Source organism: Perca fluviatilis, chromosome 23 (assembly GCF_010015445.1).
Source record: "Perca fluviatilis chromosome 23, GENO_Pfluv_1.0, whole genome shotgun sequence".
Taxonomy (NCBI): domain Eukaryota; kingdom Metazoa; phylum Chordata; class Actinopteri; order Perciformes; family Percidae; genus Perca; species Perca fluviatilis.
In genome coordinates this window covers 9,059,655-9,177,384 of record NC_053134.1, presented here as the reverse complement: position 1 = coordinate 9,177,384, position 117,730 = coordinate 9,059,655, and the positions used below count along the sequence as shown (strand labels likewise).

Here is a 117,730-nt window from a genome sequence, read left to right as displayed (position 1 = left end):
TTTCGACATGCTAAACTATGACATTTTTTGACATACCATAACATGACTTTTTTCGACATACTATACTGTGACTTTTTATTTCTATTTTAGACATACTATACTATGCCTTTTTTCGACTTACTATACTATGACTATTTCTTAACTTTTTTCGCATGTTACACTATGTCCTTTTTCAACATACTATACTATGACAGTTTCGACATACTGTACTATGACTTTTTATTAACTTTCTTGGACATACTATACTATGACTTTTTTAACACTTTTTTTGACATGCTATACTATAACGTTTTAATAACTTTTTTCGACATATTATACTATGACTGTTTTGGACATACTATACTATGACTTTTTTAACACTTTCTTGGACATACTATACTATGACTGTTTTGGACATACTATACTATGATTTTTTAATCATTTCTTTCGACATATTATGCTATGACTGTTTTGGACATACTATACTATGACTTTTTTCGACTTTTTTCTCATGTTATACTATGACCTTTTTCAACATACTATACTATGACTTTTTATTCACTTTCTTGGACATACTATACTATGACGTTTTTGGACATACTATACTATTACTTTTTTAACACTTTTTTCGACATACTATACTATGACTTTTTCGACATACTATACAATGACTTTTTAATCATTTTTTTCGACATATTATGCTATGACTGTTTTGTACATACTATACTATGACTTTTTATTCACTTTCTTGGACATACTATACTATGACGTTTTTGGACATACTATACTATGACTTTTTATTCACTTTTTTCGACATGCTATACTATGACTTGTATCAACATACTTGTACTATGATTTTTTATTCACTTTTTTGGACATGCTATACTATGACTTTTTTCGACATACTGTACTATGACTTGTTTGACACTTTTTTTCGACATACTATACTATGACTTTTTATTCACTTTCTTGGACATACTATACTATGACTTTTTTGGACATGACTTTTTTGGACATACTATACTATGACTTTTTTGGACATTCTATATAATGACTTTTTAATCACTTTTTTCGACATGCTATTCTATGACTTGTATTGACATGCTTGTACCATGATTTTTTATTCACTTTTTTGGACATGCTATACTATGACTTTTTTAAACACTTTTTTCTATACCATAACATACTATACTATGACACTTTTTGACATATCATAACATGACTTTTGTCGACATACTATACTGTGACTTTTTATTTCTATTTTAGACATACTATACTATGCCTTTTTTTAACTTTTTTTCGCGATGTTACACTATGTCCTTTTTCAACATACTATACTATGACAGTTTCGACCCTGTACTATGACTTTTATTAACTTTCTTGGACATACTATACTATGACTTTTTAAAAAAAATTTGACATGCTATACTATATCGTTTTTTTAATAACTTTTTTGACATATTATACTATGACTGTTTTGGACATACTACTACTATGACTTTTTAAGACTTTCTTGGACATACTATACTATGACTGTTTTGGACATACTATACTACGACTTTTTACCCTTTTTTCAACATGCTATACTATGACTTTTTCGACACTATACAATGACTTTTTTAATCATTTTTTTCGCATATTATGCTATGACTGTTTTGGACATACTATACTATGACTTTTTTCGACTTACTATACTATGACTATTTTTAAACTTTTTTCTCATGTTATACTATGACCTTTTTCAACATACTATACTATGACTTTTTATTCACTTTCTTGGACATACTACACTATGACTTTTTATTCACTTTCTTTGACATACTATACCATGACATTTTTGGACATACGATACTATGACTTTTTTGGACATACTATACTATAACTTTTTTAACACTTTTTTTGACATACTATAGTATGTCAAAAGATCACTTGTGACTTTTTATTTCTATTTTAGACATACTATACTATGCCTTTTTTCGACTTACTATACTATGACTATTTTTAAACTTTTTTCGCATGTTATACTATGACAGTTTCGACATACTGTACTATGACTTTTTATTTACTTTCTTGGACATACTATACTATGACTTTTTTGGACATACTATTCTATGACTTTTTTAACACTTTTTTCGACATACTATACTGTGACTTTTTAATTTCTATTTTAGACATACCATACTGTGACATTTTAATCATTTATTTCGACATGCTATACTATGACATTTTTTATCACTTATTTCGACATACCATACTGTGACTTTTTATTTCTATTTTAGACATACTATACTGTAACATTTTAATCACTTATTTCGACATGCTATACTATGACTTTTTATTCACTTTCTTGGACATACTATACTATTACTTTTTATTTCTCTTTTTTCGACATACTATACTATGACTTTTTCAACATACTATACTGTGACTTTTTTAACACTTTTTTCGACATACTATCCGATTACTTTTTATTTGTCTTTTCGACATACTATACTTTGACTTTTTTCGACTTACTTTACTATGGCTATTTTAAAACCTTTTTTCGAATGTTATACTATGACCTTTTTCAACATACTATAATGTGACATTTTAATAATTTATTTTGACATGCTATACTATGATTTTTTTATCACTTATTTCGACATACTATACTGTGACTTTTTAATTTCTATTTTAGACATACTATACTGTGACTTTTTATTTTTATTTTAGACATACTATACTTTGACTTTTTATACCTTTTTTTGACATACTATACTATGCCTTTTTTCGACTTACTATACTATGACTATTTAATCACTTTTTTCGACATATTGATGACATTTATCGACATACTGTACTATGACTTGTTTGACACTTTTTTGGACATACTATACTATGACTTTTTTATCACTTTTATTGATATGCTTTACTATGACTTTTTTGACATACTATACTATAACTTTGTATTACTTTTTAGACATACTATACTATGGCTTGTTTCGACATACTGTACTATGATTCTTAATTCATTTTTTGGACATACTATACTATGACTTTTTGGACATACAATGCTATGACTTTTCTAGACATACTATACTATGACTTTTTGGACATACTATGCTATGACTTTTTTAGACATACTATTCTATGACTTTTTATCACCTTTTTCGACATACTACACTATGACTTTTTTGTCATTATACTATGACTTTCTATGATTTTTTCGACACTATACTATGAACATTTTATTTCTTTTTTGACATACTATAATTGACTTTTTATTAGACGTTTTTTCGACATAAAATTACTTTTTTATGACTTTTCTCGACATACTACACTAGGACTTTCTTGGACATACTATACTATGACTTTTTCGACATACTATACTGTGACATTTTAATCATTTATTTCGACATGCTATACTATGACTTTTTATTCACTTTTTTGGACATGCTGTACTATGACTTTTTTAAACACTTTTTTCGACATGCTAAACTATGACATTTTTTGACATACTTTTCCAGGACTAAATGAAGAAATTTATTACGGTCCTTTGGAACTGTTTTTTAAGGTATATGTATAACCCTCTGAAGCTGTTTGTAAAAATATTGAAAATCATTACATTTTGTTTCATTTATTTTTGTTTTCCTGTTTCTGTTTTGCACACCCATGTCAGCCTTATTTTTCACTTTCACTCTTTTAGAGCCATCTGGTGGTTATACTTTGCATTTTTTCACTGGCTCCTCTCAGATGTTTGCAATCATCTTGCAGTCATCATCTACTAAAGGGAAAACTGTGTTCTGAGCCTGAAGAAGGCTGTTTGTGCTACTACATGTGGGTCGTTACCCAGCTTTATATTTAATGTACTAACACTTTCAAAAGAAATAGCTATCTAAATAAAGGCTTTTTAACTTTTTGCAAGAAGAGTGCCTTGGACCTGTTTTTTTTTACTTTTCTGTTCACTTCCAAAGAGCACATTCATGATTTGTTTGAACTTCTGAGCACTCCAGACCTTTTTCTTCTAAAGATACTATACTATGACGTTTTCAACATACTGCAAACATTTTTTACATACTATACAATGACTTTTTATGAGCTTTTTGACATACGATACCATGACATTTTATGACTTTTTCCAACGTACTATACTATGTATTTTTTACTTTTTTTTTACTGCATACTACACTTTGACACAATAATTAATCTGAATCACAATCATTTTTATTGGCCAAGTATGTGAATTTGACTCCAGTTTCTGTTGCTCTCAATGTACATAGTCAGAAATAGACACACAGCTGAAACATTACAACAACGCTGGTCAAAGATATAAACATATATATTAAAAAGTATAGAATAAAACAATGACATGTGTCTTGACTCTTGTGTGTATAAGTCCTGAGTGGAGGACAGGTTTGCAATAATGATTCTTTCTGCAGTCCTGACTGTTGTAGTACTGTTGTACTTTTCCTGTCCTGTTTGGTGGTTGATTCAAACCACACAGTTATGGATGTGCAAAGAAAAGACTGAATGCTGTGTAAAATTGGATCAGCAGCTCCTGAGGCAGTTTGAACTTTCGGATCTGGCGAAGTACATCCTCTGGTCCTTTTCCTGATTGTGTCAATGTTGGATGTCCACTTAAGGACCTAGGAGATTGTGGATACCAAAAACCTAAAGACTCCACAGCAGACACAGTGCTGTTTAGTATGGTGGGGCAGTGTTGGGGAGCTCCTCCCAAAGTCCATTGTCATCTCCACAGTTTTGAATGTGTTCGGATCTCCTGAGCGGCAGTCTTTGCTGTAGAGGGAGAAAGCAGTGGGGACAATGTCATAAAAAGTCATAGTGTAGTATGTCATCACAATTTCATAAGAAAATTCATAGTTTGATGTCAAAAGGTCAAAATCTATTATGCCATGAAAAATGTCATAAAAAAGTGATAGTATAGTATGTTGTAAAATATATCATAAAAAGTCATAGTAGCGTGTAGAAAAATATGTCATAAAAAATTCATAGTATGTCGAAAATATGTCATAAAAAGTCAGTATCTTGCGTCAATAAATATGTCATAAAAATGTCATAGTATTTCATGTCGAAACATATGTCGTATAAAAGTCATGGTAGAGTATTTCGTAAAATATGTCATAAAAAGTCATAGTATAGTATGTCGAAAAATATGTCATAAAAAAGTCATAGTATAGTGTGTGGAAAGATTTGTCATAAAAAAGTTATAGTATAGTATGTCGTAAAATATGGCATAGAAAAGTTATAGTAGAGCCAAAAATGTCATAAAAAAGTCATTGCATAGTATGTCAAAAAAGATGTTATAAAAAGTCATAGTATAAAAATGTCATAAAAATTCATAGTATAGTATGTTGAAAAATATGTCATGAAAAAGTCATAGTATAGTTTGTTGAAAAATATGTCAAACAAAAGCCATAGTATAACATACTCATGTTGTAAAATATGTAATGAAAAAGTTGTGGCATAGTATGTTGTAAAATATGTCATCGAAAGTTATAGTCAAGTATGCCGTGTAAAAACGTCATAAAAAGTCATAGCATAATATGTCAAAAAATGTCATAAAAAGTCATAGAGAAATATGTCATAAAAAGTCATATTATTGTATGTACGAATGTCATAAAAAAAGTAATAGTATAGTATGTTGAAAAATATGTCATGAAAAAGTCATGTTATAGTATGTCGAAAAATTTGTCATAGAAAAGTAGATTATAGTAGAGTATGACGTGTAAAAATGTCATAAAAAGTCATAGTAGAGTATGACGTGTAAAAATGTCATAAAAAGTCATAGTATAGTATGTCATAAAAAATGTCATGAAAAAGTCCTAATATATGTCGAAAAATATGTCATTAAAAGTCATATTATTGTATGTCAACAAATATCTAATAAAAAAAGTTATAGTATAGTATGTCAAAAATATGTCATAAAAAGTAATTGTATAAAAATATGTCATAAAAAGTAATTGTATAAAAATATGTCATAAAAAGGTCTAGTATAGTATGTTGAAAAATATGGCATAGAAACGTTAGTACAGTATTTAGTAAAATGTGTCATTAAAAAGTCATAGTATATTACTATGTAAAAAAATGTCATAAAAAGTCAGTATAGTATGTATTCAAATATGTCATACTATTATACATATACATACATTATATGTCATACAAAAAATTTCATAAAAAGAAAACTCATAGTAAAGTATGCCGTGTAAAAATGTCATAAAAATGTCATAGTATATAATATGTCAAAAAATGTCATACATAAGTCATAGGATAGTATGTCGTAAAATATGGCATAGAAAACTCATTGCAGAGTACGATGTGTAAACATGTCATAAAAAGTCATAGTATAGTATGTCGTAAAAAAGTAATTGTATAGTTTGTCGGAAATAAATGTCATTAAAAGTCATTGTATACTATGTTGTAAAATAAGTCATAAAAAGTAAATTAGGTCATAAAGTCAAAAAAAGTCATAGTATCGTATGTCAAAAAATATGTAAAAAAAAAAGTCATAGTATAGTTCGTCGTAAAATATGTCATGAAAAAGAAAACTCACAGAGTATGCCGTGTAAAAATGTCATAAAAAAGTCATAAATATCTAAAAATGTCATTAAAAAGTTTTATGTTGTAAAAATATGTTGTAAAAAAGTCATAGTATATAGTATGTTGAAAAATGTCAAAAAGTCATAGTACAGTATGTTGTAAAAAAAGTCATAAAAAGTCATAGTAAAATATAACGTGAAAAAAAATGTCACAAAAAGGCATAATAAAATATGTCATAAAAAAAGTCATAAAAAAGTCATAGTAAAGTATGTTGTAAAAAAAGCCATAAAAAAGTCATAGTGAAGTATAACGTGAAAAAATGTCACAAAAAGGCATAATAAAGTATGTCATAAAAAATGCATAATTTATATTATGTCGTCACAAAAATTTAGAATATATATATATATATATATATATATATATATATATATATACACACAGTATATAGATATAGTTAAATGATTAAAGCAGGTTAACACATTCCTAAGTAAATTTGGTAATTTTTTATTATGTCTCATACTTTGATTCCATATTAGAAGTGAATAATCTAGACAGATTTATACAGAAAAGGGTTCTTGTGAGTCTCAACATAAGTTGGGAGAAAGAAATACTGCCTCCACCTTACACCTTTGGGCCCAAGGATGCGACTTGATGAGTGACACAAACACACATGACTCCTTTAGTGTGACATGGTACCTGAAGTAAAAGGAATAATAACAAATAAGGGCCACTTACAAAATATAATGTTGCTGTCTGACACTCCTACTTTGTTTAAAAAAGGTGTTAAAGGAATTCAACATTTTAGGAATTATACTTAGCTTTCCAGCGGAGAGTTGGTGAGAGAATTGGTCTTCTTCTCTGCTGAGAATGTGATTGGCTGCCTGTTCGTCGAGCTCTACCACCCTGGTCAAAAACTTCTAGAAACACGCATCAGGACCAAAACTTCACGCCACACAAATAGCTTCTTCCCGACTGCTGTCGGCCTCATTAACAAGGCCTGTAATCCCCACTGTCTCTTAACCCTTCTCTGATTGTGATTCTGAGTTCTGATTCTTACCCAGGTAGCTAATGCTAACTCTACACCAAAAAGCAAATGAGCATATTTCTTTCATGTTTCTTTTGTTCCATCATAGTTACAATAACAGTTTTAATGTAAGACACACTCCACTAACTCCTTTAGCGGGGAGACTGAAGAATGACAGGCAACAAAAAGATACAAAGAGTCAAACTTATCCAGCTTCAATTAATGTTCAGTTTAACTTTTCTTACTCCCTTAAGTACTCCACAATACTGTCAGATTACAAGATATTGTATGGCACACACTAATAATGGACCAATAGCTTGACATTTCAAAGTGTACATTTCAAAGTCAAGACAAAATACAGGGACATAATAAACATATAGCTATACACAGATTATGTACTTGATACAATTGATGTTTTCTCCTTTTTAGCTTTTTTTTTTTTTTTTTGCAAAGTTGTCACCAGCAAAACCTCTAATTACTACCTTTGATTCTATAACATCAAACATGTAAATATAACAAAACAATACTGCTCTTTCTCTTCTTTTGTCCAGCCTCATTTTCTTCAGTCCTCACTTTGCTCTTCTTTAAATCAAAGGTCAAACTGTCCGTTGCAGAGTTGTTGTTGACTTGATAAGAAATTAGATCTGATAGCTTTGACCTCAAGTCTTATTTGTGTCAGTCGAAGTCTGGCAAAGTTGTTTTGATTTAATTCGATTTGAGCAGCCTTCACTCAGTGGTGTGTGTCCTGGAGCTATATTACCGCATGAAGAGTCTTTAAATAAATAAAATTCAGCTTAACTTGCTCACCGGCAGCCTTCCTCATATCCACACAGACAATAATTTCAGTTTGAACAGCTCTAGAAAAGATGATGCAGTGACATACCAACACAGGTAAACTTTTAGAAAGTCTTTTTGAGAATTTATCCTGTGAGATTAAGCAGTTTGAGTTGAATGAGAAGGCTATTTTACAGGGGGGAGCTTTCAGAGAGGACAGGTGGCATCCTGGTTCCCACCAAGGTTGTATGACCTCTTCCAGACTTCCTCTTCTTTGATCTGTTCTTTCCCCACACATAAGCTCTGCATCTCAGCCACAGGCTGGACCAGGAGAGGGAAGCTGGATCCTGAAGTAACATCATGCCTAGGCAGCAAGACCTGCAGGCAAGAAGAAAAATAATGTAGAATCTGCAGGAATTCAAGTAGTTTAGAATAGTGGAGAATGGATATGGATTGGTTATTCCCTCCGATTTGCACTAAATTTCAATTGATAAATCCAATAAATAGCCCAAACCTATTTACTATGTATGGTTTTCAAAAATGTAGTGAGTGAGTGGAATGGGGCTACAAGCTCAAAATAAAGTCACCAAATTGATCCAGTGATGTTAATTCAGCAATATCTGCTAACATTTGCTAATATTGGCCACCATAACCTACTGGTCATACCAGACCAAATAAGGCTTTAACAGCAACACCCACAAGAGTGCTGAAATGAGGAAAGTGAGGCTTTATTGCTTATGAATTTAACATTTAATTTGTAAAAGGAAAAATGTAAAATCTCTTCTTTCAAAAGTTTAAAGTAAAAGTTTAAAAGTGTATTTTTCCAATCAGCAGATTTACTGAGTTTTGAGTGTTAGTAAAAGTGTTCTTAATAATAATAATAATAATAATAATAGCTCCGATTGTTGCTTATTTAGTCATGAAAATGTATTATTATGGATAAATACACAAGACCTGAAACAAAGTTTCAAGGAAATAAAAGGGTTGAACTAGACATTGAACAATTTGTTCAGGAACAATTTTAAATACATGATTATTACTTGAGAGGTACAGTGCTAGTGGCATACAAATGGTTGTTACCAATTTCTTACTGTTGCTATAAAACAATATTACACTCTGATCCTTACCTGTATGTGTGTGTGTGTGTGTGTGTGTGTGTGTGTGTGTGTGTGTGTGTGTGTGTGTGTGTGTGTGTGTGTGTGTGTGTGTTTGTGTGTGTGGGGGGGTGCTTTACCATTACCAGATATTATATGGTATTATTGCCGCTCTCTGTGGGAAAAAAAGAGAGAGAGACCGGTTCAGTATGGAGAGGATACAATAACTCTGACATTTTTTAAACCAGCAGGTGGCAGTAATACATAGAACTTCTTCTCCTCTAAAGGATGAAGTGTGACTTAAAACACCCCTCTGATGTTTCTGGACAGGTGTCACTATCCATCCTCCTGAGTGACAAGATAAGAAAATATCCCATTTAAACTCCATCTGCTGTTTGATGAATCCCCCACTTTTCACTTTCATTCTCATATTTCATGTACATCCTGCCTCTCTTCCTCTCTCATCGGCTCATTATCCCTCTGTCTTGTCCTTCCCTCTTCGGTCTCTCGGCTGATAATGGCTTCTTCCTCCCAGTCTTTTTGCTTATGCGAGCTAACAGGCAACTGTGTCTCGGCTGATAGGGTGGCTGTGATTCATTTAGACATGCTGGCAGCAAGCTGTGTAAACAGCCATTAGTAATTCATGACTCTGTCCAGCATCCCCAGGCTTCAATTAACCCTTGCTATTGGTGCGTTCTTCCTCTCCGTCACCCATCTTTCTCTCTGTCTCTCATTGCTTTTGATCTTCGTCCTGCTTCATCTGTATTCTCCTCTTCTTCCTGCATCCTTCCTAACTGTTTAAATCATTCTCGTTGAGTCCGAGGGCAGTTGTCATCTCGCCCCAATCAAGACAGGAGAATCTCATTGGCAACAGAAGCAAGCAGGTGGTTTATAACATCTGGCTAATGCATGAAAATTAATAACTTGAGCATGGGAAATTATGCAGGAGGAAATAAGGTACGTTTTTAATTTCAAGCTGCTGGTGGGATGTGCGGTACAGCAACAGGAATCAGATGTGGTTTTTGATATGTGCTGTCTCATTATTGTACGGAGCTTAAATGGAAAGGCCAATTAGGCACAAAAATGTAGCAGAGGTGTGGATACGAGTCACAGAATTAGTGTATTCACATAAAAAAGACTTTTAGCTGACTTTGACTTTGAGCTTGAGCCTCATGACTGTAAAGACTCATAGGATATGCTCCTGGAGCCAAAAGTGGAATAAAATTCAGACACAGTGGAAACATTCAGGCCAGTGTCCAAATCGATTTTTTTATTTAAGTGGCACTTGCTTTGTTTTGTTTCGAAAATAGCCTGAATCTCATTTCCGGTGTAATTGCACTACAGCTTTTATTCTGTTGTTGTATACCAAACTGTCTTGGTTAAAGTGTTCCATGAATTACCAGGAAATAGGTTTTGGAGAGTACAAAATGGAATATTACTCTTTCTATTTTAAAATGGTGACAAATATGTTATTACTTTTATAGGTCGATATAATTGTTTAGTCCTTTGGCTTCTGACCGTTTAGGGCAAAGCAGTGTTGTGATCTCTCGTCACAGGCTGCATTTATCTACAAGTTCAGCTGTTCCCCTCTCTGATTGATTAATGTGAACAATTTCTAGAGGCCTGCAGTGGAAACACTATCCATTATTTTCCAATAAAAAGCAAGGATTAGAGAAAAATCAGCAAAAATACATTTCATTTGTGTAGCAAAAAAAAGTTTAGTTTTATTTTTTTCCTTATTTCCAGTTTTGTTAATCAAATCGTGGCCATTCAGACTGATTGTTCAGACTGTTTCTCCTCTCCCTGACCAACTGCACTGTCTGACACTGGCTATGTCTACCCACTATGAACCCTAAAGGTATTATTATCCTCTTACTGTCTCCCAGCAGCTCCTCAGACATCAGACTGTCTTGACGGTTCCCCAGGACGAAGGCCAGAAAGGAAAGAATGAGAGCATCCAAGATGCCCATGATGGCCAGGATGTAGGCCCAGCGCAGCGAGCAGGCCCCCAGCGTGTACTTGTCCGTCTGCTCGCCACACATGCGCTTCACCTCGTCGCTGTCCCAGCCGTCCGGGTAGATCATGCAGCCTAGAATCAGACATGTACCTGGATCAGGAGGAGAGAAAGATGGGTTAGTGTTAAATGACTACAAAGAGAGGACTTTAGATTTGGGATACTTTACTACTTAAACCCATACAAAATGTACTCAGTGTAAAGACAGTGTGCTTTGGGGAGGTTATTTACACTGTTAAGTTTGAAGTATAGTCAATCAAATGCAAATTCATAGAGGATATATAAGTAGAGGATCAGAATTCTGGAGTTATAAGAAGGTGAACTCTGAGGAGAAACAGGATAATATAATATTTTACTGATAAATATTGTTTTTCTTTCATTTTTTATCAATTAGAAGAAAGAGAAATAAGACAGTACAGGGAAAGGAGGTGACAGCAGTGCAGAAATGGGACCGAGAGGTGAGGAAGGAGGCAGAAAGAGAGAGAATATGTTACAACATGTCACAGCACCAAATGGAGTCGGGCTGCCTTCATTAGCCATCTGCTGCATGGCTGACAATGACAGACTGAGCTGTTAGAGAGCAGAGTCATCTAACAACTTCTTCTTCTGCTGGCAGTACAGAGCTGTGTCACATTAACAACACACACACACACACACACACACACACACACACACACACACACACACACACACACACACACACACACACACACACACACACACACACACGATTTACAGGTCTGAGAGGTCTGTAATTATTTGTTGTCAATGCTGCCAAACGTGAAAACTGAATGTCAGAGGTTTTGTGTGTTTAAATTTCTGTTTTTGGGAGGTGCCAATTTGAGTTTCAGATAATGAGAGTAAGGACGTTTTTGGAAGATAGGATACATTGGAGGGTTTGATGGTTAAGGGTTGATGTTTTAGGTTTAATGTTAGATTGAGGCAAAGATTAAAGGGGCATTTTGGATTTTGCTAATTATGTCTCCTGTCGTTTTAGTGTGAGCTTTCCAGCGAGCATGGAGTTTGAAAGAAGTCACTGCTACTATATCGATTCTACCACACCGTCCTCACCCAGAAAACAACAACCAACAATAATGTTTCTTGTTAGACACCAACCATTCGGTATTATAATATAAAAATAAAATATTAAAATAATGAAATAGAAAAGCAGCCAATCCAAAACACTGAGAAGCTGAAACCATAAATGTTTTTTGCATTAAAAATAGTTTCCAATTACTTTTCTGTCAGCTGACTAAATGATTAATTGACTAATGGTTCAAGCTGTACTTACTACTACTACTTACTACAGTATATACAAACTATTGTTGTAGTTTAATTTATAACAAAGCATCATATTTTTAAGCTCTTTATAGGTTTTGTAAAGTTACTAAATACATGTACTGGAGTGAAAACCACAATATTTATTATTTATTTGAAATGTCAGACTAGAAGTAGAAAGTGGCAACAAAAGAAAGTACAAGTACCTCAAATTTGTAGTTAAGTGTAGTACTTAATTACATTCCACTGCTGCATTCAGGGGCCTCAAGTAGGGGAACTCAATTGTGTATGTGTGTGTGTGCGTGTGCGTGCGTGTCAGGTTAGCACACTAAGGTGAGCTGCCAGCAGTTTAGACAAACAGATAAACTCCGGAAATGTCAGGGACTCATGTTCCTCCTTCCCCCCACTCCCCCCTTTCTTATCTCACCCACTCCCCCCTGTCGTTCTTTTTATGGCCACCATAATGAGAAAAGATAGAGACCTTTATATTCAGGATAGAGGCGGAGGATGAGCAGAGAGAGACCTCATGGGTGTCTGGGTCATGTCTGTTTTTCTGCTAGTCATGAATTAAACACACCCAGCCATCCCTCTCACAGCTGTACCAATAAAAGCAGCGACAAGCTACTGTAATAATAACCAGTATTGATGCAAAACCCCTCTAATCCACATGCCTCGCTTACATTTCCCAGGAGGAATTGACTATTGACTTTTCCGCAGCCTTCCTTTGTTTGGAGATCAATGTTCTCAGAGCAAAGGAAACAAGAACAAAGCCTAGTGTATGGCTGGACCGTGTATATTCAAAATGCTTAGTTGTGGACACATTGTGATGCAATATGAATATGTGCGATGAACAAATTGCAAAAGACTGCCTGAAACCTTTTAATGAGTCCAAATAGCACACCATGCCTAAGATCTTGCCGCCAAAACAAAGCTTGAAAGAAATTAACAGAGAATGTAATCTGTGAAATTCACCAAGGTGTTACCTGGAATGAAAATTGTCAACAAGGCTGAGGCTGCTAATTTTTGTTAAGATATTAGAATTTTTCCAGAAGTGCTTAGTTTGTTTGCTATACAACAGCTGTTCTTCCTGGAGTCGATTTAAAAACATAAACAGTGACAAATCAACGCACAGCTCACAGTCGTGTACAATTACATACAAAAACATTATAAACACCATTAGATACATAACCAGTTTTATGATCAGCTTTTGTTCCAGATCCCAGTCAACACATGTAATCTGTGAAGTTCACAAGAAAACATTTGCTGTTTCTCTAATGAGAGAGAAACACTGTTTATCAACAACGCTGGAGTGAATATTTTAATTTCGTGTCACCTAAGGAAGACGGTTTTTCAGGTCCATAAATAAACACTAAACTTTCACCATATCTTCCACGGTATATTAGTGTTGATTTTCTTTTATTCATATTAGAGGATTTGGTACATTGCACACACTTCTCTCCTGTGTAAACAACCTGCTCCTGCAGGCTTTTTAGCTGTAATATTAATAGAATGAGTTTAACTGCACGCTCTGTCAATGGCAAATCTTGAAACTCCCACAGAGCTCAAGTCTACGAGAAACACAGAGGATCAAAGAGACACCCCGGGTTTGTCTTTCTGACTCTCATCTGAATGCCTTAAAATGTCCATTTCAGGCGGTTCAGGCTTCAGTTTCCAGGAGCTACAGGTTTCAAAATCCAAAGTGTATGCCTACTTGTACCTAAATATGCAGTCCTTCCTCTTTGAATGCTTTTCATAAAAGTACCAGCCAATTCTTCTCACTGACTGATCTCATCATCATCCTTTTATCTTCAATACCTAAATGCTTCCTTTCCAAAATGTACTGAATCTAATCTTTTAGCTTCAGCAGACATGCAATTTTATTTCTTCTGCCGTTATCAACAAACAGAAATCATCTCCATCCCCAAAACGGCATCCAAATATCTGTAAAGTAGGCCGAGGCCAATCTTTTATCTTTGGCAAAATTGTACTTGTGCTTGCACAGAAAAGTGTAGCTACACACAATCCTATAAATGGCATGCCGTTACAGTAACAACAGGAGTAAGCCAACGGGGTCAGCATCTTCATCTCCTAAAAAAATTTATTCTCCTCATCTCAACATCCCTGCAGCCTGCACACAATCCCTTCCATAAATAATTAAAGATATTATGAAACCCTCAGACGAGGAATCACGTCAGCTCTTTTAGACACTTTAAATGAGTGATTTTTTTTGTACTCGCACAACCTAAAAGCTCGGGATAACATTCACGCTCACAGTAAGAAAGCAGATGAGGAATTGTTCAACGCTTCAAATGATTTAGGTCGAATGAAATATCCAACTCCCAAGCTGTTCAGAAATGTTGAAAACAGGCTTCAGTATGGTAGTACTCCAACTCTGCAGGAGGTGGGTAGTAATAATCTGACGTTCACACTTGGACTCGAGAGAACGACTCTTCATCGCAGAGAGAAGAGGAGGTCAATTACTGAGCAACGCTACATCTCACTCTTTCATCTCTCTCTCGTTACTAGAGAGACTTCAGGCATATTTCTCTCTTTGGTGAAGTCAGTATTGAAGAGATGAAGTATTCTGGATTTCTCGACAGTAATGATTTGGTTTGTTTTTTCATACAAATAGTGTAATGTTTGACTGTGTTTTTCCTACTGAAATCAACTGAAGTAAAGCTGGATTTACGAAAATAATATGATTAAGAAAAATAATATTGTTGAAAGTTAATTGAAACCAAATTGATAATTGATTTATCATTTATAGAGGAGCTTAATAGGCTAAAGCAGTGTTCAACAGCCCTCTCTGCTTGCAGCTGTAACCATACCCAACAGTGATGTTGCAATGTTCTGACACACTGGAGTACACTTATACATCAATGTAGTCAGCAAAAAAACTAAAAATTAATTCCAGGGTTTTTAGTTGCTCTTTTAGTCATTTATCAGGTAAACATTTCAAACATTTGCTACCTCCAGCCTTTAAAATGTGGGCATTTGCTGCTTTTCTCTGTGTTATATTGTTATAAATTCAATAGTCAGTTCAATAGACTGTTGTGAGGACTAAAGAACCAATTGGAAGACATCACCTTGGGCTCTGGAAAATAATGATGACATTTTTCAGTATTTTGTGACATTTTATAAACTAAAAAAGCTACAACTCAAAGGAAAAGTATCATTACACATGGAGGTCAGAGGTCACACAGAATAAGTGTGCCATTAAAAAGTTTTCAAACATTCCCGTCATGATTTTGGATGCCCTTGATTTCTCTCTCTTTAACACACACACACACACACGCTAAACACACACTTACTCTCTCCTTAAAGCCTTTCCAGCTGACAGCTGTTGGCAGCGACAACGGGGACAATCAGAAGAGGAGGTGTCATAATCTAGACCTGTGTGTCCAATCGCCACATGATATTACAAACACGCACACACGCACACATGCACGCACGCACACACACACACAGACACACACACACACACACATATTATGGTGCATTTCACAGGCCCAGCTGTAGCTCTCTCCTTTGTGCGATTCATGTTCCTTTAAACGTCACGGTTATTGATGAAGTGTGAGTGCATGTCACCAACGACCTCCTTATGGCAGCTGATTCTGGAATCCTCACCATCCTCATCCTCGTCAACCTGAGTGCAGCCTTTGATACCATCTGTCACACCACCCTCCTCAACAGGCTATCGTCCATCGGCATCACCCACACTCCGTTAGACTGGTTCACATCTTACCTCTCTGGCCGCACTCAGTTATTCAACTCAAGTCTTTTAAATCCATTCCCTCCTCCATCACTTCAGGTGTACCCCAGGGCTCTGTCCTGGGGCCCCATACTCTTCATCATTTACCTCCTTCCCCTCTGCAATAGCGTCCGCAAATTTAACATTCACTTCCACTGTAATGCTGATGACACCCAGCTCTACCTCTCCACCAAACCCTCATCCACTCTCCCGCCCACCTCCCTTACTGATTGCATCTCTGAAATAAAAACCTGGTTCACCCAGAACTTCCTCAAATTAAACAGTAATAAAACCGAGGTCCTCCTCATTGGCACCAAATCCACTTTATCTAAAACCGACAGTTTTTCTCTCACTATTAATAACTAATTAATAACTCCTCCATTTCACCCTCCCCCCATGTTAAGAGTCTGGGTGTCATCCTTGACAGCACACTATCCTTTCAACCCCACATCAATAACATTACCCAGTCTGCCTACTTCCACCTACGAAACATCAATCGCCTCCGCCCCTCCCTTACCCCCCACACTGCCACCGTCCTTGTCCACAGTCTCATCACTTCCCGTCTGGATTACTGTAACTCTCTCCTCTTCGGCCTCCCTCACAAATCCCTCCATAAACTTCAACTGATCCAGAATTCAGCTGCCCGCATCATAACTCGAACCCCCTCCATCCACCACATCACTCCTGTCCTCCAACAGCTCCACTGGCTCCTATTTGCATTCAATGCCATCCACAACCTCACCCCCCCATATTTGTCTGATCTCCTCCAGCATCCCACTTCCTCCTGCTCCCTCAGATCCTCTTCCTCCATACACCTGTCTATCCCCTCCGCCCGTCTCACCACCATGGGGAGCAGAGCATTCAGCCGCTCTGCTCCCCGTCTCTGGAATTCATTACCACCCCAACTTAGAAATATTGATTAAATTCCCCATTTCAAATTGCAACTCAAAACACATCTGTTGAAAACTATCTATTCCACTTGATGTCAATTGTTCTGCCTCTTTCTGTTGTTGTTATTGTTGTTGTATTCTTTATTTTTTGCTGTTTTTAAATGTTTTACGTATCCCTGTCCCTTGAGTGCTGAGAAAGGCGACTTTAAATAAAATGTTGTATTATTATTATTATTATTATTATTATTATTATTATTATTATTATTATTATTATTATTATTATGTGCAGGTGTGTGTTTTTTGTGCATGTGTGGGGGTGTGTTGGAGATACAGAGGGCTCATCGTGTATGCACTGAGCATCAGCAATAAGGTGGACCATGGCAAATTTAATTAATGGGAGTTAATTGGGGCAGAAACTGACAGATGCAAGAAGGTATGAGGACAAAATACCTCCTCTTCTCTCCACCCCCCTGCCCTGATCCCTTCTGCTCCACAGACGATTGAGAGAGCATGTGTGTGTGTGTGTGTTACTCGAGGGATAAGGCAGAGAAAAGGGTGCATGATTTGCAACAGAAATCCTGCTGTATGCCCAGCATCCCATCCTCATTAACACCTCTTGTGTTAGTGCCACTGATTCACAGGGTTTGTCATGTTGCATGTTAAACACAAAAAATAATATGGATGAACAGTCTCTGAATATAAATGAAAGCAGTTTCTCCTCACTCAGATTATATTTAGATTGACAAAAAATATGTGCCTAAGAACAATTCGTTTTTATATTTACAGTAAACTCATCACTTATGTAGAAGCTGAGATAGCCTATAATATAAAAGGAGCTAAACATATAGCATTTACCACAAAGGATGAGGTTTGAGTACAGCAAGATGAAAGTCAAAAGTCAGCAAATTTGAACTACTGACTGCATACTCAGCCCATAAAATCTACACGATCAGGGATCTTTTATGAACGTTGTCATGAGCTACATGCTTTGTTCAGCACTTCATCAGGCCCATGAAAAGATACAATGAGCCAACAGTAATTCATAATGGTACCCATGTGTGTTCATAAAAAAATTTAGATACAAATGACAGAAAGAATCCAGCTCTATGTGAGCAAACATTATATAACACACTCTTTAAGAAAGTTTGAAAAAAGTCAAATGAAATCAAATTAAAAATAATTGTTGTAGTGTTAAATCAATACTTTATTTTACTAATATTTTAATAATACTTTTCCAGAAAATAACAGTTCAGTTCAGTTATGTTCTTCCAGTTAACCTTATTTTACCAAAGTAAGTAAATTTTTTAGGAGAAACATGGAGAGTAATGTTTGTAGCCAATTATGTAATCGTTAAGATAAGAAAAGATCAACTCCCACGCAGGGAAACTAATGCGCCACAGATGCATAGCTAAGTAATGGGAAAACTGGGAAAACTCAAAAAATGTCAACATGAGTCACAAATAACATGACATTCACACTTGAATCACAAATTGCACTTGACAGAAGGAAATCAATGTAAATGTAATACTGCAGATGTCAGCAGCTTAAAATACACTTATTACTGTCAACAAAAAATGAGTGCACGCATACTTATTATGTGTACTGTCTCAGGACAGTGTCTCTATTTCCTCATAATAAGCAACAAATTACACAGGAGTTACAAAATGCTCCAGACACCAAAAATAAATAAATAAAATAAATTACTTTTTGCATTGTAGTAATTGTTAATGGTTCAATTTATTGTTTGTTTGTAATATTTTATTTTGTTCCAAAACTCTCTTCACACCACCAGGAGTACAATTCTGGATAGTAGCAATTAATTAATTAATTATTTTGTATTAGAATTTATAAATGCAGAGGGTTTAGAAATAATGGAATAAGTCTTATGAAATAGGATCCTTAAACAAAGCTACAGTGGTAGCTAAGGCTCTTGTTCCCACACTGAAAAAAGACTAAAATAAAAATCAATATTTCACATGGCCCAATATTGAACGTACTAATCTACCAACAACTGGCTATTATTGCAACCACTGTAATCCTCACAAGGAGCTGTCCGTGGAATCACTGCAGGGCTAAAACAACTGTTTTCAGCTGCTCTATTCTGAACTACACAGCCTCAACAATTCCCGATGATTTAGACACTGAGTGGGGTCACTCTGTGGAACTCTGTATGCATGCCAGCACACAGGCGGAAACAAAAGACTTTCCCTCTCCACCTCCTACAACAACCATGTCTCTGTTACTGTGGATGATAGAGAAGGGGAAGGAGAGGCGAGGAAGAAAAACACAGACTGAAGATGAAGAGACAACAGAGAGAAAAAAAGAATAAAGACAGGAAGAGAGGTGCTTGATCTATGCAGCTCAGGATTAAAATAACATGAGTGGCTGCATGGTGTTTGGTTGTTAAGATGGAAGAAGAAACAGACTGCAAGAACAGGATGAGGATGAGATTATTAGAATGTTAAGGACACAATCTGAAAGTTATTGATATTGTAAGATCCGTGTGTCATTAATGTGTCATTTTCAGTTGTGGATTGAAATAAAGACTGGAGAGATTTGGCAGGAACAAGGGTTACAAGATTGGAATCCCAATGCACTTCATTTGAGACATGAAGAGAATGAAAGTGGCTGTTAAAAAAAGGCAACGCCACACAGACCACACTCCTCCATTTGATCAGAGGATGGCACACAGACAGAGAAACCACAGGTCAAAGACATAAAGCAGACTGACTTTCAAGCCAAGTCGGGCAAAAATGGGCTAATCCACTCTTTATTTTACTCCCTAGGACGATCTCGGCCATTAGGCTGTCCTCATTCAATTTATTGAAAGGCAAAATAAAATGTAACTTGATTGAGGATCAAATTTACAATCTAATCATCTCTGAGCGGAGAAAGGGAAGCAGCTCAGGTCTGTATTGAGCGCGGGCCAAACAGAAGACTTATTATATCATTAGTGCTTTATCATTTATCAAAGGAAAAAGAGCTGACCTTGGTTCAAGGATATACACACCTTTATCTAGACTTAATGTAATAGTAGAAACTCAGCAGAGGCTAACTGACCGTCCTTAGTTACTGTTGCTTTGCCATGCTAAAGGTTGCTAAGCTTTCTGTTCTTGCAGTGTACAATCATAAAGTTGTATCACTTGAAATTCTTTGTAATTTTGAAACAATTGAAAACGCCTTTAATGTTTTAGCCGACTCATTTTTTTCAAAATGGAAATCTTGTAAAAGGATCTAAAATTGATGGCCACGAAGAGACACAAAATCACAGAGAGATGCGTAACAACTATATAGATACACAAAACAACAACAAAACGAGACTAAAAAACTATAAAGTGTGTCTTGCTCTTATGTAGGAGAGCTGGTGGGGCCTTTTGCATGTCTATGCCCAGGGACCCATTGTCTCAAAATCCACCCATGCATGCAGTCACTACTGTAGTAAGCAAACTAGATAGCCAGACCTGCAAACGTTTACTAAGGACAAATAAACATAGTTTAATCCACTCCTTAGAAATACAAGGGCTAAAGAAAGACAACAGCTTTTCAAATTATTTAAATGCAGAGTTTTTCTCTTACTACTTACAACATGTGTGGAAATCTAAATATCGACAGGCCTACCGTCGAGCCTTGTTACAGCTGTTAAGATATGATTGGACAATCACTGTTTAGGAGAGGGTGCTACTCCTTCAAAGAAAATAATAAATAATGTGAGTTAATGTAATGAAAATGGCTCAAAGCATGTCAAAGGTGATGATGTGAGAATGTGCTTACAAGTGTGTAAGCCTACAGTCTATGGTGTTAGCAAACTAGGATTACTTAGAAATACCTCCAGTGGCTCTTTTTTAAAACCCCTCGGCATGGCAGTGCCGCAGAAACAAAGCCTTCTTATTTTTAGTGATAATCTGCATAAAAGTTATTCTGATAATCCTCCTGTGCTGAGGTATTGTTTTCCTCCTTCAGATGCCTCCTCCCTTGCATGATGCCCCCCCCCTCTCCCCCACTGCTGCCTGACAGTACACAGGAGACGACTTCAGAAGTTACATCCAAACACTGCTGCCGCCTCAGATTCGATGCCCGTCTTGTTTGAAGTCGGTCCTAGTTGGAAGAGCCTTCTTCTTTTGAGTATTCATTCAAGCTTTAATCAAAGCTTACTCTGATTTCGTCTGAGCACAAAACACGTTCGGGAGTGGGAGGTCGCACCCCCACACCGCTGCATCGCCATGGTGACGGGCCGCCTGCTGTACCCCCCTTGCTCCAACTTATTTGTGGATTTGTATGGATGAGTGTCAGGACTGCACCAACACCGCAGTGCTCTGATGTGAATGTGACACAAAAGGCATCTCTTGTTTTCCCCCTCCCATCTCTTCTGCTAAGTAAAGCCTGTACTTCCATATGAGCAACATATTCTCACTTATGACCATAATCTGAAGCAGATTTTGTTCTCTTGAAGTACAGGATGACTCTCACACACACACCTATCAGGTGGTGATTTAAAACAGGTGTTCCCATTAATTAAGGGGATCCATTCTACATCCCAGACTGAAAAAAAACGTGTGTTAAGCCTTGCAAGCTCGCTGTCTGTGAAGCTAACATCCCCCTATGGTGATTTGTGAAGCTCAATATTGTGACAAGCGAGGAATAAAGCAAGAGTAAGACATTTTATTTTGTCAGTTGGAGGGTGAAGGAAAAAGCCCACATGGTCCGATTTTATTTACAACATTCGATCGGATGAATGTTAAGTTACACGTTTGATCAATCGTTTCATTTAAGCTCTCTCTCTTCTCTGTGCTTTCTCAGATGTTGGTAAAGGCGTTCTTGAACATAACTTTTGGCATTTCTGAATCTCTTATGGTTGTCCTTATTTTCTCTTCCAAAACCGGCTCCCTTTGAAGTTGTGCCGAGGGGGTTGCTCCACTCTGTTTCAGTAACTTCTAATGTGTCTCTGATCTGTGGCGATGGCAGCGAATACATGTTCTTTTTTTTTTTCTCTCTTTTGTTTCAAGCGTTCTCGCTCTCTTTCTGCAGCAATGATAATGATGTGAGGGGAGATACAAATTACAGAGCTCTGTCTTAATGAGAAAAAGTCCACCTGCACCAATATTGAAATGGAAAGAACAATGGAGGCATGGAGACCACTTAAACTGCACCGAAGGATCAGTCAGTAAGAGCTTGTGTCAACAAAACAAGGTTCATTTAGTAGTTGTTCTGGAGCTTTTGGCCTTATTTCACACAGACATCATGGACTTTTCTGAGTTTTTCTTTTCATCCATTTTGGCTCAAAAATTGAGACTGAAAGTGCATACTTCACTTTGGAAACAGCAGTTGAGAAACTCACCACAAGGGCCATTTAGAAGCTGTTCTGGCTGTTCAAGCTTTCGTTAATCGGCTCAAACATAATTAAAAACTACAGAACTTTATTTTGAAGTCTGGTGGAGATCCCAAAGTTTTCAATACAACGGTGTATTAGGGCCATTGTAGGTAAAAGAAAAATACAAAAAAACATAGAATATGTTTATAAAAAGATGTGCAAGATGTCTTTAAGGTTTCCTTTTGATGGAGTAGTGCTGAAATAAAAAACGTGAAGTATTTCTGGAAACTTGGTGACAACAAGGCCATGTGATATGGTTGAAAGTCCATAACAAGCGAGTATGTGGAACTGGACTTGAGATTGTTTTGTCAACTGCTGTTTTCAAGGTCAAAAAGGAACTGTCAAGCTTAACTTTTAATTAAGTATGGAAAGTGTAAACACGGCAACTTTTAAATTGTATGCAGGACTTCTACTTGTAACAGTATTTCTACACTGTGGCATTCCTTCTTTCACTTCAGTAAAAGATCGGAATACTTCTTCTCTCGTTGATGGTAGTCAAATTGCTTCAAATGTCGTCACTCTTGCACGGATTTGAGATTCCTCATCTTGCCACTTATCATGCAGCTGTGATGCTTCACCGCTCCGGAGATGCTGCCCTGACCTGCGGTTTGGGACCTGAACCAAGTGGTTGGCTTTGTGAAGCAGCCATATCGGCTTGCACCTTGTTCTTGAATGGATGCAGGTTGCCATGGAGACACCTTCAACCAGAGTGCATCAGCTCCCAGATCGCGTCCCCTTCTTTTCGGCAGCTCCAGAAGGACCCCGCTGATCCCGAACAGTTCACCATGGCGATCTCTTGGAGAGTGAGAGTGTGAGAGTGATAGGATGTTGCAGGCAGCAGGAGCACGGAGAGGCATTTCCATGGCAACCGGCAAGCTCGGAGGATAGGAAGAGCATTAATGGGTGGCTGAGGTGGCTGCGAACATCACTGAAACAACACACGTCCCCTCTCTCCACAAACAAACACACACTCAGAGTCCGTGTTCTCTGATCCGTGACCTTCGTAAAAACAGTGACTGTGAACAAACAAACCGCAGAGCAGAAGCAACTGTTAACCCACAGAAGCAACTGTTTACCCACAAATGCACGCACACACACACACACACACACACACACACACACACACACACACACACACACCCACACACACACACACACACACACACACACACACACACACACACACACACACACACACACACAACACACACACACACACCTTGAGAGAGGATCCTCTGAGTGCAGCGAGAAGTCTTGTTCCTCTGGTGTAATCATCAGTTAGTCCACTGGGATGCAAACACTCCCACAGCTCACACTTCCTAACTCCTCCTGCTAAGTTCATCAAATAACAACCCTCTGCTGTGGCGCTACTCAAGCTCTGGAGCCTTGTGATGTCCTCTCAAGCTCAAACCTCATTTGTATTCTACTTCTGCATCCAGTTTTCACTTAGCTATCTTTGATTCAGTTCCCCCGCCAATATGTTTTCCAATGTTGACATTGTTAGTCATGTTTTCCATACAGCATCGTGCACCTCCTCACTTGCAGTTCAATACCACTGTTATAATCGTCGATGGATGATCAGTGTAATTGGGCGTTCAACTCGAAGGGAACCAACGGGACGAGATGCTTTGTTACTGTAATTTCAGTTCTGTTAGAGGTAGAAATGTATCCTCAATAACATCCATCATGTTTCCCATCAGTCAACCCACTTAAATCTTCTAAGGCCGCAGACAGTCCAGGTCCAGGAGAGTAATATATTTTGGATGTCACGTCTATATGATTGCTAAAGGCTGCAGTCATCAAACAGCTTCCTTGTTCAATATGAGAATATTGATTGATGAGAGGACAGGATGTTGGAAATGAAATGTCCTGCTGGGAAGTAGTTCTAATGGTTTGTTTTGGCTCTTTGGGGGAGGAAATGTGGATGCACTTAATGCCTGCAAGATTACCAGAACGGAGATTTGTAGGCCATAGATTGAATATTTAGAAGGGGGAGAAAGCGGAGAGAGAATAGAGATCGGAAACTGGCCTGAATATAGAATTCAGGAATGCGGCTGGATCCATATAAAGTGCAAAGTTTTAATTTCTTTAGTATCGACAAACTACAGACATGTATGTTTCTTTATAAAATTTCATTTCCGCACTAACTGGTAAGACTTTATAATTGTTTTTTTAATTCCAATCCAGTCTTCAGTAGTCCTTTTCTTGGCCCAGGCAAGCCTCTTTTTCTTATTCTGACGTCTTAGCAATGGCTTTCTTGCTGCAACTCGACCTATCACACCTGCAGCTGAAAGTATTCTCTTTCCAGTTGAAACTGAGACTTGCTTATTACGACCACTATTAAGCTGTGCTTGAAGCTGTTGTCCTGTGAGCCGCCTATCACGCAAGCTGTTGACTCTCTGAAACTTGTCTTCTGATTCTGTTGTGGCTTTGGGTCTGCCAGACCTCTTCCTGTCACAATTTCCCCCAGTTTCTAAGTGCCTGTTGATGGTGAAGAATACTGTACTCACTGACACCTTGACTTTCTTCTTTCTAATTTCAACATTTTTAAGTGTTATGATGGTCTGTCTCTCTTCCATTGTTAATTGCCTTTTTCCCGCCATTTTTATGGCAACACACTACTTTCTGCAGTACAATACTGTTCAAATAATGCTCACGAGGGTACGGTACCACAGTGTGTTCCAACAATACTTTTATACAAACAGAGGGGGTTGTAAGTAACCCAGACAAGTTGGAACACCTGTGGGAATTGGTAGCACCAACTTTCAAAACTTGATCAACCTCCATTGCTGCAGAACAGCTTTACATTGTTTACCCATTTCTTGTTCCCTGAAAAAGGCCTTTTTGTAAAATACTGAAATGTACATTATTTTTCAGTTTTGGGTAACCCAGACTTTTTTTTTTAACCTCAGGCACTTCACCACTTACCTTTGTACCATTTCAAGCTATTCATTGGACTTGAACTGCTAAAATTTCAATAAAAAACAAAAAAAATTGGGGTGTTCTAAAACTTTTGACCGGTAGTATATATATATATATATATATATATATATATATATATATATATATTACTATTATTATATAAATTGTATATATGTATTGTATTGTTTGTAGCAGCCTTTTATTATTTTTATTTAATGTAATTCTGTTAATCTTGCCTCGAGTTTGTTAAGAAAGGTCTTTCTATAAGCTTTTAGTTACACAAACATTTGCTTACTTTAAATTTATGTACAGCTGAGTAGGTAAAGGTGTGTTTGTACATATGGGAATTTACAGTATTTGTGTAGATATATCTTTTATAATAATTGTATTTTTTGATTGTATATGCAAACAAATAAAAAGAAAATGAATGAACAACAGAGAAATACAGTTTGGGATATATGATAGTAAAGAATTGACATCAGGCAGCTGGGGAGTTGTATATGGAAGTGGAAGTTTTCTTTTTCCATACGCTGGTCTAACAGCAGGGACGTACCACAAGTCACAGTGTCATATCACTAAGAATCACATAAGATTTGCACACAGCATTGACATATCATAATAAGCAGTGACATCTGTCAATAAGAATCAGTATATGCCAGTGAGAAGTGGCATATGACACTGGAACATGAGCGACATACCAGAAACCAACAGTCTATACCACTCAGAATCGACCACAGCCAGTTTTCACTCTCAACATTACTCGTTATATCTTCTAAAAGTAGCTTTCAGATATCTCCTCCTACTGTCATTTGAAAAGAGAGTGCATAGCTGTTTTTCAAAGTTTAAAATTGGGCATTGTGGTGCAACCTTCAAAGACGTGTCTTTTCTATAAATCAAGGAGCATCTGAGCATCATTCACCCTCCAACAATAACAGCCAGGTGTCATAACAGAATCTGATATATGATGAAGACCTGAGACTGTGTGTCAGTCTCCTCGACACCAGCAGACACACGCAAACACACACGTTGACATGAACATCACTCAAATGCACGGACACTCACAGGCTTATCCGAGATAGATAGTTTCAAATGGGTCACCGTGTCCTTGTCCAGCTGCCTAACCCAGGAGGAGGAAAATAAATCAAACCTGCTGTCTTCTCCACCCTGGCCCAGTGATCAAGGAGATAAACCCCCAATGTGAAATCTATAAAGCCTGCCCCTACTCTGGGAAACGCGAAAGCGAGCGGCAGAGAAAGAGACTTATTGACAACAGCTGCAAAGTCTAATGGATCAAACAGAAGCTTAGGATCAAGTCATTATTTATGTACTAGTTTTATGCCCCTTCTTGCTTATTCAATAATACACAATGGAAAGTCAAAGACAAGACAGTAAGCACATTTTTTTTAAACCAACTTGTTAATGTACCAAGTTGCCACCTTTTTCAAACGTAATTATATCGGTATTCAAACTTTTTCTGTCAGATTTCCTGTTTTGAAATGGTGACAGACTAAAACCTTCCATCTTGGAAATACCAATCAAAGCATCTCAGCTTTCAAATTCAGTTCTGCAGAGTACGTTTTCCCTGCCAACATGGAAATAGCGGAAACCAGCCCACAGATATGCTGGTGAATTTAAATGCTTGGATCATTAGTAGCAAGGAAGAGCTTCTCAATAGTGAGCTTTTGCAGTATAATTACTTAACACGGTGTACTCTCTCTGCACAGTAAACATGTTCATACAAACATGATGTCTTGTTGTTAATACACCACATACACTCCCCCTTTTCTTTTTGCTAAAACATGCTCTCATCGCCCTCGGGCTGAGATTATTTGTGTGAAGTTATTTCTCTCTCTCTCTCTTTGCCCTCAGGTCCTAATTAAGTTGAATTCAACTTGCTTCATCTCGTAATTATGAAGCCGGTGAGAGAGGAGCTCGCTCTGGTCCGAGTATACAAACAGATTGAGGAGAAGGAGGATGAGAGAGAGCTGGAGAGGTTGGACAGGATGTTGATAGGTGGATGTTTTTGTTCATATTTTTACTGAATGTGATTCCAGAAAAGCTACAGGTTAATTTGCATTCTTGAGCCACGGCAAGTCAGAGTAGTTACAGCTGCTATCTGCGGATTCAATGAGGATATTTACTTTGTAAAAACGTGACTGAAATTCTAACAAAAAACTGCACTACTACCACAGAGACTCGACACACTCAGAAGCTTTCATTCATGTCTGGGAGCATAATGATTTATTCAAAAAATGATTAGTTATGTTTGCATATACAATTCATATCAAAGTAACCCACTGCAGAGAGACAATGACAACAGCATGCATTTAATCTGCAAGGTCAGTGGAACTGGCTGTGATGTTTAAAATATCTCAACTGTGAACTGTGAGCTCAGATTGAAAAGGCCATAGGGATCAAGAAGCAACAAAGTCATTCGCCAGTTGATTTGGCATACTCTTGGTTCGGGGTCTCGTTCCTCGCATTCAGCCTGTCACATCCCATCACAGCAAGGCGAGCCTCAAAGCTCAGTCTTGTTTTTAGCTCTGACTGGAAAGGCAGAAGTTTCCAGTTGTCTGAGGTTATGAGGAGTTGTCGGTGAGAAGGTGGCGTCCAATGACTCTTCAATGACTGGTGGACTTGGGGGGAATATGTTCAGAAAAAACGCAGCAAAAGTGCTCTCTTGGATGACCCTATGGTAGAGAAAACGTGATGAAGTGCCCTCTAGGGCAGTGGTTCCCAAAATGGGGTCCTTAAGGTGGTTCCAGAGAGTCTCCAGCAAAAAGGGGAATTTCCACTAAAACTTTTAGTATAATTCCATCCAAGTAACACAATGACAGAATGTATAACTATAGTATTTTGTTCATGGGTCTCATACACTTTCTGTATGAAAACATCTAAAAGCAAAAATGCTATCAAATCTTATCAAATGGGGGTCAGTTTAGGGGTCCTTCACATGACAAAGTTTGGGAACCATTGCTCTAGGGTGCCCTTACAGTCGAGAAAATTTGATTAGGTGCCATTTAGGGTGCCGTTACAGTAAATAAAACGATAAAGTGACCTCGAGGGTGCCCTTACAGTCGAGAAAGTGTGATGCAATGCCATATAGGCTAGACATATATGGCATTACATGCTAGAAAACCTTCTGTGCGCTGGTGCCCCATTTTATTTTTAGAATCAGCCACTGATTGTAGGTGTCTAAGCCTTACAGGCCAGGGCAGTAGGGCATGGCTGCATCAGCCTTTATACACCCCCATCCTGGTTACACTAATTACATTACTCCCGAGGAGACAGGATAATCAAATCTTAATTAGGTGTGGAAGACTTGAATATTGTGCTTGACATGAAAGTCTTTACTGACAGAGGTGTTGAACCTTTGTTTATTTCCAAGAGCCCAATGTGTACAGAAAAAACACCTGAAACCCATTTTACACCAGATCTGTTAGGAAACACCATCAGTGTGATGTAGTCCAGCTGGATAAAGATCAGTGCTTAGACCCAAGCTAAAAAAAAATAAAATAAATAAATAAAAATAAAAAGAGCAGTTACTGTACTGATACATTACTATGGTATTTTTTCACACTTTAAACAGGCTTCAAACTATATTTTGATTTCAATATCCTCTAGGATTTACTTGAAGAGGACACAGAGCTGCATTAATTTATGATAATAGCAGCCAAAAAAACAGATATTCAATGCACCACTGTTTGAGAGCTGAATAATGGAGGCCTTCCTGTTCAAGTTCTGCAAACTGGTCTAACTGGAAGGATTTTAGCAATTACTTAATTGGAGGACTCCATCAGGAACAAGTCCATTTGTGATTGACTGAGTGGAGGTAGTCCAAAACTGTTTGGATGGTGGGATGGATGGATTAAAATTTAGCTTCTCAATCAAAATAACAGGTTTACAACGTCCTATATATGATTTAAACTCGAGGATGTGGCATTTTGACAAATGTGGATGACTATGAACCATTCTACAACTGAGAAAATAATATCCATTATCATCGTAGCCTTTGATATGCAGAAGAGACAGATTTGCACAACTCTAAAGAATAAGTTAGTTAGTGTTATTCTGGAGCTTCCCATAAGACTTAAAAAGGCAGCAGGAAAACAGAGTATGTTGTTCTCCTCTGGGACGAGTTTATGCTCCTTGAGATTATCACTTTCCCCTGCTGGGGGATTTGTCACTGATCCCTCGTGCAGCGGGGCAAGCTATTCAGTGACGCTCCCTCAAGGATACATAATACAATAGGATAATGCAACAGCGGATTGGGAACATTTTCTTTTGCAGAGAGAAAAATAACACAACATAGACAGCTGCTGCTCGCATCAGTGATACTGCTACTCAGCCGGTGTGAACCACAATCACTGAATATATCTCTTGCCTTTCATACATAGAGACACACTGTTCAACAACACACAGGTGATGTCAAACTCAGAGCTGCCAATCACTCCTCCTCCTCTCCTCAAGCCATTCAGCACTCTCATTTCCATCCAAATCTCGTGCTGTTAGCTCTCCTGCTGCTCCATAGCTCCTGATTAGGAGTGTTATTAAACCCTATAACTTCAGCACATCCACATCCTGCAGAGACTCCTGGAAAGACCTCATTATTTCCACATCAGCTTCACCACTGGCTCTGTCTGTCTGGCAACTGGAAACTATCCCATCACCATCCCACCAATTTAAAGTGCAACACAACCCTAGAAAATGCCAACAGACTTCCAAAGCTGCAGTTTCTTTCTCCGGCCTCAGCGAAACATAAGAGAACCAGGCAGATCTCATGAAACATGTATAAAGCCATACTTCTGGCAAACACTGCAGAAATCAGGCTATAGGCTGCCTCTGAGACACCTCGCTCTTTAGACTTTGGTGTTGCTTCATGCAAGCAAATTGAGGGTGTAATTAGAGTTTCAACACTGACAGTTTTTAATAACAGCCATCCTGAGGGATTTACCTCGGTATTCTCGTAACAACATAAAGATTAAACCAGCTTCTTAGGTAATGGAGCCTGTGAGGTCTCTGATGCTTGTCGAAGTGCGATTAAGTGTTAGACAAGACATTCAAAACAAATAGAAAGCAATCAGAGAGCACAGACTTGCACAAAGGCTACATTATTCTGATGATAGAAAGTGTTTGCAAGTTTTTAATGTTCTTTAAAAGAGACACTCCCTAGATCGTCGTACAAGGATGAATTGTGCCAAATTGCACATGACAGCTGGGATAGGACTGTTAAGATTTATTCAATTTCTGTAGCAGCAACTTGCATTTAAACATTGCTCAAATGTGTGTGTGAGTTATGAAAGTTTATGTCAATAGTGTCATGGTTTCAGCAGGTGGACCCAAATGCAAGACTCTTCAGCAGAAGTGCAGAACAAACACTTTATTATGACTCACAGCTTACGAACTCACAACTACAAACGAACAGGACTCGCACAGGACAAACAAGAGACAAAGGAACACGGGTGTAGAAATACACAGACCAATGAACAGAAAGACAGAGGATTGGACAAGACAGTAACGAGCAACAGGTGAGAACAGAACTGGAGGGAAACTAACAAGACAGGAAGTGCAGACCATATAAGGGGATGGGCGGAGACAGACTGACAGACAGGTAACCACAGAACACATGGAACACAGCAACAAGCACAAATCACAAGAGTGGCACAAAGGCAATCAATCACAGCCAGATCCTGACAAATAGATTACAGGAATTTGGCAGCCAATTATAGAACAACTGTTAGGCATGTCAAAAAAAAAAAAAAATCAATAACTTTTATTCTCAGGGTCATTGAAATATTTAAGCTACAATTTTTGGTAAAGCTTGAATGATAAATGAAGGGAAAAAATGTCTACTTCTCATGGTTTACAACTGCAATCATTGATTTTTTTTGGCCACTTGGGGACAGCATTACAACCACAAACATAACATATTCTCAACTTCTTAAACTGTTTGGTTGCATTCACACCAAATCAGGTGTTGCGGGGAAAACACCACTCCTTTCATTCATTTGAATGTGGGTAGTGCGTTTAGGCTGCGGCGGTGGGGCCCACAGGGGATGCTCGCCATGGGAGTTAACTAAAACAGTAAACGTGGAGGCCCTAAAACCAAACTGTGAGCTGAAAGACGTTAAAATGTTCCGTAGAGCTGAGGGGAACTGCAGAGTCGGGTGATTATTCTACCAACCACATCTTTCACATTAAACATATTCATTTGATGTATTGTTAATATAAAAATGTTGATTAGTGCAGCTTTAATCTTTTGCTGAAAATTGTAAAAGCATCTTTGAAATATGGTGCTAACAGACAAACAAAGTAGCAATATCGTGACCTCCTCTACACCTTGGAGTTATTATATTAGGTTTTGTTTGTGCATGTAAATTTACACCCCTATTAATGTTCTTCATCTCTTTGCAGTTTAACCTCAACAGACAAGTATCCATTTTGTGGAGTAAAATTAGAGTCCCAGAGTGTTTTGAAGAACGAAGGACGCTGAAGTCATTTTCATCTGTCAGCCCTGACAGTTTCTTCTTCTTCTCCTCCTCACCTCACATAATCTCCATTTCTCTGCTCATTCCACATCCTAACTACTCAGCAATCAAAACTGTCAGTCACACTTAAGACTCTAAATACCTCGCGATTCCCCAATCAGACACACGACCACTCTCGCTTTACCTCGACTGAGCTCCAAACACTCCTGCAGCCCTATCTGTCCATCACGCCTCAGCAAATAAAAGACAAACTCATCATCACTTCAGCATGACATATTACTCGTCAATAAACTGCAGTAAATCAAAAATAATGTGACCTTGACAATATCGGTGCAATGTTTTTTCTGTTTTTGTGTATATTTATCACGTATTTCATTGTTATCTTAGTGCCATGGCTCTAAGGATGACAATCTCGATCTAACGGTGGCTATTTCGATCTACCTCTTTGGTCCAGATTGAAATATCTTAACAACTATTGGATGGATTGCCATGAAAGTTTATTCAGAAATTCGAGGCAACCAGAGGATACATCCTATTTTGGAGATCACTTATCGTAACTTTTCATCTAATGCCTTTATCAGGTTAAAATGTGTCCTATACTTTGGTTTATGACCAAATACTGACGCTTGGTCAGTGGTTCTCAGCGTCAGATACTGACGCAAAAATCACCCTTTAGTGTCTGTACAGGACGCACCGCTAAGAGATTGGGGTGGTGGATGGGTAAAAAAACACAGGACTTTCTCCCAAGAGACTGGGGTTCATGTCCCGTTCTTGTCCCGCGTGTCAGTTAAAAGCAAGTCCTGACCCAGGGTGTCAAAAAGTGGCCCGCTAAGAGTCCCGACCAAGCATGTCTAAATATGACGCCAAAGAAGACTTTTTGCGTCAATAACAAACACCAAAGGCACCTGACACGATGGGAGTGAAAACGTGTTAGCAAACCTTAAGAAATTTCCATCAACTTCAACTGTACTTTGTGTTTAGTGCTAATTAGCAAATGTTGTAGTAGTGTGTAGTAGCAAATGTTAGCATGCTAACACAAAAATCTAAGATGGTAAACATACTGTAGTAAACATTATACCAGCTAAACATATTAGCATTGACATTGTGTTAAGATATGTAGACGTCAGGAAGTCAACATCTGTTTATGTAGCTTAAGCTACAAATTCACAAGTTTGAGTTTACTGTAGGCTATATTTGATGCTAATTAGCTGCTCACATGCTGACCTAAGATGGTTAACATGGGAAACATTACACCTGCTAAAGGCCAGCATGTAAGCATTGTCATTTTAAGCATGTTAGCATGGTGATGTTAGCCTTTAACTCAAAGCATAGTAAGTAGCATGGCTGTAGACTTAATATTCTGTTAGCAATATATTTATCATGTATTTTATGTGCATTTGTCATTATTTTTCAAGTCCGGTTGTGATTGCAGCATCTTGGACACAATGTTCGATCTCACCTCTTCACCATAGACCACACAACCCACCTTACCCTCTGGGACTCCTTTAAATCGCCTCGCCGACACTGTGTTTAGATTTTTTCTCACTGGGTGACAGCTCTATTAAGTAGATTGCTGATCATCTGGGAGGTACACTTTAAAGGACACATTTCAAGCTTTGTTTTGTTTTTTTGCACTGGATTTCATAAAGCTCTGTATATTTTTATGTTGAAAGTGGCATTTTATTTTCTTATCCCATAGCACAGAACAACCATCTGTGGAGGGGCTGACACACTCAGAAAATGTAGTAATGTACATGTAACATCACATTTAACTGGTAAACATCATATTATAAAAAAAAATGCAATTTGCTCAGATTATTCTGTAGCTACATTTTTGTAGTAGTATGTGGTTACAGCCAACATGGGGCTGGGTGAGCTAGAGGTTGCCCCAAGTATAAGGTTTTTCACATACATTGGGAGCAGTATGGAGTTCAGTGTCTTGCTCATGGACACTTTGACATGTGAAAAGGACAGGGATTGAACCACCAGCTGTACATTTATTTAACCAATTAAAATGTAATCAAATTAGGCTTAAAATTTAAAGCTCATTCTTCATAGGGGTGCGACTCACAACAAATATGGGTTAGAAGTGAGATGCCTAACTCGGTAGCTAAAACGGAGAGCTCAACACACGGGGTGAAAAGAGGAGCTGCAGCAATGTGTACTACAACAAAAACATGGTGTTTTTTGAAAATTAAACCATCTAAACCTCTGCTCTAACCTCTAAATACAGTTATGATGAGCATAATATGAGCACTTTAAGTTAAGTTAGTTAGGTAGGAAGTGAAGTAGAATTTATGGATTAAAATGCTTAATTCTCAAGCAACCAAAAAAGCACAATGATGAAGTAGCTTCATGATTGTATTATTTTTTTCAGAGTCATTTCTTTTCTAAATGTTTCGTTGTCAAAGGTACGTTGAGGCTATGAAAGTGTCAACTTAAGAGGCTGACAGATTGGCCGCTGTCCCTTTAAAATCCTCATCAGCTAAACGAGGTGATCGACTTTTTTAATCCTCAAACAGACTTAGTCTGTAGTACAAGATCTGGGAGTTTCAGCTGACTTGGCTAGCTTTTAATTTGGCTAATTCCCTCTACATTCATCAACATCTCTTTTTTCTTTGTGCTTCTATAGCGTTTTTTTTTTTAATTCTGTGTAAAATCACCATCCATCCACTGTGACCTCTCTGAGGTTAAAAAAAGAAACGTTTTCCTAAAGGGCAGCCCGGGGAAGCAGCTGAGCACTTAAGAGAGGGAGTAAAGGAAAAGAGCGCAGAGGGTTCCATCTAAAAAACCTTCAGGTGAACACTCCGATTTTTTTAATTTGTTTTTCCCACTAATAGCTTATTTTTTCTCAGTGTTTGTGTTCATGTTGGCGTCTTAGTCTCATGTGTGGTCAAGTTACATCACTGTAAAGCCTCTCAGACTCTTCCGGCCCTTCATTTTATGTGTGAGAGGATAAAGACCGGGCTGATGTCATTAGCTCTCTGCCTTAAATCCAGACTATCTCAGCCACACTGCAAATGTTCACAGAGCTCACATGCCCTGCCTTTTTTTTTTTAGATTAGCTTTGATCAGCAACCAATTATTGCCAGCACACTCTTGCTCTTATTTATTTATTGTCTATTTTTGAAGAGACAAGTACAGAATTCATAGCATCTATATTCAGGGGTCGAGATCAGTGAGTTCAGCATCTTTTTTTGGAATAAAACAATATTTCACATGTGAAAGATTTGTGGTTGGTTGGACATTGTATAAGTGCTAACTTTACATGATATAGGCAATATCAGATATTTTACATATTAAATGTAAGAAATAACATACGTATAAAAAACATGTAATAAAGGTTCAAACTCCATCTGCTGAGAAAGATCATGCGGCGTGATCAAAAGCTCCAGAATGGCTACTGAACGGACCTTGTAGTGGGCTGTCAAAAATGCAGGTCATTGCCATTTGATGGTTTGAAAAATATTGATTATAGCCATTTTGAAGTGTTACATTTCATAGGTGAAAACATTAATTCCAATTACCTTTCATGAAAGGAAAATTTGGGCAGTTTTAGTCATTTTATCGAAATAATCTCATTCATTTTTGCCAAATTAGCTCATTAAGTCGTGGCATTTTGTGCACATGAACACAGGTTTATGGTAGGGTGGTTTAATAGGATCTCCTGTCAGGAAGGAAAACTATAGTAAAATATAATATGTAATTTGCAAAGCATGTGTGGATTTCCAACTTCAGATTAGACGAGGAATAATATATATACTTCTTATTGGATAATAACATGGACAAAAATAACACAAGCACTATTTCAAGCTGAATATTTCAGCTTTCAAACATTCCCTGTATCAGTTTTAATTATCTTCCCTTCTCCTCTGCAGACACATTGTGACAGTGCACTCTGCGTACCTTTCTCTCTCCTTTCCCTCACACAATGTGACGGTGATAAGCAGAACGTCCCGGTTCCACTTGACATCTTTCTGAAGAGGTGTAAAATTGAATACTGCATGATGCACCGAGCATATATAATAATATCAGTCAGTCAGACGCTTTTATCAAACTGTGTTATCATGCATCAAACATAAGGCAAACAGAGCCTTTGTCTTCTCTGTCACTATCACAGGGTAAGACACAACTGAACTACGATACATGCAGCTGTCCCTGGAGTAGTTCTTCCTGATATTCTGGAAATCAACGTTTGGATCAATAAGCTTCCAGCAACCAAAATGGACTTTTTTGTTTTGGCTCCGAATGCGAGACCATTTAGAGCACCGAGAGGAAAGCCACTTATTGCACAGAAAGCTGCTGGTCAGACTACCAGGAATTGGACACACCTCTGATTCTATGGATTTTTATGGGTATACAACCACAGAAAACAAACACTTTCTAGTTTGCTCAAGGGTTTATAAATGGTAACTAATGGATTTGTTAATGGCAAATAAATCACTTATTTATGGCTTTATATATATATATATATATATATATATATATATATACATATATATATATATATATATATATATATATATATATATATATATATATATATATAAAGTAAGTCATTAGGCTGTGAAGAATCCATTTGGCATCCTCCAGATTGCTTTTTTATAAGCTCTTTAATTTACATAAATAAATAAAAAAACTAAGGAATTATAAAGTGAAAAAGAAATGTCGTAGTGGTGCTAACACAATCTTCCAAAACAGTTTCAATGCTCCTTGGCATAGATTCCAGAAGTCTCTGAGGGATGAAACAGTTTTTCCAAAAGTTATTCGCACATTTGTTTTTTTGATGAAGAAATCTCCTGCAGGGTCTACTGTGATGACTGCGAAGGCCATAACATATGATTCGCATCATTTTCATGCGATGTTAAATTGTTTAAGTTTGTAGATGATTCTATATCATCAGGTTGGATTTTAAACATTCATGAAGCAGCTTACAAAAATACCTTTCATCCCTGCTGGAATGGTGTGCAGCCAACAACTAGGAGTTCCAAAATAAAGGTAGTAGCAATGGGTGGACTTCTTATAAGAGCCATAGTGGCCATCTACCTTCATGAACGGTCAGGACATTCAGCAGGTGGAGAACTGGTGGTTATCATGCAGAAAAGTGAAGATGAGAACAAAATAGAAAGACACAAAAGTTGTCTCTCTGTTTGGGCCAGATGCCAGCTCTGTCTGATGTACGCCTGCCAACTGCTGTGCAAAGTTTTGCAAAAGATTTGTGCAAATTATAAAACAGACCATCAAACCAGACAGTTTTTTACCACATCTGCAAAGAAGCAACGAAACGGCTACATCATTACAGTGATCATCATTATTCTTAGCTATAGTTCTAAAAAAATCTCTTCATCTACTAGAAGGCAGAGCTCATCAAACATTCAGGGCATCCCATCACTGGAGAGGAGGGCTGCCTTTGATAGCACATCACAGCAGCCTCGTACCACCTGAAAGGACATCTGACAGGGAGGATTTTTTTTTACAATCACATCAGGATTTCAGACTGCTTAGAGAGAGAAAGCACCTCGATATTGGCTACTTACGTTGCCTAGAAAACCTTTAAATGGCAGATTTCACAGTGGCCTCAGCGGAAATGAGAGATGATATAAAAAAAAAAAAAAAAAAAGGGGGAAAAAAAAAAAACTGATGATCAAAAAAGATGTTTATTTGCGGTAAAAGTGCAAATATTAGTGGCAAAATGAACGTTTCAAAAGTAAAAGTACTTGTTTTGTCAGAAAAATGGCCCCTGTGTCTGATACATTAGCCTATTATATATGACATCATTAGATTGTTAATACTGATATTAAGCTAAATATTTTTGTGTTCTGGACTGTTGGTCAGACAATAAATCAAATTTGGAAGTGTCATCTTGGGCTTATGGAAATTGTGATGGACATTTTTATTGTTTTCTGACATTTTATGGACCAAATGATTCAGCAGTTTACTTAAGAAAATAATCAAAAGATGGTTATCAATGAAAATGAAATTCCTGAAATGTAACCATTAACTACAGCTGTTAAATAGATGCAGTCAGAATGCAAATTGTTAATTTTCAACAGGGGGAAACCGGTTTGTTTTGTTCACCTGTGACTAACAAACCACCCCATGAACGACTCTTTTGGTTCTGTATTTGTATTTTTTACAAAATTAGATAGTTTAAAGAATATTATAGATCCAAGATGAAACTGACAGAAGGGCGGGAATCAGAGAAAAAGTTGCAATTACAAATGTGTCTGCTACTTCAGCACCACGGACAGTGCCATGGATTTACCAATACACAGGCTACTGATATTTCAGAGCCATGGGGCCATAGATTCTAACTTGCGCTTGAACTTCAGTCAGATAAAGGATCAATGAGTCCGGCAGACTAGACTAACATATTCAACTAAACAACCCCTCTGCCCCTGCACTCTATCTGCTACTAGGAGATGGAGAGGGGGAATGGCAGGTTAACATGGGGCATGCATTTTGGTCATTTTGCTAACAAGGTGGAAGGCATCCCCCCCTCAAATCGTCTACTGATTATGAGTAAAAAGTAGGGCTGCACAATATGAGGAAAACATCTAATTGCGATTATTTTGATTGCGATTGCGATATGATTAACGATATTGGAGGGAATGATCGTTTTTGTATCATTATTCTCATTTTCATTGAAAATTATTAACATTGAAAGAAATTAAAATGATTATAGTGTGATTTTTGCAAGGAGCTGTACCAAACAAAGATTTTTTTCTTTAATCTGTAGGATACGATTTGTAGGCCAGGACATCTCTGCAGCACCACAATACTTAATTCAGAATGGTTTGACACATATTTTGCCATTAACAAATATTGCGCCCCCTTACGATTTGGATATTGCACTAAATTGTGCAGCCCTAGTAAAAAGTACAATATTTGTGTCTGAAATGTAGTAGAGTAGAAGTATAAAGTCATAAAATGAAAAGCACATGTAACTAAAAGTACAGTACTTCAGTAAATGTACTTAGTTACTCTCCAGAACTGCTAACCACATTTACAAAAAACACCAGAGATGATTTAATTCTTCACCTGAATATGTTGCAAACTGTCACATCTGCTCCCCTGACATGGTGGGAACAAACTGGAGAAAGCCAACATGGGAATCGGTGGATTAAGAAGAAGCTTTCATCTGTGACAAAAAAAGACTGCAAACTGCCAGGATGTGCCACTCATTAGGACTCTGATGATAGGAGCTCATTGTTGTACTTTCGCTCCAATTCGCAGCTGCTGAGTAGACACTCTGGATACTTTAGCGACACAGCTGGCCAATGGCTTTACCATCCTCTATATCTAATCAATGGCTTGTGCAACGAGGAATTAGATTGCAGACAGACAGAGGCACACTCTCCATGAATGTGATTATAATTGGTTATGACGTTTCATTTCCATTTGAGAACAAGCTGTGTTTTACAAGCAGGCATCCATGAAGATGCACAGTATGATGCTGGACGATTATGTATACACACAAATTAGATTTATGGGAGAATTTGGAACCTTAAATTATGCCCTAAAGTCATTATTTGTCATATGGGTGCAAATTGGTGTGATGGCACTCATTTTATCATAGCAATAACATCACATCTCCTGTTTTTGGCTTAAATTACAGCTCCTTCATGTACACATTTCATCTGTTGTGGCTCTTTAACAATGCTTCTTTTTAACAGCATGTTAAAAAATCCACCACTCTCACCAGTAAATGTTAAGTCAAGGTAATTTGAATGACAGGCCAACTGATGACCACATAAGTTCTGCTGCATCATTTTTTATACTTCTTTTAAACTGTCCACCGTGAGTCTGACAATGTCATCTCCAACACTGTTGAGTATTGCAATTCTAAAAAGTGATTATTAAATGAGTGGGGACAATGGTGTTAAATACGAACAATAAAAGTCTGACAATATGCACAATAAGAAGGAGGAGAAAACTGATGAATCTGACAAATTGCAAGCTTCTAATCTACATATATTCTTCAAGTTGTATCTCATAGTCTAATTTATAGTCATATCAGTTATTGCTGTGCAGCACAGCTCAGAGAGATATGGACAGATTGCATTAAACATGGCAGTGAGAATGATCTGCGTGGGTTTGAAATTGGAGCAACTCCACTGTGTGAATATTCAACAACATTCAATTGCACTATTTGGAAAAATTCAATAGTTTAAAAAGCTAATACGCATTCAAAACAAACTTTTATAGTCCGAGATAAACATATTACCTAAATGAAATGTGTTGTGAATATTATAATTGATGGATTGTAGAGTATTATTGTCGTCACGTGTGCAATAGGTATGTCTATATGAACTGTGTATGTGATGATTATGTATAACTGAGTTTGTGTGTATATGTGTGTGCTATAGTATATATGCTCTTATTGTGATTTAAATATGAACTTGTGTGAGAGAAGCCTGGAACATAATAAGATCCAAATCAACACATACATCCAAATACAAAAAAACAAAATGTAAAATTCTTCTGTTTGGTTGCTCATCAAAAATGTCTTTGTGACATTGTGGGAAAACAATGTTACTGCTGACATTTTCTGTCATTTCCCCTTGTGTACTGAAATAGCTGAGATATAAAGCTGAGCTGCACCCTCAATTATTTGAAAAAATTATTTTGGAAGGAAATCATGATCTTCTCTGTCTGCTTCAGAGAGGATGCTGGAAATTAGACTAAAACTAATTAAAGGCAGTTCAGTCAGTCACACATTACATGTCCCTTCTCCTTTGATTTTCTTTTCTCTTCTCATTTCCTTTTGTGTTTTTCTTTTTTATAGAATGTGCAAGAAGGGTTTGAAGATGTTAGAGAGACCTTTTCTGTTCTTATTAAAAGAAAAAGAATCATTTATATTTTCAATTTATGCTCCTAGTTGAAAGGCACGTACAATGTAAACCCCAAAAATGAATTGAGGACTTACGTGTTAAGAGTGTAATTGAGCTTTTAAACTGGCAGACTTGAGTTTACTACAGTTTACCACGAAAGACAAAGACCTAGATGTACTTTGGAATATGTTGCATTAAAAGGATTTAATGAATGTCAGAGAAATGTGGGGTGAAAAACTGAAAATTATGTTTTTTTGTGTATTTTTGTTTATACTGATGATCCCCACCTGGAAGGAGATTCAAATAAATAGCCTATCACTGTCTGGTTCTGATGAATCTCTACATGTGTATGTTACCTCAAAGTCCACTTCTGACCTGCAGGTATCATTAAATCACCCCCAACAAAAGATACAATTGTTAAAAAAAAAAAAAAGAAAGCTTGAATATTTCACTGTTTAACTCGTTGGGCATCAGTGTGTTTTTTACTGTTTCAATCTGAGGTGTTAAATTCCCCCAAGGCTACTAGCCTGGGAAAACCCTGACGAACTTCCGGCAAATTTGAGATTTGCTCTGCAAGTCAGTCTGGACAAGAGCCCATTCAAGCCCATTTCCAATTTTTCCAAATCAAGGCCCCAATCACAACCGTTGAGGCAGGCTTTACACGATGACGATAGTGCAGTGACGGCAAGCAGCTTTTTGTTTACATTCAACATGATGGCCACCGAAGCGCAGCAACCCGTTGATGCTACGTCACCCGGATCGTTGGTCTGATTGGTTAAAGGACTATCTAATTGCGCCCAGAGGCATTTGAGCAGTGTTCGTTGGTGACGCCCTTTTGGAAATGGGCTGTGAATGAATCTTGCCCAGACCCACTCTCAGAGAGTCAACCAGGCTACAACATTGGTTATCACTACACCTTCACTTCAGGGCTTTAGTAACTACAGAAATTATTATTATTATTAAAATGGGGCTCAGTGACCAAACTATTGGAGTGTTCCACCCAAAAAAGCAGGCAAAACATGTATTTTAGGTAAGTGCAGTGCTTTGTGCAGTGTGTACATGGAGATGAGGGTAAAACCTGTGATTGGCCAATTCCCAGTAAATTATATGATTGTGGAATTACTCATTTGAGTTCCAACCTCAACACTTTTCAAATGAGTATCTATTGGAGTTTATGACCTGAAGAAGCAAAAGAACACCTGGTTATACCAAACGTTATGAGGTGGAGGAGATGGGGGTAACCCTCTGAATTTTGACAATTTCTAGTGAATTGGTTGATTTATTATACTAATTTGATCTCCGTGTAATCTCATTGGAGCTCTGACTCAGTGAAGTGTTTTATGAACTCCAACCTGTAGTCAGAGCAGAGTCTCCTACCTGCAGCGAGCTGCATCCAGCCGCAGATCTTATACACGGTGCCAGTGCTGCAGAAGAAGAAGAGAGCGAAGCAGCCGATGCAGGTGAGGACCAGCACCATGGACATGCCGATGAAGAAGGACGCGGCCTTGAACGCACCGGAGGGGATGGTGCTGAACTCGGTGAAGCTGCCCTGACAGGTCAAGTCCCGGGACAGCCCGTTCCCGATGCAGTAGTGGAACAGACCAAAGTAGCCCGCCTGCGGGGTGTCCATTCCGTCTCCGATCCAGTACGGCTGGATGAAGCACACCACGTTGACGATGGCGAAGAGGATGGTGAAGATGGCCCATAGGGTGCCGATGGCGCGGGAGTTGCGCACGTAGTTGGTCTGGTAAATTTTGGCAGCCTCGGCGGCGGGGAGCATGGTGGTGGTCGTGCTGGGGGCCCCGGGGATCATCCTCCGCTCTGTGTGAAGGGAGGTCTGCTCGGTACTTAGGATCAATGAACACGCTCTCAGCAAACTAACATCTGCCGCATCTGATCCGTAAAAGGCAGAATCCCAGTGTTCTGACGAACTTGTCGCTGTTTTCGGATTTTATCTTTTCTGACTTAATTGAGTCACAGCTGTTCCCACAGCATCACTGCAATCTCGTATCCATGGCGAGGTCGGCTTTGGTTATCTTCTGGTGTTTTCCTCTGATTGTCATTCATCACTCTCGCAACAACGAAACGTGCGCTCCGGAAAAACAAGCTTCAGGAATCAATCCTCCATTCAGAAGCCCGGTGATTTATCCTCATGTTTATTTAAAAATGTCGCTACCTGAGTTGTGTCCACAGTCAGAGAGCTGCTATTCCGACAAAACAGGTTCAGCTCTGTGATTCTGTGTGTGAGAGCTCGCTGAAATGGTCCGTCCGTGCTCGACGCAGACGAACCAACAACCGCAGCTGAGATCCTATTGAATTAGAGTAGGAGGATAGCCTTCGACATCATAGGGCCAACCCACATCCCTTAATCCCAGTCTGACGTATTATCCCAGTAGCACGCGCGAAATCTTAAACAGACACAATGGCATAATAAAAAACAACAAATAGTCCTTAATGTAATTCTCACACAATCCCACTCAAACAGCTGCATCACAGCACCCTAATTATATGAGCGCGGTAGGACAAATGCAACAAGAATTAAGGCACACAAATGCACCTATTCAACCACACTATTAACAATAGCCTAATAATAATAATAATAATAATAATAATAATAATAATGATGATGATGATGATGATGATGATGATGATGATGATGATAATAATAATAATAATAATAATAATAATAATAAAAACCTACACTAACAATGTATGTAGTGCTATATAAATTGACCTTAAGGTGTTTGCTTCCAATAAGATCATTATTGGTGAAACTATAATAATTTTTCCAGATTTTTACTACATTTTTGCTGTTTTAGGCTACACTGCAAAAATGTAATATATTTTTTCATGTGAGACCTGTATTCAATAATATATTTTCCAGTTTTCCTTTTATGTAGTAATAATGGTTAGTTGCATTGTCAAACGAACTTAATTTAACAAATAAGAATTATCTCACAACAGGGTCAATTCAGCATCTCTTTTGGGCTGTTCTGGAGCTTTGGATCGCGTCACATCACCTCAGCAGATAGCTGCCGAGTTGTGATGGAATTATAAGATATCTTAATATAGCTTACATGAATATATATAAAAAGCATATTAAAGCATCTGATATTCTATTCATATATCAATCCACAGGTTGTCACTATTATGAACCAGTGTCAGGATCAATCACTGTGCAATCACCCCGAAACATCAAGCATCTACCTTTCAAGTAGGCTAAGGCTATTTTATAGTGTTAAACACGACATTTAAACACATAAATATCTGTCAAACATAAACTGTATATGTCATATCCATCTACCTCACATATATAGCCTTTAACTGTTATTTAATTCTTTATTTATGCCAGCACATTTGCACTTTTGCATTGCACTATTACTGTTTACAATCCTCAGATGTTAGTCTACATGTGTGTATGCATGTACGTATGTGTATATTCATGTACATGTAGCCTAATATGTAGGCTATATACACTTTTTATATAGACCTACATACTTATAACTGTAAGTTTATGTTTATGTATATGTTTTGTTGTCCTTGTTTTTAGCCGTGTCTATGCCTAATTCTGTGTATGTTCTTTGAGAGCAACAAAAATCCGGAGTCAAATTCCTTTAAGCCATTAAGCATTAATTAAAGCAGATTCTGATTTTAACAAATAAGAGTTTTAGCGCCAAAACTACATTACCCATGATTCTATGTGTAATTTGTGATTGGCTGGTAACCGAAGTCCGTAATTTGACGTAATCTGAGGGCGCGCGCGAAACTGAGTGTCCTCGACTGTTTGTGTGTGTTTTCAACTTTTAACTTAGCTTTTCACCGTATTTGAGTTGGTTACACATTTTATTTTCAGGCGTAGGTGTTTTCCACAGTACCGTGTCATGTTCACAGTAAACAATTACCTACAATAGTCCTCGATGTGTTCGCTTTTTGACTGAATACCGGAGTGAGTCTCGTGAGTGTACGTTCTTACTGAACGTCAAGCTAACCTGGTTGTTTGTAGCCGCTTGATCCCTCACGGTGTAGCTAATATACACGTTGTTGTGGTTGGCAGTACGGAAATCAGGATGGCAGCGCTGTTACAGCACCCAGGTTATGAGGAGGAGAGGCTGCAGAGGGTCGCAGAGCAGCTGCCCTGCAGAGAGGTCCAGACGGGGATGCTGCTGTCGCTCATGGGGCAGGTATGTGCATGTAGGCTGTTATCAGGGACCGCCTAGGATTCCCAAGTGTTCAAGTACAACATACTTAGTCAACTTAACAAAAACCAATATTCTGAAAACGTTTTGTTTACTACATTTGGAGGACAGCAATTCTCGTTTTAATAATGGTGTTAAAATAATAATAATAATAAATAAACATTTTTTGTATAGCGCCTTTCATACTCATGCTCAAAGTGCTATTTATCATATTGTATAAAACATTTCCAAACAACAATAACAAACATGTAAGTACAATAAAACAGGGTAGAATAAATAAATAAAATTTAAAGCATAAACATATTAAATAAAATCAATCAATCAATCAATCAAAATTTATTTGTATAGCGCTTTAAAACAACCAGCAGGTATCCAAAGTGCTTCACATCTGGAGCTAAGAATAGACAACATATCTTGCAATAAGAAGAATGAAATGTAGAAAACAGTAAAATCATAAAAAGGTTACATAGAAACAGAAAGAGGAAATTGTCACCCCATTACCTGCATTATAAAGCCATTCTAAACAGGTAGGTTTTGAGTTTAGACCTAAAAAGAGCAACATCTGTAATTGTGCGAATATCAGGGGGTAACTTGTTCCAGAGTCTCGGGGCAGCAACCGCGCAAAAGCCTGATCACCCCATTGTTTGTACCTTGACCTTGGGACTTCTAAAACCAGTTGGTTAGAAGACAGCAAAGACCGGCTGTGCTCCGCAGGGGTTAAAATCTCAGATAGGTACTCGGGGCTAGGCCATTAAGGGCCTTAAAACAAAAAATAAAATCTTAAAATCTATTCTAAAACGCACGGGAGCCAATGTAGGGTGAAAAGAACCGGGAGTGATGTGTGCACGTCTAGATGTATTTGTTAAAAAGCGAGCAGCAGCATTTTGCACAAGTTGAAGACGTGAGATGGAGGTCTGATTCAAACCAACATAGAGAGCATTACAGTAATCCAACCTTGAACTAATAAAAGCATGGATGGCTTTTTCTAGATCATGCCTGTTAAGGAATGGCTTAACTTTAGCCAGGAGACGGAGCTGGAAAAAGCTCATTCTAACAACATTGCTGATTTGTTTGTCAAACTTCATGTTGCATTCAAAAGTAACCCCCAAATTTCTGACAGCTGGCTTAAAATATGAAGCCAGTGCTCCAAAACTCAAGGATGGACCGTTTGTCGTGCCTGAAGTACTGAAGATGATACACTCCGTTTTATCTTCGTTCAAGTTTAGAAAGTTTTGTGACAGCCACAACTTAATGTCATTGATACAACTAAGCAGGGAGTCTAATGCGACACGGTCATTTAGTTTGATAGGCAAATAAATTTGCAAATCATCTGCATAACAGTGAAAAGATAAGTTGTGCTTTCCTATTATAGCCCCTAACGGCAATATATATAAAGAAAACAGGATTGGGCCAAGAATTGAACCCTGGGGTACCCCACAAGAGAGAGGAGTGGTTTACGAGGAACAGTCACCAATCATAACAGAAAAGCTCCTATTCGCCAAATAGGAGCTAAACCACTGAAGTGGAAATAAAAGCAAGGATTCCGTCTAAAAATGTGAGTTGTAAGATGTTAAAGGAATTTAGAGCAGTTGCATATCATATTATGCATATTTATCATGATTATATCAATTTTTCTCTCTTTTAATTGTACTCAAGCATATTAACAAAAGATGAAAAACACACATTAAACAAAGTGATTAGGATTGTAAATCAACAGATACACAGTAAATCCTGTTGCAACAAACTTTCAATCAGTAATGTCTGTCCATTTTGGATTAGGGTCTTGGTGGACAAAGAACTATTTTGATTCATTTTTAATGTTCTTTGTATGAGAATGAACTGGGTGTGTGTGTTTGTTTATTATCATCAAACATGCTATTATTATTAGTGATCGTAATGTAGTGTCACCTGTATTGAGTGAAAATGTACTGAATTTTGTTCTTACAGCCACACCATTACAGCTACCCCTCAATCTTCATCTATGGTCATCGGGCTTCAGGGAAGAGTCATGTCATGCATGTTTTACTGAAGGAACTTGAGGTGAGAGACATTTGTTGTCCGTTCACTAGTTTGGATCAACAGAGGTACATTTTAAGGATACAGCTAAGCCACTTGCCGGATGTCCGCTCTCTGTGTGTGCGCCGTTCTCAAAAAACCCTTCACTATGGCAAACGACAACAAACTTCGAGCTAGCAAGCCACATGCTGAAAATGGATAGTTTTGAAGAAAATTTGGATTGTGCAATAAGGCAGGCCTGCTTAGTTTGTAAGATTGTTTGTAAGATTTACAAGGGATGTGTTTACGGCATTTACTATCTAAATTGGGTGTTTAGGGACCAATTGGCGAGATTGCTATGGACGAAGTACACGCTGCGATACACTGGTAAGAGCAAATTACATTTAACCAAGTATCCAGCTAATATAAATGGCTCACATAACTGTATTATGTGAACAGTTACCTTCATTTAATTTTGTATGTGGCGTTTTGTTTTGAGGGGTGCAAATGTTCCACCAAAACAAGTTCCATTTCCGGAGTCTATTTTGCAGAGACACCGTTGCTGCATCCGAAACTTGCCGCCGCCCAAGACAATTGGGATTGGAACAACCCAGAGCATTTTATTTTTCTCCTATCCCAGAATGTATCTGTGGTGTAGCCAGACCTTAACTCCACAGAACTGTGGAGACTATGCAAGACTATCAATTCAAGAACATCCGGGGCTGAATGATGTTTGTGCGGGTCCAAATTTGTTATAAAAATGAGAAATAATTTCTTGTCTCCCCTCTCTTCACTGCAGACAGACAGCACAGGTTTGTTACAGGACAAACCTTTAATCAGGTTTGTTTCACTGTCTGCTTAACATGAAAGAGTTTGACTCACTGACTACTTTAAGCTCATATAAACCTTAAACAGATACTGGAACTTAAATCATGCAAAGCCTCCTTCAGACTGCTGAAGGAGTGCTTAGTCTTTGGAAATATAACATTTTATTTAAAGTACCAACAATTTCAGTTCCTTTTAATAAATTCTATTTCATTTCGGAAAAATCTCCTTCTCAGTGCACACAAAGCTTTGTGTGCGTTCTTTAAATGTGTGCGTACGGCTTATATTTCCCTTTTTGATTCAAAATTTATGGACAGAATATGGATAAAATGTCAAAAAATAGTAAAAGAAGCTCCTAGCAATTTCCCAGACCCCAGAGTAACGGCTTCAAACTGCTTGCTTGGTGTTTTCTGTTTGAAAAATGGCTGAAATGATTGATTAATTATACAAAATAGTTGCCAATTAATTTGTTTTTCAATCAAAGGATCGATTAAGTGACTAATCAGTTACACCAAGTTAAAGCAGAGGAGAGCTGCGACAATTCGAATACTTTATTGTCATTGTCACAGATTGAAGGAGAGAATCAATACAATGTGACAATGTTTATTTAACCCAATTACCAAACTGATTGTCTTTTATCATTCCTCCTCTTTGCAGCTGCCTCACGCCACAGTCAGCTGTGTCGAATGTGTTTCTGTTGCGTTGCTGTTTGAACAAGTTCTGCTGTCCTTCTTTGGCTGCGACGCTGCCTCGCTGCTCCCCCGCAGTGCCTCCCTGTCTGACTTTGTACGCATCTACAGACAGCAGTGCTCCCAGTCTCCTGCCAAGCAGACGCGATACATTGTGAGTACCGTGCACTTTACGCCCCAAATCACAAAATCACTCCCCCAAGGCGCATTATTTATTATTTGGATGGATCACTTAAATGTTTGTATGATAATATGATTTGCAGTGAAAACATATGCAAATAGATGCATTAGCCTGGAGAGAATAATAGTGATTTCCAGCCAGCACAGGAGGTTTAATCTAGTATTTTGGCTTCATCATTAGATAATATTTGAAAGTGAACTCCAAGCATATAAAACAGCAATGTGCTGTGATAGAACAGCCATTCGCTACCTTTAGTTTAATAAATATAGATGCTAATAAGCTCAGATGTGCACTTATATTTTTCAGGTAATGGAAAAAGCCGAGCTTCTGAGAGACACCGATGCCAATCTCCTCCCTGCTCTACTGCGCCTTCAGGAATTGGTGAGAAAGTGCAGCAAGCTCTTTGTGTTATTTATTAAGTGAGCCATTTTATTGTTGTTGCAGTGTGTGGATGATGAAGAGGGACTGGAAGAGCTTCTTTTGTAATGAATGACCTTGAGCTGAGTGTGTGGAGCTCTTTGATAATGCTGTTAGGAAGGAAGGATGGCAACCAGCATTTTAATTAAAGACATCAAGAGGACAAAGACTTATGTGATTATTTGTGTTTTATTCCTGTTTAAGCAAATAGTTTTCTGGTGGATTGTGAGTGTATAGAGGAATTTTGTCTTGTCAATGTAGTGTCGCTTCAGTGCACGCAGGAATCTGTACATGTATGTGAAAGATGACAGGATGATGAAGAGTTGTTGTGTGTCTAATGTGTATTATTATGATGACCTCTGTAAAAAAAAGGTTAACATGACAGATTTACTGCCTTGGTTAGAGAGGGTGTTTTATTTATTATAGTGGCAGAAAGGCACACGTAGAGGTTAGAGTGTGATCTCTCTCTGTCTGCACAAATCATGCTGATGCACATATTAACATATGTTATTAATATGTAATATGTATATGTACATATTATGTATATGTTACATGCTACATATTATGTAATATGTATTAGGAAAAGAGCTGCACAGTTATCTTTTTCCGAATTGGTGTAGCCTGCCAAACTTCAGATCTTTTGGAGCAGGATGTGTTGTTGTGTGTCTCTTGATAATAATTTTTCAGGGTACCTCAATTTTTGCCAATATCTAGTATCAATCTGACACTAATGCTCTCTTTTTCCTAAGTTTAAGATCTGTTACCTCACTGAGCTGAATTCATTGGGATCGTTTTTATTTAAGACTAAAAACTGTCAACTGAATGTAACTGATGGCAGAAATGCTGAATTGTATGACTTTGTAAAGGAATTGTATTTAATGTGGATCGTCACAATGTGAAACAAATATTTGGTAAGTCGATCCACAGAAAGTTTATCAGTATGTTGATTGCCAATTAATCGTTTAAGCAAAAATGCCTGGTTCCAGCTTTTCCGGTGTAAAGAGATTTTATGCTTTTCTCTATTTTAATTTTTATTCTGTGTATACTTATTCAAATCATTTTACTTTGAAATGATCACTACATTTCTTAACTCAAAGGACATTAAAGGTCCAATGTGTAGTAATTTCTCGCATGCAGTGTTGAGATCATATAACGCAATCAACTCTCTCGCACCACGCAGTTCAAAGTACGTATTACAGCTACGGTAGCCTTCACGCTTCAAAAAGCCGGTCTCTTGCTGTTTTCAATATCATTTTTCTTTTTCTGGGCGAAGAACTAGACTCCTGTTCCTGAAATTTGGATTTTGAATACGTGTGGTCCTCCATGTTTCCTTCTTCAAACTTGCCGGGGCCGGGAAGCTACGATACCCATTAGCAGCATTAGCAGCGCCTGTGAGTTTATCACGTGACAGCGAAAAACGCGAAAGGCGGAGCAGTATGTCCTGTATGTCCCTTACCGGCTAACGTATTTCAAGATGCCGCATGAATATGGAGCGTGTACCCCAGTTCATGCAAATGCAACCAAGCCAAAAGGAATACTTGGAATTGATGTTGGTGATAAATATTCATGAAAAAGGACAAGTTTGTGAACGGGTGTTAGAATAATTTACATTAACAAAGGATAGACGGAACCACTGAAGTTATAATAAAGTTTGTTTACTTGCAAGTAGAGTCAGTTTACAGCACTCACAGCATGAGTACAGAAATGACTAATGTAAGCCTCAAACAGTAGCTTATTTATGTGTGAAATACAATCATAATACAGAGTTTGATGTCGTCAATTGTCTATCTTGTCAGTTTAGATGTCGTCTCCTCTCTCTGGTAAGACTCGATGGCGTCCCCTTTATCTGGTCAGAGAGACGCATGTTCTGTCCTCGGGCCCCAGACAAGATAGCCAGTGACTCCATGCTATCTTGTTTTGAGCAACCAGTATAATATGATATTCTTATAATAATAATTATAATTATAATTTATACTTTATTAATCCCACAAGGGGAAATTCCAATGTTTTCACTCTGTTGTTATTATACACATGTCTGAATTACACACACATGCTCAGAACCTATGCATGCACTAATGGAGAGATGTCAGAGTGAGGGAGCGGCCCATGGAAAGGCGCTCCGAACAGTTTTAATATTAATGAAGACCGTAGAATGCAAATCATAATTTTTCTAACAACGGGCAACACAGATTTTCAATCTGTTTATTATTGTTTAATTTCTCCAATTGTCATATATGTAAATGTAGAGAAAAGCACAAAATCCTTACCTTTGAACAACTGGAACGAGGGAACGTTTGCCGCTTTTGCTTAATAAATTACTTACAGTATATGATTAGTTGACTATCAAATATGTTGCAAATAAATTTTCTGTGTCAAATACACAGAACGTTAAATGTAAATATATAAAACAGATTGAAAAAAAATAGCAAAGTCTGTAGCCATGGAGGCGTACGTTCACTCAATCAGTCCACTTGTACAAAACCACTATTATATGACATATTTGTACTTATGTGTCCTTTTCAGGTTGAGGACAACGTTACCATCATCCTGCTCAGTGAAATCGTCTGGGACAAGTTCAGACCAAACACAGGCTGTTTCGAGCCCCTTCTGCTCCATTTCCCCGACTACAGTAAAGGTACACACACACACACACACACACACACACACACACACACACACACACACACACACACGCCAGTGTCATGAATAAACTCCCACCACACTGCATACACTTGGCGGATGCGGTGTGAGATGTTAGATTTGTACCTGTGATTTTGTTCACACTTGAGGCAGCGAGAAAACACCACTGTATAAATTCAGCACTTAAGAGGGAGTGAATCATTGTAGTTGATATGTGAGAAGAGACATTTGGAGAGAGATTTCTTTTTATGGTATCAATGTTTTTTTTGTGTGAGTATAAGTGACTTCTAAGTGTTTTTCTGTGTGTGTGTGTGTCCGTTCATGTTTTTAAAGGTGAGCTTCAAAAGATTTTGTCCCAGGACAGACCTCCTTCATATTCGGATGAGTTTTACTCGTCCTACATCAACATCCTGCTGGGAGTCTTTTACTCGGTCTGCCGGGACCTCAGAGAGCTGCGCCACCTGGTCAGACAAACAAATAAACATACACACACACACACACACACACACACACACACACACACACACACACACACACACACACACACACACACACACACACACACACACACACACGCACACATACACACACACACAGTTTGGATTGTCTTTCAGTCTTGTTTCACTGATTTCTGTTTTTTCCTCTTTTCAACTAGGCTGCCCTCAACTTTTCAAAGTTCTGTGAGCCGTTAGAAGAAGGGAAAGGTAAAGCATAAAAAGGTGTATTCATTCATCGGACAGCTGATATTTAAAGATGCCTTATTTGACCCTTTTCTTTGTGTTCATTTGAAGAGGGATCTTTCTATCTAGTTGAAATGCCCTTAATTTATTTGAACTTTTTAATATTTATTTCTTTAAAGCTGCATTCATTGATTTTTTTTTTTTTGCAAATTGGGGGAATCGGAACTAGCTGTAAACACAACATTAACATATTATCACCATATAACATAAACATTTGCTGCCTATTTACACATCGACCCTACACAAAGCAAAATCATCTAACCAATCACAGTTCTTGCGTTCCCCACGTGGTATCTCAGTAGCTGCTGTAGTTATACGTTTTAGAAGGAGCACACTAGTATACAGTGTAGGTACAGCATAACCCTTAAATGCCGAAGTATAAATGAAGCTCAAGACAAGAAAGAAACCTCGCTATTCTTGTAGCTCTGATTTGGTCTCCTCTTGGTGTAGTGTGACAAAATTATATGGATCTTTAGCTTCTATTTGTTTGACTTTCCTCGGCTAGGCGCTGACTTTGTCTGTGTGCCATTTGGTGCTGAACAGGTAGCGTACTGGTAGGCGTCGTCGATTTATCAGAGCTTTTTTTTGCTTTTGCTTTTCCTCGCGTTTTATGGGCTGTAAAACCAAAACCATGAGTTAAAGTGGCTAAAAAGCTCCACACTAAAGATTATTCTCTATGGGTTTATCACAAAACCTTTGACTACACCTTTCACATTACACAAAGTCATTTGATCCATCGTTTTTATTTGCCTTTCAAATTACACTCCTCCACTTTAGAAGCAAACTTGACTGTCACTGTGGCTTTTTCAACAATTCTGTTTCAACTGTTTATGTCTTCAGTGAAAGAGACTGACACACACAAGCTGTGGAGAAACATTGAGCCTCATTTGAAAAAAGCCATGCAGACTGTTTACCTGCGAGAAGTCTCCAGGTTTGTGTCCTTTGCATAAATTTTCTGAACCTTGTCACTGTTGATTTAACGACTCATTGTGCTTGTTTGCTGCCTTCTGGCGAACAACCTGATTAAGCGTGATGACTGATGCCTCGGTTTCGTTTCATCCTTATGTCTTCTCTTTTCTCTGTTCAGTGTTCAGTGGGAGCAGATGCAGCAAATGGAGGAGAAGGAGAATGGAGCCTTAAGAGGTACCACCACACGCTGAGCGCGGTTGCTCTCAATGACGCAAAACCATTGCAGAGCAGATGTTAAACTGTAAAACCGCCGTTAGGGTGCAGTGACACCCTGGATTGTTTGTTGAAATAGGGTTTATTAGGGTTTATCATGGTCTATCCTGGCTGCAGATAGGTGGGCCAACACATTTTTTGTCTCAGTGCAAGTAATTAGGTTTATTTTTTTTGTCTTTTGTTGGCTCACTTTTACTCACAACATGGTAACTGGCAACATAGGATTCCATTCACTACGCTAAGCTAACTAGCGGCGGCGCTGCCGATGTTGCACCGGACTAAAACAATGCATGCACAAAAAATGCGTTGGCCCACCTATCTACAGCTAGGGGAGACCGTGATAAGCCCTATTTCAACAAACGGTGGCGTATCCCTTTAACAGCATATCAGTGCATCACACCAAAAATAAATCACAATACATTGTCACCAAATCTTGTGTTGCGCTGAATGTCATGGTGGGCTGGTATATTTAATTTTCCAGCTATATAGTCTGACTCAATGCATTTATTTCCCCTAAGGTTTATCTGCTCACACTCATGTTGAACTGCCTTATTACTCCAAGTTCCTGTTGATTGCTGCCTACCTGGCATCCTACAACCCTGCCCGCACAGATAAACGCTTCTTTCTCAAGGTAGAGGAATTTTATCTTAAAAGGTTTTTACACCAGGGAATCTCTTGTTGAAAGTAGGCCTCTGTAGTTTTTTCTTATCCAGATCAGGGGTTTGAGGATAGAGAGAGAGTTGTATGTTGTACAGATTGTAAAGCCCTTTGAGACAAATTGGTAATTTATGATTCATCCAAATTAAATTGTCTTGACTTGAATTCTTGAGTTTGATGTCCCTCTGTTTCCTCCCAACAGCACCACGGTAAAATAAAGAAAACAAACTTCTTGAAGAAAAATGAAAAGGTGATTGTCTTAACATTACACTAGTTAGGTTTAATGACAAGTTTCAGATATATCCTGTTAATATAATATCAATTCTGTCCATATTTTCTAGACAAGTAACCATCTGCTGGGGCCAAAGCCGTTCCCTCTCGACCGCCTGCTCGCCATTTTCTACAGTGTGGTGGACAGTAGAGTTGCCCCCACTGCCAGCATCTTCTCTCAGGTCAGTTGGCGAAGTGACTGCTGCAAACTATTGCCATTAAATTTGGTACAGGCATTCATTTTCCTCTCAGGATGAACTATAATAACTTAGTGATCCTCTGACTTTTCAGGACCACAAGGTCAAAATTTCAATTTGTTCAGTAGCATTTTTGCCTAGAAATCAAAATTCACCCTAGCGGCAGCAAATTTAATTTGCAGCCAGGGTCAGTCTAGCAACTCTCCGTTGGCTTGCGAGCTGGAAAAACCAAACTCTAGTCAGGCCAATCACATTGTGTATAGAGTCGGTGGGCGGGCTTAATTTGAAAACAAAGTAGATGGCTGCTGCTGCAAACAGCGGTCTTTCGAATCGGCATGGCCATGACTCTGGAAGACTTGGAGTTAAGCTTTTCTTTGAGAAAAGAACAAAGAACGGCACTGAAGTCATTCTTAAAAAAGGAAGATGTGTTCAGAGTTTTGCCGACCAGATACTGCAAAAGTTTAATCTATCAAATAGCGTTGATCTGGTTGGTTGTAGCGCTATCCTATTACGTGCAGAGGGAATTTGAAAGACAACCGTTTATCCCGCCCCTCGGATTGAGCCCTGCCAATGGTGACTTCCCAGGCCCAACATCTTGATGTGGGTCTGGCTTGTCAAGCTAGTAGCATTTAGCTTTAGCTGGCAACTTCTTGGAAAAGCCTGGATTCAAGGCAGCAAACATTTTTACATCTGGACAAGGCCTTCATCTGTTGATGATGAAAATAGTTTGTGATGACTGGACTCGTGAAAAAAGGACAAATAAAGATGTACTGGCCGCCTGGGTAGCTCACCTGGTAGAGCAGGCGCCCATATATAGAGCAGCGGCTGCAGGTTCAACTCAGCCCTGCGGCCCTTTGCTCTGTCATTCCCCCTCTCTCCCCTTTCATTTCTTCAGCTGTCATATATAAATAAAGGCCTAAAATGCCCAAAAAATAATCTTAAAAAATAAAAATAAATAAATAAATGTTTATCAGCAGAACACTAATATTATATATCTGTCTGTCTGTACACATGCTTCCCATTGCCTTTTCCAGCACAACCACTTTTGTTAAATTGAGCTCTGTAGATGGTTTAATGTTGCCCTTCATTTAGTCCTGCAATGCTTGTTATCTTTCTCCATGATTGTGACTTTGAAAGTTAGCTGTAGGAAGTCTCATGGGTCTGTAAAGTGGTTCCTACAGAATTTAGAAAATGATTTAATGTCATGCTTTTTCCCCATTTTCCAGACTAGCAAATGAAAGAGAATATACACCATGATAATCAGAGGATTTTAAATGATAGTTTTTTCCATTTTTAAAGTGCAAATGGCACACTTTTTTATGTTAAATCAAGCCTAATGATCACAGTGTCTCAGATGGGAGTTTTCTACCCATATGGTCACGAGTTTTGGATCCGTGGCCAAATGCCGATCTATTTATGGCCCTGAGCATGAAATGGTTTTGGGAAATTAGGCTCGAGCCTGGGCAGCTGGCTCTGTCTATCATTTATTGCCTCTGCATCAAAGTGAGGAAAATCTGTGTTTAAAGAAGTGGAACAGAGAGTCATTTCATGTTTCCCTCTATTCTCCATTTAGATCTCCTCTCTGGTGACCTTACAGCTGTTGACTCAGGTCAGTCATGACGACCAGCTCGATGCCCCAAAGTACAAATGTGCCGTTTCTATGGACTTCATCTGTGCCATCTCCAGGTGTGTGTGCATGTCTGGTAATACAATATGACTCAAACTGAAGGCAGATTTATTCAAGTTAATTAACCTTTTACAAGTTTTTTTTCACACAGAATGTGCTTTGTGTGATTTATCTTCTAGGACGGTGAATTTTGAGATTGTCAAGTACCTTTATGACTTCCTGTGAGCCTGCTGAGAATAAAAGAGAGGCGACACAAAGGGACAGCAAGACAAAAGGGGGATGAATATATTTAAAGACGAGCAAAATGAGGAGCTCAGACTATTGTTGAGAATTGTGTGGAGAAATATTCATCCAATTATGTCGCTGCCCCCTTGTGGAGGATTAATGGGTTTATGTTTTTCTTGTAAAGTCGCAGAATGTGGAAAAAAATGACAGGTTGAATAATTGATTTGTATAAAATAAATGCTGTATTGATACTTTCACTTTCAATATTTTTGTTTTAATCTCTGTTCAGTTTCCTATGTATTTATCCAAAGAGTTTTACTTTAGATGTGGTATCTTCTTTTATAATACAAATAGAGCCAGTATATAATCTAGTTCATCCTACTTAAAATAATGAAAAAGATGAATACGATGCAGGTTTAGCCTTGGCACCTTGAAGGTGAATCATCGTCCTTGCTCAAAGGGACAATTTTGTTTCTGTGGTGTGTCACCTTTGTTTATCCTGTTGTATGAGGCAATTTACTCTTCAAGTCATAGGATACTGATAATAAAGCACAATATAGTAAAATGCAGTTTTATACACACAAAAATACCACAAAACAACAAGCTGGTATTTTGCCTTCTGCTTCAACTTTATTTAAAATGTTAAAAAAAAGGTTAACTTTAAAAAAGGTAAACATTTGAGAATCTGAACAAGTAATCAAATAATAAGTATGGATGTTAAGCACACTGCAGAGTCATAGCTTCCTCCTGTGAACCCAACAGGCAAGAATGGGTAAAAAAAAAAAAGAGATTTAATATTTTGAGGCAGAAGAACTCCGACTCAGAAAAGCATTGAGTGCGTGTAATTGCCACTTTGCTCCACTATCTCCTCTTTTATCCTGCGGGGTATCTGTGGGTAAGTGGACCGTCTGAGAGATCATCCCTCGTGCCAAGGTGGCCTTGGGGGAGAGCTCAGCATGGATAAACAAGGACAATGACCAGTTTGCAAAGGTTGACTGAGTCATCCAAATGCATTTGAAGTGCACACGTTTCACTCTTTTTCGAGATTTGAAATAAGACATGTCAGAGTTTGCATTATTAAACTGGATTCAATCCTAAAAGAAATCGCAGTCTATAAATGACATTTTTACTAGAGGCCCTGTCTTGAAGCTCTCGGGTTAAATCATGAATGAGGATGAGGTAGTTTGGATGGGCAGATCCTAAATGCTGTGCCTCCTCTTGTCAATCATGGCCACGATGTGTGTGAGGTCCAGACTTTTCATCATCACCTCCATGAAATCTTCGTCACTGCGAGCGCCGGCCACAAACTCCTCCAAGGAAAGCTCACCTGATGGAGGGAAAAGATTATATTTACATTTTTGAAATGCAAAGACATTAAATACATGCATTGGTTTAAAAGAGTACTCAACTGATTTATCATTGCACTTCTAGGTATAGCATTGTCGCACTTACAGACACTTTAAACCTTTATAACGGATTGTTATTGTGTTCAACCGCTACCTACAGAATATCTTCCTATTGTGCTCGTTGTGCTCCCTGACTCAGGACAGCACTGGAGCTGATAAATGTCTAACCACTGTCCACCCTCGATCGATTTCTTCAAAAAGTCTTCCTATACAGTGCAAGAACACACTCACCATCTCCGTTTATGTCAATCCGGTCAAACACACGGTTAGTGAAATCCTCAGCAGATCCATCCTGACTTTCATTCCCATTGATTGCACGGATGGCCTGCGGGAACAGAACAAAATCACTATGCCATGTTATGGCCAGGACTGTTGCAGGTGCATGATATAGCCTAGGCCATGGGTGGTTTTAGACCCTTTTTAGGGGGTTCAAGCCCCCCTAAATTTCATTTCAGTCCCCCTAAAAGTTATAATAATAATTAAAAGAAAATGTTGGTGCTTCAACTTAGAGTTGCAAACTTGTCTGTTAGTGACAGAGGACAAACAATTACAGGTTCAAAGGGCTTAAAACAGGTTTAATACCCTGTGTGTCTGTCGCCGATGATATGCACCTGTAAACCAAGTCAAGGAAAGGGTTAACAGAAACATAGTGTTGGCCAATCAGAGGTGGTTGTGCCAGACTCCTGCCTTTGGCTGAGTCTCTATCTAATCTGTCAGAGGGAGAGCAGGAGTGTGGTTGTGGAGTTAAACGTTGGTAGTCCCCAGAGAAGAAGTTGGTCATTTCATGGCACATATTAGAACCCAAATTGAAACGTAAGCAACTAAAATTGCTGAATGCTGAAAAGTGTTTAGTTCCATCATAGTGTTAATAGTGTCAAAAAATGTTAGCTGACGTTGTTGTTCAGTAGCTAGCTCAGAGATTATCGGCTAATGAAATTACTGATTTAGCAGGAGGGGGTTAACACTTTGCAAGGCACTGTGTCACATTCTCATTGGGGGCTGAGCCCCCCCCTAAAGGTCTGATCCTAGAATCGCCCCTGGCCTAGGCCTACTGTACCTTTATGATGTTGAGGAGCTCATGTCGGTCAATGCAGCCATTGCCATCCACATCATAAAGTTTGAAATACCAGCGTAGCTTGTGCTCCATCTTTCCTCGCATCACCAGACTGAGAGCAGCTACATACTCCATGAAGTCAATGTAGCCATCCTGCAAAAAACATACATTTTTCAAACATAAATAAATGATTATGCATGCCTGTCCGCTTATTATTTAACTTTTTTTTTTTTAGCCATTCAAAGAGATAAATCAGTCCCTCAGTTGAAAGTGATCCCCACCTCATCTCAACTCAATAATCTATCTGTGTGAAATAAAGGCATGCCAGGACGGAGGATTATCTCAGAACTGTCTGCACAGGGGCAACAATCTTACCATCAAAGCATTTGTCTCACAGATAATCTCAGAGTTTAAATCATGCAGAAAGATTACCACAGCCTTTTGTGGGTTGAAGGGGAGACTAAATATAGCTTCTCATACGGACACATCTTGCGATGACCCTGTCGCATGCTCTGAGACACTCTTAATTAGGGTTACAAGCTGGTTGCTGAGAGGTCACTGCATCGCTTGTATGGTTGAGTGAACATAATTGATACTGATGATTTTCAATTTGGGCATTATGTTGTAGTTTTAAGAACGTTTCTGCTCTTGACCCAATTTTAGGTCTTGCCCGAAAACAAACACTTCAAAAGTCAAGCACCATCCTATTTGAGTGTTTGTATCTGTTTTAGTGCTGAAACAATTAGTCTATTCATCGATCAACTGAGATTAATTTGCCACCTTTTGATTTTAAAGTAATCAAAGTAGTAAGTCGTTTTTTTAGGCAAAAAGACCTCAAATGTGCCACTTCCAGCGCCTCAAATGTGAGGGTTTTTAACTTTTAAAAAGTTCCTCTCTCTTAACTTTTGTAGTCAAAAAATGCAGCATCTTACCTTGTTCATGTCAAACGTGCGGAACATTTGCTCTATGTAGGCGTTGGCCTCTGGGTCCAACCCTCGCAGCCCGAAGATCTGCTTGAACTCATGCAGGGTGAGCTGACCTGAGGGGCACTCAGTCATGAACTTCTTGTACCAGAGGTGCATCTCCACCGACTGCAGGTCGTCCACGGTGCTTCCTGTTGAGTTACCCATTTCCGTCTGACACCTGAGTGTGTGTAGATAGGATAGCTGGATCTTTTCGCAGCTGCTGTACAAACCTCTCAGCCCAATTGGTCTACTGTGAGGCGGAGGTTATCTCTCTTCACAGTCACACAACAGTGGGTCTTAAGGTGAGAGTAGCGGCTGGTCGGGGCCTTTTGTAGCTGTCTGTGTTTGGGGATGAGCCAGTGGACTCCCCTGTGTCCTCCTTGGATCTAATCTCTGGCATAATCCAGACAAACATGCAGATGATCAGCATAATCGCCCCATTAAAGGGCAGGTTAACTGCTGACAAACACAATACAGCTTTCATCCCTCACGTGGAGACACGGGACATCCATCACAGTCATGCATTCGAATTGATGACTCAAGTACGAGTAGTGCAGCTGTAATGCTCCTGATAAAGACTTTGCACACTACAAACACACTACCCTCAGTAGATTAATCATTAATAAAAAATAATATTTAGTTGCTGCTCTACTTGTGTTTCATCCTGTAAAAAACAAAAAAGATTACAAAACAGTACTTGGTAGCGAGTTTTATTTAGATACCACAGTTTAAAACCAAAAGGCATGAGCCATGCAGTTTGAGTTAGTGAAATTAATATAAAAACACTGCAGAAAGCTTTTTGATCTCAGTGTGATTACCATAAACAATGAAAATAATACTACAACCATGTAATCATATTTCAAAGCAGTATTAGTGGTATTCAGCAGCAGTATTCAGTGTAGTTAATGTTTTCAACAGTACGTTCTTACGACTTGCAACTTGTGTTATCCGTCAAAGGACAAAAAAACGGAAATATACATGTTAGTGCTTTAACTGAAGTCTAAAAATGCTTACAATTAAAATATATGTATTAATACAAAAGTTAAAATAAAAACATCATTAGTAAATACAGCTATGGGTCATTTTAACAATTCACTTTTCATTTAGTCATATCTCACATTAAACTCATTAGTTGCCTCTGTCTGGGATACATTCAGGAGGAGCGTTAGCGTTTCTTTCTGGCCAAAAAACTTGCAAAACAGAAGTATGACTTTTAGATTATCACAGGAAAACCTCAGGAAGCAGCATCTCCACATGGTGTAGCCTGAGTGGTAGCTGATTGTTCATTCCATGGTTTTCATTCATGCCACCTAAGAATTGGCCAAAATTAAATATTGTGCATGCTTCAGACAGGCACAGATGTAAAAAATAAAACAACCAGAAAACATTTGGCTGATAGTTTTCAATCCTACCTACTGTAGGATAGTTTACATCCAACTCCACTGTAGTGCAATAATGTAATGCGTAAGAGGCATACAGTATACGAATGCTTCCAACATATTTTACTCTAGTTTGCATTACCCTGTAATACATTTGCATTAACAGTCAAATCAGCAGATATGCGTGACGAATGACAGCAACAGGGTTTTCCCCATTGTGTCTCACAAATAGAAATATAGTTTCCAACAGCATTAATGTAGTTTTCAACATTTTGGTAGAGCTTTGCCTGACAATAACAAACATGGTATACACACATTATGTAAACACACAATTATAACATTAATACAACTATGTAACAAAGAGCTCTGTTTCAAGAGCTTAAAAAAGTAAAAAGCTGTAATTATTCTGACTTCAGTAAGGCCTCATTTTCCTTCATATTCAGTTTTTTTAAGTTTACCCCTAAAGTTCCAGATGCAGTCTTTGTTGTTGTTGTCTTAATTTGGCTTTATGACAACACAGTTAGACAAAGTTATAATACACATGAATTCACTGTGGCTCCATCAGAGATCTGGGCAGATCTCTCTCGCACCCCCAGCGACACTTTTCCTCTTCCCCCAGTGCAGATGTCTGTAGATGAAGTCAAACACAGACACTGTGTAGCGTGCAAACAGGCTGGTCCACTTCACTGCATTGACCATCCACTGCACGGTGCGCCCCACAAAGGTCACAAACACTGTGGTGTAGAAAACCAGCAGCAACAGACTTCTCCCGAGCTGTCTGCCATGGTTGACGATTCGGTTGACGATTTGGTTGACTCTTTGTTCATGTCCTGCCATCATTATACTGTCTTCTGTATGGTTCGTTTTATTTTATGTTTTATTTTTTGGAAATATATGTTTATGCAGATACTCCCTAGAAAGGAGTAGACGGCTGAGAATTTGCAGACAGTCCCTTATATAGCAGATCCCGGCTGTCCAATCAGAGCAAAGGAAGTTTAGTTTCCGGGAATGTTTGGTGATGTGGCTATGCTCTGACATCCATCCGAGGAAATATATCAAATCAAAAGCAGATACATTTACCTGGGAAGCACTCGCACAGGTGAGTCAAATGTCCTTTCTTTAAAAAAGCACACCACTTACTTGGCTGCATAACAGAGCTGTCATACTTAGAGGAAAAAACTCATCGAATCGGGTTTGTAATCCTTATTTACGAGTGACCAGCGTTAGCTAGCTAAGTAGCATTAGCTAACTTACTGTATCGTGGAAACTACACGCAGAGTAAACACCGGGTGTTTTCACGAAGTGGCCTGTTCACACCACCGTTTCTTAATCTTCAAATGTGTCTACTACTCTTTGAAGACATCGTTGTCCAGCCGCTTGGATAGTGTCCCGTCGATTTTTGCGTTAGCTAGCTTTAATCTTTGCTGTTCACAAAAAAGTGACGCAGCCGCAGTGGCGTGTCCGGCAGGTTCGGGGAAGCTCGGCTCTACCGAACCAACTCGGCGCAAATAGGTTGGGTTGGGAGGTGTCTGCCAATGTGTTGCTTTGTACATGGAAGGGAAAAATAAGAAAAAATATGGGTCAGTAAAAGCCCAGTCGTATAGTTTATTTATATAAACATTGTTCTGAAAATCTGTCTGGTTCTAAAAAATAAATAAATTCCTGTAAAATGTCCTAAATCCTGTATTATCCACGTATAACCTACAGCAATTTACATATACCGTATTCCATATTACACAGTTTCATATCTAGGTAGAGATGTACTATTTTCCCAAAATATTGCTTTTCATTCGTTTTCAGGCCTACTTTCTAGTGGGGTTTGAAATGTAATTTGTAGGGCTGCAACCAATAATTACTCGATTCATTGATTAATCGTTTGGCCTATACTATTATGGAGAAGAAAAAAAACATCGCAGTTTCCTAGAGCCCAAAACGATTATATGATTTCCCCCTTTTTTTGCCTACTTGTATATAAATAATAGCTCTATGTGTATTTCCCCTATCTTTGTTCAGTTTTGTTGTCCTTGTTTTTAGCTGTATGTCTATTTATATCTCTATTTCTATTGGAACTGTGTGTAACATTGAGAGCAACTTAAAACCAGAGTCAGTTTTTGTATGTGTATATTTTTCAATCCTCAGTTGAGAAACTGAAACTGAGGAACGTAGACTGGAGAAACATTTAACCGATTGTCAAAATAATTATTACTCTATCCTTTTGATCAACTAATCATTTCAGCTCTAGTGTAATGTAACAAGCTTGCAGACACTATGTGCATACAAAAGTCAAATACAGTAAATATGCTTGGGATTATGTGTATATTCACACCTTCAGAGGGCATTGTCATGCAGCACTTCAAGCTCTTCTTGGCAAAGATGTAGTTAAAGGGCGAGTGTACCAATATACTACATTATATACTATGCACTACAAACACAAGACATTTAATTGTAGGCTGTATTTATGCTACTATGAATATAATTTAAAATGTATGCTTACATCTGTAATGCTAATTAGCCTGTACACTGATGAAGGACATTGGAGAAAGATTTTGAAAAAATGGCTCCACTATTTATCCATAGCAAACAGGACACAGGGCTTGCACAGGTGCAGCAAAGAAAGGATTTATATGCCAGACATTACTAGGCTGAAGCCTCAAACCTTTGATATCTTTTCGCCTCACAGTGCCATCTTTATGTTCAGCCGTCTGGCCACAGTCCTCCAGGAGCTCTCTGGAGAGGAGGGCCCAGATGGAGACCCACAGGTGAGAGAGCAACACACAAATTATAATGAAGAGTATTGCCAACTGTGTGCCCAGTTTTTAAATGAGAAATTGTGGATTTTATGTCCAGTTTCAATGTCTCTGGGGCATTGTATCCTCCATTTAGAGCAACCATTGAAAAAACACGAGGATGATGAAAGAAAATGCCTGCTTGCCTCTTATCTTACGAAATAAAGGAAGATGATCCTATCTGTACAGAAATAGGTCAAAGACAGCTTAATCTTGCATTACATACTTTCACAGAATATCATATTTGCATGACTCTTTTGACTCCAGTGTGTCTGCACATGCAAGGACGCATTTCTTTCTCTTACGTTAAAGAAGCACTCCAGTGGTTTATTTTGTCACTTCCATTAAGCTGTGGCACTCAAAAGAGAATTAATTGTCAAAACTGAAGCAGCAGAGGCCATAGTATTCTGACTTTTAGTCCCAAGTTTGAAGCAGCTTAAAAAATTATATTTTCTCCATTATTCATAATGCAGCTCAGTAGCATCTTTCATTGGATCATATAGCCACCGAGGATAATTATATAGCTGTTTTTACAGGTTGAGTTGGACTAACCATGACAAATGAACTGACCTTATCTGTTTCCTTAAACAGGGCATGCTGGTGCCTCAGCTCCCTGCCGGTGAGGACCAGGCTCCAGTGGAGTCTGAGGCTCCTGAGGAGGCGATGGAGAGGCTGGCTCACCTGGAACAACTGGTGGTCCAGCTGAAGGAGCTTATCCGAGACAAAGACACCCAGCTCATCCAAAAGGACACTGAACTGTCTAACAAAGATGCACAGCTCAAGGTAAATTACCTTTTGGGTTCATTTGCTGTTAAAACTCCAAAAGTCAGTTCACTATATTCTTTATGTCACGTCTTTTATGACTGCGCACGGATGCTATTTGTGCTTCATATCCACAGAATGAGAAAGATGAAGCTGAGGCTCGCTTCACTAAACTCAAACTGCAGGCCAAAGCCAAGATGGCTTCACTCAACAAACAGATAACTGAGTTGAAAGGACATGGAGGAGCAACAGTAAGTTTAAATCAGACGAAATAGTCTGTGTTGTGCTTGTAGGATTATAACAAATCTACCACCAGTAGCCTTTTACAGCAAACATCTTATAGAGACTAAGATATGCCACCCGCTCACCACAAACTAACAATAAAGTTCAAAGCTTTCATCTGACTTGAACATCTGTTTTGTCTGCAGCAGAGTCCAGACAGCTCTTTTACAGGAGCCGGTGCTGCAGTCGAGGAGGATCTCCAAGAACTTAAGAACAAGCTGAGCGAGGAGGAAGCCGTCCGCAGAGAGCTGCAGGAGCGACTCCAGACCACAGAACAGCTCCTTCAAGAGAAGGAATCTGCCCATGCTGCACAGGTGACCCAACCGTGTCTTGAATTACATGAAGCCATACACTGTTAAGAAATCATTATTTGTATTTTAAATTTCACGAGAAAGCTCTTTCTGAATGATTTGTTGCCTTTTTTTTGTTTTTCAGTTGCAGAAACTGCAGGCTGTGGTCTGTGAGAAGGACGTGCGTTTCCAGGAACAGATCCAGAAACATGAAGAAGAGCTGCTGAGGGTCACAGCACGGTCTCAGAGGGATAGTGAGCTTCAGCAGGTATAAGATCCAGGAGTTCTTTAAATAACTGACTTAGTTTGTGGTTTATTCATTTATAATCGACCCATTCAAGCCCTACTCTAAGTATTTGTTTGATGTTTTCTTCTCTTTTTCAGCTCTTTTTGTTTAATGGTAGAGCTGCATCTAACAATTACTGTGACCATCAATGAATCTGCTGATTATTAACCTGATTAATTGTTTGGTCTAAAATGGCTTGTTTTATGATATTTTCAACTAACATTCAAAATCTCAAATAGCCTATATACAGTTTTCTATCTTAGAAGACAGAAGAGGAAAAACAGCAAATATTCACATTTGAGAAGCTGGAAGCTCTTAAGTTTTAGCATTTTTGCTTAAAAAATTACTTAAATGATGAATCAGTTATCAAAATCATTGCAGATTGATTTTATCTCTTATCAACTAATTGATTAATTGATCGTTGTATCTCCAAATTCTGGAAAATGTATGTTTTAGACTTTTTACAACAGTTTAATGTCATTGTCCTGTAAAGAAATGTAGTTAAGTTAGTTGTTTTTTTTGCTGCTTTTAAATGTCTTATGTATCCCTGTATGGTGTTCTTGACCGCAGAGAAAGGCGCCTTTAAATAAAATGTATTATTATTAAGTCTGTTTTATCTGTATAGTACATAATCACAAATGTGTCACGAGTGTCTCAGAGGGCTTTGCAATCTCTACAACACCTTCTATCCTTAGACCCTCAATTCAGATTTAAAAAAAACCTCGAGACCAGGCCAAAAATAGTCCATGAACTGCAACTTAACCCTTTATTTTGAAATAGCTTGAGCTAAAAAGAGGAATTACCCATTACCTAAGTTTTGATAACTGGCAAATAACTAGGATTTGCCTCAGTTCATCTCGAGGGGATAAACACAAAAATGCTTCAATTTTCCCACTAGTGAAAGAGAAGATGATGGTCACACTTCACAGATACATTCACTGTTTATATGATCATTCGGTCTCTTTGTTTTTCTTTCTCCAAGGCCCTGCATGCAGCACAGAGGCGTTGTGAAGAGCTTGAGGAGGCCTTAAGCTCTCGGTCCCAAGTGCTGGAAATGCTGCAGCAGGAAGTGAGCAGTGCTGATCAGCAAAAACAGGTACAGGTCCTGATGTACTGGATGCCATTTGTGTTTGTGCAGATACTTACAGTGTGTTGGTTTAGAGACTGTTCGGCATATTTGCAGATATTTATAGAGGCTTCAGTTGTAGTGAATACTGCTCCTGCTTAATGAAAAGAGAACTGTTCAAACAGACACGCCCCACATCTTAATGGCATGTCATTATTATGCATTGTTTGGCTGAGCCACACAACACACACCCACTCATATCCTCTTTCTCCTTCTCTCTGTTTATTTTCTGCTCAGATCTTGACTGCTCAGTTCCGGCAGATGGAGCAGGAGCTGGCCGAGGCCGCCAAGCAGAGGGAGGAAGAGAGGCAACAGTGGGCCGAACAGGCCAGCAGGGCCCATGCAGAAGTCGCAGCCCTCCGAACCAGCTTGGAGGACTTGGAAAGAGAAAGAACGGAGGTGGCAAGACAAGAGGGCGAGTTGGCCTCCCTGAGAGAGGCAGAGCATGCTAGTCAGGAGGCTCTGGGAAAGGAGAAGATGGAAGTTGCCAGATTGGAGAGAGAACAGGCTCTGATGAAAGAGGCTGAGCTCGCAGCCGTCCAAGCTAGCCACGATGCTTTAGAGAGCGCCAGGGTGGAAATAGTTCGGCTCGAAAGTGAACTTACCTCTATGAGAGAGGCAGTTGTCGGTGCCAGCCAGGAGGCCTCAGAGAGGGAGAAGTCGGAAGTTGATAAACTAGAGCGAGAGCTGGCATTATGTAAAGAGGAACATGAAGATGTCCAGAAGAAATGTGAAATCTTGGGTGATATTTGGAAACATCTACGTTCTTTGGCTCTTGAGGATGTGCAAGCAGCAGATGAAGTCCCCTTCCCTGCTGACCTTTCCCTGTTCCTGGACACTGTGCAGTCTTTTGAGACACAACTGACAAAGCTGAAAGATGAACGCAGTGAGAGTAAAGAACATTGTGCTGAGCTCACACACACCATACAAACCCTTCAGGGTAAGGAAATGTGTCGGTTTGTGTCTGTTAATGAAATTCAATGTGTTCATGTCAAACCTTTTAGTTTTATCATGATGTTTTCATATAAATCTCTGATTTTCAGAACAACTTGACAGAAAAACCACAGAACAGGAGGAAACCACTGCCAAGATACAACAGCTGGAGCTTCAAGTTCTATTGGTCAGTGCAAATTTGCCTACTTTACACTGGTATATTAACACATGCTCTGTATCTGTATGCATTATCTGGATAATGGCATCCAATCCACAGGCATTTACATATTAAAATGCGTTCTCTCGATTCGGCCTGCGATGGGATTGGATCTAGATATGTATATTAATGAAATCCCTTTTTGTCAGGAAAGACTTCTAGCTGCCACTTGTAGTTGTTGCCAGGCAGCTTACCAGTCATGCTGTACGGACTGCACTCATACTGGCTGAGATTCGATCACAGTGAAAACCTGACCGCCTCAAAATGTGGTCCGTCTGATTTAATCACTGCAATCATTACCTGCTTGACACCATAAATTAGCGGTTTGTTTTACTTGTGATGGGAACTTCAAAAGTAAAACCTTAAATAAGCTTTGTGGTACTCTGCGAGCTTTAACTTCAAAGTTTCAGCCTTCGTTATGAGTTTTTCTGTGTCTCTGTTTATGATTAAGAAAAGGTGTTGACGTGGGAGATGTGGGACTGGAAGCTTAGTATAAGCTGAGGTTTAAGAAGTTAAAGTAGTTCTTAGTAGTCGATCTACAAAGTCAGACAACCGTGTCGTTGTGTTTCCACTCTTTCATTAAAATACAGTTTGCAGAACTTTTATTTAGAGAGCAGGGCAGTCTGACTGGTCTTATCCTCTACAACTGGTCCAGGGTCACAACATGTGTCTGAGTCTCAGACAGGACAGGTTCAGGGTCATAGACAGACAATACTTCAACTCAGTGTGAAGAAGTGCGCCTAATCCCCTCTGCACTGATCCACTGTTATGCACGACCTGTCTTATCCGACCTTCCCCTCACGTTACAGCCGTACTTAAGAACAACCATAGAGGCCATATACAGTGTTAAAAGTGTTGTCCCCCTTCTTTTTATACAGGATTTTTTTTTCCAGTAAATGTTGAATCATAATATTGTAAAAGTTCCAATCCTGCTAAGTCTAATTTTTTTTGTTTCAGACATCTGAAAGAGGTGATGTGACTGAACCAGCTGCACAGGATTTATCTGAAGCTAATAAAGGTACAAAAACTGGATTTGTTCTCCCAAAATAAAATGTATACATTATATGGAAACAAATCAAATATAATGGTCAAGCTCAGTATGCTCACACATACATATAAATTAGGATGCTTTTAAAGCTACAAATAATTAAATGATTAAATTAATCGTCAACTATTTTGATAATCAATTAGACCTAAAGTTATCTTTATGGAGAAAAAAATGCCATACAATGTTTTTTTCTAATTACTTTGTTGACTTCCACAGCACACATACTGGAATTGGAGCAGCAGCTTTTAGAAAAAGACAATGAGCTGGTTGCCTTACGAGATTCCCTCAGACTGGCTGAGGAGAACCGCTCCAGTGGGGTTGCATCATGTGAAAACTACAGTCAGACTCCAGATCAGGGTCAGGATGCCAGCACGGCCCCCCATGACAGTTGTGCAGCCCTTCCTGACTTCATGGACGACACACAAGAAGAGGACACCACCTTAGTTGCTCAGGACACCTCAGTCCTCTCCATTCCTGCTGATAACGAGAGCAGCCCAGAGCTTATTGGACACCAGTCTGAGTCCCCAGAAGAATCCAAAGGGACCTCCTCAGATGAGATGGTCGCCAGCAGTGATTCAGAGGTGGCCCACAGCAGCTGGACCCTCCTGGAAGCTGTCAATCAAGATGGAGGCCAGGAGTGGCCGTCCATCCTGCAGGACTTTGGCCAGCTGCAGCTGCAGTCATGGGAGGCGACGAGCATGGAGCAGGAAACATCCACAGTTCAAGTTGAGTCGTCCTCTGTCATCATCCGAGAGACGGTACAAGTTCATCTAACTCAGCAGAGTTCTTCCACCACAGATGGCAACGTCCCCTCTGGCCAGGTCTTTGCTCAGGCCTTGGCTGAGGAACTTCAGAAGAGGTACAGTGAGCTTTTGGCTGAGCTTCAGAGGCTCAGAGAGGCAGCTGCAGAGTCACAGGAGAAAATCAAGAACCTGGAAGAAGAAACACAATGCCTTGCTGCTGCCAAAGAAGAGGTTGAGTCCCAGGCCAATGGCTTTATAGAAGAACTGAAGTCAGCCAGAGAGGAGCTGGACAAGCTCTCTCAGCAAAGCAGCTCAGTGGTGGAGAAACGCGGTGTTGAAATGCAGCTTCTAGAAGAACAGTTAGACATTTTAAGCACTCAAAGTAAAACCAAGGAAGAGAAGATCCAGGCCCTGCAGACAGAACTGGAAATGGCTCGTCAAGCTTTCTCTGAGCAGGAGGGGCAGGCCAGGATGCTGAGTGCTCAGCTGGAGGACAGAGAGCTCCTCTCCTCTGAGCTTGAAAGGAGGCTGCAAGACATGGAAAACAGCATGTTGGAATACTCTCAAACATCAGAGCTCAACAATGACACTTTGTCAAAGAAGGACTCTGAGATCAGTGAGCTACAGCTTCGTCTCAGCCAAAAAGAGCAAGAGGTGATGGAGCTCAATGACAGCATGTCTGCTAAGCTCCTCCAAGCAGAAGAAGAGAAGTTCCAGACAGACAGTGAAGTCAATAAACTGAAGGGGCAGATAGTGGACCTTGAGAAAGTCAGAGACGAGAAACAGAAAGGGAGTTCTGAAGACTCAGCTGCTCATGTAGATGATGAACTTGGTACTCTGCGAAAGGAGAAAGGAGTGCTGGAAAGCCAACTGACAACCACAAAGAAGAAGTTGCAGGCTGCACTTGTGCAACGCAAAGAGCTCATGAGGAAGGTGGCTGAATTTGAGGTAGAAGCAAAGAAATGGAAAGAGCAAGATGAAACTGCAAAGGCAGAAACTCCTGCAGACATTCCAGAGGTCGAACAATCCAGAGCACGTGAGCTTCAGGAAATGGAGGCTAAAGTCATTGAACTCGAGCAAGCTTTAAGATCCAAAGAAGAGGCAGTTGAAACCCTTGAACAGAAAATTAGCCGGCAGGATCAAGTTCTCAGTGAGACGCTTGCTCTGAATCGAAAGCTAAGTGAAGAAGCTGAAAACTCTCAGCAGGCGGACAGTTCTCCTGAAACCACTGTGTTACAATCCCAAGTGGTCTCTCTTGAAGCAGAGTGTGAAACCCTTCAGAAAAAAGTTCAGGAGGCCCAAGAATCTCGCAAGGAAACCATCCGCAAAGCAAAAGAGAAAGATAGGCACCACCGTGAACAGCTGAAGCAGCAGAAAGAAGACTACAGCGAGCTCGTGGAACGTTTTGAGGTGCAGAGCGGCGAGCGAAAAGTTCTTCTCACTAAATTGAGAAAATTAGAAGAAAAAGTGAGCACTGATAGAGAATCTCGCCACGAGACCACGCAACTGGCTGAAAGTTTGGCAAAGCAAGCAGCAGGTGATTGGGTCCAGGAGGATTGGGTGGATTTTGCCACATCTGAGACGGATTCATCGCAACCACAATCCAGCGATCCAGTTCAGCGTCCTGCAGAGCAGTCGGACCTCCTTTCTGCACAAATGGAGGAATCTGTGAAAGCACTCAGAGGAGAGATCCAGACTGTGCGGATGGCTAACACAGAGCTATTGAAGCAGCTGCAGGAAACCCAGACCAGTTTGTCACTGAAGGAGGCTGACTTATTGGAATTGGGCAAAGAGCTACAAGCATTACGAGAAAAGGAAAGACAGATTGATGCACTCTCAGAGGAAATTAATGATCTTAGAGAAAAGTATCACCAGGCTGAGTCTTACGCTGAAACTCTGAAAGCAGAGATGGACGCTGCCGCCAAAACAGAATCTGCAGATTCTACATTCTCAATTACAACTCTTCAGGCCGAAGTGGAGGACTTTAAGCAGTTCCTTGTCAGTAAGAACCATGAAATCACGGAGCTAAGCCAGCAGCTTAGCGAGCAGAACTCTCTCATACGCTCAATGCAGGACACAGTGACTCAGAAGGATCAGCTAATATTTTCTTTACAGGAAGAACTGAAGGCTGAGCAAGAAAAAACCCAAAGGTTAGAGGTCGAGCTCCCACTGAAGCAAGAGGAAGAAAAAGACAGCGAAGCAAAGAACCAGCAGCTTCAACGGAAACTTCAGGCTGCCCTGATCTCTCGCAAAGAGGCCCTAAAAGAAAACAAAACCCAGAAGGAACACCTAGCTTCAACTGAGAAGCTCCTAGCTGAACTGCAGCAGAAAATGGAGTCGGCACAAGATGAGCTGGAGAAGCTGAGAGCGGAAAAAGTTCGACTGATTGATGAGGTTGACCGGACATTACTGGAAAACCAAAGCCTAGGATCATCCTGTGAGAGCCTCAAACTGGCCATGGAGGGCATACTGAATGAGAAAGCTGCCTGTAAGAGAGAAGTAGAGCAAGCGAAAGAAGAAGCTGCCAGAACCTGCAGAGAATGGGAGGAAAAAGTTCAAGGCATGAAGGACGAGTACGAGACTCTGCTCAAGTCGTATGAAAATGTGAGCGATGAAGCAGAGCGAGTGAGACGAGTCCTGGAAGCTGCCAGGCAGGAGAGACAAGAGCTTGCGGCCAAGGTGAGGACGCAGGAGGCTGCGAAGCAGGATGCCGAAAGACGGGCGGAAGAGTCGCAGAAAGAGGTGGATTCAGTGAAAGACAAAATGAGAAAGTTTGCCAAAACAAAGCAGCAGAAAATAATGGAGTTAGAGGAGGAGAATGAGAGACTTAGTGAGATGCAGGACAAGAATGTAATAAAACGAGAGGGCAGGGCTCTCAAAGCTGAGGTGGAAAGACTTCACGATGAGCTGGGGGCTTTGAAAGCTGAGTTGGACGCTACAGTGGCAGAAAGAGACTTATTAGGGCAGCAGATTGAAGAGTTGAGGGAACAACTTGCCCAAACAGGAGAGAAAGAAGACAACGTGATTCATGCTACACTGCTTAGCTCAGCCCCCGTTGTAGAAGAGGTTATCACTGCCCAGCAATCAGACATAATCATGACCAAAGCAGAGCCTGTTGAGAGTCAGTATGAAGACAAAGAAGAAGACACAGCAGCTGACCAAATAGCTGCAGTGCATGCACCAGAAACACATTCACAACCTACTGAGGAAAAAGAAAAAGCAGAAATGACTGAAAGTGTTCAAGTTTTATTAGAGGATAAAATGAGGGAGATGGAGGCAGCTGTTAATGCCGAGAAGGAACTGTGGCAGGAACAGGAGGCTAGACTCAAAGCTGAGCTGGCCTCTCTTGAGCGAGATCTTCAGGAGAGTAGAGAAAAGGAGAGCCTTGTGGCCTCTCTGGAGAAGTGTCTCCAAGAGGGCAAAGAGAGAGAAAAGACCCTGATTGAAGAGGGTTCAAAGAGGGAAGCCCAGTTCAAAGAGCTGCTCAGAGGCCTCGAAACTGAGAAAGATAACCTGGAGGAGCGTCTGATGAACCAATTGGCTCAGCTCAACGGCAGCATCGCTGGCTACCAGCAAGAGGCAGCAGACAACCGGGAGCACCTCGCTGAGCTGCAGCGGGAGGTGGAGAGGCTGGAGAGGGAGCGTGCCGAGCTGGAAGCCGAGGCTCAGAGTGAGAGTGACCGGGCTGCCAGGCTGGAGGAGGACATGAGGCAAGCCCAGAGAGAGCGAGCCGAAGCTGAAGCAGAGTCTGGTAAGCAGAGGGAGCTGGAGCAACAGCTGAGGTCTGCTCAGAGGGTCCGAGAAGGCAGCCAGAGCAGAGCACGTCAGCTGGAAGAACTGTTAAGGGAGAAGCAGCTGGAGGTCCGTCAGCTGCAGAAGGACTGCATCAAGTACCAGGAGAGGATCAGTGAACTAGGTAAAGAAGCTAAGGCGCGGCAGCAAGGCCACGAAGAGCTCCACAACAAACTAGAACAGTCCCAACTGGAGACTTCCAAAACTGTTGAAGACCTGAAAAGGACTCAAGCAGAGTTGGCTAACTGCAAATCTCAGCTGGATGAGGCTCAGAAGAAGGCAAGCGAGGCTTTAGCGGAGAAAACGACCCTGGAACAGAATGCCCAACAGAAGGAGGCCTCGATGAAAGCAGAGGCAGAGCAAACCCTCGACTCTGTGAGATTTAGGCTTGGAGCCGAACTGAAGGAGATGGAGCTAAGACTGGAAGAGGTGGACCGAGAGAGAGACCGGGAAGAGGAAGCCACTCTGGAGGCCCGAGAGGTCGCAGAAGCAGCCGAGAGACGGGCCCAGGAGATGCAAGCCCGTCTGGACGAGTCTCTGGCCAGGTTGGCCGCTTTCTCACGCTGCATGTCCTCACTGCAAGATGACCGTGACAGAGTTTTGGACGAGACCCGACAATGGGAGACTCGTTTTAAAGATGCTCTGCAGGGTAAGGAGGCTGAAGTTCGGGAAGCTGAAACAAGGGCCAAGGAACTGGCAGAACAGCTTCAGAGAGAATCTGCCCTGAGAGAGGAACTTCAGCTTTCAGTCGACAGGTAAAAACCTTCTCGCGGTATTTGTCTTATTTCCCTGATTATGTTCAGCTTTTTTAGCTCAAAACTCACAACATTGCTTTTCTTTCAGACTAGAGAAAGCAATCAAAGATTGCCAGCTGAAACTGGAAGAGGAGGAAAAGAAAGTTTCAGAAAGCAAAGCTGCCCTAGAGGAGGAGAGGAGCAAGCTTCGGCAAACTATGACTGAGCTGCAGTCTGCACAAAATGAAATCCATGCTCTGAAAAATGAGGTGGAGAGTCTCATTCAGAGGGCCAGAGCTCTGGAGGAGGCTGTAGGTCGGCTGCAGGGTGAAGTCGACCAGGCCAGGACTGAGCTGAGGGAGAGGGAGGCAGAAGAGAGGCGGCTGTGTCTGAACGTGGAGCAACTAGAGACAGACCTGAGGTCCTCTAAGGCCTTGACAGAGAGTCTGCAGACTGAGTTAAATGAAAAGGAAAAGAGAGAGGTGGAAATGCTGGGGGAGAAGGAGCAAGCTGTCACTCAGGTTTTAAGACGTTTTCATCTACAGTACATGCTCTATATTGTTCTCGGATGACACATTTTTCACCATTCATGTGTGTTTTGTTTCCCAGGCTGCAGAGGAGGCTAGAAAGGAGGCCGACAGCAGGGCACAAGAGGCTGAGAAGGAGCTGGAGCAGAGAAGAGGGGAAGTGCGGGATCTGGAAGAAAAATTGCGAAAGGCAGAGGAAGAGAGCAACAACAGAAAAGCCAGACTGGACTCTTTCATGAAGGCCATGGGCTCCTTGCAGGATGACAGGGACAGAGTCCTCAACATGTACAAACAGCTGGAGGAGAAACACCTGCAGGTAATGCACAACAAACCTAAAGCTTATAATATCTGAAGCTGAGCTTGTTTTAGTCAATAGCCATTATAATATTTGTATTGCGTCTCAGGTGATAATGGAAAAGGACGGTCTGATCCAAGAGGCGGCAGGGGAGAACAACAGCCTGAAAGAAGAGCTGCGCTCTCTGCTGGTCCAGAGAGACGACCTGTATGCCGAAAAGGCCCAGCTGTCCGCTCAGCTTCACGGCTACCGTAACGAACTTAACCAAGTCCTGAGCATGAAGGACTCCCAACACAAACAGCTTCTGGCTGCTCAGCGAGAGCGTATTGCCTCTCTGGAAAAGGAACGCGATGAGTTGGAAAGTCAGGTAAAGAGCGTGAGCAGAGCCAGAGAGACGGGAGTAGAAGCAGTCAGAGTGGAAAGGGAGACTCTTAGCCAGGCTGTTGACGTTAGGACAGCGTCACAGGTGATCGACGCTCCCGGTGCGGAAGTTGAGAAGCTGAGGGAGCAGCTGCAAGCAGCGAGAGAACAAGTGGAGGCTTTGGAGGAGAGGCGACTCAAGGAGAGACAAGAGGAGGTGAGCAGGAGCAAAGAGCTAGCTGAGCTGCGATGGGAGGGAGGTGTGATGCGGACAGAGTCAGAGAGTGCTCAGGAGAGGGTGGCAGAGTTGGCCAGAGACTTGCTGGCTGTCGAACAGAATCTGTTACAGGAGAAAGAGGCAACGGCGCAGCTGAAAGCCGAGAACCATTCGTTCTCAAAAGCCATGGCCTCCCTGCAGGACAGCAGGGACCAGGCAGTAAGCAAGGTCCAGGAACTGAGCCGGAAGCTGGAAGAGATGAGCAAGGCAGGTGGCCACGCAGCACAAAGCAGCCCTGGAGGCTCCACTGGAGAAGTGTGGGGGCTGAAGAACGCACTACAAGCCCTGCAGAATGACAGGGAGAGACTGGTGAGTTACATGTCACCATAAATATCAATATTTTAGTCAGAAACACACCGATAATCACAACTCTCCTGGCAAAGAATATAAATAATGATGTGAGCAGTTATGTGAGCATATTTTTTTCTCTTTCCTTCTCTTTGCGTGCAGCTGGAGCAGCTTCAAACCCAGTCGTCTGAGCTCAAGAAGCAGAAGTCGGAGCTGGCTCGACTGGGAGCAGGAGAGCTGATTAAAATCAGCCAGGAGCTGTTTGAGGAGAAGAATAAGAATGAAGACCTACTGGGTGTCATAATGCAGCTAGAGAATGTGGTGGAAATAGGCAAGCAGGAAATAGAAACTCTCAGGTGAGCCACAGAGCCAGCATTATGTCATCATAGTCACCGTTTTGACAAAGCAAAAGAGCACAAAAGCCTTTTATTGTATGTTAATTTGTCATGTGCTTTATTAGACTGGAGCGTATTGACTGGATGGCTCAAGCAGAGCAGCTGAAGCAGCAGACCCTCGCCACACTCTCGGAGCGCGACCAACAACTGCGGCAACTCACCGCCATGCTGGAGGAAGCCCGCGCTCACAAGCCCAAACTTCAGCAGGAACACTATCAGAGAGAGGTTAACATTTGCATGTACTTATCTCTGTAATGGAAAATAATAGATTCTGTGCATGGTGGCATTGCGAAAAGCCGTAGTGTTGATTCGGACTTGGGACCCCTGACACAAATACCCCCAGTTTGTGCGTTTGTGTCATTCTTTGTCGTTTTAGTTCCACATCTCATACCACGTTGGGGATAAATAATTGGACCTTCAGTCGTGTTAGAAGTCTTAATTGGCCCTCCAGAAACGTGGCTCGCAGAAGGCATAATATAAACTATAAAATCATCAGTCATTCTCTTCTCTACAGGGCACAGAGGAAGTGGACAGTGCTCCTGGAGCCCCACAGGAGCGCAGTGGCCTGGTAGACAGCCCCGCATACGTAGCTGAGGTCAAAGAGCTACAGAGAAGGTATAGTATAGGTCAAACCTTACCAGAAATACTGTTACAAGTATTAAAGTAAAGTATAATCAGTGTTAAACTCTTTTGAATCAGGCTGGATGAAGAGATGCAGCAGAGGGTGGCTGCTGAGGAGCAGCTAATGGACACACAGGATCGACTCAAACGGTATCAAATGTGACAAGATAAAGGGAAATTAAAGCTGCTATAAGCAATACTTTTATATTAACAGTAGGTTAAATGACGTGTGTAATTAAGTGTGTAATATGAAAGGGTGGCTAATAGTGAAAAAACTAAGTTGCATCTGACTGCAGTTCTCCTTAGCTCTACAGAGCTTTTTTAAGGGTCTTTTTTTGGTTCTTCGGTTTTGATTCACTCTAACCACTCTCATCAGAGTTTTTTTGCAGGAGGCAGATGCATTTAGCAAAAAAAGCTCTAATGAACCCACTGTACACTACCTTCTCAGCTACAAACTACAGACACACAAAGTTAGCCACTAGCTGGTGAACTAGTGGAGCATTTAGCAGCTAAAGAGCCAGATATTTCCCTCAGGAGTTGCTGGAGACCAAAACAAAGCTACAGCTGTAAACTAATAAATATGCAGTGATTTGCCAACAATATCAATTTAGAAAGGCAATATGTCAGTGTTTTGTTTACAGCTTATAACCTACTAAAACTAGAATATCTTCACATTACGAGTGTCTAGCATACACAACAAGAAGCATAAAAACAAATAGTGTTACCATATACACCATAAATATGCTATGGCTGCAGCTAATGGTTAGTTAAGTATTTATAAGAATTTATTTATTCATAAGTATTTTCTTGATTATTTGTTTGGTCCATCAAATGAAAAGATTTACGTCACAATTGTACCAAAACCAAGTTTAAATCTTAAAATCTTGCTTTTTTTGGTCTAACAAACGGTCCATAACCAAATGATACTCAAATAATTCTAATAGAAGGCTAAGAAACATTGATCATTAGATTGTTCTTGATTAAATGTTTTAAATTGTATAATGTCGAGACTAATGAGCGTATTCTGTAATAACCGTTGACAAACAGTTCTTTCATATGCTTTCTGTTGTTTTTCTGCAGGTGAATTATTCATCTTTTAGCTCTGATAAATTTGTTTATTTACAAAATATGACGGCTAACATCTGTTTTATTATTATTATTATTAATAGTCATAGCCAGGCTAAATGGCACCCTGCACAAGAAGAGGATCACTCAGAGACTGCTGTTTTTATCGAGCCGGAAGGAGCTGTCACTCGAGTAAGGCGCCACTAATGTGCTGTACCACCTCATCTGTCATCTTAATAACTATAATAATAAAGACTTATGAGCTGAATGTTTCCCGTAACCTTGTCATCTGTCTCTTGCAGACTCGGAGAAGTGGCCCGGGTTGGATTCGAATGCTCAGAGTGGCCTTCTGCTCCCGCCAGCGCACCCCTCTGCTGTTCAGCCTCTATCTGCTCACTGTGCACGTCCTGCTGCTGCTGTGTCTGGGCGGATACCTCTGAAACCAGCTTCTTTTAAAAAAAAAAAAACCCTGACGGATAAGAGAGAGAGTTAGAGAGAGGAGGGGGAAAGAAAATGGAAATGTGACACAGACCTAACCCAAGCCATCAATATGTTTTATTATGTATAAGTGTGTGAAGGATCTTCCACACCCAAATGTTGCACTTTACACGACTTCATCTTTTAGCCAAAGTATGTAGATTTATATAGGATGTTGTTGTCATTTGTTTTAACTATGTTGCTCTTGTATGACTTTGAGGGAAACCTTAATTTATCTTTTTTTTTTCACCAAAACAAGTTCCCTCCCGAGACCATTTTGCAGAGCCATCATCTCTGCGCCCGGAGCTTAGCGCCGGCCAAGACGATTGCGATTGGATTAAACAAATGCAAAGCCCCCAACCAGGAATGTATGTGTAGAGGAGCCAGACCTTACTCTGCAGCGCTGTGGAGTAAGGTCTGGCGATGGCGAGACTTATCGGAATACGTTAACTACTCCTGAAATCTTAAAAAAGAGATATTATAATAGTATCAACATATGCTCCTCGTATTCTTACCGTACACTTACCCGTTTGTAATCAAAACCATACATAATTATAATAGTCACGAAAATGCACACAAACACATTAGGTATGCTTTTTCGACAAGGCAGCATAAATCATCAGAACACCGGCGGTTATATTTTACCTTTGAGCAGTTGCCTGGCAACCTGCGCTGACGCATAGAAAAACGGAGAATTGTGTCTTTGAGATAATGTGTTAATTAGTCATCTTTAGAGGGGCTTTTAGGGGGATTTTGTTACCGTTGGACACAGCGAGCCTAGTTTATTAGAGTGGTATCAATCTTGTCTCTGGCAAGGAAGCAAATAAGCATATTTCCCAAGATGTGGAACTATTCTTTTAAGATGGCTTGAGGTTCAGGACGTGCTGTTATAGCCCAGTCTCTTCCTCTTCTACTCATTTCGTGCACAAAAACGGAGCACAGTGCAATTTCTGTTCTTACACATTCCTATTGTGTGTTTCCATTTCTTTTCCTCTTATATAAATCACATTTAAAAAAGGGAGCATTATAGTGATATTTGTACATATGTACATGTATTATGTATGTCATCTGGATGTCGGTTTCCTTCTTGCATATCCAACAAGATTCCCTGTCCATGATTCTGTTGCACAGATTTAGAGTTTACAGTTTGCTCTGTAGTTTTTTATGGCAGAGGAAGCAGTTATTCATGTTACCACAGTGTGGGTTCATTCCAGAGGAGAAAGACTGCTGTGTTTTCTAATGATATCTATACCATTATAGACTATTCTGATGTAGCATAATTTATTGCCCATAACCGTTAGAATTATTCAACACCTACATAAATATTGACGTCATCCTCTTGATTCTTGTTTATTTAATCGCTTACTGTTGGTGAAATGATCCCTCTTGTACTCATCTTCTCTATCAATTTCTTATGTTCTTTATATCTTACACACTGAAATATACTGTAAATAACTTACAAAAGGGCTGTATAGAAAACTAAAATGTAATAAAAGTGTTGGTGGTTTAGATCAGGGACCAGGGACAGATCTTGTCAAGCATTAATTATTTGCTTATTTGTGTCTGTAGAAAATAAAAATACAGACATTGGGACTTATTTTTTACTTACAGTAGGTTTTTTGTTTACTGTTTTTGTGCTCAGTTAATTGTTAACACAAGTTTTCCCTTTATGAAGTAATTAAGAAATGGGTATCATTATAATCAGTGATTTTGCCATTTCAGCAAACATTTCTGAATATGGGAGTGACATGACAATTAAGCGCTGGTGTTAAAAAAAACGACAATGCTTCATATTTGTATGTGTAAGGTGTCCTTGAGTATCATAAAAAGGCACCCATAAACAAAATGTATTATTATATGGGAGGAAGGTTGATATAAACACTGTTTTTGCTGAGACTTAAGTCACTATCACTTTTTGCAAAAGTGCTTATAGCACATAATAAAGATTAAACATCTGAATTGTGTCTGGCTGTACTGATGTCAGTTATGAATTACTAAAGTTAATATAGTACAGATATAGTTTAATGAATCAACGAAACGGAGCCAGTGGCTACAAAAAAATAGTATATTTCATTTGTTCATGCAGGATGTGAACTTTCCTAGAGGGAGGTTATTGTATTTCATTTAAATAGTGTGCTTACATGTGCCTGAATCTAATAGAACAAGGTTTAACTTGTCCATGGATGCATGGTTTGGTCACTGTGGTCCTAAAGTCTTGAGTACTCAAAACATTGTCCCATGTTTTTCCTATCACTGTGGGTTATTGTGTTTAAACTGTGTGAGTCTGCCCCCAAGTGGTGTAACTACAATACAACGGTTGTAGCTGACTCTGCATTTAATTTCTTCTAAAATAGTTTTAAAGTAAGAAACAGTAACTACAATAGTGATAATTGGCAGTGTTCGTAGTTGTAGCAGCTCCTGTATGCTAACAACCCTGTTTACTCCTATCATTATCACCACTTTGTCTGCTCGTTCAATCTCGGATTAATGTACGCACTTGAATGCAGCATTTCTTACTCCTTATTTCTTTCTTTTTGTTAAGCCTTTTATTATTATTTTTTATACTACATATACATTTCTAATACAACATAGCAATACAATAGCAGCGCCGTATACGTGTTATTAATTAAAGTACGATGATAATATGGACGATATTTGTACTATTATTTAGCTACATCAACGCACGTTCATGTTACTGTACGCTAGATCCGCGTTCACTTGTCGTCCATCAGACTGTCACAACTCGAGTGAAGACCAGTCGTTGTAATATCCACTTAAACACATATATTACCGTGACAACTAAAAGGTAATGACATTTTTTCTTCTTCAGACTAACTCTAACAAGCCTGTATGTGCTTTTATTTCATTCATCTTTAAACTTTATTAAGGAAGTAGGTTTAGGCAGACGTAGTTTAAGCTGATAAACTGTACTGTAAACCGTGCAAAACATGGATGACATAAAAAATGCTGAAACAATACAGTAAAATAGGAAGGGCTAACATTAGCATTTATATATTATTATGTAGCCTACCTGTATGTCCAATGTTATGTTCAATATTACTTCTATTAATAACTTGCCTACACTATTTATGACCGTAAAACATGATAAAAAGGACATTAAAAGTGTCAATCAGTAACCTAGCATTAGATGAATATAGAGATTTATTTTGTATGCCTCCCTCAAGAAATGATATTATTTTCAGTGTGTTACAGAGGATTTAAAGCTACACAAAGTATTTCTCTTGAATAATATGTGTTAAAATATGGGGAAATGAAGCTTCATGTTGAAAAGAACTTCCTTTTTGAGACTTCAGCAAATGGTGGTCAGAGCTTATGGTTGTACATTTGTACATTTAGTCATAATAAATAAACAGTGATTAGACTCTCAGTGCATAGAAATATACCACTTTTTAATATGTCCAGTTGTAAACACATGATCATTAATCAGAGTTATATACTGTCTTCAGTGCGGCTCATAGTGTTTTGCTTTCCCCAGATGTGGAAGTCAGTCGTGGGCCACAATGTGAGCATTAAGGTGGCTGCAGAGGGGGACGACTGGGAGACAGACCCCGACTTTGAGGTATAGTATACTTCCTGGAGACATGTATCACTGTGGGGAAATATATATGTGCGTCAGTCAAACCCTTTCTGACTTTGTGTTTCAGAATGATGTATCAGAGCAGGAGCAGAGATGGGGAGCAAAGACCATCGAGGGTTCAGGACGAAAAGAGCACATCAGGTTAGAGATGCACAACTGTGTCCGTCTGGAAATGAACAAATCTTGAGACGATGTAGAGAAATGTAGGTCGGAGTGGGTGCTGTGTAGCAACAGGAAGAGGAAGTGAGAGCAGAGAACAAGCTGTCAGGCAGCAAGTCTCTCCTAATATGGGTAATATATAATGATGACACTTGTCAGTGAGATTTAAACCACAAAGCTTTCTAAATTCAGAGAGTGGTGGTAGATGTAAAACAGGACTAAAGATTTCTCACAAATGTAGATACTACTTCCTGATACGTCATGCTTTATTAAGAGTTTATAAGTTGTTACTTGCTTGGTTGTTAAGAATCCTCCTCCTCCAGCAGGGACACTCAATTTATCTTGTTATATAGTTTACCAGACCAAGCTCAATCTTTTAAGACTGAACATTATTATTATTATTATTATTGTTATTATGAACTGCAGGGCGAAATCAAGTCGCCGGCAGATCGTGCTGGGTTTACCCAGTCTAGTTATTTAGTTCTTCAGATAGACACTCTGGGCAATGCAACGTGTACCGAGTTGACCAAAATCCATTTATTAACAACTTATTAACTTATATAACTCTTGACTTGATGCCTTATTAGGAAGTGTTAAATCTGAAAGCATCTATTAATAGATTACCAACATTTCCAATAACAGGAAGAATAAACACCAGCTAAGTGATTTCTCACAGCCCTGGCAACCACAAAGTTGTTTGTATTAGTGGCTTACAACATATTAGTAAATTATTTATTTTTAGTCTTTAAAAGTAGACTTAAAACTCTTTATTTGATATCACAATTGCCTCCAAATATGTTCACACTTTCTTTAATTTAATCTTTTAATCCTAGTGTTGCAGAGCTCAGAAAAAATGTCGCTGTGGAGCACGAGCAGGGGAAGCAGAAGGATCAGACTCCCAAAGCGTCATACGGATATGGAGGGAAGTTTGGAGTCGAAAAAGACAGAATGGACAAGGTAGAGAAATATTTATTTTTGATATTCAAAATATGGTGATAAGATCCTCTTAGTTAGTGCCAGATTTGATCTATTTTATCCTTTACTCTGCCCACGGCTCATATAAAACACAGTAGGCTGTAGGCGGAATCTGTTCATAAATGCATCTTTACGGTTCAGGTGGCTTTGGGGCACGACTATGTGGCACAAGTCGAGCAGCACTCCTCCCAGAAAGATGCGGCACAAGGGTTCGGCGGAAAATTTGGTGTTCAGAAAGACCGCGTCGACAAGGTAAGATGACAAGTAGAGTCCCCCTTATCTTAGAGATTTGTTTTTATTCTTACTTCATTTGGATGTTTGACCTTCAATGGATGATGTTTGTGTGAGGTTTGAAACTGAAAGAAGTTTCTCTGCTTATACCTTCAATCTCAGTTTAAATCTCATGTGTAACTAGTCTACGAGCTTGATTTTGTGACATTACAACTAGTTTGGGAGCCAATCGTGGTCAAATAAACACAAATAAACTTTTTCGTAGGAAAGCCATATCAGACACAAGTTATTCAAAGCAGAGTATTTTTTTTAAATGTCTTAAAACCCAAGGGATCTTTGAAGAAAGATATGAACCTAAAATGCAACCTGTGTGTTGTCTGTGCAGACTGCCATGGGCTTTGAATACAAAGGAGAGGTGTCGCAACATGCATCTCAGAAAGGTAAGCTATCTGTCCAACTTTAAAGAAGCCTTCTCACTTACAGTACAATATTTTCCTTTTTGGAAGTTGCTACCAAACAGAATGAGCTATCCTCACAATCCATATGTTTTTAGATTACTCAAAGGGATTTGGAGGAAAGTACGGGGTGGAGAAGGAAAAAGTGGACAAGGCCGCTTTGGGGTACGACTATAAAGGCCAGACAGAGAAGCACCAGTCACAAAAAGGTGAGCTTAAATTGTAGCATTTGTCAGTTTTCACACTATTTGCTTTGACATTTGCTTCATTTTGCATCTTTGTTTTCACCAGACTATGCTAAGGGATTTGGAGGAAAGTACGGGGTGGAGAAGGAGAAGGTGGATAAAGCTGCTCTGGGGTACGACTATAAAGGAGAAACAGAGAAGCACCAGTCACAGAAAGGTACGTTAAAGTTGTAGCATTTGTCAGTTTTTTACACCTTTGCCTGACATTTATTCATTTTGCGTTCAGATTACTCAAAGGGATTTGGGGGGAAGTTTGGTGTTGAGAAGGAGAAAGTGGATAAAGCTGCTTTGGGCTATGATTATAAGAGCGAGACGGAGAAACACCAGTCACAAAAAGGTGAGGAGAGACACGAATATTTCATAATATACTATTACTTACAGTGTAGTACATCAGACTGATTAAATGTATCTCTCTTTAGATTATTCAGCAGGTTTTGGAGGTCGTTATGGAGTTCAAGCAGACCGCATGGATAAGGTCAGTATTACAGCTACAACTAATCATTTTTAAAAATTTTATTAAGGAGGTTATTTCTCTGATTAATTGACTAGAGTGTGTTATGTATTGAAATAGTATAAAATCCCCAAATCAAAATTCCCAATTTTCATTTGAATAGGTTTCAAATAAGCCTTTTGGCATGAATGTTGACATTACACTATTAATTGTCAAGTTACATATTGTTGGCATTAATATTGATTATTTGGGTTTTGATCTTTATTTTACACAATTGTTAGGCTTTTTTAGTAACCTGTAACTGTTGCTCATTAAACTCTACCTATAATTTTCAAGTAATATAGGGTTGTACCAGCTTGGCTATATATATATATATATATGTGTGTGTGTTTGTAAAATACCACCATTGTTGAAGCCAAGAATAGAGAGTGTAGTTCATTTGGCTTGGCAGAGGTTTCCATCAAGCTTAGGGCACCAGTGCTGAACCTTTGTTTTCAATTCAATTTAATTCAATTTTATTTATAGTATCATATCATAACAAGAGTTATCTAGAGACACTTTACAGATAGAGTAGGTCTAGACCACACTCTATAATTTACAAAGGGCTATATAGGACCAAACTGTGGTGTAACAATTGGCTTAGATAAAGATATATCATGGCCCGTACATGTATGAACCTTTTGACTAATCAACTAATCGTTCCAGCACTTGTCAGTATTGATTATTGACTATCTTGACCTTTCAAAACAACATCTTCATTTCTTTTAGAGTGCAGCCGGCTTCTCTGACATGGACTCCCCTACCTCTGCATATGAAAAGACACAACCATTAGAGGCCTGTAAGTCATTTTTTTTCACTCACCATAATCAACCCTACTGCGCCATCTTTCTGCTGAACAGTCAAAGCCACCAGTGCTTAGGTGTCCACATGTTCAAATGATTATTGCTATTGCGTTCTATTCCTATATTTCTTTTCTCTGTAATATGCAGCAAGTGCAGGTGCAGGTGCAGGAAAACTTAAGGCACGTTTTGAGAACATGGCCAAAGCTTCTGATGAAGAGAACAAGAAGAAAGTCGAAGAAGAGAGAGCGAGGAGACAAGCCAGAGAGGGCAGAGAGCGAGAGGTGGCCAAACGCAGACAAGAGGTAACACGTACACACTGCACTGTTAACATGTAATGAGGTCAAACTATTAGGTCATGGTCAATATGCATGTTAATGATTTTGTGTTTCCTATAGGAAGAAAGCAGAAGAGAGGAGGAAATTTGTCCACCACCTGTTCCAGACGTGGCTCCAGATGAGACTCCAGATGTGGAGTATGAAATGACACACCCAGAATTCCAACAAATGCCAGAGATACAAGAAATACCTGAACCAGAACCAGAGGTAAGACACTCGGATTCAGATGTACCAAATAATAGAATAATTAATTAATCCGTTAAACAAGAAGGCTGGCAATATTCAGTATTTTTGCTATTGTCAACAAATCCTAGACAGTCAATCAGTATCTGAAAAAAATCTAAACAGTTATAACAACTAAATAAAACTGGGGAGGGTAAAGAAAAAGGCAACAAAGTGTGTAGATAAATCCACCCAATCAGTTCCTAGGGTTGCCAGGTTGTTGTTTTTTACAGTGCAGCAGATTTTTTCATCCACGTGGTTAGAAAAGTCTTAAATAAACTTTAATTGAATTAAATTGAATGTAATGGTAATACGCGAGAAACACAAACTGGGGGTAGTTAGGTCTTATATGGAAATCTTCTCAGGTCATCTCCAGGATTTGAGATCATGAAATCAAAGATATTCTGTGGTGTTTCCAGGAGGAACCAGAATACGACATGCCCCCGGACTTGCCTCCACGTTCGGACAATTTCTTCGAACCGGATGCTCCCCCGCTACCCGACAGGTCATTAGATGTGGACGAGGGTGAAGGAGAGTACGAGGAATTTCTTGAAGCGCCTCCTCCTGTGCCGACAGGTCTGTGTCTGAATTGGCTGAAGGTTAAATGTCAAACCTTTTGCATCTAAAACGCTCATTCCTTTTAATGTTTGCTTTTACAGCAATCGATAACGACTACGAAGACCTGTCGAGTGGCCAGAGGGCAGTAGCAATTTATGACTACGTAGGAGGTATGACACCTTTTCGATTCATAATTTGTTGACATTTGTTAATCATCTGTCAACATTTGTGAAGACAAGTCCTCAAATCCGCTCCTTTCCCTACACAGAGGCGGATGACGAAATCTCCTTCAACCCAGACGACGTCATCACCAACATAGAGATGATTGACGAGGGCTGGTGGAAGGGACAGTGTCACGGACGCGTTGGTCTTTTCCCGGCTTCTTATGTTCAGCTGACGCAGTAAGCAACATGCTTAGGGAGGTTTTGCACAAGCGTCAGTTAAACAATCATGTATCTTAGGTGGTTCAACAGGGAGAATTCATTTTAGCACTGTATTTATAGAGAAATCACAGAACATTTGTGCCAAAATGGCTTCTGATTAGCGTATTTCTTTTATTGTGTTAATATCTTGCTTCGGGTCTGTGGCAAAGAGTATCTTGACAGTATGACCGTATTAGGGGCAAGCAGTTACAGCTTTTATCTGTAATGAACCGATTGGAGTCAATAAAAATATTCCACAGACAAGCTTCTTTGTGTTATTTGTGTGCCAACAACTTTTCTCATTAGGGACAATTTACAGTAACGCCAGGGCTCGATTACCATCTTTTACTGGCAGTCTATTTTATCGTGATCACATTGTGGTATTCTGCTCTCCAAATTAATGATTCAAAGTGTGGTTAAAAAACAAACAAAAAAAAACAGTTGTTTTACAAGTATTTTATCTACAAACAAGGTTAATTTATGATTTTACATACATCTTCTATATCTTAGAATATGCAGCTATATTGGAAATATTTTCAAATTAATTTAGAGAGCCTGACAGTAGAAAGACAAGACAAAATGAGGGGAGAAATAAGGGAATTACATGCAACTAACGTTCCTACTCAAACCCGAGACTTTGCGCTTCATGGGCAGCGTCTCAACCTCTAAGCCACGAGGCTGAACCAGTAATCTTGATTTTAACCATATCACCCAGTCTATATACAACCTTAGTAAACAAAACAAGCCACAGATCTGTAAATTATTTATGAAAAGATTAAATTGTAGTAGAGAATATATGACAATCATACATATTTTGCACCAGTCTTGCTTTCTTAAAACGTGTCCTAACATGAAGATGGACTGCTGTTCCATAAGAACAAACATTTTCCTGCAGTGAATTACTTTATAAGAAACAGACTCTGTTGTAGAAGAAAATGTTCCATTTCCCACACTGTGGCACAACCATGAATCTTGTAATCCACTGAAGAGAATGAGATTCCAAAACAAAAATTCCACAGTTATGTATAAAAGAATACATCAAATGATTCTGTGTTTCTGCGTCAAAAGTCTTTTAAGGCAAAGCAAAGGTATTTCAGTTTCCTCTGGTTCACCAGGCGATGCCCTTCTTCTTCTTGCCCTGGCCAGTTTTCTTTGCCACCCGTTTGCCTTTCAGTTTCTTGGCCTGCCGTTGATTCATCCACCCAGGGTACTGACCATTTTCATCCAACTGAGTTTTCTTGTTGCGCTTGCTGTCCAGTTCCATCTTCCCATCTGTAACACAAAAGACAAAGATTGATAAATAAGAAAGATGATAAATAAACATTTTGATTCCAAAAGCAAATGGACCAACAGAAGTAAGACAGCCTGTCAAATGCTGTGTGTATGATGTAAATCATTTTGAACTTCTAATTCTACATAGCTCCGTGTCAGCTTCTCCAGCATAATACTAAAATGATTAAAATGAACTTTTAGTACAGACACTTTAAAATATGAATGGTAAAATGTACAAGTATAAAAGCTGTTGATTGTCTCACTCACCTTCCCCCTCAACCTCCACCATGTCCGCATCCGTTTGCTTCTTGATCTTGTCAGCTGGCACCACCGTGGCAATCTCCTGGATGTCAGTCATGGTAGCTTCTCCTTTCTTATCCAGACTCAGAGCTTGTTTCAGACGGGCCAACTCCTTGGGAGCATTTTTCTTCCTCTTCTCTGCACGCATCTTCCTCTTCCATTTGCTCCTGAGGCTTTTTGCCATTTCAAGGACGATCTGAAAATACAACAACAAAAAACACACCAGTCAAACTCACATTCTTATCCAATACTATCTCTAGACAGTTAGAAGGCTCTACACTTCCTTGAGTGTTTTTCAAGTTCCTCTGGGAAGCCAACACAAAAAGCACACATTCACTGTAGGCCCAACACTCAACTAATATGTATACATTATGTTTCAGCTTCAGGAAAACTTAAACTCTATTCCATATCCCTCACTTGTTTATGATGAGGACACCCTCAAAATGAGCCTCCTAAAGGACCATTAATGGTCGACAATTAATTTTAAATAATTAATTTTCCATTGCACATTACACATATATAGACTTTTGGCAAGAAGTTCTAAAATAACTAAAATAACAGTATCAAGTAAAAATACAATCACTGATGATTCAGTCGCAATTTTAGGGAAGAATGGTAGGAGAAAATATAGCTCAGAGGACATGTATAGTATAAATAGTGATGATGGTATTAAACGTCTTGAAGTGAGGTGACACAGCTCTTCAGCCAAAACAGCAGTCTAAGTTTTACACATCACGTTTAATCCACTGTTATTCCTTGATGTGGGTCGTTTTTAACCCAAAATAGGCCTCCAAAAGATCTGCCTTTGATTGATAAGAGGGGTCCTGCTCACTATTTATATTACGCAAGATCATGGTTGTCCACATATCAACCAGAATATGAAATTAACGTTACACATTGTATTTACATTACATGACTAAATATTAGCAAGCTACGGTTATTAACGTTAACGTACAGCAAGATGCGTAAACAGTTTGCTAGCTTGTTATAGCTACCCAAAGCTAAAGAAGCCCAATTATACCTTTACTGTCTATGAAGTATACACGTCATAGCTAGTTCCGCGTTTTAAATTAATAAAATGTGTTAGCATTATTACACATGTAAACAGTAAGCGGTGACTTACAGAAAACTAGTTTAGCTGCTTAAATTTCCTCCGTAGAGAGACAGGAACACACACACTCCGCTGCGTCCACGTGTTTACAAGTTGGAGAGAAAAAAAACGATGACGCGTTTTTGAAGAACCAGCAGCATGATTGGATGCTTCAGCCAATCTGAAGATTGTAGCGTCTGATTGGCTGGCGATCTCAAACCAGGAAGGTCGAAGGATATTATCATATTATGGATGGTAAACAAGATGTCGAGGAGAAGATAGTGTACAAATCAAACCTCCAAACAGGTTTATTTGGCCTCCAGGTATAAACCCAGCTGCTTGAAGTAAAACAGTATCTTTTAGTGTTGTAAAATAATTTGTGTTTTTTTGTTAATTGGTCTTAAATTTGACAGAAAGTCATGAGCAGCTGTTCAACCAGCCTGGCTCCTGCTCGCAGCTTCGGCTCAGTCTGCAGCCTGCAGCTCACTTCTTCTCTAACACAGATGTCCAGCATGTTGGACACTGCTGCAGAGCAAATGATGGTCCATAAAGACTTCCAGGCAGCCTTTGACACATGCGACAGAGGCCTGGACAGTCTCGCCAACATGGAGCAAGAGGACAACAGGTGAAAGTCTAAGTGCAGTTGCACCATGTATCAGTTGAATGCTCTGCAGCCTGGATAGTAATTGTTTTGTTCTTTGTTATTTCTGCATCAATCACTGAGTCTCTGGTCTAATTCAGTTTCAAACATAGACTGTATATTATTAATATTATATTAATATACAGTCTATGGTTTCAAACTCCCTTGCCGCAGGTTGCATCCACATATGCTTTAGTCTAATCAGCAACCGCTACTGACACCTTCTGGTTAAAGGGTGTAATATCTGTGTTTCTGTGTTTTGTCTACTCAGATGTGGAGAGTTTAAGGCTGGCTTTTGCATCTTAGGAATTCAAGCACTGGCTGAGCTGAATCAGTGGCATGGTGTCCTCTCCTGGGTCCTGCAGCAGTATAAGCACCAGGAGAAAATACCAGCTAAAATAATGCAGATGTGGTGAGTAGAGCTGAAGCTTTTTATGATTATTTAATGTAAAATGATCTCCTTTCTTCTCAAAATTCTCTGATTCAAACTTCTTAAATACGAGGTTTGGTTGAATTGGCTGAAAGATTCAAAGGATTAACCAACTATGAAAGTAATCATTATTTGCAGCTCTAATTGTGAAGAATCTGAGGAACTTGCACATCACTGAATAGCCAGGCCAACAACAGGCACATACGGCAGATATTTGGATTAGTTGTTTTTGTTTTCCCCCTCTTATTCTTAAATTTATTTTTTAAACCAAGAATATGCTAGCAATTCTTTTAATTTTTACTATATGGCCAAAAGTCAGTGGAAACCCTTACTATCTACTGACTTTTCGCCTTATAGTGTAGAATAATCTTCAAATTCTTTTCTTAATAATTGTTTTGGCTACAAATGGTCATATAATGACGATAAAATGACCGTTATTATTTCCAAGACCCCAAGGTAGCATCTTCATATTCTTTGGTTTATCCAACAAAAGTCTAAAACTGTGACTAATACATTTTACTTTTTTAATATTTATTCTCTTTAATTATATTTATTATTGTGTGTTTATCTGTGTCTTCTACTTTTCCTCTTATCCCTTGCTGCTGCAATAGTGTGAATTTCCCCATTGTGGGATTAATAAAGGATTTTGAATCTTGAATTGAATCTTGAATACTATCATATATAACAAGAAGAGCAGCAAATTCTCACATTTGAGAAGCTGAAATCAGAGACTATATGGCATTTTATCTTGATAACTGACTGAAACAAAGATTATTTTTCTGTAGTTTGCCTAAGCAATTTACTGATTGATCTTTTTAGCTCTAAAAAGCATGTTGAATATATTTTCTCTCTCATTTTGGCAGCATACTTCTTTACTCCAAGGTGGGAGAGCCAGCCGTGATGCAGGAGGCAGCCAGAGTTTGGTTACACTGCCTATCCAACAGCAGAGTAACAGGGTTCGGGACTGTGGCGGAGCTGTACCTGCTGCATGTCCTCGTGCCTCTTGGACACAGAGATGAGGCTCTGGAGCTGATCGTCGGTGAGGTTGGAAGTGTTGCGTTCACAGAAGACCAGAGGCAGACGGCACTGGACGTGGTCGAAGAAAAAGAGCGACAGAATCAAGAACCACCTCTAAATCCCGGGACAAGTCCAAACTCTGAGATCACTGCACATCCTGTCTCAACTCAAGGTCTTATCATGTGTATATATATATATATATATATATCATATGACATGCTGCTTAATACTAAGTCATATAAGTACAAATAATGAGTGCAGACTTTCTGATTGTGTTTGTTCTACAGGATCTGTAATCCGTAAACTTGCAGCCATGCTCAGATTTCTCTACAGAAAACTGTTGGTGACTAGCTCTGGCTCATTCCCTCTACGGAGACTCTTTCTGGCTGCCGTCCTTCTCTACATGCTTTTTTTCCGAATGGATCCAGGTTGGATTAAATGTTCTTTGTAGCTCAGTTTCATTACAAGTCTTTGTTGGAGTAAAAACATTAGATAAATAAACAAATGGGTGCATTTCTTCCTGTTCTTTCCCCGCAGCTCTTTCGTCTTCATTCATGTGGATTTCCAAACTTCTTGAACTGCTCAGACAGATGTGGAGTGCCATGTTTGCACCGTACTATCAGGTTCTCACTCAGAGACTGTAAAAGACTGAAGATCGCAAAATCTTTTTGTAAATCATTTTCATTCATTTTTATGTTGTTGTGTTGGTAAGAGAATATGGTTTAGCTCCTTTTTCAAGTTTCATCAAACCTGTTTAAACATCCGTCACATTAATTATTTAATTTCTTTACTCCACAGAAAGACATTTCCAGGCGTATTTGCTTGTTTTCTGAGTTAGAAACTACAGGGTGCAGGTCCAGCTCGTTCATCCTAAAGCAACTCCCTCTTCATCATAATAATAACCAGGAAGTGCCTGGCAGAGATAAAAATATTTTTTTACAGCAGTGTCCTGGCTCAGAAAGCAGCAGCACATACACATAATTACAAAACATATAACACAGACTAGATAATATATCAAAGGAATACAGATGTGTTCATAATAAAATATGATATACAATAAATATATATTTAATTGTGTTTCTGGCTTGTGAGACAATATGATTGTACGTGTACAGCTGAAAAAAATGATTAAAAGGAAGTGTGACAACTTTCTGAATTGAGTGCTGTTGACGTTGACATTCATTCATCAACTTTTCATTTAGCTTGACTTCACTTGACACTAAAATGCATTTAAACCCGGCCATTGTGTGTAAGGTATACGTTACGTACAGATGCGGACATATTTACGTGTAGGCCTACGTCAAGATGCTCAATTTAAAATGTATCAACCATAGCCTACATTTAGAGATACTATACAAATATTACGGCAAAAATAGAAATTATATCAGTCATTATAGTGATAAAATGGCAGGCCTACATCCCGTGCGCATTATTTAACACCGTTTTTATAGTTGAGATGAGAAATTCGAACTTGTAAAAAAGAAAAAAAAAAAACTTGAGACACGTACGTGTCTTATTGGCGACACAAAGTGAGATAAAGCAAATATCACAAAAGGCGAATGAAGTTACCGTCATTTTGTGTTAATATTGTCGGTTAATGTATACATATTTTACAGTCTTCTGCGCATGGCAACTTTTAAGTTTCGATTCCAGCAAAGTGACGAACCGAAAACTGTAACAAACCGAAAGTGAACCTGAAGCTGTTGTGACGGTGATGTTGACTCTGAGATGAGAGGAGCAGATCCTTTCTGTAAAATACACGAAACGTTTGACTCCTTTTCTCTTTGTAAACCGGCCGATGCTGAGCTGGACGAGTCTTGCTGCACCATAGTTGTCTTCAGACCTTCAGGTTGTTTACTGACAGTGTGAAGTGTGTGCTATGTATGGAAGGATCTGCAATGTTTTCTCAGCTCTTAATATCAGAGACCACTACTTTGGTAAGTAGACCACATTCAGCCCTGCAATGTACAGTAGGCCTTTTCCGAGGCTGTAATTGTATTGGACTGTATTGTATTGGTGTTTGTAATGATTTTTGGTCATGTGTGTAAATAAGATGGGGAAATATATAAGTATAACACTATTCAATATAATGCAATCACATTTTAGTACACAGAACTAAGTACCATACAGAAACTAAAGCAGCAGTCGAAGAATGCAGGGCTTAAGTTTTGTATTGTCATGTATATGTCATTCAATTCATTCTATTAAAATGTCATTTGTACAGGGTGGTTTCTAGAGGGAGGACAAATTAAAACATTCGACTTAAGACATTTCACAAAGGGAATAAAAAAAGAGGGAAATAACTTATTTTCTCCCTAAGGTTCCTTTGGGAATCCCTGAGGGTCTTTAGGCCCTTTAAGAGCTGACCAACACAGGTTGTTCCTCAGCTGTTATAACAATTAAGATCTGCATGGCCCCACCTCAACCTGTAACAATGCAGTTTCTTACACATAATGTGTGGTTTCATTGATGAGTTTCCTACCATTATGGCAATTATGTTTCTCTTCACAACCAATAAATCCTTCATGTGCACAGTAACATAGAAAACAAAATACTGCCCTTGGATCTGTGTAAAATAAATGCTGTACATAGGGCCTTAAATCAATAAACCAAACACGTCTTCCACGCTCTGTCTTCTATAAAATGATTGATTTGCTTATTTTAATACTATATGTAAGTGAGGTGGGTGTTCTGCACAGATACAGTATATTTACCTTTAGCATGAGGACTTTACAGTTTTCTTTTATGTTCACACATGCGATTGCCCGCTGGCATTCTGGGGCCCTAAAGGTGGGCCATGGATAACATGCTTGGTTCAAGTTTTTAGGACCTGGGTTATTTTGACGTTTCTGATGGTCTGTCACAGAAATGAGAGGCCTCACCAACTACCATCTGTCCTGCTGTGTCAACACTTTGCTGCAGACCTTCTCTGCTACCTGGGAAATAGGAGACCTACTAGACAAGTAAGACATTTAAGTTGCATATTCATTATGACCCTGACTTATAAAAACAATAATACCTTAATCACTGTAGGTGTGTGAGGGACCAAGAAGTCAGGCAAGAGACACAGTATAATTAAGGGGTTTTATTTATCCAAATCTAAACAGATCACTTTAAGGGTAAAATAGTGCAGCTCTTTCTAGCCTTCTAGCATCTGAGGTCCAAATCAGAACTTGGACTACAAATGAGCAATGAACACACAGAGGTGACAAAAGGGACAAGCAAACACACTATACAATATTAACAAAATTAAAAGGAGAACATTAACATTACGTGTAAATAGTTTCCCAGTTTAATCCACAATATTACTTTTTTTTATTTAAAAACAGTTTATAATAAATAAACATATAAAGTTATGTGACTTATATTTTGAGCTCCCCTATGGATCCTGATGAGTTGGTTCTGCCCAATTATCACACCTGTTGTATAAAGGCAAGTCAACGCCCTAGGTTCTCTGTTTTGCTGGTAGAATGGCACATCACAAACAGGACTAAAGCAGGAATAAAGCATTACTTATTATATATAAAGTCTGTTTTATGATATATTAAACAATGTGTCTTGGCTTAACTTGTAAATTGTTATTATCAACCATCTGTAACAGGCTAATACTACTATTGTTCTGTTGGGTTGAGCGCCACAGTGACAGAAAACAGACTACACGCAAGAAGAAATTACTAAGTAAAGACATTTATTATACAAAACAACAATTATTTAAACAGGGAACCACGATGAAAATGCTGTCCTATACCGTCGACATTGAACACCACTTCATAATAATACACAGACAAAATAAAATGAAAGAAAAAAAGCACACCAATGATAGTGTTTACAAGCAGTGACACCACCAGATATTCCTTTAATAAATAATAATCAGTGAAAATACATAATTACTATAGATATTATTGAATAAAATGACAGCAACCTTGAGAAGGAAAGAGGGGAGTGCACAGGTGTCAATCTGGAAACAAGGCTGCTTTCCTCATGTGTCTAAAAAACGAAGATAAATGATGGTTTATTAATCACACAAGGTGGGAAGCAGCTAGTGTGAGAGCGGACACTGTCCCCCTGCAGCTAAAGAAAGTTCTCGCAGCCATGAGGAGTGACAGCTATCAGACCGTTCCTCATCGTGACTTCCTCCGCTCTCTGGACAGGAACTGTGTTCGACGTAAGGAAAAACAAACTTACAAAATATTGAATATTGATGTGGTTTATCTTCTGACTTCTGACAATGTTTTGCAGTTAATACGCTTCATGATGCTGATGAGGTGTTTCTCTCCATCCTGAACTTCGTGCAACAGCAGATGGATGACAAACCTCTGGTTGGGCTTCAATCATCAATCATGATTATTAGTTATTTTTCCACCTGTAAGGGCATCATCTCTAGTGTGCTTGCATTTGTTTTCCCTTGCCAGGCTCTTGAAATCCAGAACCTGTACAAGATTTCTGTGGAGACGTACCTGCAGTGTTTAGAGTGTGCCTCCGTCCAGACTCTGACCAGCTACCTGCTCAGCCTGCCTCTGCATGTAAAGGAAGATCACGATTCTCTGGTGCTGTTTCTTTTTTCTTTTGAAGTGAATTGTTTTTTAAGGAATATTTCGACATTTTGGGAAATATAATCATTGGCGGGTTTTTTTTGACAAAAGTTAGATGAAAAGATTGATACCACTCTTGTGTCTGTGTACGTTCAATAGGAAGCTACAGCTTGCAGCCGGTTAGCTTAGCTTAGCATAAAACTGAGAGAAACCCTCTGTGCGAAGGTAACAAAACCCCGCTTCCAGCACTCCTCTTACGCTCACTCATAAAAACATTACCTCTCGGTTGTTTAATCCATATAAAATCAGAAGTGTATAACGACAAAGTTGCTCCTCCTGGCTAAGAAGTAGTCCTGCACATAACTGCACATATTGTACAGATTAAATACACAAAATATAACATATTCAATTGTGAGAATTCGAGGTGCAGGTCGCTGAATTTTCTTTACCGATCGACAGTGCTGGGCTAGTTGTTCCCAGTTCTTATGTAAAGCTTTTAGGGGAGGGGGTTATGTACAAGACTATTTCTTTGCCAGGAGCAGTTGCCAAGAAATAGTCCAAAATATAACCCCCCCGTAAAACAACAAATTGACGATTTACACTTTTTATTCTGTTTGTGCTGAGAAGTGGATTTTGTTATCTTTGAACAGAGCCATGCTGGCTGTTTCCACCTGATTCCATTCTTTATGCTAAGCTAAATGGCTGCCGCTACACATTTACCCTAGTAGTAGTCTAAGTGGTCTCAACTTCACATCTCAACTTCTCATTCTCAACTCCCGTCAAGAAAGCAAATAAACATATTTTCCAAAATGTCAAACTATTACTGTAGACGTTCCTGAAGTCGAACTTACAAGTATTTTTTTCATTAACCTTTTCAGGAAGACTGCATGACCTCCTTCTTTGAGCATCAGGAGCTAAAGGGCATAGATTGCTGCTTTTGTGCAGAATGTGGAAAGAAGACTCCATCTAAACAGGTGAGACTTGGTTTAAATGCTTCCCATAAAGTATGGATCAAACGTAGTGGAACATCTTTTTTTCTTTCTCAGGGTGTCAAACTGCTGTCCCTGCCTCGGATCTTGTGTGTGCAACTGAAAAGATATCGGAATGGCCGTGGTTTCACCCGAAAACTTGATTGCAGGGTTACCTTTCCAGAAACCTTTGACTTTTCTGAGACCCTTAAGGAAGCATTCTCTACAGACTTTGCCCAGGTACTTAAATAATAATAATAATAATAATGATGATGATGATAATAATGATGATAATAATACTAATAATATCTGCACATTGTATCTTTTATACAATGTTTTATAAGTTACTTTGTTCTTCCAGAATGACTGCAAGTACACATTGCATGCAGTGGTAGTGCACTCAGGAAATGCAATGTGTGGGCACTATACTGCCTACGTTCGTAACAAGGGGGACCAGGGCTGGTACTACGCAGATGACAGCTACGTAAAACGGGTACATTCAATCTGACAAAATCTGTCTCACTTGAAAGCAATTTATATCTGGCTTGTAAATATTTGTGAATGGAACATTTTGTAATCAATCACAAAGCTTCCATTTAGATCTTTGTTTGAAAGCCTTCGACACATTTTGCATAAATAGGCTACTGTATATCTTAAAGCTATAGTGCGTAGTTTCTGTCGCCCCCATGAGGAATTTTTTTTTTACGATTATTTTTTGGGGCTTTTCCCTTTATTAGTAGTAGAGACAGTGGATATACATAATAGGGGGAGAGAGATGGGGGATGACACAGCAAAGGGCAGCAGGTCGGATTCGAATCCGCGACGCTGCAGGATTCAGCCAACATGGGGCGAACGCTCTCACTGGGCGAGCTAGAGGCCGCCCACCCCCCGTGAAGAATTCGAAGTAATGACGACAACACTGTCGGCGTGTCCACATGATACAAGCCTTCCGTGATCGCGCATGCGCCCCCACCCCTCCTCCACGAAGTTGCTAGTAGCCAAGTAGGACAATTAAAAAAACATGATGGACTCTTCAGAAGAGGTCATTATCTTCACTCAAGCTTCTGCGCGGGAAAGTCACCGGACGACACAATCTTCTGAATAAAGCCATACTGAGAAATACAGAGAGAGTTTTGTGGAGCTGATAGTCTTAATTAGCTTTGTAGCAACTCATTTGGCGATGGCTTGAATGTAACGGACGTTCATTAATATCAAAAAGTCACGCACTAAAGCTTTAAGTATAAGTTAAAACTATCAAAAGTGTGTGTTGAGATATGTTGTATCTGAAATGTCAGAAGTTTTCTCCCCAAAGCCATTATGGGAAAATGCAGCTTTTATTTTCCACTTGTTCAAGAGGGATTTTATGCAAATTTGTGATTATTTTGGTCTTTGATTTGCATGCCAACACATAGTCCTCCTGGGAAGAAGTGCAGACAACATATGGAGGACATCACAGGTAAATTGCTCAACATCACTGTTCATGTCTTGCAATTTCTTTTTTTGCTTTTTAGATCAATTTTTTATTTATTTTTTAATTTTAAACAACAGAACAGAGAAACACACTTGAACAGGAACAAAGCGATCCTTGCTGTAGAGAGCTCAACCATAACTATGTCTAGAAAATATGCCAACCACTATTTTATTATTTTCTTGGTCACGGTTGAGCCAGCTAACTCCCAAGCAGATGTAATTTAGAGTCGTCATTAAGTAACAAAACAATCGGGTCAGTAGGAAGTCGACATCCTATCACATCAGATATTATTGATGTTGTTTTATTCCAGAACTCATGCACCTGTTCACACTCCCAGACCATATGCAGGAAAGTTCCAGTTTGTTCAGGTTGACAGAACGTGCAATAGGGAGTAGGAATGACTTTAGAGACGTATCTCTTCTGAGGAGTCCAATATGTCCTATGACGTATGTTGAAGTGGATCTGCTGGTGATTTGGACAGTGGGAAATGTTGTCCCAAACTGTCTCCCAATTCATGTCTTGCAATTTTGATAACAGTGCATGAGGATTATGGAGTCCTCTTAAAGGAATAGTTCAACATTTTGGCAATTGCACCCCCCCCCCCCTTACATTGCCTACTGCTCTTATTTGGTCACACAATTGAGAGTGATACCTATCTTCTGAAATTCTTGGCAAGAAAGCTAATAAGTGTATTCCCCAAAATGTCAAACTTTTTCTTTAATTTTGAGAAAGAAGTCTCTGAGCTTAATACAGAGAGCTCATCAGACTTTTATTTCTTCTCACATTAACAACTCTAGTTCTGTGTTCAGCCTCATCTAAAAATAAAGTCTTCTTCCCACCTTCAAAAAATGTGGAATACAGCAACCACTGCCTTCAGCAAATAGTAACAAAAAAAATGTGACTCCCATATTAGCCCCCTTAAACTAGCCTCCAGTTTCTTTCAAGATTTTTATTAATAACATTTAAAGCCTTAGTTACATGCTTGACTACCGCTGCCAATGCAGCTTTTATCTTCCTACTTGAGGAAACAGCTTCAGCTCTTTAGACAAAGCCTATATTGTCTGTTCCTCAGTGAAGATTAAAGACATAAAGGTCATGTTTTTGCCATGAGTGCTTTTTAACATTTTCAACACATAAACAGAGGAAGTCCGTCTTGTCTGTCATGTTGTCTTGTCTTTTAGCAGCTTTTGCCCAGCACCTTATATTCCTTTTTATTCTTGTTTATTGCACTGAAATTTGTTCCTTTTATCCCTTTCCTACCTAACTTGTAGAAGCTTAACTTTGATTTGTACATTAATGTCCTAAAATGTTTAATGTTGTGTTTTTTTTTAATAGAGGCACAGCATACATGTTAATGTACAGAAGAGGTTCGAAAGAGGAGGTACAACAACCTGAACTTTCTGGCTGAGTGGATGGATGCAGATGAATTATACCTGGGGTCATGGTGCAATATTGGATTAATGTGGAAACTATTGGAATTTTAAGGAATATAAACACTTTTTTGCTTTAAATAATGTATTGATATTTTAGATTTTATTGTACATGGTGAATGGTTTAATATTTAATGATTTTTTTCTGAGCTTATTCAGATTGGACATCAGTAATTTCTGCCAAACACCAGCAGGTGGCGTTGAAGACTCAACCCACTGACACGGTTTTCCACCCTCAGACCACACACACTGTGAACACACTCTATGATACTAGGGGGGTTGGTTTGGAAAGAATGCTTAGCTTAGATATTCACTGTTCGGGGGGGAATAACTCCTATTTGAGTCGGTGTTCATTTCCCTGACACTGCTGTATAATATTTGAGTCACTCATGAAGAACAATGAAGTCATTTCTTTTATCATTTGGGCTGCCAAAAACAGCAATAAAATCTTCAGCATCTCACTCTTATTTTATGTATTGCATTTTCTCACCACCTGCAGGCCCTTTAACATGATGAAACTGATTTGGAATGACACACCTTAATGTTTATTTGCTCTTATTGATGCATCAACACCAGCGTGCATCTCCCGCCACCTGAGTTCAAAATGAATGCGCTTTAAGGTACTGAGAAATGCCTGTTCTGTATGTATCTTAAAGTGAAAATAGGTTCAAGGTCGCAGTTACAGCCAAAGTGCTTAAATGCTTGGTATGGGCTGTCTGCAGAGCCTCTTAAGTTCCCACTCGCTTCGCCAAGAGTCTGGGGACCGTGTGAAATGGTGCGTATGTGCTGCAGAGCTCTGACAAAATGGAACATGTCTGCACAGGGCCACAGGCAGCAGGCCTAATGCTTAGTCATCTCGCTGCCATGCGGCAGAGGCTCAGCTTTATACATGGGGGGTATATTCCTCCCACATTTACACCAAAGACCAGGGCTCGATGTTTACATTGGGTCTAGATTTGAGTCAGTGTCACATTGAGATCTCATCTGTTCCTCTGACTTGTATAAGTAAGAAGCTGACATTGGAAACAGTCATAATAATATAGACTGTTGACGTATACTGAGAAAAAAGTTGCCGTTTTTACACGATAGCAAATGTTGAGATTAGTGGGTATGGGATGTATTTACAAGCAATGTATTGCATTTTTATTAGTTGTGGAAGACTTGCTATAAAATTAAAGCTGCTATAATTGATATTTTTGATCTTAACAGTGGATCAAATGACTGTCTCGTGAAAGGGGTCGCTCGTTGTGATGAACTCACAGAGAATTATCCCCTAACTGCAGTTCCTCAGCTCAACAGAGCTTTTTAGCATCTTTCAGCTCATAGTTTTGGTTTTCTGGGTTGCAACTTTATTTCACTCTCACTGCTGTTTTCACCGCAAAAACTTTAAACTCTAGAATATCCACTGTAATGCTACCTGCTCAGCACCAAATGGCAGACTCATTTCCAGTAATATAATAAAATTTGATAATATAACACTTAGAAAGAGGCCATTATGCATGTTGAGTACTTTTACTTTCAATACTTAAGTCCATTTTATTGATACAACCTCTGTACCTAAGTACGTTTTTGAATGCAGTACTTTTACTTGTAAGAGTGTTTTACATTGTGGTATTTGTACATTTACTTAAGTAAAGGATCTAAATGTTTCTTCCACCACTGTTGGATTATCATTATTAATGCACTAATGTGTAAGCAGCATTATAATGTTTTAGCTAGTCAAGGTGGAGCTACTTCGTTTATTCTACATACTGTTGGGTGGTTTAATCTATATAATGCATCATATTTTATTTGTTGACTAATCTGAATATAATCTGACTAAGGAGGAGCCAGGTACATGTAGTGGAGTAAAAAGTACAATATTTCTCTCAGAAATGTAGTGGAGCAGAAGTATAAAGTGGATTAGTAACTTTCCACCACCTTATAATACTCAGTGTTTCTATAAAAGGCACATTTGGTATATGCATCCCCATTATCCAGACTGAATGTGGACAAGTAGGTCAACTGAAATTTTAGAACAACAAAGAACAGGTTCTTCTCTTTGTAGGGATTTAATCAATAATTCATGTTGTATGACCATGTGTTAAGTAGCCTAGATGTTAGACGAGCACCTGCCCAGCACCACCCTGACAATGACCACAACACTAACAATGCAATAGCATGACATAGGCAGCACACCCCAATGCCACACAAATAAAGTCTTACTGAACGTCTGGACGTCTTTGTTTCTTCCCATGCACGTGTCACATGCATGTAGTCTTTGTCTCTTTTGTATGGCCCTTGATGCGGTTACTGAGACACGTACTTTATGGCAGATCACAATCTCTGCATTTTAGTTTGCTTTTTATCTTGATCAGGTGTTAGCCAGTCAGTCAAGGACACTTTATGTTGTATTGTTTTGGCATATCATTTTGCCAGCAGGGATAGTGATTGACACAATAAATCCGTAAAACTGAGGCAGATATACGGTGTGAAGAGTTGGCACGTAGGCTAAAATGATATTCCTCAGGCTTTGCAGTGTGGCAACTCTTAAACTATTTTCTTTGGAGAATATATTGAGGTCCAATAATGCTTTTTTCGTCACTGTTGATGTGTGTTTACCAGTTACTAGGTGAGCACACCACTGTGATGCATCAAGGAGAAAGAATTTGGCTATTTGAGAACCACTCTTAAATTTTCCCTTTTTTGTGTGGAGGATTTCACAGGCTTAGATAAATGCCTATGCCTGACTTGATATTTTTTTGGAAAGTGACAGCCAGCCAGCAAGTATTCCAGCCATAATCTTATTTTATGTCACTTGTCAAAGAATAGCCCTCATGCTGTTCTGCCATACAAAGGCAGAGAGCAGTAAAGTTAAACTGTGATGATATGAGATGGCAGTTACTGCTTCTCTGCTAAGCTAGTTAGCTTTAGCAGGAGTTTAGCTAGGTTTTCTTCTCTATCATGAATGGCTTTAGCTATATCCTCATTTAGTTATGTACAACAACAATCAAGATGGCAGTTCATCAACATTGATATTTATACAAGTACATTTAATTTTAGCAAACCGTGGCTACCTCAACAGCTAGGTTTTAGCTCCATTTGGTAGTAACTGCAATTTTGTACATGCTGTTTTCATGGAAATTATACATTTCTACAGCATAAATACTCTTTATATGTTGAAAGAATGAAGTTACTGCATTTTGGCTATGCAAGGAAGTGTTGAGAGCTGCCTGTTTCATTCAGAATTTACCGGTTTCCTCTTCTCGTTTTGTTATTACAGCCATAAAAAGGAAGTCATTCATGCACTCTCTACACAGTTACCCTTTTCTGCTCAGGACAGAGATTGTGAATGGTGGCTGCATGCATTTGCCTGTTAAACTGGCTTATTGCAGGAATGCTCCCCTATGAGATAACTCTAAGGGAAGATGTTTCCCCTGTAATGTCAAAACCCTTTTCTAACTGCCCCTCATCTGCTCCAATCCTATATAATCTATCTAACAGCATATCTTTGGAGGTTTCAAGGGTGCCATGCCTGCTCACGCAACTATACTTTGGTTAGGCCTACATAATGAGGTTTCAAATAGGAAATGATTCTCTTTCGTGCAGGCCTGGTGACCATGGTGAAGTCTGCTTTTATAAATAGCAAACAAGAACTGAAGGCAAATGTCTGCTGCTTGACAATATGCAATATTTCCTCTCATAAAAAGTGGTAAATTAGATAAAGGAGCACATACCTGAAAATGTATCTGCATATTTCTTCATAAAAAGAAAATCCTGCATACTTTAAATTACCTACATTCCTAATTTTAGCCATCTTGGAAGGTTTGTCTATAATCTGCATTGATTTGTCACCTGTAACCCTCACCTCTAATTTCAAAATGGCTGCCCTTGGCTCATATTTAGGTCATAGCAGTGCTTTTATGCTTTAGGTGTTAACGCATACATTGGTAGATATACTATGGTGATTTCACTGGAATTCGTAGTATGAGCAGTCGTGTCGAGTAAAGAAGCCTTATCTTTCCCCAGTGAGTTCATAAAATTTCCTCTGGTGGGAGAAGGGGAGTCTGGTCAACACAGAGTTTACCTCTCTTCACATGTTCAGTTGTCCGCCCCGAGATTCTTGGCAGTCTGAGCGTAATAAATACAACATCTGCGGAGTTTTCTAGGAAAAAGGGATGTTGAACAGTCAAATGTGATATAAGTGAACAGGAAGGAAAAGTGCGGCTCAAATTTGGTTTGGTTTGGTTTGAACCAGATGATTCACTTTCATTTTGGTCAACTCTAAATGGCAAGTGACAGTACCATTTAGTGGCTAATGATACATATTGAATCTCAGTTATTTTTCAGGTTATTTTTATTTATTATGAAGTGGACTTCCAACCGAGTGGAGTTGGCAGCATGTTACAGATGTTGGTTCTCACAGGAGGTGAGCGCAGGCCCCTTGGTAATTGTGGTCATGACATGCAGGGATATATGACCTGATGCCCCACCCTTGTCTTCATAGCTCTGTCATTACCCATCAGTTAGCTCTTTATCTCAGCTCCTTATCATCAGACTCAGGATCCAGAGAAGATCAGCCGTCGTCTCAGAAGCCTGGCTGCTCAGGTTACAGGTGAAATGGCTTTACTGATGGGGCCCAGGTAACTATCTGTCTCTCAGTGTGTAAGCATCCTGCCTCAAAGCTCCTGCTCTGCACATGCACAGCACCATATTTGTGCACCTCCAAACTGGTGGCCCCTCCACTGGTCCTACCAGTATGAGTGTCTTTTTCATTACCTCTGCCAAGGAGGTTATGTTTGTTTGTTTGTCAGCAGGATTATGGAATACTACTGGCCCGATTTTCATAAAACTTGGTGGAAAGGTGAAGCATTGGCCAAAGAATGACCCATTACATTTTGGAGCAGATCCGAGTCACGGGGCGGATACAAATTATTTTTTCACTTTCGTTATCATTGCGCGATATGACATGGCCTTGGTGGAGGTTTGCACTCTCTGAGTGCTCTTGTACTTTATGATGTGATATGTTGGCATTTTGGTTATGCAGTGCTATGAATCAACCACATAATCATAATTGAATGTCACTCAACTTAACTCTTGTTGTGACTTGTGAGAAACCCTCATCAGATAGTATCATAATAAATCCTCATCTTCACATGGCATCCCTCAAATTAAAATCCTCCTTCTCTGGTCTCTCACTATACAAGAATGAATGGAATTGCACCTTGAGGCTAACCACTGCCTCACCGTTCCAGCTCTCAGCTAGTGATAAGCTCCCAACAACCTGTTAACTGCTGCAGACATACATTTCAGCTGTGCTTCTGCATGCATGCCAATCAGTTGCTACATCAGCACCCAGTTAATGATTTGTGCAGTAGGAGAATAACCTGACAGGTGGAGAGCTCATAGCGAAACTGGCCTGGTTGCAAACAATGTTTTTTTTTCACTTCTCCTTGGTGTACCTTGCCATGTTTAGGAGACTTGACTCAAGTTCTGCTGTTCAGTCGCTGTGTTATATGGGCTGGGCACCTTGAGAAGTGAGCTATCCATTGTCAAACCTCATTGACCTGCTCTCTCCTTCAGCTTCTCCTATTTCCGCACAAAGACTCTCTAATGCCAGGTAGCTGGCTCTGGCATTCCTGTTGCATTCCACCATGGGGAAGTTGCTGGGATCAGAATGAAAAATGCCTGAAACAAAGGCCTACTCTCATTCACAGGGGTTTGGGTTCTGTGGGAAAGTCCAGCCTGGACAGAGGTTGGATGGCAGAGGAATGCAAAGCGGGGCATAGCTCACACAGCCTCTACGGTGCAGACCCAAAGACACATTAACAAGGTAGAGGTCTTCTTACAGAGAGGAGTCAACCCTCATGAAAGAGGATGATAGGACTCTGGATAACAGCAGTACATCCCTCATTTATCATGTTTGCAGACAGTTTAGTCATCCGTTCTGTAGACATGATGGGTAAGATTTTGGTTGGATGTCTGGGTGGAAGCTCTGTTCATATCCCCTCAAACCTTTTCTGGCATATTTCCTCTTATTTAATAGCAACAGTAGAGGTAGATATCATGCAATGAAACAGTGGTTCTCAAACATTTGGGCTTGTGGACCCTTAAAGAAAAGATAGACATTTTGGGATCATCATCTGGGGACCCCTTTTAGATTTTAGATTATTTTAGGGACCCTGTGAGAGGTCCCATTTTGACCCAGTCACTGCCATAAAGGACATTGCAATTGTCATGGCCTTACATTTCTATACTTTTAGCTGAAAATAAATGACAGCTCCTCTTAAAAAATTCAATTATAATTAAATTAAATTATTATATAAATTATTTCACTACTAGCCTTTTTATTTGTAAAGGTATGAAGTCCATTCCTTTACAACCTAATGGGGAAGTGCCTGACCTTGTTTCACCCATCCGCCCCTGAGTAATATTTAAACCCCGGCTTGTGAAGATTTACAGAAGAATTTACTGTCAAAGCCTTTTTACTCTCCCACAACAAATACCAAAAGATATTCCTGATAATGCATCTTCATCTACGGGGGAGAGAAACACAGTGAAATGAGGTAAATGTAGGTACTTTTAGATGACAGTTGAACATTTTGCATATTCTAGTGTGATTTATTGACCTAAGATTGCAGGTAATTGTTTTTAGGCATGGCAAAGTTGGTCAGTCCATCCATTTGGTTCAGACTGAAATATCTCAACAACTATTAGATGGATTGCCATGAAAATTTGTACAGACATTCATGGTCACCAGACGATGAATCCTGACTTTTCCCTCTAGTGCCACCATGAAGGTGACATTTGTGGTTTTGAGGGAAATATCTTAGGAACTATTGGATGGATTGCCATACAATTTGGTGCAGACATTCATGACACCCTTAGGATGAATTGTAATCACTTTGATGATCTGTTTTCATCTAATCATCATTTTAATTTCTTCAGTACTTAGTAAGTTTAGGACTTAATACCTGCAAAACTAAAGAGGTTCCCATTTGAGCAAGTTAGCATACTGATGTTAGCTCAAAGCACCACTATGCCTAAATAGAGCCTCACACAGCCGGCTGTAGCCTCTTATCAAAAATGTATTTATTGAATTTGGAAATAAAACACTTTCTTCTCTCTCTTCATCATTACCCCCACACAGTAAAACTGGACTACAGTATATTTCTGAATGCACAGCAAAAATAATGCTAACCTCAGTGGTTTGCATTTCACTAACTACGTAACCACTAATCACAACAATGGGCTGGAAGACTTCCTGAGTATTGTCAGTATGAATAGCATCAGTAAATAATCCTGCAATTTCCACATTTCACACAGGTTCCTTTACCTGTAACCTTTTTCTATATCTGTGAATGAATGTGGACAGTTGTTGATAAACCTTTTTCCTCAAAGGTTTAGTTTGACTTGATTATTTTCCTCATGGAGATAAAATCGCGGCTGAGCACACCTAAACAGTAAAAGCTGCCATTTGTTTATACTCTGAGCCGTGACCTGCTATCAGCTCAGGCTATATATCATCTCCAGAGTCTATACGTAGTGTGTGGTTGTGGGGCGTTGGAGATGGAGTATGTGGGGAAATGAGAGATCTGTTGCAGCCCATAGGCCCCTTCAGATTCTCTGATGTGGCTTCAAGACTTCCTAGGAAATGCAAGGCCTTCTGGGATACCACTTAAGTAGTCTCCAGAGTTTTGTGAGCGTTTGTTTTGAGTGTGAATGAGTCCATGTGCCCATATCTTAGTGTATCAAAGTGTCTTTTCCATCAAAATTCTTGTTAAACTCTCTCCTTTGATATGTGAGGATTCAGTTGGCTTTCCAAAGAATCAGGGAGTGTTGCTACAAACAAAAGGGCACAATAGACTACAGTATATCACACAGGTGATTTTCCTTATGAGTAGGGCGTACTGATAACACACGGAAGGTTCTGCCTCTGAATCTCACTTCCGCCATATGTGAAACGCTAAAGCACAATGGTTTTCTCACGGGCTGTTATCAGTGTTATTCAAACAACGTGCTCATGAAACAAACAGTGAGCTATTATCTTTGCTATCTCCAGTCTGTTGCACTCCTAACAGTCTGTGATGCATTATGGAATACTTTAATGCATAATAAGTGAGTTTAGATGAAGAAAAATGTTAATGTTGAGGGATATTCAATACCATTTTTTTATGCTTTCCTGCCTTTCGTTAAGTGAATAAGGCTGCTGAGAGGCCCAGCCCCTCTCATCTGCAGCCTGTTATGGCAGAGCGGGAGGATGACATCATATTGGTCTCGGAGCGGCAGCTGGTAATTGGCCCGCTCTCCTCCTCCAGCGGCACGGGCCAAACAGAACACACAAGTGGAGCCAGGCAATGCAAGTCAGATGCACCGGGTTTTTCCAGAGTGGCTGGTGGGGCCTCAGTGCAGACTGAGAGCCAAGAGGCCTCGAAGAGGGGTGCACCAATCCAACTGTAAATGTCAGAAATGAATGAAGGGCCTCGACTCAAAATGAAATCTGATATAATGCGCCCCAGGCCAGCCTGTTTGATCTGCTGTTCAATCCACTGCTGTAGTTGTTCAGATAACTGCACCTATTCTCCAAGATATGACATTGCAAAAGCATTTTTAGAGAGCCAACGTCAATGAGCTCAGCCCACACAAAGTTCCATTACAGTGAGACTGAAGTGCTGCACCTCTGGCCTGCAGAGGAGCCAGTGATTGTTTGTAATATTGAAATCAGTGTGCAATTTCTCAGTTTTGAAGAAATTCACATGCCTCGCAATGCGGATGCATTACTGATGATAGATGATGTAAAGCTCCACAAGGCATTATTCTGAAATTCCTAACACATGTGAATAATGGCCAGAGGATGAAACATCTGGAAATAAGATTAAACCTCTGCAGGTTCAGATGTGTGTCTTGCAGACAAAAATCCCATCAGCAGGACAATAACATGCAATCCCATTTTTTAAGCAGCTATTTGATGTGGCAACGTGGGTAAAGCCTAATTGGTTGCAGTGGATCTGTGAATGAGACCTGGTTCTACCCTGTGGCCAGTCTCACACACAGCATATGGGCCGGGCAGAGATGTTGGATACCTCTGTTCTAACAAAACACAGTCTTTATCTTTTATAGAGGCTGCTCAGTCATGCCACCATGTTTCCTGCAATGTGGGGGTTGTACAAAAAAGAAAAAAACAGAGGTGTAGTGATCTTCTGATAACATAAGTGGAGGATTACATAAACCTCTCTGTTATCATCTAAAAGAACAGTTGTAAGAACTTGTTTGGTGTCTAAAGCATGTGTGGGAAAACATTTATTCCTGTTGTGTCAAAAGAGGGTGCAGTGCTCAGCGTGTTGGCACGTGCCCGTCCGCCTGTCTGTTGCCCATTGTTGTTTCCCCACATCAGTGACAGATAAATGGGTGTCAGTGGTGAACAGAAGGTCACATTGAGCTTGTAGGTGGTGAGAACATCAGAGTTCCTGTCACGGCTGAGATGCAACTCAGCGTCTGTGGGCAAAAATGACTGACTTAGCAAAAAACTGCTTTCACTGAAATTAGGCTTTGAATGCTTTCACTCTCAGCGCCATGTGATGTACTGCACTGAGCTGTGAAGTTGTGCACTGCAGTCACTCAACGTAGGTATTGTTACCATGACGAAAACAATACCATTTTTGTTGCATCTTTAATGGATTTCCTGCAGAGTTTTAGTTTATTGTGGCCTGAAAGATAATATACTTACTTTACTGTCAGGCTCGTTAAAGCCCCTTTTTTAAGGCACATAGAGAAAATCAAACGGCAGTTAGAGCGTCTCATCTTAAAGCAGCATTAATTGATTTTTTGGCCACTTGGGACAGCGCAGCAAGCTGTATCACCTTCTAAAGTTGTTGCGATCAGCATGTTAGCAAACAGATGTCTATGTAACCCGTTCTCACCCCCAACTCGTCACATACTGTACGGCTACTTGGTCAGGACCCATTGGCGTCATGTATTTAACACTCTGGGTAATTTTTTAACGTGCAGGGTATGGTTACGTTTAGTAAATGTAGTGGTTTGGGTTAAAATAAGTATGTTTATTACATAACTTGCATATGTGACATTAGGCATGTATGTAGTTAACTTACGTTGGTTACGTGTGTAAGGTAAGTTCAAATAGGTCAACGTTGACTGGGACACAGTGGACACAAACAGTGGTCTCCTGGGTGAAAGTCCTGTGTATAATTGACCCATTCTTCCACCCCAACCTCCTCCCTTCACAGACTTTGTTGCTCTTCATATCAAGTCATCTCACTACGTCGCGGTCAAGCAGTTGACGGTGCGTCTCGTACAGAAGCTTAAGGGTGCCCTGTGCATCAGTATAAGACGCTGAGGACCATTGTCCAAGCTGCCATATTTGACTAGTTGGATAAGAACAGGTTGCTATTTATACTGTCACTGATTTTGAGTCATATTTCTAGTCCATATTCACTTTTTACAGTCTGTGTGGTCTCTAGCAACTCCTGAAGGAAATATCTATCTTTTTATCTGCTAAATGCTTTACTGTGTTCACCTGCTAGTTGCAAACTGTGTCTGTCAGTTTGTTTTGTTTTTTTAGCTTTTTGCTAAAAAATGAAGTGTAGGCTGAATGAAATTGTGATGTTGCAGGCCGTAAAACTGAAACAATGAGCTGAAAACACTTATTAGAGCTGAAAGGCAAGTGCATAATTGTATAATAATTCATGTAGGTTCGCACTACAAGCAAAAGTCTTCACATAGCCTAGTAATTTTATACATATATTGTTAAATATTGATTAGTGTAGCTTTAATGTAACAGCAGAAATTAATAAATTAGGAATGACTAACAGGAAGAGAAAAGAGAGGGATTTTAATATTCAAACACTCAAAAATATATTATTTTCAACATATATTTGGCATATAAGAAGAGATAACTGTACTAATAACACAGAACTTGGAAAATCCTCATCTTTCGTGTCCCTACGTGTATTGTAAATAAACCTTTCAGCTCTTGAGAAAAGTTTTTGTGGAAGCATTTACACAATAACTGGTTTTGCTGGTGCAAAACCCACTATGATAATAATGACTTAGCCTTTTCACTTCCTATCACAAATCATCTGGGGACAGAAGGCTCATTTTGAATGAACTGGTGGCTGTGTAAACTACAGTACATTCAAAGAGCTGGTCAAAGCTTGACTTTAAATGTGAACTTAAGAGGAGAAGTTCCCATGTTTTTCATTTTTTTTTGCTGCTGCTGGTGCACATTTCCCAGTACATCCTCTCTGCCTCTCAGCTGGTGAGCTAGCTGTCGAGGCAGAAACTGCGCCGGAGGGAGGAAATGATTATAGCATAAGGGAATGTGTTATCACTTTCTTCCTCATGTGAATACTCTCTCAACCAGTTGAATGACATATATTTGAGTGTCTTATCTGTAAGATGAGAAAGAAGCACATTTCACAACTTGGACAAGAATGACACGTGTCCTCTGCATTTCTTTTTTGAACGCGTCTGTGTGTCATGTCAGGACATTTAGTCTGGACTGGACATGTGCAGTGAAATATCCAATGTCATGTAGGCATGTGTGGCTGCACAGTGGAAAAGTCTATATCATGTTCCCCATCCATCAAACGCTGCTCTCTGGAGGAAGCAGACCCAGCTGTTGTTGGCCTTTGATACCTTTGTTGTTTCTCTCTGTTGAACTGTGATAGTCTGCAACCCTCAACTGCTACTGTAGCTCCTCACCAGCCTGTTAGTTCACTTCATTTTATGTCTGTCTGCCTTAAAAAATCCTTACTTATTCTTTCTCTCACAGCAATAACTTGAACCCGGCCAGTTGACTTGACTGATATTCACTTTCCGTGGTCATCTCAGCAATATTGCTAACTAGCAGGTATAGTTAACTACAGAAACAGACAGTAAAGTTTGGGCAACCTAAAGGGCACAGGGACACATAGTATCTACAAACAAAATATATTGTTGTTTCTTATTGTTTTTACATTTTCAATTACAGGATCAATGGAAAAAGTGGGTAAATTAGCATGGCTATCTCACTAGCTAGCATTAATTATCCAAACTTACACATTTCCTTGGCATAATAATTGTTATATCATCAGGTAAGATGTAAAAAAGTTCGATTCTGGTCTTAATTTTGATGTAATGTGCAGTTAGTGCAGTTTGACTTTGTAGGGCAGTATAGATGATGTTGCAGCGTGATCTTAAATACCCTAACTTACCTTCACCATCACTGTATTTGTGATATCCTGAACTCAGGAAACCCTACAGAGTGCAAACATATACGGACCCCTTCACATCTGAGAACACATATCAATTTGACTGTCGGGACTGCAGAGGGTAGAGAGAGGAGCCGCACCTTGAAAGCCCTGGCAACTTTTCATGTCTCTCAACCAGCCGCATGTGTCAAACTTCTCCTCCCACGCTGCACATTTCACACATTCCTCAAGAATGTTTGCTTTTTTACTTGGTCGAGAGAATGAATCCAGTGCTGCATTGTGTGTCTCACCGGCTTTGTGCAGCTTTTTGGAGATCATTCTATTAGACTATTACATCTTCTTGTGCAATTCGTTCTTTGCCCAGTCATCAGTTTTTCTGCAGTCCAACTGAAAATCTTCTTTCTCCCAGTAAGTATTTATGTCTACATGGGCTAACCATAAAGAGAGCCTCCCTGTGCTTTCATTTCCTCAGTGACAGTGGGAATCCTGACCAAGGGCTTGAGCTCTGGCTGTGGCTCTAACCATGACATTATGCCTCACTACTTCCTGTTATCAATGATTACATAAGTTTCGGAAACAAAGGCATCCTAGGTTGTCAGGGAAGCAGCCAGCTCACCCCTCGATTTCCATGAGAATGGAATAGTTGCAAGTTTTATAGTCACACTGAAAAGGGGAGTCTTTGCATAATATCACACTCTATTGAAGGCTGTTATTGTAGGATCTGTCTTTACAGAATGCCAAACTATGCATCCTTGTTTAGAACAAGGCTAAATCAACAGCTATGCTACCAACTCTGTAAGGCTGGCACAGAGATGCTTTAAGCTAAATTAATGCTAAAGTCGGCATGCTAACATGTTCACAATGGAAATGCTAACATGCTGATGTTTAGCATGTTTAATGTAGTATACTTAGTTTGGTGTGTTAGCATGCTAACGTTAGCTGATTAGCACTAAACACAAAGTACAGCTGAGGCTGATGGGAATGATGTTAGTTTTGTAGATCGGGTCATAAGCCAACAATAAAAATGAAATTATGGGGAAAAGTCAGGCAATCACCAATGTAATTAGGATTCATTGTCTGCAGAACCATGAGATATTTCACTAAATAAGTGAAAACTGACCTGAGGATCACCAATGTCATGATTTATCTTGTAGGGACCTTTCATATATGTAGCAAATATTTATGCCAATGCATCCAACAATTGTCAAGCTATTGGATTTATCCTCAATGGACCACGAATGTCCATACCAAATTTCATGGCAATCCATCCACTGAATCCATCCACGCCTTTAGCAATGTTAAATAAAATCTTACAGATAGTTGTTACCCCTCTTTGTTTGCGCTCCATGTCTACTGCGTAATGTGATGTCTTGCATGCATATGGGCAGTATGTAGGTCATTACAATTGGGATGGGTTCCCAATATGGACAGTGCTGAGGTTGCAGAATGACATTGGTGGAACTTCAGCAGAGCTCCCTGGGGACGAGGCCTCGGTCCTGGGAAGCTGTAGCCAAGGATCAACTGGATCATCGCAGCTTTAGGCCACAGCAGCACTGTGAACCTTCTTCTTTCCCAGCATGGGCTGACATCTGACCAACTACTAGAATATGTCCTGTTCCTCCCAGACTTTTGGTGTGAAGAATCAATGAGTTTCTCTTGGTTGACTTTAGGCAAAGAGGAAAAAGTTTTCTCCTGGGAGGTAACTATCATTAACAGCCCCGATAGACTGCTAAACAAGGGATGTTAATGTTGGATCAATTGTCATGTTTCCAGGAGTGTGAAATAATTTTGTGTGTGCGCATGTCGTATCATGATCAGTCTAATCCACCTCTCACAGCTCGGGGGGCTTTTAGCTCGGTAACAAAGCCCTGGTATCTGGGTCTGCAAGGTTGTTATTTGATTAAAACTAATCTCCAGCTTTTGATTTCAACTGCTTTTGTCTAGGGTGGAAGTACTGTTTGTGTTCAGTCTGTGTCTAAACTAAAGCTCAGCCTGTTCAACTGGATTTTGAGCTTGCTGAGCTAAAAAGGGCTGCACCCAAAGTACAATGCAAAAGACATGGGGAAATGCTGACTAAACTGGTTTAAGATGATACATTACAGTATAAGAATGAAATTTATTACATAAATAGTTTCACATTTTAGGGAAAACACTTATACCCTCTCTTTCTGTGAGCTCAATAAGAAGCTCTCTGTACAGTAAATATGTAGCTGGAGCCAGCATCCAGTTAGCTTAGCTTAGCATAAAGAGTGGAAACAGGGGGAAACAGCTAGCTTGGCTCTATCTGAAGGTAGAAAAATCTTCCTACCAGCATCCTTCAAGCTCACTAATTGACATGTTTATCTAATTTATTTAATCTGTGTAAAAAACAAAGTTTAAAACTACAATTTGCCATTTAATGGAGATGCCAGAATATTTTTTAGCAATGGACAGCATCATTGACAGTGTGGAGTGGTGCCAATTTTCAGAAAGAAAGTGAATATTTCCCAAAATGTCAAACTATTCCTTTAACAGTGTAATTTGTTGGAAGAGTCTTTGAATGGATGTAATGTTTATATCAGAGGATGGGCCAAATACTGTTGTTTCTCATATTCGTGCACTTGGAGAGAGAGATGAGATGATTTCAATTATGTTGCCCAGTATGTGAAATCCCTTGACATGGCTAGAGACAGGAACGCCCTAGTGGATACAGATTCAAGCTGATGGTCTGGGCACCAGGCGGGTTGGCTCCTCTGCTCCACTGGACGTCCACTGGACCCCCCACCCATAACAAGATCAAAGCCAGGCTTGATGTCAGGGGACAGAAGAGAATGATTTTGTCATCCACCCCCTGACCACTCCATCACTATAACTTATACCATGGCATTTCCTGCAGATAGTATGCCCCTGTTTGTCCTTTTTTAATCTGGCATGCTAAATTACGCAATATACTAGGGCACATTGGATTTCACCATCAAATGAATTGTTGGTTTGCGTCGATAACTGTGGTGGTAAGCTCACTGCGAGCCAGAGATGGACCAAACAATTGCTTTGTGGTTGAAGTAAAGTGGTCATTTTATGATTATATCGTGCCATATCGTGCTATATAGGCTTTGCTTCCTGTTTTTCACACACTCTTCTTTTGTCTTCTATGTTTTAATTGGATAAATGTAGTCTGTTTTGAAATTCCATAGTCGGCCAAGAATGCTAAAATGGCTTCAATTTTATGACAAAGTCACTACAAGAGTTATCTCACAGAAACAATATTTCCAACTCCCACTTAGATCTATTAAACTGACAATACTTATCAGTGTGCATCAATGTGTTTGGTCTGGCTATACTTCATGGTTTTTCTTTCTGCACTACATGAGAACCATTGTTGTGGCAGGCTCCAGCTCTCATACTGATAACAGGTTGATTTCCACGCATCTGTTTGAATGCATGAGACATTTTTGGGTAAACAGGGGCCTTCTGAGTCCCCCTGCTGAATTTAATCAAGCAATGAGACCAATAAGTTGAATTAAGGCTGGAGCTGACTCAGCCTTACAGAGGCCTCTTTATGCCGCTGCCGAAGTCGAGGGGGCCCAGGGTTAGCATGCATCACACACAGGAAAACACCAGGCAGCTCCCAGACAGTCCAGGCCCCAGCAGTCCGCCCCTGAATTCCTCCCTGCTCAACGTTTATAAGGGGCATATCGCCTCACTAGAGCCACTTTCAAAGAGCTTTCGTTCACATTGCAAGGCCCCCCATTTCCTCCTCTCTCTCAGGAGGGAAATGTAAGTGTGCAGGGGTGGAAATGTTGCAGAGTCAAAAGGAAGTGAATAGACGAAGAAAGCAATGTTATTTGTGGAACAGTGAGGCCCATTGGCTTAAAATAAACTAACACAAAATGACTTACTGGAAACTTCTCAGTCCTCTGCTGGTGATTAATGTTTCATTTTTCTATGGGCACAGAGAGTGTTTGAAAAAAGGACATAAAGCTAAAGACTAACTTTTGTTTGATCCAAGGTCATTGAGTGGCCAGCTGCAAGGCCCTCAGTCTACCCCTGGGAGCTGCCTTCCTATTGGACATCCTGTCCCTGATGAATTGTCACTCTTCTCATTTAAGATCACACAGAGGAAGCAGGACACTGCCAGGACACACCCACTTGTCTTCGCTGGCCAATCGGTTCGCTCCAGTTGTCCAGCATCCTTTGCACTCAGAAAACCACAGCTGCCACAGGAGCTCCTCCGCCGGAATCTTAGTTTGTGTCCTTCCTTCCCTAATCTCTAACCACACACACTTGTTCACTTGTGACAGCCAGTCGATGCCTCTTGGCCCCGGCCCAGCCGTCCCTCCATCTTCTGCACCGCCCTGAGACATCTGTGTGATGTGAGGCAAATGTGCAGGAAAGCTGGGGGAACTTTAGAGTCGACTGCTGGAACAGAACATGGGGGGCCCCACAGCAGAGTTATATAAGAGTCTGAAATCTAGCTGTACGCTCACATGAAGAACATCACTCTCTGTAGCAGACACATGTCGAGCTCTCATACCGTGAACATGGACGTTACTTTCAATGCATTTCTTTTAAAGTCTGGCATGCAGGGAGGGATTGAACAGACACAACACTCATCTTATTCAAGTATATCTAAGTGATTCCTTCTAGACATGAGGTTTGTTCACTGTGAAATGGAGAGGATGTGATCTCACCCAATTAAAATCCAACCTATGTCGCTTGCCGCTTATGACTTAATCCAGGCTTCCCCTTTGTGCTAAGTGTCCCTACCCACCCCCCACGTATAGAAAAATTATTGTTCTTCAATGGCTTTGGATAGGGCTATATATACTACATACAGTAGTTTTGAAGAAAGCTCTCATTCAGGACATTTCTCACATTGTTACAACAAAACTTTGACATTTTGGGAAAGAAGTTTTAATAGCTATTTGGCGGACAGTTAGATGAGAACATTGATACCAGTATCGTATCAGGAGAGTGGTTTCAATCTTCTTATTTAACTCCCTGCTAGAAAGTGTATT

General features: G+C 39.5%; 8 protein-coding genes across 15 annotated transcripts; 5 read left to right on the top strand and 3 right to left on the bottom strand.

Moving 5' to 3' along the window:
• Positions 1 to 4,164: 4,164 nt before the first annotated feature.
• On the bottom strand, positions 4,165 to 42,791 carry lhfpl3 (LHFPL tetraspan subfamily member 3). Of its 2 annotated transcripts, XR_005638164.1 has the most exons (5): positions 42,331 to 42,791; positions 11,285 to 11,515; positions 9,555 to 9,583; positions 7,137 to 8,692; positions 4,165 to 4,755 (listed from the first exon to the last, which is right to left on the bottom strand). XR_005638164.1 is itself a non-coding variant. In XM_039791817.1 (4 exons), exons 1-3 carry the CDS (start codon positions 42,764 to 42,766, stop codon positions 9,561 to 9,563), a joined length of 690 nt encoding a protein of 229 aa, XP_039647751.1. In that variant the 5' UTR covers positions 42,767 to 42,791; the 3' UTR covers positions 7,005 to 8,692; positions 9,555 to 9,560. The 2 variants fall into 2 exon arrangements, 1 of the variants encoding a protein (XP_039647751.1); XM_039791817.1 differs by lacking the exon at positions 4,165 to 4,755 and having other exon boundaries at positions 7,005 to 8,692.
• A 178-nt stretch (positions 42,792 to 42,969) lies between these two features.
• Positions 42,970 to 57,058, top strand: orc5 (origin recognition complex, subunit 5). 4 transcript variants are annotated; one of them, XM_039791816.1, is made up of 15 exons: positions 42,970 to 43,092; positions 45,008 to 45,134; positions 47,097 to 47,189; positions 48,627 to 48,812; positions 49,146 to 49,220; positions 51,780 to 51,891; positions 52,230 to 52,360; positions 52,552 to 52,600; positions 53,477 to 53,567; positions 53,724 to 53,779; positions 54,337 to 54,449; positions 54,678 to 54,725; positions 54,817 to 54,927; positions 56,516 to 56,628; positions 56,749 to 57,058. In XM_039791816.1, exons 2-15 carry the CDS (start codon positions 45,021 to 45,023, stop codon positions 56,792 to 56,794), a joined length of 1,338 nt encoding a protein of 445 aa, XP_039647750.1. In that variant the 5' UTR covers positions 42,970 to 43,092; positions 45,008 to 45,020; the 3' UTR covers positions 56,795 to 57,058. The 4 variants fall into 4 exon arrangements, with proteins under 4 accessions (XP_039647750.1, XP_039647749.1, XP_039647748.1 ...); XM_039791815.1 differs by lacking the exon at positions 42,970 to 43,092 and adding an exon at positions 44,677 to 44,899; XM_039791814.1 differs by lacking the exon at positions 42,970 to 43,092 and adding an exon at positions 44,677 to 44,908.
• Positions 57,059 to 57,399: 341 nt separating this feature from the next.
• Positions 57,400 to 60,580, bottom strand: guca1a (guanylate cyclase activator 1A). Its single transcript, XM_039791818.1, has 4 exons — positions 60,187 to 60,580; positions 59,258 to 59,407; positions 58,432 to 58,525; positions 57,400 to 58,121 (listed from the first exon to the last, which is right to left on the bottom strand). Exons 1-4 carry the CDS (start codon positions 60,382 to 60,384, stop codon positions 57,994 to 57,996), a joined length of 570 nt encoding a protein of 189 aa, XP_039647752.1. The 5' UTR covers positions 60,385 to 60,580; the 3' UTR covers positions 57,400 to 57,993.
• A 1,818-nt stretch (positions 60,581 to 62,398) lies between these two features.
• golgb1 (golgin B1) lies at positions 62,399 to 80,861 on the top strand. The gene is made up of 20 exons (XM_039791345.1): positions 62,399 to 62,697; positions 64,279 to 64,357; positions 64,976 to 65,167; positions 65,284 to 65,397; positions 65,575 to 65,742; positions 65,864 to 65,986; positions 66,987 to 67,100; positions 67,368 to 68,070; positions 68,174 to 68,250; positions 69,238 to 69,298; positions 69,545 to 74,618; positions 74,707 to 75,118; positions 75,207 to 75,440; positions 75,529 to 76,365; positions 76,507 to 76,700; positions 76,805 to 76,964; positions 77,254 to 77,354; positions 77,439 to 77,510; positions 78,530 to 78,617; positions 78,728 to 80,861. The coding sequence occupies exons 2-20, from the start codon at positions 64,289 to 64,291 to the stop codon at positions 78,863 to 78,865; spliced, it is 8,931 nt and encodes a 2,976-aa protein (XP_039647279.1). The 5' UTR covers positions 62,399 to 62,697; positions 64,279 to 64,288; the 3' UTR covers positions 78,866 to 80,861.
• A 700-nt stretch (positions 80,862 to 81,561) lies between these two features.
• hcls1 (hematopoietic cell-specific Lyn substrate 1) lies at positions 81,562 to 87,659 on the top strand. 2 transcript variants are annotated; one of them, XM_039791605.1, is made up of 16 exons: positions 81,562 to 81,708; positions 82,399 to 82,482; positions 82,568 to 82,641; positions 83,493 to 83,616; positions 83,776 to 83,886; positions 84,251 to 84,305; positions 84,419 to 84,529; positions 84,612 to 84,722; positions 84,792 to 84,902; positions 84,985 to 85,040; positions 85,785 to 85,854; positions 86,006 to 86,160; positions 86,254 to 86,400; positions 86,835 to 86,991; positions 87,075 to 87,143; positions 87,242 to 87,659. In XM_039791605.1, exons 2-16 carry the CDS (start codon positions 82,399 to 82,401, stop codon positions 87,376 to 87,378), a joined length of 1,572 nt encoding a protein of 523 aa, XP_039647539.1. In that variant the 5' UTR covers positions 81,562 to 81,708; the 3' UTR covers positions 87,379 to 87,659. The 2 variants fall into 2 exon arrangements, with proteins under 2 accessions (XP_039647539.1, XP_039647540.1); XM_039791606.1 differs by lacking the exons at positions 84,612 to 84,722; positions 84,792 to 84,902.
• A 177-nt stretch (positions 87,660 to 87,836) lies between these two features.
• Positions 87,837 to 90,212, bottom strand: llph (LLP homolog, long-term synaptic facilitation factor). The gene is made up of 3 exons (XM_039791611.1): positions 90,091 to 90,212; positions 88,935 to 89,163; positions 87,837 to 88,667 (listed from the first exon to the last, which is right to left on the bottom strand). The coding sequence occupies exons 2-3, from the start codon at positions 89,149 to 89,151 to the stop codon at positions 88,504 to 88,506; spliced, it is 381 nt and encodes a 126-aa protein (XP_039647545.1). The 5' UTR covers positions 89,152 to 89,163; positions 90,091 to 90,212; the 3' UTR covers positions 87,837 to 88,503.
• A 39-nt stretch (positions 90,213 to 90,251) lies between these two features.
• Positions 90,252 to 93,304, top strand: pex26 (peroxisomal biogenesis factor 26). Of its 3 annotated transcripts, XM_039791609.1 has the most exons (7): positions 90,252 to 90,380; positions 90,471 to 90,682; positions 90,969 to 91,109; positions 91,991 to 92,316; positions 92,432 to 92,572; positions 92,682 to 92,814; positions 92,943 to 93,304. In XM_039791609.1, exons 1-6 carry the CDS (start codon positions 90,306 to 90,308, stop codon positions 92,786 to 92,788), a joined length of 1,002 nt encoding a protein of 333 aa, XP_039647543.1. In that variant the 5' UTR covers positions 90,252 to 90,305; the 3' UTR covers positions 92,789 to 92,814; positions 92,943 to 93,304. The 3 variants fall into 3 exon arrangements, with proteins under 3 accessions (XP_039647543.1, XP_039647542.1, XP_039647544.1); XM_039791608.1 differs by having other exon boundaries at positions 92,682 to 93,304; XM_039791610.1 differs by having other exon boundaries at positions 90,270 to 90,380; positions 90,475 to 90,682; positions 92,682 to 93,304.
• A 131-nt stretch (positions 93,305 to 93,435) lies between these two features.
• On the top strand, positions 93,436 to 102,758 carry usp18 (ubiquitin specific peptidase 18). The gene is made up of 10 exons (XM_039791607.1): positions 93,436 to 94,081; positions 95,011 to 95,107; positions 96,173 to 96,309; positions 96,384 to 96,463; positions 96,557 to 96,691; positions 97,555 to 97,650; positions 97,723 to 97,884; positions 98,006 to 98,137; positions 99,057 to 99,100; positions 100,451 to 102,758. Exons 1-10 carry the CDS (start codon positions 94,024 to 94,026, stop codon positions 100,521 to 100,523), a joined length of 1,014 nt encoding a protein of 337 aa, XP_039647541.1. The 5' UTR covers positions 93,436 to 94,023; the 3' UTR covers positions 100,524 to 102,758.
• Positions 102,759 to 117,730: the final 14,972 nt, after the last annotated feature.

Bases quoted from the DNA above. Each gene is read 5' to 3' on its own strand.
- guca1a (XM_039791818.1), bottom strand. From the start codon at position 60,384: ATGGGTAACTCAACAGGAAGCACCGTGGACGACCTGCAGTCGGTGGAG. The intron at 58,526-59,257 runs GTACAGTAGGCC...CTGTTCCCGCAG, and splicing joins AGCTCCTCAACATCATAAAG to GCCATCCGTGCAATCAATGG. The intron at 58,122-58,431 runs GTGAGTGTGTTC...TCCCTCCATCAG, and splicing joins GATTGACATAAACGGAGATG to GTGAGCTTTCCTTGGAGGAG.
- golgb1 (XM_039791345.1), top strand. From the start codon at position 64,289: ATGTTCAGCCGTCTGGCCACAGTCCTCCAGGAGCTCTCTGGAGAGGAG. The intron at 69,299-69,544 runs GTACAAAAACTG...TGACTTCCACAG, and splicing joins TTTATCTGAAGCTAATAAAG to CACACATACTGGAATTGGAG. The intron at 76,701-76,804 runs GTGAGCCACAGA...GTGCTTTATTAG, and splicing joins CAGGAAATAGAAACTCTCAG to ACTGGAGCGTATTGACTGGA.
- usp18 (XM_039791607.1), top strand. From the start codon at position 94,024: ATGTATGGAAGGATCTGCAATGTTTTCTCAGCTCTTAATATCAGAGAC. The intron at 96,692-97,554 runs GTGCTGTTTCTT...TAACCTTTTCAG, and splicing joins AGGAAGATCACGATTCTCTG to GAAGACTGCATGACCTCCTT. The intron at 97,885-98,005 runs GTACTTAAATAA...TTGTTCTTCCAG, and splicing joins TCTCTACAGACTTTGCCCAG to AATGACTGCAAGTACACATT.
- orc5 (XM_039791816.1), top strand. From the start codon at position 45,021: ATGGCAGCGCTGTTACAGCACCCAGGTTATGAGGAGGAGAGGCTGCAG. The intron at 51,892-52,229 runs GTACACACACAC...ATGTTTTTAAAG, and splicing joins TTTCCCCGACTACAGTAAAG to GTGAGCTTCAAAAGATTTTG. The intron at 53,780-54,336 runs GTACCACCACAC...ATTTCCCCTAAG, and splicing joins GGAGAATGGAGCCTTAAGAG to GTTTATCTGCTCACACTCAT.
- llph (XM_039791611.1), bottom strand. From the start codon at position 89,151: ATGGCAAAAAGCCTCAGGAGCAAATGGAAGAGGAAGATGCGTGCAGAG. The intron at 88,668-88,934 runs GTGAGTGAGACA...TTTGTGTTACAG, and splicing joins GGTGGAGGTTGAGGGGGAAG to ATGGGAAGATGGAACTGGAC.
- lhfpl3 (XM_039791817.1), bottom strand. From the start codon at position 42,766: ATGATCCCCGGGGCCCCCAGCACGACCACCACCATGCTCCCCGCCGCC. The intron at 11,516-42,330 runs GTAGGAGACTCT...CTCCTGATCCAG, and splicing joins CTGGATGCAGCTCGCTGCAG to GTACATGTCTGATTCTAGGC. The intron at 9,584-11,284 runs GTAAGAGGATAA...TTTTTCCCACAG, and splicing joins TGAGGAGCTGCTGGGAGACA to AGAGCGGCAATAATACCATA.
- pex26 (XM_039791609.1), top strand. From the start codon at position 90,306: ATGGATGGTAAACAAGATGTCGAGGAGAAGATAGTGTACAAATCAAAC. The intron at 90,381-90,470 runs GTATAAACCCAG...TAAATTTGACAG, and splicing joins CAGGTTTATTTGGCCTCCAG to AAAGTCATGAGCAGCTGTTC. The intron at 92,317-92,431 runs GTCTTATCATGT...TTTGTTCTACAG, and splicing joins ACATCCTGTCTCAACTCAAG to GATCTGTAATCCGTAAACTT.
- hcls1 (XM_039791605.1), top strand. From the start codon at position 82,399: ATGTGGAAGTCAGTCGTGGGCCACAATGTGAGCATTAAGGTGGCTGCA. The intron at 83,887-84,250 runs GTAAGATGACAA...TTGTCTGTGCAG, and splicing joins AGAAAGACCGCGTCGACAAG to ACTGCCATGGGCTTTGAATA. The intron at 84,306-84,418 runs GTAAGCTATCTG...ATATGTTTTTAG, and splicing joins GCAACATGCATCTCAGAAAG to ATTACTCAAAGGGATTTGGA.